Raw genomic sequence first — 144,179 nt, 5'->3', positions numbered from 1 at the left:
TCTATACTTTCGCCTGTTGCCTTTTCTCTCTTGTGTCATTGCCAGAGAAAGAGCCAGAGTCAGAGGGCAAAGGGCAGGGACAGAGAGCAAGCTGGCTAGGCCAGGTGGGGCGGAGGAGATGCTGAGTCTGTCCTGTTAGCACTTTTTCCACAGGGTGGGGGAGGCAGCCACGGAGGGACTGAGCTTTCTAAGAATATCCAACCCCAATCCTGTCCAACACTGGGCTGCCCCGGGACCACAGCCCCATCCCCAGCAGACTCTCTGATCTCTTGGGTGGAAAGAAGCTCAAAGAGCTCATAAAATCACCTCCCACATTTCCCTCCATGTGGCCTCCCTTGATTGTTCTCTTACAGGCCACCCATGTGCCCGGATTCACATCACACGCTGAAAACCCAAGGGGCAAAGCTAGTCTTGAAATGAGAGGGGGTTTGGGGAGTGACTCCCCAGCAGAGGCGTTTGTTTGCTCTCCAAACTGTGGACCAGGTCTCCAATGGCACGCACTTGCCCCTGCACCTCAGATGAGTTATCAAGAGCAAGTGCAAAATGTCCCTGGTGCTAAATCAATTAAGATTTCCTTAGCAATCAAGCCCTTGAATTAACACCAGCTTCCTCTCTCAGCTTTTACTGCACCTTCTAGGTAGAACCTCATTAACTCCTCTCCGATCTCTAGGAAAGCAAGCACTTGAGAAAAAGACACAAATAGCTGCATTCAAGCTGACTTCACAGAGAAAACAGGTATAGAGATGTTAGGCTTTAAACATCTGGGGTTAAGTGAAATAAGCCAGACAAGGAAAGAGAAATACTGCACGTTCTTACTCCTAACTGAGTGCTAAGAAAGGAAGGAAGAGAAGGAAGGAAGGGAAGGAAAGGAGGAAGGAACAGACCACAACAATATGTTGAACTTTCAGGAGAGAATACACAAGGATACTGGAGATGGGGGGGGGCGGTGGTTGGGGAAGTGATAGGTCGGGTAAAGGGCATAAAGAAATATCACGATTTGTAAGAATGAATATGCTAATAATAAACAATAAAAAATTTAAAAAACCCCAAAACATCTGGGAAGTGGTATCAGTCCTTTAAAAGCAAGGCTGGCTGGGGGGGCCTTTCCATTGGCCTTGCCCAGCTGTCTCCCTCCCCCTCAGAACGAAATGTTCCGTCTTGCTGCGGTTATAACCTCTTTTCACTTGGAACGGCCGGCCCGCGCCTGGACCTTGATCAGCGCGGCTGCTCCGCGGCGCTCTCACGCAATCACAGATTACCCAGAAGCCTTGCTGCGGCTCCCGCCCCCGCCCCCCCATCCTCCTCGTCCCACTCGGAAAGTCACTGCGGTTGGTTCTGAGGCGGCTCCCAACCCCAGGCTGATCAGCATCGCTCGCCGCAGGCTCATCTTCCCCTGTGGCCGGCAGCACGGTCTCCCCACGCGGCCGCCCGCCTCCCGGGGAGGCCGAGGGCAGGTGGGGCGCGTTGCGGCCGCCAGACGAGGGCGGGGCCGGGACGCTTCGCCCTACCCCGGGCTCCCGGCGAGTGGCGAGATCGGGGGAACTGGAGTGGGGACCAGAGGCACCGGGGAGGATCGGCGTTCTTGCGATTTTGCAAACGCCTCTGACGCCTGTCCTCACTCAGAGCTGCCCATGAAAACAAAATAAGCTCCACCAACAAGGGACTTGGGGAGCAGCGGGGCAGGAAATGTTTGCAACCCCCCCCCCCCGACTCCTCCCAGGACTAGAGTGGGATGAGGCAGGGGTGGGGTGGAGAGGCGGGCCGCTCTAGCCGGCCTTGGAAGCTGAGCTCACGGGGATGGAGCAGAGCAGGGGCCAGATGCCTCCGGGACCACCCAGGCAGGCAAGGGGAAAGGGGCCAGGGTGTAAGACAGTGGTTCTCAAACTTGCCTGCAAATCAGAATCACCTGGGGAGCTTTTGCAGATCCTGATGCCCAGGCCTCACCCCTCATCAAAGTTATCGGAATCCTTGGGGGTGAGACCTAGGCAGGAGTAGCCTTTTAAACTCCCCAGGCGGCTCCAACGCGCGCGGCAGAAGTTGAAACCCAAGAACTTGGTCCTGGGAACAGCAGTGTGGACCGGACCACACCCTGGAGCTTGTCACAAATGCGGAATCTCAAGCCCCAACCCCGATCTACTGAATCAGCATCTGCATTTTAAAAATACCAGCTTTATTAAGATCTAATTCATATACCGTAAAATTCGCCCTTTTAGAGTGTACAATTCAATGGTTTTTTAGGCTGTTCACAGTGTTGGACAGCTACCACCCCTAACTGGTTCCATTTTCATCATTCCGGAAAGAAACCCTTTACCCATTAGCAGTCACTCCGCATTTCCCTCCTCCCCCCAGCCATGGGCAGCCACTATTGTAGGTCTGTCTCTCTCTCTCTCTCTCACACACACACACACACGCACACACGCACACACACGCACACAATTGGAGAAGCACAGGTGTGAGAGACCTTCTAAAAGGAGCACTCTCACGCCCCTTCCACACTCATCATGCAGATATGAGTGTCCAGAGTTGCTAGATTTTCTGCTTTTTCAAGGGAAGCCAAAAATCTGAATTTTTATGTGGAATCTTCCACTTTTTAAAAGGTTGCCAACTAAGTCAAATTTTTGGAAAACACTGTTCAGGCCGAACAAAACTGTCAGTTTGCAACTACTGATGGTCACCAGGTTCTTACCCATGCCCACTCAAATCCTTTCTGCTCTAGCCAGTCTATTTCTCCTTGTTCCGGTTTCCATGAATGTGGGAAAACAACTGCTTAGTAACCTCCTCATAAAATCCTCTCACATTTTATTCCTCCCTTCTCCAAACAGACAGCCAGGCATTTAGTAAGGACCTACTATGTGCTTGGTGCTTTATAATTTTGGAATCACTTAAATCTTCACAACAACCTGTATGGCAGATATTATTATATCAGTTTTAAAGACAAAGAAACTGGAGCTCAGAGAGGTTAAGTAACTTTCCTGATGTTGCACAGTCACTAAGTGACAAAGCCTGAGATCTCTCTACCTCACCATGCTGCCTCTATTTTACCAATCTTTGCCTATCTCTTTTTTCCTGTTCTGAACTTTCTGCACCTTCCCCAGACTATGGACGTAGCTTTCTCGTGAAGACTTGACTCTGACAGAGCATGGTCTCAGTGAGCCTAAGAACTATGTTTGCTAGGGAGAGTTTCAATTTCAAACACTCAGGCTTGTTTCCCTGTAAGTCACTCATCCATGTCAAATATGTGTCCTGATCTTTGGTTTGGAAAATGTGGTCCGCATAAGTGAGCCGTGCTCTATTCTGAGGCTGATTCATATTCAGCTTGTGGTCAACTCCCTCCTTCACTTGGTGTTTTTCTTGTTTATTTGTGTCTAGCCAAATTATGCTGTTAGGTTTTGTTACTAACAAACCCTTGCACTTGTCCCCGCTGAATTTCATGCTGGTTTTGCAGGACCTTCTTCCCTCTTCTATCTCCTGCAGGTTTGCACCACCTCACCCCCCCCCCCCCCCCGCCTCACCACCCCCCACCCCAACCTTCTCTCATTTTCAAGTCACTTCAGGTTTCAGGAAACTGTCTGCACCCTCCCAAAATGTCCCATCTGGCTCCTTCCCTTCACTCTTCTGGAAACCCTAGTTAGGCCTTCTGGGCAGGGGGTGGAGACAAGTGGAGGGAGGCAGAATCTAATCCCCAAAATCGGTCAGGGTGGAGGAGGGTCTGGCAGTGGCTGGGAGCGTCCTCTCATGGATGTCTTAGACTGGAAGCTCTCCTAGGCCTAATCTGGTCTCAGGAGGGTATTGGGAGTCCATGCACCTCTTTTCAGATTAGAGGTCATTGGTCCTGGAGGACCTTTTGGCAGGAGGTCCTTTAACTCAGTGCTGGCCCTTTGGGACATCCCATTGTCTGAGCACCGAGGAATCCCAAGCCGGTTGCTAGGTGCAGGGCTGTCAGACAATGTAGTGTGACAGTTCCCCAGCCCATGGGCCTCCCCAAGCCACAAGGGTGTGGCTTGCAGTCTGGGTACATTCTGTACCCTCACTCTGGGGGCGGGTTTGTGGTTCCAGTGCTGCTCAGTGGAGCCCCGCCCATGCCTTTCCTTTCCAGCCACAAAAACAAGCTTAGACACCACGAGGGGAAGAATCGAAACAGAGGCTGTTACTGTACAGCTGGTCCCCGGAGACTCTGAAGTGGGCCCTCCCCCTTCCTCTTTCCTGAAGGCGTCCCATGGTAGAAGGCCAACAGTTTCGCTGGCTGTCTACTGCTGGTTCTTCCCTTCCCTTCCCATGCCATCCTGAATGGCCACCTGAGCTACAGGGGGGGTGCCAGGCAGTGTCACTCTCTTCCTCAGAGACCCCAAAATATGTCTTTCCTTTCTACCAGCACTCAGTGGCTCCACATTTCTCTGGCCGTTTCTCTGGCTGCTGGGTTCCCAGGCCTAGGCCTCTGCACCTTCATTGTTATTATTAGCATCATTATTATTAACTACCACTGATGGAGGGCCCTTATAGTACTATTATTAACCACATTTTACAGGCAAGGAAACTGAGGCACAGAGAGGTTAAATACCGTGCCCAAGGTCATATAGTACCAAGTGAGAGAATCAGGATTTGAACCCAAGTCTGCCACACTTCAGTCCGTGATCTTTGCACTGGACTGGACTGCCTCCTTGTCCCCCAGGACCACCTGAGGACTGGACAGCACCTCTTTTCAATCTTTTCACTGGAGAATAGACTGGCTTGGGCCTTGGAGGGGAAGACATGCTCCCTGCAGAAGCTGGGAGAGGCAATAGCGACCTTTGCTCGGTTACAGGGATTCCCCAGGACTCCCTGGGAGTCAGGCCACACCCGCCTGCTTCTGCTGGGCTGGCAGTGTCTGCTCCGGAGTGGGGGGGTGGGGGGTGCGCTCGTGCACGCGCACCGGCGGCCGGGGGAGGGGTGGGGGAGGAAACTCACCGTCCCAGAGCTCTCTTGTACCCTCTTCAGGCAGCACACTCTCACTGCCACTCCTGTTCAGGTGACCAGTTTCTGCCATCTGAGGCTCCTCCGTTCCTGAACCTCAAAACCTACCACTATTCCCTGGGGGCTACAAGCTCAGTGGACCAGGCTGCTGCTGGGCTGTTTTGTTTGATAGTTTTTGTTTTCATTGTTTTGGTTTTTTTTTTTTTTAATTTTTACCATTTTAAACATTTTTAAGTGTATAATTCAGTGGCATTAAATATATTCACATTGCTGTGGAACCATCACCACCATCCATCTCCAGAACACTTTTCATCTTGCAAAACTGAAATTCCGTCCCCATTAAACACTAACTCCCCGCTCCCTCCAGCCCCTGGTAACCACCATCCTACGTTCTGTCTCTGTGAATGTGACTGTTCTAGGTACCTCATATAAGTAAAATCATATAATATTTATCCTTTTGTGGCTTATTTCAGTTAGCATGAGGTCTTCAAGGTTCATTCATGTTATAGCATATGTCAGAACTTCATTCCTATTTAAGGCTGAGTAATATTCCACTGTATGTATATACCACATTTTATTTATCCTTTCACCTGTTGGTTATTGTGAAAAATGCAGCTGTGAACTTTGAGGTACAAGTATCTGTCCCAGTCCCTACTTTTTCAATTCTTTTGGATATATCCCTGGGAGTGGACACTGGAGCCGTTTGCCCATTCCCTGAGACAGCCTAGTGGCGTGGCCCTCCTCAGCAGAAACTTGCCTCCACAGCTTTCTGCCCTGACTCTGCTTTGTTTGAGTGCACATGGCAGCACCTCTACCCTACCCTACCCCCACCTGTTGCTAATGATCCCCGGCAGCAACTGGTGAGCTTCTCTGGGCTTCATTTTTTGTGTTTCTGCCCCATGTACTTATGGTCACATTCTCTCCGCTTGAAGACCATGTCAGTCTCTGGTTGTTCTCTGTCAGCTCCCCGAGGGCCAGGACCACAGCTGCAATGGACTTTGTACAACAAGTAGTTGACAGTGTGGTGCAGTGGTTAAGGGCATGGGTTCTGGAGCCAGACTGCTGGGGTTTGAATCCTAGTTCACTCCTTGTGTGACCCCAGGCAAGCTACTTGACCTCACCTGAGTTTCTCCATCTGTAAAATGGGGATGATAATAATAGTATCTACCTCAAATGCTTATGAGGAATTAAATGACATACACAAAGTCATCAGCGCAATGCCTGGTGCATAGTAAACGCTAGACAAAAACCATCAGGGAAATAGTGGGAGCCACACCTTGGTATGTTTTTCAACGGGGGATTGGTGTTGAGTTTGTAGACTTTTGTCTTCACTGTCCCCCCTTCCCTGTGTTGATGATCTTCTGGGGCAGTGCCCCTCCACTTCTGTGAAATGGTTGTGTTAAGTTAGTGCTGTGGATTGATTTTTTTGTCTCCCAAAGTCCATGTATTAGAAATTTAACCCCCACTGTGACAGTGTTAAGAGGGTGGGAAATCAGATTACGATAATTGAAAGGGGGGGCCTCGGAGAGGTGATTCGATCGTGAGGACCCTGCCCATCTAAATGGGTTAATCCATTGATGGTTTAATGATGATCGTGGGTGTGGTTCTGAGGGCTTTAAAAGGAGGAGAAGTAAGGAGTTAGCTCTCCTGCTTCTGCCATTTCACCATCTGACACCCTGCATCGCTGTAGAGTCACCTCACCAGATGTGTTGCCTGGACTTTGGACTTCCGGGCTTCCGAACTGTAAGCAATAAATTTCATTTTCTTACAATTTACCCAGTACCAGGTATTTTATTATAAGCAACAGAAACGAACTAATACTGTTAGTGCGAACAATATAGAGAATATAGAGTCGTTCCCTTCAGTCCTGCAGCCCAGCACATTGTAGCCACTGTGTGCCTGATAACCTGGAGGTCACGTTCGGCTTCCACTCAGGCAAAATGCGGCTCAGGACAGTTGCCAAGGGAAGCTAGCTGGCTCTGAGCAACCTCTCTTCCCCGCAGGAACCTGCCACAGAGGCGATACATTGTTTATGTCTTCCAGGCTCGGAAAGAAGAAATCAGGCTCCGTGTATTTCATGCTTTTCAGTCAAGATAGCCATGTCTAGTTTGTCCTGTAGATTAGAGAGCCATGTTAATAGAGTCAAGCCCATCACTTCAGTCTACCGAACAATTCTCCAAATATTGACTGGGCACCTGTCACAGACCAGGCACCCATGGTATAAAGAGATAAGCAAATTAAGATTGCTGCCCTCGAGGCATCCAGATCAAGATAACGATCTGAGAGAGCCACCCCCCCATCCCCCAATCCTCCTGGAGGAGTCAGGGAAGACTTTCCAGAGGCAGCGCTGACTATCATGTGGTCTTCTGAAGGAGCATTTTGTTAGGCTAATGCCTGTCAAAGAGGACAGGACACCTCCCCAGGGAACGGGATGGATGCTTGTGCACTGAGGGCTGAAACTTCTTGAAGTGCTGAGGGAGATGCCGATGGTTGTCTGTAGCTGAAGCATAAGGAACGAAGAAGGGGTTGGCGAGACACAGGACGGCCTGGGAAGCAGAACCCAGCTCATGGGAAATGCTTTGCTCCTGTTGTTGTTTTCTTTGTTTCGTAAGTGTTTGGACTTTATCCTGCAGGTTTTCCATCTGAATCTCGCAGAGCACTCGAATTCCACAGAGCTGCCTCCGTGGAGTTCCCCCAGTAGCTGCCAGGGGAGAGAGTGGGGCAGGAGTGGAGGACACAGAGCTGACGGGGCTGTAGCATCTGCACCCCTCTCCAGCTAGAAGAGCTCCACCTTTACCTGTATCAGAAAGTTTCGATTTTGGTTTTTTAAAAAACAACTTTTTTTAAAAAAAAGTTTCATTGTTTAAAAAAAAAATACACCACTCACACACAAGTCTGAAACACTGTTGTGGACAATTGTTATATATTAAAGGATTGAGTATAGGAGAGTTGATACATTTGATTATCAAGTACATATCTGACTGCTACATGGAGAATGGATTGTAGGAGGGCACCAGTGGAGTCAGAGAAACCAATTAGAAGTCTAGGAAAGAGGATAGGGTGGCTTAGACTGGGGGGAAAGCTGTAGAAGTGGTGAGAAGTGGTGGGCTATGTTTAGGAAGAAGAATCGACAAGACATGGTGACAGATAGGGTGTAGAAGGTGCGGGAGAAGATGTCAAGGATGACTTCTAGGTTTCTGCTTAGGGCCATTTGTCGAGTGTCATTTCCTGAGGTGGGAAAGTCTGATTTGGGCAAAAATTCGAGTTTGGTTTTGGCCAGATTGCTTTGGGATATCAGTGAGACATTCAAGGGCAAACGCCCTGTAAATGGTTGGCTATCTGAGTCTGGAGTTGAGAGAGGAGGTGTGGGTAGAGCTGTAGATTTGCGATTCATTAGCGATGAGACTGAATGAGATCACCTAAGGACTGAGTGCAGGTAGAGAAGAGGAGGGATTTGAGGACTAAGCCCTGGAGCACTCCAATGTCTACAGATCAAAAAGATTAGAAGGGCCTGGCAAAGGAGACTGAGAAGGAGCCACGAGTGAGGTAGGAAAACCAGAAAATTGTGGAGGAGTCCCAAAATCCCAATGAGGAAAGAATTTCAAGAAACAGTGAGTGGTCAATGGGACAAATGATGTGGAGAAGCTTAGGAAGCCGAGGACAGACAACTGACATTGGGGTTGGTAAATTAGAGGGAGCCAGGGACCTTGACAAGAACAGTTTTGGTGAAATTGTGAGGATGGAAGCTATATAGGAATGGGTTGAAAAATGAATGGATTATAACAGAGTGTTGGTACCGGCCAGCCGCCAAAAAAAAAAAAAAAGGAGTGAATGGGAAGTAAGGCATTGAAACCATGTATGTTGACAATTCTTTCAAGAGTTGTGTTTTGTTTTAGAGAGGAGGGTGAAAATTCATTTGAGGCAGGTCAAATCTGAGGTGCCTATAAGACATCCAGACAGAATGTGCAGTTAGGCAGATGGATATACAGGCCTGGAGCTCAGGAGAAAAATGTGGACTGTACACATAGATTTGTGAGTCAGTCCTTCAGTAGGTAATCAACAAAGCTCTGGGGATTGACAAGTTGGAAGGAAGATGGTTAAGGTGGTAAATAAAGATACAGATAATTTGATGCAGGTCGGGGCAGGTTGGAAGTTGTGGAAATTCCTGGCTGATGGCCTGATAGGAGCTAGTTCGCTTGGTTCTATTGTAAACGACATAAGGTTAGTCCGTGGGAGCCTAGCAAAGGGACCAAATTTCCAGGTCAGCTGCTTTGGATGCCTTCCCTCTGCCTGTGGGAGCTGTGAGTTGGCATGTGTGGGGGTTGAGATCTAGCCTGGCCTGAGGCTCTGGAGACTTGGGGAAGAGGCGAGGGGAAGGGAGGAGTGATCTTTAACTCTCCACTGAATATTCTCTCAGAGCCCTGAAGACGAGGAGTAACAGCAAAACATGGACTCATATTCCACCCCATCTTCAGCGGCTGAGCAGCTGCTAAGAACAAAGGCCACTTCTGACACCTGGCAAACAAACGCAGCATTGCCTCACGAATCGATTGCTCCTCTGGTATGGGTGCGGGTTGGCAGCTGTGAGGAAATGGGTCTGGCTTTGCGGGAGGGGAGGCTGACTACCTTAGCAGCTTCTGCAATGATAGCAATAGTTTTCGTGAATGGTAGTTCACCTAGTGAGTGTTGATACTTTGGATCTCAGAGGGGGGAAAAAAAAACAAAAAACCAGAAGACATAGGGCTGGGCCATGGGAGGCTGGTAGGAAGAGGTCTTGAGACCCAAGGCTGTGAGGGAATTAGGAGCTTTATGGTCAAGGTAAGTCTACATGAAGCCTAACTGTTCACATTTTATGATCTGGAAACTGATTGCATGAATGAAGCCATCTACGATAGCAAGACACAAAATTAACCACTCAAGTTTTAGAAGAAAATGTACATAATGACGTTATTTCTGTAAAAATTTTTTTAAAAGAAATTGATATTTATGAATATATACTGTGTGGTAAAGGTATAAAACACATAAATAGGAAGACTTTGGAATAATGGTTGTCAATGGGGAGGGCAGTAGGGGATTGGGATAGGGAGAATGTTAACTGTTTCTACAATGTTTTCTTTCTTTAAAAAGAAGATCTAAGGTGAATATAGCAAACAGTGGACATTTGTTAAATCTGGGTCATGGCTACATATGTGTTTATTATAATGGTACCAACTTCTCTGGGTTTTAGTAGAGAATTTGTTAATCCGTCTAAGTGCTTTGAACAGGACCCAGTAAGTATGATCTGTTTGAATCAGCTATTATTATTTCTGGACTTTTCTGTATTGCTGAAGGATTCCTGAATTTAAAAAAATATATATTTAAAAACAAAATTAGCCACTCCATGAAAAAAGACCACCATTAACTTCTGATCACTTTCAGCTCAGATGGAACTGACCACTGAGCTATCAGGACAAGCGAGAAAGGGCATTCATTCTAAGCCAGTCCGTCTCACCGCCACACTGCTGCAGTGGGAAATAGAGGAGGCTGCAGGTGCAGCAAGAGGAAAATGCAACTAGCTAACCAGACATTCCAGCTGGATTTCCTTTGAATTTCTTATGATGTTAAACGTGAATTCAGACGAGTGTAGCCTATATATAGGAGCATCTTTGCCAGTTTGGAAGATTGGTAACTGCAGGAACCTCCCTTTTACAGCCAAGGAGTAGAAGTGTCTTATTAGCAAGCCCAGCACAGGCAGGCCTGTGTCAGCCAAGAGGAGATGCCACATCCTCTAGCAGGAGCAAAACCAGCTGAAATGCTTAGATCCCTAGCATTGCTAACAGAGGCTGGGAACTGCCCTCCTCCAAGGCAGGGGGGCCGCACAGGTGGGAGGATAGAGGCTGTAAAAGAAGTGGTAGGAAACATATATCCATGAGCTGTCAAAGCTGGAAGGGGCCTTAGAGATCATGTAATCCAACTTGCTGTCTTTATGGATCAGAAAAGCAGGGCCCAGGGAGCAGGCAGGACTTGCTAGATGTTGCCATTCAGTGGCAGGTCTGGGAACAGACAGAGCTTGGGTCTCCTATTATTTCTGTAGGGTCTCTGTGCTCTTTTCCAGAGACCACTATGCCTTCCTGGCCCTTTAGACTCTAAGCCCTTTGCCTGGGAAACAAGGTTAGCTGGCCTGGGATGCAGCTTCCTTCCAAAAAATTCATCTTGTCATTGTCTCACCAACCTCCCCTGAAGCTTTGGCCAGCTTGGTCCAGACAGGTAGCCTGACCCCAGGACGGCTCTGTTCTTGTAGCACACGCTACTCGCATTATCAGACACAGGCCGGGCCGCCAGCTGGAACCTTGGGTGGCTGGAGCATGGTCCTAATATGTAGCCCAGCGCCCGAGTTTTCAGTCCTAGAATGATCAAAGCAAGCATCTCAAGGCTGCACGCAGTGCACAGGGAGGCGAGGATAGGGATAGGGGCAGGGACTAGCACGAGAGGCCCCTCAAGGCCCAAGGGCGATGGGGGCCGGCTGAGATAAAAGATGGGACGGAAGAGTAATTGCCAGGCAGGCCGGAGGGGAGCACGAGGAGCTGCCGGAAGGGTATGACGGGGTCAAGGGAGCGGTGGGGCGAGACTGGAGGTAATGAATGAGCAGAGCCAGGCAGTCATTTAACTATTCCAACTTCGCCTCTGCTCAGAAATGATTTCTGGTAGCTTGCAAGGGCACACAGAATACGACAAGGCGGCGTAAATTAAAGACAGAGAAACCAGGGAGGGCGGGCGCCAGCGCTGCGCAGGCGTTCCTTGAAACCTCTGCCCCCACCAAGAGCGGGCCAGAAAGTTGGCTCTAAGCTTTCTAGCAGGTAACAGGAAAGGGGAAACCTTGTCGTTACACAATTCACAATGTCCAGGAGATAAAAACAAACTAATTGCTCAAAAGGGCAACTGTTGTCAGTGCTAAGATCAGACCGGAATTCCTCCTGGGGGTCCTCAGAGAGGATACTGTGGGATATAATGAGCAACATCCTTGACAACGTTTTACAATAGCGGTAGCAACAAGTTTCAAAGGGCTGTTTTCCATAAGGACCCTCAGGATCAACCGCCTGTGTCCCACTGCAGCCGGCAATGAGAAGCTAAAAATAACGTGTGAAGGTGCGGGACAGTGTGTCTAGTATATTCACATTGGTGGTGGTGGTGGTGGGGGATGGGTTATATACAGGCATACATACGCATAGAACTTCTCTGGGAGAATAAATTGGTAACAGTGGTTGCCTCTAGGGAGAGGAAGTGGAGGACTGTGGTCCGGAATAGGAGAAAGACTTCCTTTTCATCGTATGCCATTTTGTGCTGCCTGGATTTTTGTTAACCATGGCTTGTTTTTCCATAAAAGCATTGGCTACTAAAATAATAATGACATTCAAGGTTAAGAAGGTCAGCTGGGTTTTCTCTCTGAGCCACAGCCAGGCTGATTATGTCTCCAAGTTATCCTTGACGTTTAAGGAAAGAAGGAAAGTACCATTTATGGAGCAACTACTGGTTACTGAGGGGCTTTCACTTACGTTATCTTATTTAAGCCACACAATAATCCTGCGAGAGAAATCTCCCTCATAAACAATCAACTCAGTTTCCTTGGAGAAGACACATGAGTTAAACGGCTTAGTTTTCTTCCTGAAATTGATTTTTAGGAGAGAGAAAAGAGCAATTGGGAAGAAAATAAGTGGCTACAGGGAATTTGAAGAAAGTAGCTGTCAATGGGGAGCCCACCATGAACTCCCGCTCTTCTTCCCACATCTTCCACCTGGCCCCATCCCCTTGCCTGGCCTTGGGGCAGTGGCCACTGGTGTGACTGACAACGCTGACAGCTTGCTCAACCTCAGTCGGAAAATCAAGCTTTACCCCAAATTAGGGTAGTCAGATAAAAACCAGGATGTCCAGTTAAATTTGAATCTCAGAAAAACAACAGTTTTTTAGTATGAGTATGTTACAAATGTTGCATGGCCTCATTACCACCTGGTGGCCATGAAAATCCCGGTTCCATTCTAGGCTTTTTCTGAAATCTGGTGGTGGGGGGGTTGGGGACACCTCCTTGCAACCTGGCTTCCCACCTGGTCCCTGCTGGTGTGGGCAGGGTGGGGCCAGTTTTTTTTGTAGTGTTAGGTTGCAGCAGAGCAGTTATTGTCTAAAAGCTTTATGTCTTGCTAGACTGCCTCTTTCTTGGTACTTCACCTAGAGAGAGCTGGACTTTGTTAGGGTTTTTATCGCCTGTGCCCAATGGCATTTCTGGGGTGTCAGCGAGATACATGAGGCAAAAAGAAAACCCAGAGAACTCACCTCCATGTCTTTCCTCGGGTCCTGAGGTCCCTAGTTGCTCTCTTTTTCTCTCCATCTTTCAGAGTCTTATGTTTTTTAAATATATAACGTCCAGGGTTGTTACCTGACATGCTGTATTTTTGTTTTCTAAATCTGACAACCCTACCCAGGATCCCTATTACTAGCTGAGGCAGCAAAGACGTGGGAATTTTGGACAAAATTTCAACCATGAAGAGTGGAACAATAAGAAGATTCTGCTCAACCCCTATTAACTCAGAAAATCCCCTTTTTAAGGGAATTAAGCTGACCAGCCAGTTTTCTTGCCCATTTCTGTTAATCAGTTTTACTGTGCTTCTAGAACCTTGGCCGACTTCCCTTCCCCTATATTTGCCAGTGACATTGAATTTGTGCTAATGAGGCCCTCTGCTGTCTGCAGAGAGAAGGGCAACTCCATAAATCTAGAGGCTATAGCAAATTTCTCTGCAGTGGTACAAGGCAGATCAGGAGTTCATAAGTTACATTCAGTTATTAGAGTAGCTGATCCCCAAATGTTGGGGAGCTGTAATGCCCTAGCTCTGTTTAATTTCAAAATACTCTTTCCTTCTCTCCTCACAGAAATCTGTAGTGACAGTTTGAAAATGAAGGTTATCTCAAGCTGCCTTTTGGATATTGTGACTAGCTCTCACATTAACCCCCAAATAGAGGTACTGGGAGCCACCTTAGGGCTTTATCAAGGCAGGCCTGATCATTTGCCAAGAGAGGAAGGGACTCAGAGGCCAAGCAAGGTCACGGAGCTGTACTAGCCTGGAACCCTCTGGGGCCTTTACTCCAGCACACTGAGAGGGAGCTCAAATAGGGTTCAAGCTAAGCAGGCCACGCAGTAACTAAGCCACCACACTCCCCACACCGTGGTGTCAGTGGAGGCCATGTGGGGAGAAGTCATGAGGAACTCCTACCCCTCCCAGCTAGAAGGTATCATAGACGTGTAGCTGAGAGCCAGAGCTTCCATCCCCACCCAGCAGGAAGTGAGCAGGCTCCCTACTTGGTTGTCAATGGGGGTTGGGTGGCGATCGTACTTTTACTTCCAGCTGGCAGCAATGGGGCGGTGCCCCATCTCCCACTTCCCATGCTGGACCAGTGTTAGAAGAAGACAGCTAAAACCAAAGGCTTAAACAAGATCCAAAAAGATTTGACCAGACACTTCAGCAAAGAGGGTATAAGGATAGTGAATAAATGCATGAAAAGATGTTGAACATCATCACCCATTAGGGAAATGCAAATTAAAACCACAATGAGTGCCGGCCCGTGGCTCACTTGGGAGAGCGTGGTGCTGACAACACCAAGTCAAGGGTTAAGATCCCCTTACCAGTCATCTTTAAAAAAAAAACACACACACACACACAATGAGATATCACTGCACACCTATCAAAGTGGCTAGAATTTTTCAAAAAATGGCACCACCACCAAATACTGGTGAGGATGTGGAGAAACTGGATTGTTCATACATTGCTGTTGGGAATGTAACATGGTACAGCCACTCTAGAAAACATTTTGGCAGTTTCTTAAAACATGCATCTACCACACAACTTGGCATCTGTATTCCTGGTCATTTCTACCAGGGAAATAAAAACTCATGTTCACACAAAAACTTGTCCATGAAGCAGTTTTATTCTTAACGGCCCAAAACTGGAGACACATATATCCTTCAGTGGCTTAAATAGACAATGGTACATCCATACCATGGAATTCTACTCAGCACTAGAAAGGAACAAGCCACTGATACATGCAACAATTTGGATGAATCTCCAGAGAATTAGGCTGAGTAAAAAAAGAGCCAACCCCAAAAGGTTACATACTGCATGATTCAATTTATCTGACATTATGGAAATGGAGAATAGATTAGGTGTTGCGAGGGGGTGGGGGTGGGAAGGTAGTGGTGGAGGATATAAAAGAGCAAGACAGGGATCCTTCCTTTGTATCTTGCCTGTATCAATTTATCGATTCTGGTTGTATATTGCACTATAGTTCCTCAAGGTGTTACCATTGGGAGAAACTGCATAAAGTGCATATGGGATCTCTCAGTCTCATTTTTCACAACTGCATGTGAATCTACAAATATCTCAAAATAAAAAGTTTAATTTTTAAAAAAGCCAGCCATCAAAAAGAAAAAGAAAAAAGAAATGGCATAGGGACTCTTTTCAGAGCAGACACAGGGCTCTGAAGCCCTTGCCTCCCTTTTTAATGGATCCCTGTTTGCCATTCCGTTTGGTCTCTGCTGCAGCCTGGCCTGGCCTTCCACCCCGTTAAACTGTTATCTTAGGTTGTATTTAGTTAGCCTGCTGCTGCTGCTCTTGCTTCAATCACGCACACCTCCCAAACACACCAAAATCATCATCATGGTGATGGGATGGCAGGCCGTGGGTGAGGCTTCTTACACACATTTCCCAAATATTCTGTAATCCTGTTGTAATATGTCTACACTTTAAAAAAGATCCACGTCCTTTTCCTTTAGAGCCTTCTTCGTTGGCTTCTACTTTTCTACTTTGAATATCCCATAACCCAAATGTTTATCTTATGCATTTAAAACACTTTTTACCAAAGAAAGAAAGAAAGATACAACAATCACAGTAATTCGTTGACCTTTCAAAAGGAGAGAACAGACTGAAGCCGCCAGAGGTGGGAAAGGGAGGGAGGGCGGTTAGCAAGAAATTGGTAAAGGGCCACAAAAAATGATTACATTGCGCGATGCTGAATATACTGATTAGCCTGATTTGAGCATCACATATTGCATGCACACAGGTATGGATATTCAACTCTGTACCCCACAGATATGTACAATTACGTTTCAATAAATTAAAATAAATAAGTAATGAAATACTTTTTACCTTTCTTCATGGTTCCCTAGCTTTCCTCTTGTCCCATAACGTCCCCCACTGTCTCCTTGTGTTTTTAAGATAAACACCCAAAATGCTTAAGGCTGGCCTAGTTGACAGTCCCACTGCTTCAGCTTCGTGACTATCTGGAGAAGGTGTGCAGGTAAATATGCACCGATGAGCACAACCTCTCCACTCGCTGCAGCGACTGCCTGTTGACTCCTCCTGGAGAGGTCCCTCAGGCACCTTAAACTTAGCAGCTCCTAAACTTAAGCATCGTCTCCCACAGTCCGCAGTACCAGCATGCACCAGTCACTCAAGCCAGAAAAACGAAAGTTGTCGGGTGGGAGGGGGGAGAGGGAGGAGGGAGGGAGGTTTCGGTAATGGGCCACAATAATCAACCACATTGTATATCGACAAAATAAAAAATAAATAAAAATGAAAAAAAGAAAGTTGTCCTTGACTCCTCCCTCTCCCTCAATCCCTACATCAAAACATCACCAAGTTCTGCTGAGTTCTCCAAAACCTATTGCAAATTGGTCTTCTATCCAACCAGCACGTCTCAGCACCACCTTCCTCTCTCACTAGGACAATTCACTGCACCGCTTCTGATCTAACCTAACTGAACCGCCTTCCTCTACTCTTGCCCCCCCAATCCACTCTTCACGTTACTGCCGTCCGATTTTAAAATCTAACTCTGATTCTGCCAGTGCCCTGCTTAAAACCCTCAGTAGCTCCTCCTTGCTCCTAGGGTAAAGTTCAAATTCCTTAGTATGTCTTACAAGTAGGATTACCATATAATTTATCACCCAAACCAGGACACTTGAGACTGAAAGGGGGTGCTGTTAATAAGTACGCTGGGACTACACGTGGGTGGTCACTACTAGTATGAAACTTCATGACCTAGTCTCACCAGCCCCATCCCTCATCTCAGCTCTCCATCCCACCCCGAAACACACGCGCACACACTCGCACGCACCAGCCAGTTTCTTGTGGGTGTCCAGGTAATAAGTATGTGCCATTGTCTGCCTGAAACGCCCTTCTCCTCACTCCGTCCTTGGCCAACTTCTAACCAACGACTTCAAGAGTCAGAATACTTTTCTCCAGGAAGTCTTTCCTGCCTCCAGCGCCGGCCTGGGTGCCCTCCTGTGCTCGCACAGCACGCGTTCTCCTCTCATCACAGTGCTATCACAGCACAGTGTGCGAGTCCATTTCCTTGTCTCTGCCCTTGTCTAGACCAAGCGCGCCTCAGGCTCCAGGACGGCGTCGGATGCGATGCGTATCAGGGAGCGCGCACGTTCCTGTCTGCGGGACGAGTGTGAACTGGGCGCCGTGCTGTCACCCTGGCTGCAGGCAGCCTACAGGGGAGGAGGGGACCTGGAGGATCGACAGGTGCTCAGCTCTCGCTCATCCCGCCGCTGAGCCCGCAGCTACGTTCCCAGGTGTCCCCCCACCCCGAACCCCGCCTCTTCTCGGCTCCCCCTAGTGGCAGCGGTGAGAGGCCCCGGGTGCCCGGTGGTGGCTGCAGGAAAGGAACCGAGTGTGTGTGTGTGAGGAGGGAAGAAAAAGTCCTCAGCCAGGAGGCAGCTTGGCAGCCAGTCCTGGCGGAAGCTGGGACGTCCCACTGCTGGGCAGCGCTCCCCGCATCAGGGCCCTCCCCTGCCTCGCTGCAGCCCCTCCAGAGCCACAAAGCCCCACCCACTGTATCAGTAGAGGCGCTACCCCAAGAACTGAGGGAGATGACTGAAACTGAACGGCGTGGCTCTGGGCTGCTTATATGCTGGAGGTAGAAAACCTGTTCGGTACAGTGCCCAGGCGAAATGGATTGGTCAGGCCTGACTGGCCTGTCTTATGTTCAAACCCTGAGTCAAAACCAAAAGATGTGAATGAGCTCATGGCAACTACATGGGCGAAGCAACAAGAACCCAGCAGCAGCAGTTAGCGGGCACTAACTGCTAACTGTAGGGGTGGGGCCTTGGAGAATGTAAGAACTTGAGCCAAATGGAAAAAAACGGGGCTGAGCGGAATGGGAGTAGGGCCTTTTGTCACTCAGCATGTGTTCAGCTATTTTTACTTCAAAATGAGCTCCCCTTTTTGCAGTTGGCGGCCGAGCTACTGGAGGAATATACTAGGACAAAGAGCTCGGGAAAGGGAAAAGATGGAGAGAGGTCTGTTGGCCAATGGAGAGATCTCTGCTTTTCCTTAGGGTGTGAGGCGAGGGACAGCAGGCCATCATAGAGGGGCATGACAGCCCATCAGCAGTGAGGAGGGGGAAGGAGGATCACACCCACACGGACAGGTTTCTGAGTCTCTGGTGCCGGTAAGGCTACCAAGGGCTGGGATGAGGAGGAAAGCTACCCTGCCCCTTTCTCTCTCCTTCCCTTTCACTCTGTAAGCAAAAAAAAAAAAAAAAAAAAAAAAGTTAATATCCTAAAACAAAACAAAACAAACCAAAAGCAACGAAAAAACCCGAGGGCTTAAGAAGCTTCATGACAAAATCTCTTGAGTAACCTCAAAGGCTAAGGTCAATCAGGCCTCCAGGCAGGAACACAGCCAGGTATGCCACAGAAGAGAGGGGGCGGAAATGGAAGGTGTTAGGAAGGAATGTCGACAGTCTACTTTCTCAGGGATCCTGTCTTGAGAAAGACCTTATCAGGAAGGGCCAGGCAGTAGGAATCTGTCCAGTCCGTCTGAGCCCTTTACCTTTACAATTTTAGAAGCCATGTAGAGCAATTAAATAATCATACCATGTGTCTCTTGCCTTCCAGGTCAAATTCAACTTCTTGAAACTTTAAGGAAAGGGTCATTGCTTCTTTATATTACCTTACATCCCTCACCTATTTCATATTCCCCATAGTTAAGAAACACTCGAAAGAAAGTGATCCACATCTTGAAAATTCTGTTCCGAATGCACCAAACATGACTACAAGTCACTTTCCCTATTATCGGATTTACGACAAACTCACAGAAATGGGATTTACACTAGAATTTCCTCCACATTTGGTAACTGACAACATCTGGCCTTACTTCTGATTCAACATCTAACCTGAAGTTCAATCTCATCCCGAAATAACAGGTTTTACACAGGCTTTCCTTAACAGCATAAGGTCTTCTGAGGCGTCTAACAGTGTCTGCCCCAGCAGAAACATCACAAAAAAACATTCCTGAGAACCAATAGCAAGGCCAGGTCATAACCTCCACGTGTTTAGAACAAGTGATCTGGATATGCTATTAACATTTTAACTCCACTGTAGTTGTCCCACAAAAACCTTTGAAAAGGGTGATTTAGAAGAAATGCTTGTTATTTACAATGGCCAAGATATGGAAACCTAAGTGTCTGTCGGCAGATAAACGGATAAAGAAAACGGTGGTGTATACATATACAATAGAATATTATTCAGCCTTAAAAAAAGAGATCCTGCTGTTTGCTACAACTTGGATGGACCTGGAGGACTTTACGCTAAGTAAAATAAGCCAGACACAGAAAGAATAATGCATGATCTCACTTATATGTGGAATCTTAAAAAAAAAAAAAAGTTAAAATATACAGATAGAGAATAAAACAGTCGTTGCAGGGGGAGGAGGGGGAGGGGACATGGGGAGACGTACGTCATCCTACAAAGCAGATATGTAGGGTAAGTCTAGAGAGCTAATGTAGAACATGAGGACTATAGTTAATAAATCTGTACTGGGGATTTTTGTTAAATAAGTAGATTTTAGCTGCTCTTGTCACAAAAAAGTAACCATGTGAGATGACAGATGTTTACTTGCTTCACTTGATTACTAATCATTTTACTATCTATATGTATCCCATAACATTATGCTGTAAACCTTAAACATACACAATAAAAATTTAGAAAATAACTATAGCAATGAACAGCTATTGAAGAGTTGTAAAAAAGTCAAATAATGTTATTTTTTAAAAAAGAAATGCTTGAACCAAGATTCTACAGAGCATCAGGTTTTAACTGTAATTACTTGGAGAATTTGCTTTATTTTTAAACAAGGAGTCTCAGACTGGCAAAAAAATATCTGCAAGAGAAAAACAGGCCTCAAAACATGGTGGGAGTAAAGCAAGAGGAGGAATCTCTAGCTACAGCACCCTTGCTTTTAAACCACCACTGTCATGACAGAAGCCACTTGTTACACGCAGGAGTGGCCAGGAGCTAATAAATGGTTTTAAGGGGAGGGACACCACTGAGTGTTACAGGGAAATCACTTGCAAGAGACCAAGCCAGCAGTTGGGAAAAAGCAGCTAACTGATGGGCACACGATTGGTCAATACTTGGCCTGGAAATGAACAGTGTATGAATTTCAGAGTGTACCTGCCCCCCATGGTCACGTTCATTCTACTGCTCCCTTCTCCCATTTGCAGCTATAAAGAGGACAGCATGGATAACACTGGGGACCCACTAAAGGGGCACTTTGGCACCCCTAAAGACGACCCCAAAGACACATGGCCCTCCTTTATCCAAACCTCTTTTGGTCATATTATACACAGGTTGCAAAAGGCCTTGTCAAGGGCAATTAAAGAGAATCTCCTGTAAAAGCAGAGCAAGAAGCTGGGGCTCAAGGCTCCAAGAAGCCAATCAAAGAGCCACTGGAAGGAGCATCCGTCTAAAGACTGGAGGCACAGATGAAGGCAAGGGTAGGAGGCTGGTTCCATCTCCTGACCTGATGCAATGGCTGCTTTTCACACACAGAACATTTGCTCTCTCAGCAGTCTCTAGTCTGAGTAGTGGGCCCTGGGCAAAGTTTCCTCCCTCAGCCTCACTTTGAGCTTTTTGTGAGGAGGTGCCACCAGTAACTAGATTCCCTTCTGGAGGTCCCTTCCCTCCTCTCCCAAAACTGAGAGCTAGTAAGAGTGAGATGGTAGGAGAGCAAGTCAATAGACAAGACCATGGGTTTTTTGGAGTTCTGGGCTTTTTATGATTCTAGTAACCTGCAGGTTAAGGACTACATGCTATTAATGGACAAGTGAACGTTTTTAGCAGAAAACACTGTCCAAATCTGAAAAGGAGACTGGGATTAGCAGCCCCAACTTGAGATGAAACAAATCTTTTACAGAGGCATTAGCTTTGGGAGTTGGTAAGCTTGTCTTCGGCCCACTAATGCCATAGGACGGGGGGGAGAAAAGGGGGTGTGAAGTAGAACCTGGTGATGCCTTTTGCTCAGAGACAATCACATAGTTCTTACAGGTAGTTTTCAGCCAACTGTGCTGTCACTGCTGCCTCCTGCTACGCGCTGTAGTCAAGAACTGCTTGGGTCTCTCCCACGAGAAAGGAGGACGGTCTTAGAGGTGCTTGTGGCACTTTGCTGAGCATCACAGGGAATTAATTACTGGCCTTCCCCTCAGGCATAGGGATCAAAGTTGGGGACTGACAGCCTTACCTGAATGACCTCAAAACATCATCCTAGGAAAGGGATTACTCACAGAGGCCCACGGTAGATGTCTTATGTCAAAATATTCTGAAATGACGAACCCTGATCAACTGATCCAATACTCCAGGAAACAGCGTAATCAGTAAGCGTAGGTATCCGTGCTCCAAGTCAGCTTCTCCCAGAGCAAAGATTTGAGATAAAAGAGAGCTAGAGGGTCAGAGTCACACATTTCATATCTTACTTCAGTCCCTCTTGAATCATTTTTTGTCAAAAAGTTAATTGTAAAGTAGATATCCCAATATTCAACAAAAGCAAAAAGAAACTAAACAAAAGCAGACCCAGGCTTCAAAAATAGGGGAGCACTTCACCGAACTCCAGAAACATGTAGCTTCCCAAAGAAAAAGAGCACCCTTATTTGATGATGCACAAAGACGCTCACTTAAAATTCTGGAATGTATTATAATCCATTCTTTAATTTTGCACTTTTATCTTCTCAAAATAGTTTTTATTCAGAAGGGTTGAAATTAAATACCAAACATATGTCAACTACTGATGAATGGAGGGAAAGTATCACATTTGGCTAAATTGGTTCAAAATGAATAAATCATAGAAACTACTCTCCCTCCTATAAGAACACACTAAATTTGGATCCCCAGGAATAAAAACCAGAGATCCAACAGGCATTATACAACCTAAAATTCAAGTACACTGCACAAAATTATACTATATCGAGTTCTCAGTAAACCCCAAATATCTTAAAATCTTACAGTTAAATACAACTGCTGCCAAATGTCATCTCTTGGCCTAACAATTCAGCTAGAATAGTTTGGAAACAAAGAAGTAAGAGCTATCATTAGACAGCAAGACATCTAAACTAAACCTTCAGCAGAGAGATCAGTAAAGACATGATACAGACCCAAAATCTCTCTCTCTCTCTCTCTCTCTCTCTCTCTCACACACACACACACACATGCACACACACAGACACTTTATTAGTTTCCTCTACAAGAGACAATAACATCAATCTTTTTAACAGAAATCTCAGGTCATTTGAGAGGCCAAAGAGATCCAAGGAAGGAAGAGGAAAATTAAATACTTAAATTAATCGAAAGGCACTACAACACTACCTAAAGCCTACTACCATGGTAGTAGTAGGCTAAGGAAGGGAAAGCTACAGCAAATTATCTAATGTGAATGTTAGCAATTACATAGAAAGAAAAGAGTTTGCTCTCCAAACTATGATACAATGACCATTTGGGCCTAAGAGAATGTTTGGCCAGGAAAAAGTCAAGATGGCTGAAGGAAAAGTCAAATTGAAAAGAACAGGTATAAAGGAGAATCCAAGGTACACAGTCATGCAGATGGCGATGGCGCACGATTCTTCTTCCCAAGAAACTGTTGCTGCACTGTGCTGCTCCCTTCCCCCCACCCCATCCCACGACCCCACCCAACAGCTGCTCAAGCTGAGCTGCCTGCTCCTGTCTTACAGGGTGCCCAGCTACCAGGAGTAGAGTTGGGGTTGCCAGGGCTCTTGCTGTAATTTAGCAGAGACCTTAGATAACTTGTCACACATGGGTTGCCTTTGTTGCTAGTTGTTCTGAACAAAGAAAACCCTGAAGTATTTACATGCTAAGTAGTCTGAGCTTCCCCAATCACATTCAAATCACACCCCTACATAACACCCTCAAAAGTTTGAAATCTTACAGTAGGTGAGCTGTAGTTAAAGCTACAAGGCTCCCAAAATCATGAAGGAAGCCAGAATGAGACTGTGCAGGTAGAAAATCCCAGCAGTTAATCTCAATCTGTCTTTCCCCAAATTAGGATAAACACTAATATATCTGATGTGGCACGTAGAAAGCTACACGGGAGCAAGCTGGGTCTTCTGCTGAACTTGCCATCAAATACTAAGGGTAAACAGGGGGTGGGGTTGGTTTTATTTTTTTAAAGCCGCAGAAGTTATTCTATTATAAAGGGACATGGCTGAACAAGTAGGAAACAGATTCCCCATTGTGAGTTCTCCTAATGGCTTCTGCAAGGATCATGGAGATGTCGATCACCTAGAAAGGCAAAAAAGGCATCAGGTTAATGTCATATGGACAGAGATGACTGGCCAATTTGCCTTTCCCCTTAAAACTGCTGCACTGCACTGTTTCTCCTCATTAGTCTTCACTCAGCTACTCTTCCTAACAATTTTTAATATAACCACTTAGGAAAGACCCAAAATGCTAATAGAAGAAAAACGCTGACTCAGGACCATCAAAATCGTGGTGGATTGGCATTTAAAAATCCTTAAGAATGAAAAAAAAAAAAAAGAAAGAAAATATGACCAAAAGAGGTTTGGGTAAAGGAGGGCCATGTGTCTTTGGAGTCCTCTTTAGGGGTGCCAAAGCACCCCTTCCTCCCATCACCTGGTAGTGAGTCACCTCCGGAACACTTAGCAAAGTCTATTTCTGCAAAACTTGCATTCTCACTTGAATTTTGGAGCAATGCTTCATCTTGTCCTCTTGAGGTATGGTATTGGTGACTACTACTGCTTCAAAGCACGCATTGTTAATGCGAGAAATGGCGGGACCAGAAAAGATTCCATGAGTCAAGATAGCATAAACTCTGGTGGCTCCAGCTGAGAGAAGTCTAGAAGAAAAAGAGTTGATCTGGATTAATCTTACCTGTCACTACAGAATCGGAGTTAGGGAGTATATTAGCTTGCTTGGGCTACCATAACAAAATACCATAGTGGGCGGCTTAAACAACAGAAATTTATTTCTCACAGTTCTGGAGGCTGGGATGTCCAAGATCAAGATGCAGACAAGGCAGGTTTCATTCTGAGGCCTCTTCTCGTGGCTTGTAGGTGGCTGTCACCTTGCTGTGTGCTCACATGACCTCTTGAGCACGTGAATGGGAGAGTGTCACCAAGCGGTCTCTTCTCCTAAGGGCACTAATCCCATCATGAGGACTCTGACCTCGTGACCTCATCTAAACCTAAATAACTTCCAAAGGTAATTCCAAATACCATCACATCAGGAGTTAGGGTTCAACATATGAATTTTAGGAGGACACAATTCAGTCCACATCAAGGAGAGAGAACTGCACTATGAACTTACCTGAATAGGTTTGGATTAGTGTAAAAGACTGTTGTGGCACAGACTACTGTGCTTAACAAAATCCATCTCCTCTTCTTCCTGAGCACATAGCCAAACTATAATTCCCAGCCTCCCTTGCATAATTAGGTGTGACCATGTGACTTAATTTCGGCTAGTAAAATGTGGGCAGATACAATGTACACCATTTCTTGGCTGGACTTATAAAAATTGTACAGGGGTGAGTGATCCTCTCCATTCTTTTTCCTTTCTGGCTAGCCAAAATGGAAATGTGTCCCAAGATAATCTTGGAGGCCACATGTAAAAGATGCAGCACCACAAGACTGAAAGAGTGTGGGTCCTGAACTATTTGGTTAGAGAAAAATGAGTCCAACCAGGAATACTCGCATTGGAGTGTGCCATGGATGAGAAAGAAACTATCATGTGATACCACTGACATTTCAGGGAGTTGATCTGTTATAGCAATGAGTATTATCTTACTAATACAAGGATGAAATGGATTTTCTAAATGTAAACTCCTGGATCCAAGCCAGGAATCATCCAGCACCCAAATACTTTTTTAGCGCCTATTATGTGCCAGACACTATGAAAGGCGCAGACACATGGTGGTTTAAAAAAAAAGCACTATAAGAGACAATGCTGACCACAGTGGCTTGGACTGCAAGCAGTGAGGAGCCACTTAAGATTTTGAAGGAGAGGAGTGATGGGATCTAGTCTTAGTCATAGGAAGGTTAGCAAGTGCGAAGGCAATGTGAAAGATGGACTGGGGAGGTGACAGACTGGTGACTGGCAAGAGGGCAGAGCAGGAAGCAACTTAGAACAGTGCAGGCAAGAGAAGAAAAGTAATATGAAAACAAGCAGGAGCAGCTAAAATAGTCAGTCAAAAGGTAAGGTCAAAGTTTCCATCTCAGATAAAATATAAAGATGAGAATACATTTCTGTCTGCTCAGATCTGTGGATTTCTTCCTTAACTCATTAAAACGAAAAACTATCAAAAATAGAGTGCTCAGGGTGACGAAAAAACTTTGGAAATGGTAGTGGAGATGGCTGCACAACACTGTGAATGTAATAAATACCACTGAATTGTAAATTTAAAATGGTAAATCTTGTTATATATAGCTTAGCACAATAAAAATTGAAGTAAAAAAAAAAAACCTAAGAAAACCTGGAAAAAAAAAAGTATCCATCAACTTACATGTATTTATCATTCGAGCCTAGGGTGATGAGTATTTCCCAAAGTTACCTATCTCCTCAATTCAGTTAGTTCCAAAATGAACTGGCAGGCTAAAGGCATTCCGGCAGCAGTTGTTAGCTTTTTCTTCTAACCCCCAGCTCCAACACACCGCACTCACTTGTCAGCTGCATGGCAAATCGTGCCACAAGTGTCAGCCATGTCATCCACTAGGATGGCCACCCGATCCTTCACATCTCCCACTAGCACCATGCGGTCCACTTCATTGGCCTTCTTCCGTTCTTTGTGAATCAAGGCAAAGTCCACGTTTAACCGGTCTGCAATGGAGGTCACTCTGCAAAACGGGATGTTCAAAGTTCAAAGATGTGTGTTTGTGGCTTCTACGACAAAAGAAATGGACTAAAAAATGAAGAAAAAAAAGAATAAAAAATAATTTAAAAAAATACAACTATTTAGGTAGGATTTATACTGTGTTAGGTATTATAAGTAACACAGAGATGATTTAAAGTATACAGGAGGATGTGCATAGATTATATGCAAATACTATGCTACTTTATATTGGGGACTTGAATACCCATGAATTTTGGTATTCACAGGGGTTCCTGGAACCAATCCCCCATGGATACCAAGGGATGACTATATTCAAACTTAGATGATCATTCATTTCTGGGTAGGGGATAGACAGACATCCTTGCCAGTCCTGGGAAGCAGTATAAGGCTAAGGCATGTTTATTTAATGAACTGGCAGCAGAAGGGAAGAGAAAGAAGATTTCATTAACTAATGCTGGGAGGGGCTGGCCCGTGGCTCACTAGAGAGTGTGGTGCTGATAACACCAAGGCCAAGGGTTCGGATCCCTGTATAGAGATGGCCGGTTAGCTCAACATGGGAGAGCGTGGTGCTGACAACACCAAGTCAAGGGTTAAGATCCCCTTACCAGTCATCTTTAAAAAAAAAACAAAACTAATGCCAGGAGTGCAAAGACCATCCCAGTTCCCATCATGGAAGACCCGTGACTCGAGATGGTGGTGAGAAGTGAACCTGAAGCTGGCAGGAGAGGAGCAGTGCCCAGCCTGTTCCAATGCCTGTGCCCTCACTGCTCCCCTCAGCAATAGTGGCAAAACATCCACCAACTGTCATTGTCAACTGTACCTGGACACCAAGCTTGGGAATTCCATTTACGAATGCTAGAAAGAAAGTTATACCAATTAATCAAATTGGGCATCTCACTGTACAGCCCAAAGTATCTTCAAATCAAATCAATTGCTATTTTCTTTACTTATTACAAGATAATACAAACCAGACTAGAAGGTGGGGTAGAAGACAAATCTGTCTGGTGACAAACTACCACATAATTCACTCAAACAGAAATCCATTCACTGTAAATGACAGAGGGCTGTCCCAGTGACATGTACATCCATCCTCCACTGTGCCATCTTCATCATGCATGAAGATGAGGCCTGTGCTTTAGGTTTTATCTTTTTTTTTAATGTAGCATTGATTGAGCTCTATCATTATGTCCTGTGTCCCTTGTGAGTATGGTCACATATCTGAGTTTTACTGGATAGAGGAGAACCTGTGACCATACTGTAAGGTTTGAACCACCATCTGGGCAACATTTGTACCTTGATCTAAATGAGCCACACCCTGTGCTCTCCAGCAGTAATGTTTGGGCACATAACATCAATGGTAACATATCTGCTTAGAATAATTACTTATCTGAGGCATATGCATGATTAGTTCAAATGTCCCAAACCGTCCGCACTCAATGGCCAACAAACTCAGTGACCAAAAAGCATAAAAAGGGCTAGAAAAAGTAACTCTCTACGCTCCTGAGTGGAGAACTATTGTGCAAATCACAACTACACAGGGATCTCTACCTACTCCCAAAACCATGCTAAGACAGAAGTGATAGCCACTCACTTGGAAAATACTCCATCACTATAAGACAATTATAACGGGAAAACAAACAAACAAACAAACAACAACAAAAAACAAGTAGCAATAAGTCATCTACCCAAGGCAGTTTTCCTGTATTCAACTTTGAAAAGAAAACCTGTTTGATTATTTCAAATGTGACAATTTTCTAAGTCTCATGGCAAGATGTGAAAATAATGCCCAATAAGTTAAGACAAGTATGACAACTACCAGTAGGGGGATGTTTTTTAGGCTCTGTCCCTAGTATTATGGATGGTAACTGGTGATTACATGGGACTCATCAAGCCATACATCTGGATGGATAACAGAACTTAAGTTCTCAGCTTATCAGTTTTGTTGAAGTTACTGAAACAAAGAGGTTGTTGAGAAACAGCCACTGAAGATTAGAATGGCTTTTAGAAAGTTCTGAATTAGCTTTTCCTAATCATCTGTGTTTTGTAGTTCTTCATTCTATTTCCACAACAAAAAGAACATGTGTCATACTTTTGAATACATTACTAACGAGTAGTCCACTAATGAAATCAAGAGCTCTTAGTCTAGGGCCAGCCCATGGCTCACTTGGGAGAGTGTGGTGCTGACAACACCAAGCCAAGGGTTAAGATCCCCTTACTGGTCATCTTAAAAAAAAAAAAAAAGAGCTCTTAGTCCGTACCATGTGAGCTGTAAAGTATTATAACTGGCAACCCTTGGTATTCAATTTGTCTAAAATTTTAAGATCATGGCTTTAAATAAAAATACCACTCTTTATATTCTTTCCTGCCTAATATTTTAATCCCAAAGATCAAAATGGTCTAACCAACAGCATTATAAGAGGTGTGTAAACAGCTTACTTGTTCACTAATATGTGGTTGATAGCAGCTGCCATTCATTAGAAAACCAAATTTCTTACCCTTCCCAATAGGTTTATAGCAGTGTTGCTAGCTCTCTAGTGCCAAGTTACTAATGTGTTACAGTCAAGCCCACAATACTATGACTATCTAGGGCCCCCTTTCTGTCTTGTCTTTCAAGTAGTGATTTGGGCCAGTAAAAAAGTGAGCAAAACTATATTCAACCCATGTCCCCGCTACTGGTACATCCATTTTGAAGTACTTAAAAGCTGCCACTTGGATAGAAAAACATCACTTTCTGACACAACTGTCTGAAAGATTTTCCCAGTACACTGGAAAGAATACTAATTTCCACCATACCTCTTAGCTCCACCAGCATCAGGTGAGACAATAGTGCAGTTCCTCCACTCAGAGATATTCTCCCTTATCCACTTCAGGACAGCTGGCTCTGCATACAAATTGTCCACTGGGATATCAAAAAAGCCCTGCAGAAAGAAGCTGGATCAGTTTTCCTTCATCTTCCTTCTCTTCCATCTAACACAAAGAAAGTACTAACTTGTGCCAGAGAATACCTTACTACAACATTCAAACTGATAGGAAAGCATATGACAGATTGTAAAAATGGCTTCCTCAAATCTCGGCCATGTGAGAATTCCCAGTCTAGATCAGCAAAGCCAGACCTCAGCCAACCCACAACTTACCACAGGAATATGGGTGAGCCCTTGTGAAGAACAGCCAAGTTCAGACAAGACCATAAGAACTGCCCAGCCAACATGCAGACTCATGTGTTCATAAATACTGCTTTATGCCACTAAATGTTAGGCTGGTTTGTTAAGGAGCAAAAGCTAACTGGCAAACCAATTAGAGATGCTATGGTATATAAACTTAGTGGAAGCTATTTATAATAAATGGTCACAAAGAATAACTAGAAGTCAAGAGATTGTGTTCCAATTCTAGTTGACACAAATTAGTTTTATTTCTTAATTAAGTTGTTCCTCTTCTATAAAACAGGTACAATCCCCTGTCCAATGTACTTCATTGGATTGCCACAAGCTTCAAATAAAAATGATTTGAAAGTCTCTTTCAACAGTAAAAAATAAAAGTGGTATTCTACTCCCCTTACTCTGGGTTTATGCTAGAAAGTAGATTCTAACATCTGTGGCTCTAAAGTTAAGACTGTGAATATTTAAGGGGAACAATAATGGTAACAACAGCTCCCATTTGCTGAGTACCTGTCAGGGGTCAGGCATTATATTATGAATTAATATCTTATTTTATACTCACAATAATGAAAAAGTATATGTTCAGAGAAGTTAAGTAAACTGCCCAAGGTTATAGAACTAGTAAGCAACAGATCCAGTATTCAAAGTGTCTGATCCCAAAGCCCATGTTCTTCCCATAATACCAGATTACCTCCCGATCTAACCACCCCAGATGATTAAGATCATGAACTATGCTTAAAGTGAATATGTTTAAAATGTTGTCAATATCTAGTTTATTTGAGCTGTACTTTGGCGGTTTTGGGTTTCTCTGCAGTTTTTAACATTATCAGTCTTCCCCTCCCATCTTTTTAACCCACAATATTTAGCTTCCACTGATACCTGAATTTGAGAAGCATGTAGGTCCATAGTGATGATATGATCTGCGCCTGCTACAGATAACATATTTGCGACAAGCTTGGCTGAGATTGGAGCCCGGCTCTAAATGGAAGGGAGGAAAGGAAAAATAAAAGCCAAAAAGCCAATTTGAAAAACAATTAATTTGCTCAAGAAACATTTATTTATTGTGCACCTACTATGTTTAAGGCACCGTGCTATCAGGAAATTCACAGCAAAAGACATGGCCACTGACTTGAGTAGATCGTAATCTAGAACAAATATTAAGTGGAACATCACTTTTCCAACTCAGGATACCTATTTCAGTAAACACCTTCCTAGCTTTCATTTTCTTAACCTCATGTACATATTTTCAGTCTATTCAAGTGTTTCCAATGCTCAATTATTAAAACTATGCAGACTTTAAAAATCTTTTTAAAAATAATTTAATTAAAATCTCTTTTAACATGTACATACTGAAACCTACATAACATCTAACACGTCAAAGTTTAAAGATAAATCACAGAATGGAAATTAGTTTCTTTTATAGATTACCTTACTCACTACCTTACTCATCTGGAGGTCAACATTCCAGCAACCTTAACTCTCTCAAATAAAAGGTAAACATACCTGCTGTGCTGTAAAATAGCAAAGTCCATGCCCTTTGGTTTTATGTATATGCCTTATCCTCTTATACACCAGATAAGGTGAGATTACACACACACACACACACACACACACACACACATACACACACACACACACACACACACACACACGAGGGTACTTCAAAAAGTTAACGGAAAGATTTGTATTATCTTTTAATTCTATTTTCCCACAAACTTTCTGAAGTACCCTCATATAGACATTACCAAGTATTCATGTAACAGACTTCAAGTTTTATGAATACGTCACAACTAGGATCCTGATCTTATGACACTTTGAGAAGATCTATCACAGTTTAAAAAATATTCTACTCCACAGATTACAAACGTGTTGCTTTATTTAAACCAATTACAAGCCTACTGTTTTGAAGATATGGTAATACCTAGGAAAACGAGATTTAAAAAATAGTCCCTAAATATATATATATCTGATGGTTAAGGAACTTTTTTGTGACTTTAGGCAAGTGTCCTGTTTCAGCTGCTTAAAAAAGATTCTGCCCTTACCTTATCCTTCTTATCCTGCCGGGCATAAGGGAAGCATGGGATGACGGCAGTAACCCGGCTAGCTGAAGCAATCTTGCAGGCATTAATCATAATCAAAAGCTCCATTAGATTGTCATTGATTTCACCACAACCACTCTGAACAATGTAGACATCCTCTCCGCGTACACTTTCACCAATTTCCACACTACAATGGGGAAAGAAGGGCAACATAAAACAATAGAGGTTTAAGTACTATATTCTACGTCTACAAACAGTAAGGTCTAAAAAGCACAGCTTCCCTACTAGTATGTTGTAAATGGGTTACAGCTACATGTGGATACTGATCCCCTCAGACTTCAGGAGATCCCAGGAAGGAGCCCCTATACCAGAAGCAGTTTACTGCCTCAGTTTACTCCATTGCACTATACAAATACTACCATTTTCTACATGTGACATGACATGAAAAAGACTGCCTAACACTAGTCTAAAGTACTCACAAGTAATTAGACCAAAATTTCAGTAGGCAGTCCATATCTCATTTTGTACAGGTAAATGTAATGTGAGTGCAAATTCAATACATCACCTGTAACTGTTACATAATCCATACATAACAAAAGAAGTAGAAGTATCATAAAGATGAATCTCTACTCTTCTATAATGATGCTTTCTACAGAAGACAATACCACCTCTACGTATCGCAATTCACTCAATAAATATTAAATGCTCATATGCTAGTCACTGTGTTAGGTGTTAGGGATTCAATGGTGAATAAAACAGATGTAGTCCTTGCCCTCATTCTATGCTAACTTTACTTTGGTCCAATCAGTAAGTTTTGTTTAATAAATCTCCATAGGAAGTTACTCTAATTATGGAGTAGGGCTATATTTTATCAGAAAATGAAAGCTTCAATACTCATACTTGGGTCCCCACCAAGAAAAACTTATAAGCAAAAAAAAAAAAAAAAAAAAAAAATCATCTCAGTGACACCTCAAAGCAGTACCGTTTTCCCAATTAATCTTCTAGCTTCTAGGTGTCTGTGTGCAGACAAGGAGTAGATCAGAATGGCTGATAACCCCTATTGAGCAAGAGAAAAACTTCAGTTCAAATCAAAAGACAATACAGTTATTAAATAAAAGATTCATACTTTTACCTCTCTCTAACTCTTCTATCTTCTGGTGTGGCTTCAAGAACTACCTAATGTCCTATGACTGTTAGGATCAATTTTAACCCACTCCTTTCTCCCTCCCCCACAACTTCAAGGAACGTTATGAATGGGACTTATATCAAAATCAGCATAAGTAATTCCATTGTCCAAAGAAGCTAATATAGGAGATAATTACTTACTAATTCCTTTTTAAACCAAGTAGCAATTGAAGGGATTCTACTTTTAAAAAGAATGGATTAGTGTACATTGTAAAGCAAGAAAAAAAATGAAGGCATATAAAAAAAAAATCAAACCAGAAACCAATTAAAACAGGGAAGAAAGATGAGATTCTCAGGAGCCAGAACAAAAAGAAAAACACCATTTGCTTAGGATATCTGAAGATAAACCTTCTTCAGGCACTGAAATTAAGAAGTATTTTATTCTACGGATCCTTATGCTCAAGTACATTATTTGCTCAAGTCAATAATCTAAGTTTCTATCTCAAGAAACTACAAAAAGAGCAAAATAAACACAAAGAAAGCAGAAGGAAGAAAATAACCATAAGAGCTGAAATCAACGAAATTAAAAACAGGAAAACAATAGAGAAAAATCAATGAAACAAAAAGCTGGTTCTTTCAGGGAGTAAGAATCAATTGATAAACCCCTAGGAAGAATGACAAAAACAGCCTCACTGAAGAATTCTACAAGCATTTAAAGAAGAATTAACACCAATTTTGCACTCTTTTCCAGAAAACAGATGGGGAAGGTACATTTTCCAACTCATTTTGTGAAGGCAGTATTAACTCAGATACCAAAACCAAAGACAATATAAAAAAAGAAAACTACAGAGGGGGAGAAGACGGTGGATGTGGTTACAACAGGGCAACAGGAAGGATCCTTGTGGTGATGGAACCGTTTTTCATCTTGACTGTATCAATGTTAATATGCTAATTGTACACTATAGTTTTTATAAGAAAACTATAGTTTGGAAAAACTGATTGGGAACCTTGGGAAAACTGGGTAATGGATACACTGATCTCTGTATTATTTCTTATAACTGCATGTAAATCTAAATCACCTTAAAATTCAATTTTAACAAAAAGTGCAGTATTATACCTTGTGTATGCTTGAGTCAACCATTACTGCAGCCCTTAATGAAAGCTGAGGTCGTTAAGAATATAACTAAAAACAAAGGCACTTGTATAGTCAGTTAAAAAACCTAGCCCAGCTGTATTATTTTCTGACAAACTATGTGAGGGAATTTGGAGAACTTCGACTTTAACAGCTAATCTGAGAAATAGCTCATCTCAAAATATTTTCTCCCTAGCTTATGCGCCAGCCACACTCTCTTCTTTACATTCCTTGAACACACCTTTCTCCACTTCACAGCCTTTGCACATCTTCTCACTACCCAGAATGCTCTTCCTATAACCACCTCACTCATTTTTCAGGTCTCCAATCAAAATACCTTCCCTAATCACCTTCTCAAAAGTGACTTCCTGGACAACCTGTAAGATTAAAAGTGACTTAATCATATCAACCAATTGTACTGTATGGACCTCATTCACATATCAATTCAAACAAACTGAGAAAAAAAACCTATACATTTAGTAGATAAAGAAATTTGAACACTGGCTAGCTATTTAATATTAAGCGATTACTATTAATTTTTTTAAGTACAATACTGTTATTGTGATTACTGAAATATATATATGGATGATATAATATCTATGTTTGCTTCAAAATAATTTAATTCTTGGGGTGTGTGTGAAGGGGGAATAATAGATGAAACAAGACTAGCCATAAACTAATAAACTGCTCAAGTGGATGATGGGTGTGGGGGGTGAGGGGATAATTGTACCATTTTCTCTACTTCTGTATGTTTAAAATGTTCCATAATAAAAAAGTATTAAACAAAGTGACCCTCACCAGGTATTTTCTCATCACTCTGGTTATTCCCTTCAGAACACTTATCACAATTTGTTATCACCCTGTTATACTTGTTTATCGTCCGTCTCCCGCACTAGAATGCAAGCTCCATGAAGGCAAGGACCAGAACTGTCATGCTCACCAGTATCTCCAGCCAGCCAGTGCCAACGACATGAAGAATGAATGAATGAGTGAATGAAAATGAATGAATACCTCTCAGGATTAGTCTGCCTCTTGCTTCCACCCACTTTAGGCAGAATATGAACTGGCTGCAGGCCTGCTACTGGGAAAATTTAGAAAACTGACTTTTATCATCCTTTGCAAAATAATTCACTTTTGTTTGGTTCTACGTTGGAGGAAAGTAGAAACAACACATTTCTTTAAAAGATTTTGACAAATCCGCTCATACCCTTTTGCATAAGATACTTGTATGATGTTTAATTTGGGGTAGAACCACAACCTGATGGGCCTACCATGATGAAATAGTAACAAAGAATTTTATGGCAGGATCCTTAAATAGTGGCACTGAGTAAGGTAATGAACAATATAGCAATTTGTGAACCCCCATGCAGCTCAACCGACATGGTCGTCTACCCTTTCTTTTTGTTTTAACTTAGGATACTTAATTTGATTCAGCTTTTATATGAATTTTGCCTGATCTTCAGCTATAAAAAGTAAAAGGACAAGTATCCTCTATGCTGAGGACATTTTATTAATCACCAAGATCAGCCTTAAGAAACAACTGAACCTGTTGGGAATATCAACTATGCCAAAGCCAAAACTGCTTTCTGAAGACATTCTTCAAAATTCAAATAGGCAGGAGGGAGCCAGGTAGGGCTTTCTAGAACATCTCCCAAGTTTACCAAAGTGTAGGCCCTAGAATGGCATAGTCCAGCATGTAGCCACTGGTCTCGTGATTATTGAGTACCTGAAATGTGTTTGTCACTGAGGAACTGAATTGTGTATTTAACTGATGTGCTTTAAGTGAAAAATATATAACTTATTTTGAAGACAGTATAAATAAAAGAGAAAATATATCTCAAGTTTATACTGACTACATGTTGAAATTATATTTTGGATATATTGGGATAAATGAAATATATTATTAAAATTAATAAAAAACTCAAATGGATAGAATAACACCTCCTGGAAGTAGGGATGTTCTGCAAACTACTCATTGTGGCAGAACCAAATAAGAGGCAGTGGTCATTTAAAGGGACTTCTCAGATCTTCCATACTACTAACACTGCCCTTTGAGAGATTCCAGACTAAAAGAGCCCCTTCTATGTTTTATGGTATGCAACTTGGGGGTTTTGACCAAGTACTTCCAATATTTGAGCAAGTTCAAAATGCAGAAAATTTTAATTCTGCCCACATTTATCCTCCACACCTCACTTCTTCTTTGACAAAGATCTCCATTTCCCTGGGGGAGAATGAAAGTCAGGCACATTGATTTCCAATAATGTCAACTTTGCCCTCTACATCTGCTAACAGAAACCTATGGCTCTTGTTTCACTCAAGAACACAGAATATCATCTGTGCTACAGGCATTCACTTGAGTCAGGTTGTCTGATAAGCAGCTAGAGAACAAACGTACAGTTTCATAATTGATCCAAGACAGTACAACAGACAGGCTAACTATCTACTCCTCTAGGTTTTTAAAGCTTTATTATCATCAAATAAGACCAGAAAACAACATACTTAGACCATGGTGGATTATCTCCCTTTACATATGCCTCAATTATCAACTCAATATAAAAAATACCCACAAAATTGCTGTATTGTTCATTATGTTACTTAATTTCACTATTAAATGTTACCACCCATAAAAAGAATTCTTAGGATTTTGTGCCTGGAAGTCTCTAAAGAGTTTTATGAAAATAAAAACTACATAATCCATTGCATATGCCTTTATTCCTTTGGTTGTCAGGAAGCCAAGGGATACAGTTAAAATAATACTAAACTTCAGTAATCATTTTATGCCAAATTCTTGGCACAATTACTGTAGTCCTTTGTTCCATAAGGCTTCTGATATCTATCTTCTTAACAAACCATGTGACTATCATGAAACACACTTCAAATCCATTCTTGAAAGTAAGTAAGGTATTAGTTATAAAATTAAATTATCACTGCCAATTTAAACATCGGAGAGCATCTGATAAATATATAGCTTTAGTAGACGTGATTCGTTTTTAATTATATATTCTAACATCACATAAGGCTTGAAGAATAATTTTTTAAAAATCACTTAGCTCACAACTGAACACATCGCTAGTACCATTTTTGTTATATCACTTAATAAGCAACGAATGGTTCATCCATTTCCCAAAGCCAAATTTAAAACTAAAACTCACCCTCAACATAGAAAGATGTTTGTTATAACAAGGCATGCATCTACTAACTTGAAAAACTTATTTAACTATTAAAAATAAGGTAGTATGGGCCGGCCTGTGGCTCACTCGGGAGAGTGTGGTGCTGATAACACCAAGGCCACGGGTTCGGATCCCACATAGGGATGGCCGGTTGCTCACTGGGTGAGCGTGGTGCTGACAACACCAAGTCAAGGGTTAAGATCCCCTTACCGGTCATCTTTAAAAAAATAAAATAAAAAAAAAATAAGGTAGTACGAGTAAACTAGGACACTTACTTGTTTTACTGTGTATAATTCTTTTTTTTCCACCTTTGCTCACTTGATGAACTCCATATAATTCTACTAATCAAGACCAATCTTTCTAATAGTACTATAATGTACAGACTTTGACAAAGCCTTAAGTCCATGAACTACATACACTCAGATTATACAACTTGGTAATAAACAGTTCAATGAAACCTCTAAAAACCTTATTATTCTTATGGTTTCCTCTAAGTCTAAGAGATAAATTATAGCAGTGACTGATGGAAGAACAGTTATACCTAAAATCTTGTTTGCTCCTAATATAATCTATTAGGTGGAAAGACCTAGTTCAGCAATTTAGAGGGTAACACTCCTTGTTCTCTCCCTCCAGCTAATGGAGTGTTCTCCAAGTGGCTTTGGGCCAATAATTCTCCCAGCAGTTTTGGAGAGGCCAGAGGAAAGGATATGTCTATCCAATGAGTAAGAAAACTAGCTTCCTCTTTTCCCTTTTCTTCAGCACCAGGCATAATGCATCCTGGCACTGAATGTTAAAAAACACAAAAAGGAAATAAAGTAAACCTAAAAGGCAGATGGTATTCCTAAGAAAAATCTCAAGAATTTAGACTATGGAGAAGTTGGCATGTACAAAGTACATGGGATAAACTAAACAAAGGATATGGTTCTTAGGAAAATCCTAGGCAACCAAGGTTAAAGTCTTCCCTCTCTTAGACAATACAGAATAACCAAATATACCTAAGTTATTTATCAATATTGATGAGAATAGAGTCAAAACTTTAGTATATACAAAAGTTTCAAAAGCCAGGTGAAATAGCGTACCAGCAAAAGTCTAAAGCCATAATACCCAGAGATGGGCAAGTTACTTAATCTGAATCTTAGTTCCCACCTCCGTAGAGTAGCTCCCCATAGCAGTGTTGAGGGGATTAAAACAATGTGTAGAAAGTGCTTAGCATAGAAACTAGCACATCTTAAGCATTCACTATACATTAAATATTAATAATATTGCTGATGAGACTGGAGATTGGTTCAACTTTTCTGGGGAGCAATTTAGCAATAGGAATCAAAAGCCTGAAAAATAGTGTGTATCCTTTAACCCAGTAATTCCCCTCCTAGTGATTTATTCTAAGGAAATAATCAAGGATTTACATTCAAGAACTTTCATATAAAAGCATTAGATCAAAAATAAGAAATATCCACTAATAGGGATTTGGTTATCTAAAATTATGATATAACCATAAGACTATACAGCTATTTAAAATCACACAGACTAAATATTAAAGGGAGAAACTATTCAAAATGCGGTCAGCCCTCTGTATCTGCGGGTTCTGCATCTGGGGGTTCAACCAACTGTGGGTCAAAAATATTTGGAAAAAAATTCCACAAAGTTCCCAAAAGCAGAACTTGAATTTGCCATGTGCCAAGTACTACATTGAATCCACACAAATGAAATGATGTGTAGGCCTTGTATTAGGTATAAGTAATCTAGAGGTGATTTAAAGTATACAGGAGGATGTGCATAGGTTATATGCAAACACTACATCATGTTATAGCAGGGACTTGAGCATCCTCGGATTTTGGTATCCGTAGGGAGGTCCTGGAACCAGTCACCCATGGATACCAAGGGATAACTGTATATCATTAAGTGAAGGAAGCTATAAACAATGTGTTTTATATTTTTGAAAAAGTATATAAACACACAGATATGAAAAATAACACAAACATCTGGGAAGTCATAAGTTAAAATGTGAACAGTTTATCTTGAACAGTAGAATTATGACGGATATTTGTTTTTTTTATTTTGTCTTCTATGTTTTCCACATTTTCTGCATTACCATCACCACCCTTTCTTGCCAACATTACTTGCTGCACTTATTATGTGCTGGACAATATTTAAAGAACTTTACTCCTATCTCATTTAATCCTCACAGTAACTGTATGGGTAGATTCTATCTTACAGATGAGATTACTGAGGCAAAGAAAGGTTAAGGATTCAAATCTAGATTCTGATTCCAGTGTGCCTTAACTTTTAACCTCTATTTGTGTGGGGGGTGGGAATGGAAGATATGTATGTTTCCTAAATAACTGAACTGCCAAGGACAATCCTGATTTCAGAAGAAAAGCTACTCTGCTAAAGAAAGCACAAACCCCTGAGATTCTGCCACATTATAGCAAATAACAAAATTGTTTCAGTTGAAGATGGACTCTGGAATTCCTCATCTGATGACCCACAGCACCCACTCAGTTTCCCTGTCCATGATCTTTATTTTTTTTTAGCAGCTGGCAGGTTAAGGGGAACCGAACCCTTGACCTTGGTGTTACAAGGACACGTGCTAACCAGCCAGCCTTTGTCCATAATCTTTAGATCCTGAGAGTCACACAGGGGAGCAGTTACCATTTCTGCAGTGTAGAAAAAAACAAAGGTTGGTGGGGGGAGGGAGAGGCTCCATAGACAACATATTTGATTATGTTCAGAATAGTTAAGGAACCCAAAAGCCAGAAACAAGGAAACCTAACCAGTCAGCAATTTTCCATGATGGGCTTATCAAAATCAATCACTAGAAAACTAAGTTGTTCTCCCCCTCCCCTCTCCCAATATAGTCTCAGGTTCTGGTGTGTTTCATTATGCAGAGGGCAGCAGGATTAACACAAGGAGAAAATAAAGTACTTCATGTTTTTCCTAGAAGCATAGGGAAAGGATTTATAACCACAGGAGCCAAAGAAAACCTCTAAATGAAAAACATTCTTGTCCCCTAGCTATACTGCCCCTCAAAAAGTCTGGTCTTGTTTTGTCTTCTTTATGAAGGCCCATGAGCCATAATGGTGTGGTCAAAGCTAAAGACAGCAGCCTGTAAGCTTCTTTTGACTAAAGTATTGCCTGGTTACAGACAGCATCAGTATCTGCACTATCATTTGCATCACAACTAGTGGCACAACCCAAAAAGGAGCGGTCCGTTACAGATGGATATTTTTATCAGCTAGGTCTAAAAGATAAGGGGATTACACTTGGAAACCACTTTAAAGAAGAAAGTAAAAAAGTAAACAAAAGCATTTAGGAAAGAATGTTCGAAGTAATTGTAACTAATTTAACTGACAGTTAAGTTAAAATTTTTCCCTTAACAGATGACTGTATCTCTAAGATTGTGGGCACTGTCCTGATTTGATAGATAGGCTAAGAACAGAACAAAGTACAATCAGAAGATTCCACACTTAGGTGGAAGGAGTACTTAAGGAATCAGGAAACCAAGTTATCTCTAAAACGGTCTCACGCTGCGGGTAGAGGGTAGAAGGGGCGGAGGAGCAAGTTTTACTGGCAAAGCAATGAAAAAAATTCAGGTTGCAATGCACTGTTGATACCGGTCTTCCACTCCATTATCTGTCCTCAATTATCTTAACATTCAGGTATAAAATTGTTTCCTACATTCCTCACACGGCGCTAAGAGATATGGACAGTACAGGATAATGAAAAATATGCTTTCATATTATCTGTATCACTAGCTGCACGGGGGAAGGTCAAAGATTTCACAATTAAGGTTCCCGAAGACTTTCGGATTGGCTTAAGCTGGAGATGCTAGTTATCGAGGATGCAGAGTTAATGCATCACTTTATTCGGTCAATTAGATTTAAGTTTAATATGACTCAGATTATTCGGTAGACGATTCCAAAGATGTGAGAAGCCAATGTTTGCCAATCTAAGGGAAGTCCTCAGTAATATTCTTGGTGCCATCAGTACATCAGTTCCCTCAACACCAAACCCAACAGATACCATTTCGAGTTGAAAAGACCAAGGGGACTCTACGCGGTAGGTTCTCCGACGCAAGCTAGTCTAAGAGCTCAAGTGAACCCAGTCCAGCCTGGGTGTCTCAACAGCGAAGCGACAAAGCCACGTGTCTCCCGGCCGAGGCTAAGCGTCCGTCCTCTCCCGTCGCTCTAGGCAGACACCACCCCCACATTGGGTCCCAGATCCGGTCCCTTAAACCCAGCAGCTTCGCCTCGTGCTCCATGTTGACTCCACCCCACCGAATGGTGAGAAGGAACGTGACCCTCCCGCGAGAGGTAAAATAACGGAAACTGCCTGCGAGGCACGCTAGCCACAAATTTGCCCCGGGCTCCCCTCCCCCAGGCCCTCAGAACTCAAACAGCGGCCCTGTACCCCCGTACCCCCGTACCCCCATCCCCGCCGCCCGGGCAGGTGAGGTACGGTCGGGGTCCCAACTCGCCATTACCAGGTCTCCTGGTTGCTGAATTTCTTAGTCACCACCTTGCCTAGCTCCAGGCCCAGGCGGTCAGCAATTTTTTGGGATAAGTCCTGGTGAGAGCTGCCGCTAAAGATCTTGATATTCGGCATCTTGACCAACTGCCCGAGGCGCTTTTCGCTCAGCGAGCACTGCTGCCGTGGAGACCGGAACAGGAGTCTGCCCAGAGACTCAATACCACCCGCTTCGCGTTGCTACTCCGCCATCTTACATTCCCGCCCGGCGCGCGGCTCTAAATTACCCGGCGCCGGGAGGAGGGGTCATCAGAAAAGTCCACACCCCGCTCGCCCCGATTAGCTGAGCGGGGGCAAAGGGCGGAGTCCTCCCTGTAGTCCCGCCTCTCTCGGGTTCACTCAGATATTGGCTGGAGGGCATGAAGGAGGTGGGTCTGAGAAATACGCCCCCACCCCTTAGTTTGGCGGTGGGAGACAGGTGACGAGACAGCACGTGGAGGCGTTTGACCAGGGATGGAGGGATGCTGGTGAAGCGCAGGGCCAACTCTCCCGCAAGCGGGAAGTCAGCCGCACTTGCGTTTTCTTCTTCTTCAGCACAAGAAAGTAAGTCTGGCTCGGATTTACAGTTTCCTTTAAGAAAATCTGTTTATCAGTATGGCAGCCACATGAGTTTGCATGTTTCTGAACACTATTTTTATCTCTTTATAAGGATGGGGCTGAATTAAAGCACATTTACGACACAGAGAGACACCCATAACACAGGAGCATCCAAAGGGCTTGTTTGCCTTTTGTGATTGCACGCTGCCGCCTTTGCCTGGAAGACAAGTTCCAAGGGAACAATGTCTGAAGGCATGCCACCTGGCTCATCCAGAGACTGCAAGAGAAAGTAGCACTTTGTTTCTAACGCAAGGACCAAGTATGTTCAAACAAGTGTGGATTTTCTAGAATATCTAGGCAATAAAGATCTGATTTATTTAACCCTTGGAAAGGAAGGAAAATATAGTATACTATGGGACTTCTGATAAAGAGCCCTAAAGGAATCAGAAACCTGGTTTTTAGTCCTGTCTGCCTCATGTGAGCCTAAATGTCATCATCTGCAGGCTGCTAATGTGGCCATTTACACCATGTTTTCTTATCTTTATGATGATACTTGTTAATTGGACCAAAGTGAACCTTTACTCTTGCACCATGTTTTCGTTAAGCATATTCCAACCGTGGGTGAGGAGAAGAGAAAAATCATACAATTTTAGAATCAAAGCGACTGTACTGCTCATAACTACCAACTATAAAAATAGAAGGGACTTCAGAGATCATCAAGTCTACTAGCTTCATTTACATACGGTGAAACTGACACCCAGGGAGGGAAAGGGATTTAAGTGGCAAAGGAAGAAAGTGCTCAAAGCAGCATCCTGTCTTTCAGCTGTGTCCGTGGAGGACCTCTCCTTCTGACCTTTTGTCACACTTTTACAAGTTCAGAAATTTAATGTAGGCTCATTCATGGGTAGTGTATAGGGAGAAAGAAATAAACTGCAAGGCAGAATATTAGTAGTCTTCCATCATAGTTCATTCATCAAATATTTACTGAGTGCTTTATTGCATACAAGGCAGTGTGCTAGGTATTGAGGGGACTACAAAGTATTTGCCTCAAGGAATTCATTCATTCATTCATTAAGTATCTATTGAACACTTTTTATGTGCCAGGCCCTGTTCTGGAGTATTTTCTTATTATGGTAAGGAGTCAAGACTGGAAACAGGAAGACCAATTAGGAGTTGGCTTCCTAGAAGGGGAGATACGACATTTATACAAATAATTACAAGGCATGGTATAATTTAATACACTACCATAGAGAAGCCTGCATTTAGTAAAGGGTAAGTTGCTGTAACAAAGAGACTCTAAAATACAAGGGCTCAAGTCAGCCAGATTATTTCTGTCTTGCATAAAAGGCGGACTGGGCTAGGCCAGTGGGATAACTCTGTTCCACGCTAGGGTCGTACGAACATCCACATTCCAGCTGGTGAGAAGAGGAAAAGAAAAGAGGTCCAGATAAGGATTTCCTTTTAAGCAAGTGAGATGGAATTTGTCCATCTCACTTTCCCTCACATCCTTTTAGCAGGAGCTTATTTGCAAGTCCCACCTAACTGCAATAAAGACTAGGAAAGGTTTTGTTAGGGACCCCTCTGGCTTGGTGTTAACAGACTTTGGGGGGTAAAGTCTCAGGTGCTAGTTTTACCAAGGATAAAGTGATACCAAGGGGCCTTTCCTAGTACTTTTACTGCCGTGGGGGTGGCAAGAAGTAATAAGGCCCTTCTCAACGTGGCGAGAGAGGCTTTGGGATTCAGGTTTTAATATACACTTGCTGTCCCGGGCTCAGTTTAAAGTCTGAGGGGGTGGTGGGGAAAAGGATGAGGTAATAGAAGGTTGGCCTGTTCCCTAAGAAGATCCCTAATGAGCGAAAGAGTAGGGAGATACTGGCCTAAAGGCGATGAGCTGGAAGGGAGAGGTGTAAGAGTGAAGGTCCTACTGTACATAAGTTCGAGAGGGCTGAGGCCTGTGGGTTTGCGGGGAGCTGCCCATAGGCTAGTGAGTGACTGGTGGGTAGGCCAAAATGAGGGATGATTTCTGAGGTGCGAGCATGCATTACTGCTGTAGCATCCTCTGACGTGCAGGGAAAAGCCTTAATCCAACCTGAAAAGGTATCTGCTAGGGTTAGAAAATAGCGTGTCCTTTTGTAGGAGGAGTAATATAAGGGCTTAAGAAGGCGTAGTAGGGATTCATAGCCTAAATGAACTGAATTATGGAAATCTAAAAGGATTTGCTCAGCTTGTGTGGTAGGGAGTACACAGCAACCGGAGAGGGTATACCAGTTGTCCTTTCTTTGTGCTCCCAATTGTTGGGGGTGTTGTATTTCTTGAGGTGTGTATTGGGGTGAGGGTGTGGGGGCCATGAGAAGGACCTGAGCAGGAGAGGAAGAGTGGGGACCTGGTGATTGAGCAGCCTGTTTTGCAGTTAGATCTGCCAGTTTGTTTCCAAGGGCTATGGGGTCGTTGGAGGTTTGGTGTCCTCTGCAGTGTATAACCCCAACCTCCTTTGGGACTTGTGCAACCTCAAGAAGTGTCCTGAAAAGATGTCTGTTTTTTATGGGCCCTCCCTGAGTGGTCATGTATCCTCTCTCCTTCCATGTGGCCATGCAGGACTGTAGGGTGTGGTAAGCATACTTAGAGTCAGTGTATATATTGACTCTTTTGTTACTTGCCAGAGTGAGAGTGCGGGTGAGGGCAATGAGCTCTGCCTGTTGGGAAGTGGTGTTAGAGGGGAGGGGGCAGCCTCAATAGCTTGTGTTAGATTTACTATGGTGTAACCTGCCCAGGGGGCGGGCATGGAGGTGGTGCTCCCATCTATGAACCGTGTACGTTGGGGCCACGTAATGGGATGTGGGGAAATGTGTGGAAAGGGATTGGGAAAGAGGTCTAAAGCCTCTGTGCAATTGTGTTCTAAGGGTCGTGTGTGTTTTGAGATGAGAGTGGTTAAATTTAAGGGAGGGCAAGGTTTGAAGGAGAACTGGGAATTTTCAATGGAAGTAAGGTGAATAAGTTGTAGGCGGGAAGGGGAGAGAATTAACTTGGCCTTATGGCTGAGAAGGTCTTCATTGTTTGTTGTTCAAAAGTTAGTTTAGAGCTTTCTTGTGTTAAAAGCATGGCTGCTGCCAAGGCCCTTAAACAGGGAGCCCATTCCCAGGCTGTGGATGCAACTGGGGAGAAAATATCTCCTGCCTTTTGTCCCAAAACCCCGACTGCCAATCCTTGGGTTTTGGTGAAGTATAGGATAAAAGGCTGAGATAGGTTTGGGGAGGGATAGAGCTGGGGCTGTGAGGAGAGCGGCTTTTAATTGATGGAAGGGAGAATGAAAGGGCTTTGTGGGATCAAAAGGAATGGCAGGATCCCCTTTGGCTGCCTCATAAAGTGGTTTTGCTAGCACTCCAAGGTTACGAATCTATAGGTGGAGATATCCTGCAAGCCCCGAGAAAGAAAGGATCTCACCCTTTGTGGTAGGACTAGGGAATTCAGAAATTAGCTCTGGTGTTGGGGGGTGAGGTGGACTCCCAAGTAGGTGAGTGAGGAGAACAAATTTGGGCCTTGCTGGGGGACATTCAATATCCCCTGGAGGCCAGGAAATTAAGGAGAGCAACAGTGTGGGCCTGTGAATCATCATAGAAGGGGCCACAAAGGAGGAGGTTATCCACATATTGTATTAAAGTGCTAGAGGTTGGAGGAAGTTCAGATTAGTCTTGAGCTAAGGCCTGGCTGGAAGGTGGGGGCTGTCCCGAAACCCCTGAGGTAGTACTGTCCAAGTAAGTTGTTGGGAATGGCACGTGTCAGGATTAGTCCTGTACTAAATGGTATGAGCCGTTAGCCTTTATAACTGGAAGGATGGTTGTATTAAAAGGCGAGTGGGTAGGCTGTGAGAGATGAGAAGAAAGGAGTTTGTTTATAAGGGGCTTTAACCCTATTAGGTGTTTATTAGCAATGGGGTATGGTGGGACATCAGGGAACAAAGAGGGGTTCCACAACTTAACAAGGATAGGGGAATGGTGCATAACAACAGAGAGAGAAGAAGTGTCCCATACTAGGGATTAACCTTGTCCGAGGGGGAGGGGAAGCCCCAGGGGCCAGGTCTGGGTGCAGCCTGTAACAGGAGTATTGTAGCTGGAGTTAAAGTGTTTAGGGTAAGAGTAGCTTTTGAATTTGAAAAGAATGTCCTGTCCCAGTAAGGGGGTTGGGCATTGAGACATTATTAAAAATTTGTGTGTGAATTGGGTGTGTTATAGGGTGTAGGAAAGGGGTTGAGTGATCTGTGGGCGGTATTCTGATCCCATGACCCCTACTATTGTGATAGAGGATGGGGTTGTTGGTCCTGCATATTCAGGAAGTGGCCCCTGTATCGATGGCAAAAGAGATCAGCTTACCTGCTATGAGGTGAGTTAACCTGGGCTCACATGTGGTGATCTTCATGAGGACCTCGGGCCCTGGGCATTGTCAGTCCTCCTCCTGAGCAAAGCCGAGAAACTCTGGTAGGGATGACCATGAAGCCAAAGGCTGTAGGTTGGGGACTGGGGCAATCCCTCTCTGGAGAGTGGAACAGTCAATCCCCCCAGTGACCTGGCTGTTTGCAGTGAGGACAGGGCCCAGGAGGGAGCCTGGGGTTAGGACAGACCCTTGCCGAGTGTCCCAGTTGACTGCATTTGGAGCAGTTCTCAGGCGGTTTGCCCCTTGAGGCAGCTGGCTTAGGAGTATGTGAGCCTTGGATGGCATTAGCCAGGAGCTGGTATTTGGCCTGATCTCTTTTGTAACGATTCTTTTTTTTTTTTTTTTCTTTCTTTCTTTATTGTTAAAAACCTTGAAAGCTCCATTGAGGAGGTAGTATAAAGTGCCATGCCTGCAGGGGAGTTTGGATCTATATGTGTGTATTTATGTAAAGCCTCAGAGAGGCAGGTTAAGAATTAGGAGCCTTTTGGAGGCCATAAATCAAGTGTGTGATCATGTTATCCCAGAGATCCTGATCCCTGTGGCCAGCCTGGTGGTCCCAATTTGGGGCCATGCAAGGAACAGCAATGGCTCCCACTGGCCATCTGTTATTTTGAGCATGTAACTTGTCTGCCTGTTGTTGAGCCGCCATCCAGACCTGCTCCCTGTCTTCAGGGGACAGATATGTGTCTGGTTTGGACTGGAAGAATCCAATTGTTTTTTTGATTTGGGAAGGGTCTGAAAAAGAAGGGGGCATGTACCTGGATAATTCCCTCCATCCCAGCCACTTCACAGAAGGGTTATAAAAAGCCAGAGCTGAGGTGGGGTTGTTACCTGACAAAGGGGGAGAAGGAGAAGGGCTGAGTGGCTGAGGATGAGTGTCTTGAGATCAGGTAGAGGGAAGACAGGGAAATGTGGAGGGGCTGGTGAAGGATTTGGAGTGTACAGAGGTAGTTGAGGTGGCCCGTATGGGGAGAAGAGTAGTCTGACAGATTAAAAGATTTATCCAGCAGAGTAGTCCGAATCCAGAAGGGGAGGTTGAGCACGAGCTAGGAGAATTTGAGACACAGGACAGTTTTGACAGAGAGAAGAATGCATTCAGAGATAGGAGAAGGCCTGAACAAGGAATCTCTCCGTCTTGCTGCTTCAGTGAGAGTATCTAAATCTAGAGTGCCATCTTGTGGTCATTTGGATCCATTGTAACGAGGTGTTCAAGTTTTAATGTCTACCTGGAGGCTGAGGTTGTCCAGGAGACAGCCCAGAGGCATAGAGCATGGAGTACAGTAGAAAATGAGAGGTCTAGGCTTGGATTGTGAGTATCCCATTTAGAGGGTGAGAAAGAGAATGGGCAGTCCTGGTAGGAGAAGGGTGCCAACAGAGAGCGTCCTCTTTGGTGTCCACCTTCTTTTCGAGAGAAAAGCCATGACCAGCTAATGAAGCGTCCTTCAATAGCTGAGGGGCACAAGAAAAGTTCCCTCGGCCAGGCACCTGGGCTTCGTAGAGACCAGAGTTGTAGAGAGTAGTTGGGGTAACCCGTAGAAGTAGGCAGGACAGACCCACTGACCCACCCTGAATTGAAGCCAATGTTGGCTGTGTTGGTCTGAAATGGCAAAAGGAGAGAGTCCTGAGTGTACCCAGTTTGGCAGGTCCAGGAAGGGCGGCTGGGAGCCAATCAACCCAAGAGAGAGGGGATCATCCAACGTTGGCCACAACCCTTCCCGGGTTTTAGCACCATAATGAAAGAAAGTGAGCCAAGATGCCAGATACTGATCAAGATTTATTAAAGGAAAAGCATCTGCCGGGCTGCACCCAAAGTGGGGGACAGCCCAGGGCTGCCCTCAAAATGGAGGACAGCACCAGGTGTGGGGATGGTAGAGCTTATTATAGTGCACCGAGGGCTGGCTGATACCATCAAGGAGGGGCATTATGTTAATGTGGAAACTATGCAACCAGGGTGGAGAATTGTGCCCTTGCAGAAGCAAAAGAGTTTCTGTTTAAGTCAGGAGGCTTCTTGTTAAGGGAAGTGGGGAGGGGTTTAGTGCTGGAGTGGAAGACAAAGTCGGCAGCTATTTTGTGCTTGTTGTGCGCACAATGGTGCCGGTCACGTCCAAAATCCATCATAAATAGTGATGGGTTCTGTAAGCCTGATATAATTCATAGGAAATGTGCTGAGCTCCTATATGCCAGGGCCTCTGGACAGTGGGCATATGGAGAATTAACAATACACAATCCTTTCCCTCTAGCAGGCAAGATAGATACTCACAGAAATAAGGTTAATAATGGGGGCATGAATAATGCAATCAAATTGAGAGGTTCTGGGAAGGGTTTTGCAGAAAACGGACCTTGTGACACCAAGGATAACCACCCAGCTCGAGTATAGAGAGCAGAGAGAAGAGCTTTAACAAAGGCCAGGGGCAGGTGAATGCATGTGTGGGATGAGATGGGGTGAGTAAGGGTGTGCTGAGAGCTCAGGCAAGAAAGACAAATAGAAGCCTGGGATGGTCAGTTTTATGGGTCATTTTGGCTGGGCTATGGTCCCAGTTATTGAATCAAACACAGGTCTTGTGTTGCTGTGAAGATGTTTTGTAGATGTGATGAACATTCATGATGGGTTGACTTTAAGTAAAGGAGATTTTCCTAGTTAATCTGGGTGGGTCTGATTCAATCATTTGAAAAGTCTTAAGAGAAGAACAGAGATTTCCCTCAGGAAAAAGGAATTCTGCTTTTGGACAGAAACTTCAGCTGCTGCCCAAGACTTCCAGCCTGCCCTTCTGGATGGCCTGCCCCATGGATTTCAGACTAGCCTCGCCAGCCCCCACAATGGTCTAAGCCAATTCCTTACAATAAATCCCTCAATATACTTTTTCTATTGGTTCTGTTTTTCTGATTGACCCTGACTGGTGTAATATTAGACTGTAGAGAACTTTTTTTTTTCTTTTTTCTGTGGCTGGTCAGTAAGGGGGTTCAAACCCTTGACCTTGGTGTTATGTGGAGGTCTTTGAATGCCAGTTTGAGGGTGCTGAGTGTAAGGGATGAAGTTCTGATGAGGGAAGATTTGATCCCTGACCTAGAGGAAAAGGAAGAGGAAGACCACTGATTATTCTAGAAAATGTTAAGGGATGCCTTTTTGCCCATATTTCATATGTCCAACTAACTGCAAAACTCAGGGCCACTGGGAAAGTTTTGTAAACACCCTCTTCATTGGAAGGGCAATGGGTCCTCCCTCCCTGACCCCATGGGATGTTTCTGTCTATTTTTGCTTCTCTCTGAGACCTCAGGCACTCACTATAGGAGAGTCTAAATTAATGCATTTGTTCAGTCAGTCATATCTTCTGCAGGCATTACTTAGACAGTGACTGTGGACTAAGGACAGTGCTCAGACTCTGGATTACAGAAACGAATAAAACATGGCCCTTCTCCTCAAGAAGCTTTGCAAACAGACATGTAAATGACTAATTTAAACAGCAGACAGAGAAAGAAGCCCCACTACTCTTCTCCCAGCAGGACTAGGAGGTAGTTGCCACAAAATCTCTTCCTTTTCTGGGCCTGCCACTTCGATCCTATTACCGGGAACACTTGGCTCCTGGCTGAGGATCTCCAAAATTTGATACCAAACTCACAAGTCTGGCTACCTGCCCCCAGACCAAAAAAAAAGAAAAAATGACCTAAAATTTAAACGTTGGTCAAAATGGAAGTCAGCTTTTATTCAGGAATACTGGTGACCTGAGGAGATATGTTAGACTAACCCATCTCTCTGGTAAACTTGAAGAGGAATGGCCAGGCTGAAGCCGTCTCCAAGACTCAGGTTTACTGAGGAGATTTTTAAGAGGGGGCTGAGGGAGTAGAATGTGGGAAATGAAAAGCAGGAGGGAGCAACATGTGAGCAGCAAGGGCCTCATGCAAGGTCTCAGGTGCAAAGTCTCGCCAAAACCCCTGTTTGGTTTCTGCTCCTGTCCTTGCTGTTATCTCAGGGTCCTGCTGGAGGGGTGTGGAATATACATAAAGCAGAAGTATTTCACAGGGCCTAGTTTTCCAAAGCCTTGCAGTTTCCGTTTTGGCCTAGCTTCTTAAAAGTACATATAAAATGTTGACCTTGCAGGTGACAGGAAACTTTCCCCAGGCTAGTCTCTGTTGTAAGATAAAGAATTGTAGCACAACAAGGTTGCTGGCTCAAAGGACAGACAGGTTACTGATTAATATGTAAAGATACTGAGAAATTGCTGTAAGAAGAGAATGTTTGCTAAAATCAAGCTTTTGTTGGTGGATCAACTTAACTTCTTGCAAATTGCATTATGGAATGTCACCTTGCTTGTTTTACTGAATGTTACCAGCTTCTATTGTTAAACTTGTCAAACTGTACTTAGCAAAAACCCCACCTATGTTCTCTTCCCGTAACTTCCTGGTCTGGAGAATAAATGCAGGAAGAGAACCCCAATTCGTGGTTAATTTCCAAAATGGAAGGAATGCCTCTCTTTTGAGGGTTCTGGGAAATTAACCCCTTTTCGGGGCTTCTCACTGCTCAGAAGAGATGGGCTTTGAGTAATCTTTGGCGATTCCATCACCCAGGGGATAAGGGGTGACAAATCCATGGGAGGCAAAGCAACGGAGGGGTGGGATCAACATAGCTTTATTGATGTCTTCCTTGGTTTCCTTTGGATAGTACGTGCAAGTCTGCAGCTTCAGGCTGGCTGGAAAACAACTTTATATTCATGTAAATAATGTCATCTTCCCCCATAACCAAGGTTCAAAATATCAAATAACCATGGGGAAAGAGGGAATTCAGAGAAATGCATGCCAAGAAAAAACTATGTCCTTTTAAAATTTGCCTGCAGCGCATGCGGTTTTAAGTCCCAACATGGCTGCAGTCCTGCTCACTCCAACAATCCCAGCATGCTGGGCTTCTGCCAGCATTAGCTTTAACTAGCTGGGCTTCCTCGTCATCTTCAAGCAACCTTTCCCACTCCCGGGTATTAGTATTTCTTTCAGCATATCCTCTCTTTTCTATCTCCTGCCTGTGCCTTTTCGATTTTCCCCTCTTAAGGCTGGAGTGACCTGCCCTCATTGTTCACATTCCCACCTTGGCCTTCTCAGCCAACTCCCACTTCAAAACCAAAGTAATGGCAGGTGGCTGTCTCACTTTTGTCAGCACGCCAGAGAGCTTTCAAAGGCCACCACAAAGCTCATCACATCTGTATTGATTGCCTAACCTGCTGCAGCCTGCGCTGAGCTTAACAGCTCTCAGGAGTCAGCCCTTCCACTGGGCCTCGGGCTCCCAATCTTCCGTTCTCTGTGTCTTCACTGAGAATGCAAGCTGTCTGAGCACAGAGACCATATTATCTCCTGCAGTCCCTAGCATAGATCAGCCTCAGAGCAGATGCATTTTAAACACTTAAGGATTTGAATTGAAAACCTGAATAGACACTGAAGATATATTAGGAGGTGACTAGTAATGACTTTTCAAAAAGATGCAACATAGGAGTCCTTTGAAAGAGCAAAGGTCTTATATATGTAAATCATGGTTTTATTAACAAAAGTCTGTCTTAATACAAGTTCTGTATGGACGATTTATCCTATAAAGCAAAGTTTGCTTGTTTTACCTTAGGGAGAATTTAGCTGAAACCTTTAGAAGCATTTCACTCTCGTAGGGTTCCTGTGAGTTGATTTCTTGTGAATATAGGTGATATTGTACAAGGTCAGTAACACAGGGAGCTGGGATCATCTAAGGATTTAAAAGATGGGAGGTTTCAGCCCCCTTTGATGGAAGGCGATTAGATGAAAACAGCAGGGCCAAGTGGGTTTTGCGGTGTGTTCTGGTGTTTAATTTTTATGAACTGGGGAGTTTTCCCAGTTTTATTATTGACCTGGGAATGTTTGGGTGACACTAGAAGTACTTGCCATCGTTTAAAAATGCTTAAGTGAAAGAATGTAGAGAAAAAGTGCTTTTTTAAAGCCAATGGGCCCTTTAGTTCAATCCATTCATTTTATGTGGCAAGAAATTGATAGCCAGAGAGGGGAAATGAATGCCCAAGGTCACACAGTTAGTTCTTGGAAGAGCTGCAAGTAGAACCAGAGTCTTCTGGCTCCTGGTGTAGGGTTCCTGCTCTCAGCTGTGTTACAGAGCCAAGCTAGCATGGGCTCAGGGCTGCAAGAATGGCAGATCAAATCAGTCTCTTCATTGTTCAGCAGGGGAAAATCTTTTCATTTTCTACTTGGTTCTTTGAGTTTATTTGGGTCTCTGGAGGCACTGTACAATCCCAGTGTGCCAGGATAGGAAAGGGGCAGGAATGCTCATCCTGGCTCTCTTGCTCTGGTACCAATTCCTCTGTCCATGGTGGCCAAGGCCATAGAGCATTTTTTGGCCTAGGCATCATAGTAGGAAGCAGGAACTGCATTTACTTCCAAGAAACTGCAAACAGCTTGCCCATACTGCAGATTTATCCTCAAATTTATATGAGGCAGGAAGGGGTAGAAGGGATCCTACCCCTCTATGTGAGGCAGGAAGGGGTAGATGGGATCCTACCTCTTTACAAGGTGGAAGGATGAGGGATCAAGTGATTAGGGTTCTAGAGAAGGCAGAGAACAGATGTTATCTCAGTGGCTTGGCCATTTCCTATTGTCATAATCCCATAATTGAGAGAAGGGATTTCTGACAGCCACATTACCAAGGTCACTCAGCATGCATATCAATTAAAAGATCAGATTCATTGCATCGTGCATTGGATATGAGTGCATCTGACTTTGTAGGAAGCTCTTATGCCTGGCACTAAGTGCTTTATTCAGTTAATCAGATGGCTCAAAACTTACTATACATCCATAATTCTAGTTCTTACTTGGGGAAAGGAAGAGGAGGAGGAGTTCATTTTGAAGGGAAGTCAGGCCTACAGGGTTGTCACCAGGTAGGTCATTGAGAAGCCAGAGGAACGCATGAAGACCCAGGATGTCCTAGTGAGATAGGGGTGGGGCAAGCCATCGGGATGGGAATGGAAGCCAATTTTGCCTTCTAGGAAATTTCGCCAGGATCCTGGAAGTTGAACCACCTCCTTCCCCATGGGTCTTTGAAAATCATTTATCCTACTGCCCTCAGCACATTGCCATAGGTTCTCGAGCTGCTACGATAGGAGTGGGACACATGGGAACTGAACACTGAGCACGATAGGTAAACTTGAAGCTGCCACTGGGAAGCTAGCTATAAATTTGAAGTTAAAAACCCTTTCTCCGTATCACCCATCAATCCCTCTTCTAGGCATATACCCCTAAAATATGAAATCACTACCTTGTGAGGATATCTGCATTCCCATCTGCACTGCAGCATTATTCACAAGAGCCAAGATATGTAATCAACCTAAGTGTCTGTCAATGGATGACTGGGTAAGGAAAATGTAATATATATACAAAGGTACTTGAAAAAATTCATGGTAATGTTTGTATTACCTTTTAATTCTATTTTGAAATATCGTAATATCCCATTATGTATGTGAAGTACCTTTGTATATACATAATGGGATTATTCAGCCATAAAGAAAGAAGGAGACCCTGCCATTTGCCAGAAGATGGATGAACCCAGAGGACATTATGCTAAGTGAAGTAAGGCCAGACACAGAAAGAAAAATATTGCATGATCTCATTTATACGTGGAATTAAAAAAAAAAAAAGTCAAATATACTTAGATAAGAGAATAAAACAGTAGTGGGGGAATGATGAGATGTAGACCAAAGGATACAAAGTAGCAGACATGTAGGATGAGCAAGTCTAGAGATCTAATGTACCACATGAGGACTATAGGTCATAAAATTGTATTGTAGTAGAGATTTTTGTTAAATAATAGATTTGTAGCTGCTTGTCGCAAAAAAGTTTTAAAAAGTGACTACTCTCTAAAAAAACAAAAACACAAAGCCCTTTCCTATTAGTTAAGACTAAATGTTGAGGAAAAATTAGAAATTCAAGCCTCCTTTAATTGTAGCTGCTTCTAGCAAGGAGGATGAGGATGAAGAAAAGGTAAGAAGATGGCAGAAAAATAAGCCAGGGTATTGGCCAAAGGCCAGGAAGAGCCTTGGGTCTGCCTGATCGTGTCCAGGGCAGGGGTTCTCCACTGAGGTCGCAAGCAGGCTTCCCCACTTCAAAAGAAAGGCCGAAGAAGGAGGAAATCTTACATGTTCCATTTGAGGAGAACTGACGGAAGATGATTTTGCCTGAGAGCAATAGATGTTTGAAGGAAACAGGGCCCCCAACGCTCTGCTGGCTGAGTGTCTAGATCCAGGCCCTTGGTGCAAGCTTAATTAGTTTCTGTGGACCAGCTGCAAATGGGGCCGTTCGATTTGCACTTGTTAAGCTGGTACAGCTAGGACTCAGGAGTTTAATAGCTGCTTTTTCAGCACCACCTCATTAATCCTCACAACCGCAGAGGGAGGCTGAAGACTCAGTCATCTTCATTTTAGAGAAGTCCAAAGGGGTGAAATGATTTGTACCCCATCAGATGGCAAGTCAGCGGCAGGGCTGAAAATAGATCCGAGCCCTGATTCTGGGTGAACTGCCCACACGATCTCTCTGCTTCATGTGCTCATTGCAGATTCAGAAATCTCTAGCTTGCAGGGAACCTGGCTCCCCTCAGTCTGTGCTCAGGGCTGATCCTCTGCTAATGTGTGTAATAGGCAACACTGGGGGCAGGGACAGGGAAGGGGGGGAGGCTTTGATAACTATGCCCTACCTTCTCCTGGTGTGCCTTCTGGGCACCCTGGCATTCCAGGTCTCTTATCCCAGATAAGTGCCTGACCCCTACCCATTCCCAGATCCACAGAAATAAACCAGTCCTGGATGTTTTCCCCTTGGGGCCTATGCCACCAGCTAGCTCACCTGATAGACCCTGAGTGTGTCCAGCATTTCCATCAAAGCATGTCTAGTAGTTGAGCAGAGTGAACTTGGACACCAGGTAGGTGGGCATGGGAATGTAGCCAGAAGTATCAGACACAAGTCTAAAGTGTCTTTCAAATGATATGTATTCTTTAAAAGGCATGCAGCTTTTGCATTTTCCACCATGATATTTTTGTATAAAAATATTTAACGTGTCATCCAAATGATATTTTCCTCCAGAATCTTTGAGAAAATTCAAATGTATCAGGAGAATGGGCCAAACTTTAGCTATGGCTTTTTGTGTCTGCCGGCACACTACCACATACTCTAGGAGACTCAGCCCCCATGTTGAGCACAGGGGATCCCATAACAATGGGCACATGGGAGAAGGTGAGGGGCCAACTGGGAAAATATGCATATTTTTGTGGCTTTTTAAATGCAACTGCTTTAGCCACAAGTTTCCATGCACATGTACTGCTTCACCCCTGGCTCTGAGAGGCATGCGGCACAAGGACAGCCTAGTGAAGAGAGGTCAGGGCGTAGGTAGGCTTGTGGTATCCCACACTTCACACTCCAGTGTTACCAACAGGCTGCCTGGACCCCAATCAACAATTACAGACCATCTTCTGATGAGTGTGGCTGTATCCATGCCAACGGCTATGGGGCAGATTCCCTGGTGGGAAGGTCCTGTACATAGCTGGCAAGTGAGACTGATGCTGGTAGGCCTGGGGGCTACAAATGGGTCTTGACAGGTAGAGACACTGCTTCTGGACTGAGCTTTGCTTACCCAGTGGAAGAAGCAAAGGCTCAGAGTACTATAGAAAAACCAGAACAGGAGATACTGCATGGATTTGCATGGCCAGCTGTCATTTCTTCAGACCAAGGACCACACCACACAGCCCATAATGTCCAGCAATGGGCAGAGAGATATCCTCCTCAAAGTAATAATTTGCTAGAGAAGTGGAACAGGCAATTAAAACATTGGTTGTCTAACACAGGGGGACATAAGTGCATAAAGGGCTGGCTTACACACCTTCACGAGTGTGTGCTCACACTCAGCATGAGTGGGACTAAAGGAGTGTCCCCACTAGATATTTCTCTGTTTTCCTGGTGGGTGTGGGGTAGAGGTGGTGGAGAAGGATGCTGGTATGATATGACTATATGTTTATGTTTTTTTTCTTTCTTTCTTCCCCATATTACCTCTATTTTTTCCCTACCTGATACTATGGTTCTAGGATCAGGTCTTGCAACTACAGTACAAGGGCTGGAAGCAGGGATGGTTTCTAAGCAAGAAACTGTAACCGTGTTTTTAAATCCTATGTCAGAATTCCTAAGGGCCTGATGCGGGTGGGTTGTGCCTTCACCCCATCTGGCACAATTGGGGTAAATAGTGAATGCAGCTATATTGCCTGGCGGTAAATATAGGCCACCTATGTAAACTTACCCTATCTGAATGGGAGTGGACTGAGAGTGAGGTAGTTGCTGGATGCCTGCAATCTAGACCAGCACAGGGTCAAACCTAATGACCCTTCCAAAGTTGAGAAAGTTTGGGTATCAATGGAGAGAAGGAGAAATAGTAGCTGAGGGTGAAGAATGGGTTATGCAATGAGAGACATCCAATATTAACATAAACACCTCGAAAGAGGCTCAGAGCAAGAGATGACATTGTCTCTTAGCTCAATTATACCAGATGCCTGAAAGAGGGAAGCTATATGTTTGCAGAAGATCCTGTGCTCAGGACTTTCCAGACCTTGTTTGCGGAGACCACTCCTGCTCTTGGAACCTGGCAAGACTGAATAGCAGCCTGCAAACAGAGTAGCCTTGCCGTGGCAGACATCTTCATAGGATATAATGATGGACTGGACTAATTCTTAATGACTGAGGGAGATTATAGTAATGTGCCAGTTATCTTTTGAGTTGCATATCCTTTTGCTATAAGGGATCTGCTATAAGGGGTCCGTGATTGAAGATCAGGGGAGAACTATGATATTGTGAAATATATACTTGGCCTTGGTCCTGTCTCCTTTCATACAACTTCTAAAATCCTTAGAATTTCCAAAGCATTGTCTTTTTGTATGCTAATGAGTTGACTAGTGGCCGGCAGCCCCCTAGGTTCAGGAAGGAGGCTGCACCAGAAGAAAGACCAAGGCAGTCTCATTTCCCAACCTCCGGGGAGGGGAGAGAGAGGCTGAAGGTTAAGCTAATCGCCAGTGGCCAATGATTTAATGAATCATGCTTATATAATGAAGCCTCCATAAAACCCCAGACGGACAGGGTTCGGAGAGCTTCTGGATAGCAAACACGTGGGGGTTTTCTCCTCTACTTGCTGGGAGGGTGGCGCACCCCAACTCCACAGGGACAGAAGCTCCTGCTCTCAGAACCCTTCCAGACTTTGCCCTGTGAATCTCTTCATCTGGCTGTTTTATTTGTATCTTTAAAAATATGCTTTGTAATAAATGGATAAACATAAATGTTTCCCTGAGTTCTGTGAACTGCTCAGCAAATTAATCGAACTCGAGGAGGGGATTGTGGGAACCCCAGTTTATAGCCAGTCAGTCAGAAGCACAGGTAAAACAACCTTTAGCTTGTGATTAGCATGCGGGGGGGGGGGGACAGTCTCAAGGACTGAGCCCTCAACCTGTGGGATCTGACGCTATCTCTAGGTAGATAGTGTCGGAATTGAATTGGAGGGCACCCAGCTGGTGTCCGCTACAGAATCGGTTGCTTGCTTGCTGGTGGGGAGAAATCCCCACACATTTGGTCACAGAAGGCTGTCTTCTGTGTTGATCATTGCTGAGTGAGAAAAACACTTTGCTGTGTGTTTCCAGGGGAAGTGCTTCAAAGGTGGGGCTGGGCTGAGAACTGTATGGTAGTGGTTGAAAGCATGAACTGGGTTTGAAAACTGATTGGCTTACCACTTACCAGCTGTGTGGACTTGGGCTAGTAAAATAACCTCTCTGGGCTTCAGTTTCTTCTCTGAGAAATGGAGATGATAACAGTACCTCTCAAAGGATTTTTGTGAGGATTAAATGAAATCACGTGTGTCAAGCACTTAGCAGAGTGCCTGGCATATGGCAAGTGTTCATATACAGTTGCATTTGCCTTAAATAGGGCAGGGATCAATTCTTCTGGGTTGTGGAAGCCTCCCAGCAAAGTACAGACAAATGTTCCTTTTAGCCAAAGGCTTGAACATAAGAATGAGGAATCAACAGCCAGAGGAAAGGACATCACGGACAGGAGAGCAAGGAAGCTAAAACTGAGCTCATTCCTAAGTGGCAGGTCCATAACCTGCAGCTGATAACGTCAGTGCCGGCACTGGAGTGTGTCCCTGTGATGCTGGGGCATGGGCATACCCAGGGACATGGGGTGTGGGTGCATGGGCATGGGTAGGAGGGAGTCCCTAGAAACATTGATGAGAAACAAGCAATTCTGTACTGTGAGAAGGCAGGCCTTCATCATTTCCACCCAACAGGGGCTTCCAGCAGGTCAGGGCATTGGACCCAAGAGACCCACCTGGAGTCCAGGACATTTCGCCAGGGCCCAGGACTGAACCCTCAGAGGCCATTTCCTCCCACTCCATGGAGCACCTCCTCCTTGCTCTGGACGTACTCCCACAGTCTGACTTCCAGGCCGCAGGATGGGGAATGGGATGCGGGTATTACTCCCATCCTGCTGGCCGTTTGGAGGAATTTGATCCTAAGACATAAATGTGTGCCCCTTCCTAGTGCTGGCAGTTGATCCTCCTCTGCCCTTTTGGCAGCAAAGATTCTGGCTGAGGCAGGTCCTTTCAATTCATTGCTGATGAAATTGCCTATTATCCACAGTGCCTTGACAACAGCTTGAAAAAATGGGACCGTGCCAGCACCACTGGCATTTTGGGCCCATGTCAACAGTGTGAACCCATTTTCCTTTAGTTGGCTGAAGTGAGAAAGGCAGGAGTCAGGCTGCAAGGGACTGGAAAGCATTGGCTTCAGGCTCTGGGTCAGGCTGCAGATGGTGAGGAAGATGCTGGTGGGAATATGGCCTCCTCAGCACTCCCAGTTACTGCAGAGAATGGCCCTGGGTCCACAGAAAGGGAAACCATCAGTCACCTCAGGAGAGTTTCAAGAGCTTTTGGAAAGTAATTGGTGAAACTCAGCTGAGTCAGCGGGACACTGGCTGCTGGTCCTGACCCCTCATCCTTCCATGGGAGGATGCCAGGCTGCCTGGCCACATCCAATGACACTGCCCTGGACTAACCATTCCCAGAAGAGACTGGGCCCTTTTTGTTGGAGTGAGCAGGACTGAAGCCATGTTGGGTACTAAAACTGCATGAGCTTTAGAAAAAAAAGAAAGGGACACAGTTTTTTTTCTCAGCATGCTTTTCTCTAAGTTCCCTCTTTTCCCATGGTTATTTGCTATTTTGAACCTTGGTTACAGGGCAAGATGACAGTATTTACATAAATGTAAAGTTGTTTCCTAGTCAGCCTGGAGCTGCATACTTGCCATGAGACATGTGCTATCCAGACCCTGAGAAACCAAGGAAGACATCAATAAAACTATGCCGATTCCACCCTGAAGCAGGACCCTGGGATAACATTAAGGATGAGAACAGAAGTCAGAAGCAGCCTTGGCTAGAATTTGCAGCCTTAAGCTTAAGTCCCCCTCCATCCTGCTTTCCACTTCCCACATTCCATTCCCTCAATCCCTTGTTTAAAAAACCAGTAAATCTGATCTTTGAGATGATTTTATGCTGGCCATTCTCCTTCAGGTTTACCAGAGAGATAGGTTAGTATAACATCTCTCCTCAGATCAACGGTATTTCTGAATAAAAGCTGATTTCCATTTTCACCACTATTTGACTTTTTTTGTTCGGGGGCAGACAGCTGGACTTGGGATCAGTAACAAGATTTTGGCAAGCCTCAGCCAGGAGCTGAATGCCCTGCATTCTGTAACAGATTTTGGCAAGCCAAGCCAGGAATTTTTACTGGGCAGGCAGCCGGACTTGGGTTTGGTAACATTTTCACATGGTGCAGAAGATCGGGAGGGCTCTCTCATGACAATCATCTCATTCAACACTCATTCACTCAATAAGTATTTATTGGAAGACCTACTATGTGCCAGGTACTGTGTGTGTGGGAACCCAGGGTATAGAACCGAATCAGAATGCTTTCTGACCTCAAGGAGCTACCCGTGTAGTTAGTGCAGGGCCACAGGGGGCCCAAGTGTTCGGACTGTCCAGTTGGCTCATTCTGAGTGGTAGCAGGCTTTACTTTACACTGGCATTGATTTCCACTGAATCCCAACCTTGGTGCTGTGGGACAGTGTCCCTGGCAGGCAGCACCCAGAAAACGTCTGCCACCAGAGCTCTGGTTTGGTGCTGGGGAACATGCAGAGCAGCCCAGCCTGAGCGTGCCACCTCTGGTTCCTCCTTGATATTTTGCTTCCAAACCTCTTTAGCCACGACCTCTGTAGACAGGAAAAAAAAAAAGAGTCAGTGGTCATCTTTGGGAGAAAGTGACTAACCAGGGTCACTGTACATGATAGTGTAGTTTGTTTTCCCAGCCAACAAAGCAAGTGGGACTGGACAGGGTGAAGTTACCCCAAGCTATGTGCCCACAAGGCAATCCTCATCGAGAGGGTGGGTTTGTTTCTAATTCACCATGGGGATGAGTGTAACAGGGAGAACCTTTTTCTAATTTGTACAAAGGCACCTCATAAGCTAGTGGGGATCTGTGATTACCAGAAGGAAATAAGAGAGCAGGAAAAATAAAATAATTTACCATTAGTTAACTCTGAAAAGCCAGAGGTTGGCCCTGCTTAGGGTCCTGATGTTTCTATTCCTATAGAAACAACTCCTCACCCCCTCCAATAAATTGCCAGAGGCCATTGCAAGGGATTCGCTCACTGCTGTAGACTGAATGTCCCCCCCAAACCAAAACTCTTCAAGTTTAATCCTGATTGTAAGAATGTTAAGAGAGTAAGAAATCCAATTTTGGTAATTAAGGTGGTGCCTTTGAAGAGGCGATTAGATTTTGAGGACTGTGCCCTTGAGAATGGACTGATACACTCATGGAGGAATGAGCATGTTTCTGATGGCTTTAAGAGGAGAGCTAGTGAGAAGCATACTTCTCTGTTGCTCAGCCATTTCACCATGAGATACCCTGAGTCACTGTAGAGCCACCACTAAGAACAAGGCCCTCACCAGATATGTTCCCTGGACTTCGGACTTCCCAGCCTCCAAAACTATAATAAATAAATATTGTTTCTTTACAAATTACCTAGTTTCAGGTATTTTGTTTTAAACAACAGAAACAGACTAATACAGTCACCTAAACTATGAGGCAGTCAGGCGACACTTTGAGGTGATTGGGCACGTTTCAGAGGGAGGGGCCCCAATTCTCAATCCCAACCTGAGGGCTGGCCCAGAGCCCTGCCTCCTAACTCCCAGGCCATCTGGTTTCTGCTCCCTCCCTTTAGCTCTGAGGTCACAGCCATGGTGGCCAGGTGAGCCAGAGGCCACATGGTCAAGAGAAAGTGTAGACAATATTCAAGTTCCATGAGAAACAGGAGGCTTCTAAGAGGAGCAATGGGGATGCCCTGAGTGCTGGGGAAGAGAGAGGAGCAGGGTGCTTAGCTCTCAACACCCATCAGGGCCCAGGTACATGGGGGTGGAGGCCCAGGAGGAGCACTCAAAGGGCTGCCAGCAACCAACAACTCAAGGACACAAGGACACCCACAAAGAGGCACTGCAAAGACTAATTGGGATAGTAAGATGAATAGATTTAATCATTCTTGTTTGAAAAACAAGACATAAGTTAGTATATATATATATAATTTATATATTTTATGTATTATATATACTATATACAGACATTAGAAAATGTTCCCTCTCCGTGAGGCTGAGGGAGAGGCAAAGGATGGTGGTGGAATGACACAGGCGGGGTCTGAGTGGCCAAGGCGCAGGATCAAGAAGTTGGGGGGAGAGGAAGACCATGCCAGCACTTCAGCTGGCAGTGGTCATGGGGAAAATGGGTCCCCATTGGCTTCATCTCCAGCCCATTAAACAACTCGGTCCTGTGGGAGGAAAGGCAAGGAAGGGGGGGCTGGCTTCGGCAGAAGGAGCTCCCCTCCTCCTTGCTGGGAGGACTCACCACTCAGGGGGACTTTATTGCATTAGGGGTTACCAAGGACGGGCAGGGGGTAAGCACAGTGTACATCCTTATAAAACTCACATAAGAATGGGAGATTTCACATGGGCCTCTCACATAATGGTGAAAGAGAGGCAGACGCAGGGCACAAGGGGGTAGGATATGGGGATATGGAGAGGTGGACAAGAAGCAATCTATACAGAAAAAACATTGGCTTTCTTTGTTCCCTACAGTGGGGCAATTGGTAGGGACTCCGTGTCTTCACTCCCAGGAGATTGGGGAGGAGGGGCGGGTGGTGGTGGCGGCGGCGGCGGCGGCAGTGGCGGTGGCAGCAGCAGTGGTGGTGGCAGCAATAGGAGATGTGTGTCGAGGAGGATGCTAAACAGTGTGAATTCCCTTCCAGATGGCTCTGACAAGGGAAAGAGAGGTGCAGGACCGCACCGGGTAAGGCGCTCAGCTTCTTTTCTTAGAGAGACAAATCCACAGGGTCAATACACAGCCAAAAGCATATACTCAGAATTAACATATCACACTAGCTTCCAGAAGTTTATGATATAGTCATCAACACCCCCTTTCCCCTCCCCCCTGCCCCCCTCCCCCCACCCCCCACCCCAATCCATAGCTAAGTCAAACTCCTAAAGACAGTCTGTCTGGTTAGAGAGATGTTGAAAGAGGAGCCGCACGCCTACAGCAACAGCCCCTGTGCTGGGCTGGGCTGGGCGGGCTCCGGGGCCTGTGCTGGGTCTCCCCAGGGCAGACGTTTTCACCAGGTACCTTACCCAGAACGAGTGGGGTGATCCCAGATGCTTGCTCACTAGTGGACTGACTTGCCCTGCCCATCAGTGAGGGTCAGGGCACTTTGGGGATGGCTGGTGTGGAGCTACTGGACCTGGGGGTGAGGGCTCCCAAGGCTGCCAGCCTGTTGGGCCGGCCACAACAGCCTGGTGCGGCTGATGCCTGCAGACACTCCACCCAGGCACAGGCTCTCGGGGTGGCTCCTGCCGGGTGGGTGTGAGCCCAGGGTGGGCGGGCACATCTGGACAGAGTGCACTCTCCCCTTGGCTCAGTGCTGTGGCCTGCTGCTACTGCCACTCCTCCTTGTAGGGGAGCAGATGCTAGGAGGAACTTGAGGCCCGGGGTCTGCCTGCTTCGGGCCCCAGATCCCCTAGTGCCCAACACAGGGCAGGAAGTGAGCCTTGATGTCACCTCTCAGCCCTGGAGAAAAGATAAAATACAGCTCTGCGGTGGGCATAGTGACGAGGGGCCTTTGCCCTCACAGTGACACCCAGAGGCCAGAGAAGGGATGAGGACACCCAGGGCGGCAGCTAGGCCTGCAGCCCTTAAGAGAGAGCCTCAGTCAAGGGAGTTTTCACTCCCTGGGGACTGATGGGCTCTTGGACCCTGACTGGCCCAGCAGACACACACACTTACCACAAGATGCAAGAACCACAATGCTCAAACCTGGGGCTGTGATTGGGGAAGGGGGACGGGCCTGGGCAGATGCCTTACTTAATAAGGGTTTTTAAGGAGTGGGTGAATGTGCTCATAACAGTCGCTGAAGTTGGGGAGCCTGGTGGGTGCCCCGTGGCTGCCTCTGTAGCTGCTGCCGCCTGCTGCTGCTGGTTAAGATTCCGAGCTGTGGACTCCTCAGCTGCACGCAGCAGAAAGGTGTAGTTCCTCACCACCTCTTCCACCTTAGCCAGCAACTCTTGGCGCTGAGCCTCGGAACGCACGATGAACACCAGACGCACGAAGGTCTCAATGAGGCTGCTCAGCACCTGGAAGCTGCCCGTGATGGCTGCTAGCATGTGAGTCGGGCTCTTGTCCACGTTGGCAACACGGCGGCAGGAGGCCCGGAGCTCCTTGAACTTGAGAGCTAGCTCGAGCTTGTACTCAGAGATCTGAGAGACATAGGGCTTAGGGGCGCGGGCCTCAGGGCTAGCCACACACTGCCGCAGGACTGTCAGCAGCTCGTTGGTGTCCAGCCGGGCAGCCAGGAAGCCATCAGGGAGGACATAGGCATGGGCCCGCAGGGCATTGATCTTGGCCAGACTCCCCTCAAAGGTGGACACCCGAAGGTCAATCTCCTGGGTGCGGGAGGCCTCAGGACTGCTGCTGCTGCAGGTGGCGGCATCCAGCACCTGCAGGGTCCTGCTCACCACAGGAACCACCTGCTCATCCAACTTCATGCCAGGCAGAATCTTCATGGGGATGGAGTAAGAGAGCTCGTCCTTGCCATCACTGGCATCATCTGCCATGTCACACTTGCGGTAGTAGAAGCAGTAGCGGATGGAGCAGCACTTGCTGCTCTCGCTTTCCTCGTCCAGCTCGGCAGGCTTCCGGTACACCTCCTCTGGCAGTGAGAACACGGCCATCTGTCTGGGGACTTTGGTCTCAGGGGCAACCTGGACATATGAGGGGTCTCCCAGGGTTGGTGACTCCAGAGACTTGCTTTTGGGACCCAAGCCTAGGGGGAGGCCCGCCTCTACCTCCTTGGCCTCCCTGGGCAGCATGCCCAGGGGTGGGTGTGGGTAGACGTCTGAGGTCAGCGAGGCCCTGTCACCCTGGTCCAGCTCACTGATACTGTAGCGGCGCATCAGTTTCCTGTAGTTGGGAGCTCCCAGACACTCGCCCCCCGAGGCACATGTGGTCAGGCACGAAACACCACTCTCAGGGTCCGATCGGCACTCTCGGGATTCCAGGCTGGTGGAACGGATGCGCTGGACATTGATGGGGCTGCTGAGGCTCAAGCCTGGGCCAGCCTCTGGCTGCCTCTGGGTAGGGGGGACCCCGTCCCTCTCCCTCCCCCGGAGGCTGGGCACTGGCGTCTGGGCGGCCTGTGGCCGGCCCCCCCGGCAGATGCGCTTGCAGTCGCAGCTGCGCCTCTGCTCCCGGGACATGCCAGGCCCCTGCTGCACGGGGCTGCTTCGTAGCTGGCAGCTGCAGCGGCCAGGTGCTGGGGGTTGCAGGTACTCAGTGCCTGGCAGCTCCCCCTGGCTTGGTGGCTTTAGAAGTTCCTCGAGAAACTCCAGCTCATACTGCTTTACCTTTCGCAGCTGGGCTTGCCGTTCATCTGTCTCCTTCTTCTGGCGGGTTGGGAAGGTGGCAGAGAATAAATTGCGTAGCCGGAAAGGACCTCTAGATGACTTGGGCTTTGTGGGAACTTCTGAGGCTGAGTGGGTTCCATCCAGGGTGGTTTCAAGCTTCCTGGAGGGCATGGTGCTCACCTGCCGGCTAGTAGCCTGAGGCCTCAGTGGGCTCTGGCCCCGAGGTTGGCAGCTGGGGCTCTGGCCTCGGGGCTGGCAGCTGGGGCTGTGGCTTCGCGGCTGGCAGCTGGGGCTCTGCAGAGCCATGGGGTAGCCAGCCCGGGGGACCAGGCTGGTCTCCTCGAGCTTGCTGCTTTTGGGTGTGCTCTCCAGCTGCCCCTTCTCCCCCTGGCTAGATACAGTCGTCTGCTTGTGCAGGGTAGGCTTAGAACCCTCTGGCCCGCCCTTGCCAGCCACTTCCCCAGTAGCTTGCTTGCCCACTGACTCTCGACTTGCTCGCAATACGTAGCTTTTGGGAGGGAAACTTTGAACAGGCATCCTGTCCTCTTTTGGGGAGAGGTGCAGGCTGTCAGCTCGGCTGCCTGTGGGTGCTCTGGGGCTGGAAGAGACCTCTGGACCCAGCTGCTGTTGGGAATTCCGTGAGGCCTCTGGAGCACCAGGGCTTGTTTTAAACTTCAGATTCTTATTGGCACTACTGCTCACCATGCTAACTTCTGGCCTCCCCACACTGGCTTCCAGCCTTCTGTCTCCCCTGCTGGGGAGGTTCCCCAAGGCCCCCCCAGGTGTGGCTAGGCTCTTACTGTGAACCACCTGCTGGAGGGCAGCTGAGATGATGGCTGGGGTCACACTGCCCTTTGGGTCCAGGATAAGCTTGGGGCTCAACCTGACCTCCTTGGGCAGGTTCTCCCTCAGCTCAGAGACCTGCTCTTCACTGAGGGATGGTGTGGCTGCCCTCAGTGACATCTCTAGGCCTGCTCTAGTGTGGCCAGGCCCTTTATCCTCAGGAACTGGGGACAGCAGGCTCAAATTCTTATGCTCACTAAGCTGTGGGGACAGTGCAGGGTGTACTGCCAGGGAGTACATTCGCTCTCCCTGTGCCTGGGCCTCTGACGGGGGCAGCTTCCTCCGAGCAACAGGGGGGCCAGGACTCTGGCCTGTGACAGCTGGCTGGAGGGATGAGTTGGGATCCGGGCGCCCAAGAGAGTAAGGGGCCGTGAGAACGGCCTGGGCTGCACAGCTCTGGATCCGGAAGGGCAGGTCCTTGCGGGCAAGGAGGCTATCCTTGTTGAGGTGCTGGGCCAGGAAGTAGGTGGTGTTCTGGTGCTGCTTCATGGCTGACATCATCTCCGACATGTCCGTGAGCTCTGAAGAGTTGGTTTCATGGCCCGAGTCCAGCGATGATTCTGGAGTGATTGTGGCCAGCACAATCAGACCTGGGAGAACAGGGGTAGGGCTCGTTACACTTACTGAGGTCAAGCTGTTTTCCAACTATACATATAGAGCAAGTTCATGGATGCCAAGTTCAGCCAGAGATATTTCAAGCTGGGAAAAAGCAGTCAGGCTTGGGGGGAGTGCAGGGCTGAGAGCGGGAGGAGTGGAGGGGAGGGGACAAAGAGGCGCAAGCCATGAGAAGTGGTATGAAAGGCGGAAGTCCAAAAGAGAAACAAAAGAGGCGAAGAGAAGATCTGGGCAGTTTGATAGCAAATTAACATGCAAATCACATGCAAAGCAACATGCTAATCAACACTATTTTTAGATTCAACAGCTAGGAGATTTTTAATTGTCCTGAAGAGTGCTGGCAAAGAGTGGTCCCTCTCTATCCCTCCTCATCTGGCCAGGCCTGCCTCCAGTCCTTGCAGCTGAGGCCATTTAACTGAGCGTGTCCTCTCTCTGGTAGCCACACAGCCTCAATCCCGGGAGCAGCTATCACTTGGAGCTCCAAACTCTGAGCAAAGAGTAATGTTGGCCCCGGGGGCCAGACATGTGGGGGCTGTCCAATGCCAAGGGTGACCTCACCTACAGAAAAGGCAGACTACCTCTGACCCCAATCCCTTTGCCCTCTCTGTCCATACTTATCCCTGCCTCATGTGTTTTCATATATGCCTTACTCCTCCCTATTCCTTTTCTGTTGCTGTATCATTTACCTTTTCTTTTTTTTTTGACTGGTAGCAACCCTTAGCATGGTGTGGTCTGCACCATGCTGAGCCAGTGAGCTAACCAGCCATCCCTATATAGGATCCGAACCCGCGGCCTCGGTGCTCCCAGTGCCGCACTCTCCCGAGTGAGCGCCAGGCCAGCTCTGCCTCTTCTTTTTTTAAAGGTGTCTGTGTGTGGAGGTACTTATGTGTGACTATGGGTACATGTCTGACACGTATGACTATAAGATGGATGTACATGTGTCTATAACAGGGAAAAGCATGCATGTTGTATGGTTCTCCTACTAACTACTAATTAATGACAATAGCTAACACTTACTGAATCCTTACTTAGGCAGTACTTAAGTGCTTTGCACGAATGATCTCATTTATAGATATACACAACCCTATGTGATACAACTACTGTTATCAAACCCATTTAAGATGACAAACTGAGGCTCAAAGAGAGTGAGTGCTTTGCCAAAGGTCACACAGACAGTGAGTGAAGAAACTGGGATTCAGAGCCCTTGCTCTTAGGCAGGATAAAGACCTCAGCCTGAGCAGTGATGGCTCTTGGCTCCCCAGATTCCAGGTCACTAGGTGGTTAGTTGGTTGTTTTGTTTTTCTTCCAATCATGTGCATGCTGGACGTTCTTTGTCTGTCTTCTATATCTCTCACAACTTTTCTCTTTTCCTCCATTCTGGCCTGGCTCCGTAGCTTTCATATCCCCAATCCCTGGGATCCATCTGCAGGACATTTCCAAAGAGATGGAATGGTGAGAGTCAGAGCTCTAGGTAGAGCTGAGCAGCTGATACCTGCCATGGCACATTGCTCTCTGACCCTATCTGAGCTTCCTCTGGCCCATCCACTTCCCTGACACACCACGGTAACTTTGACATCTGTTTGGGAAGAAGCAATGTTACCTGCTGGCCCTTCCTGGCCAGGAGAAGGAAGGGGAGATAAGGGAGAGGAGGAACAGGCTATTTATTACCTGCAGTCTGTGGGGGTTGGGGATGTGGTCCATCCTCTGAAGCAGCCAGGGCTTCCAGAGCTTGCAGAGTGGACACCAGGGCATCATCTAGCTCCTGGGCATGATCTCGGACTGTCCGGGTCTGCACACTGTCAATCAGTGTCACTGGAATCTCATCGTACAGGAGCCCACGCAGGTGGCGTCCTTGCTCCTGGCTCTGGACGGCCCGGCGCTTGGGGTCATCCTCATCAGAGCTGTTGTCTCGGAAACCAGGGGGTGGAGCAGCGATGGCAGGCAACAGAGAAGTTGTCTCATCTTCCTCCTCCTCCTCCTCCTCGCTCCCAGGTGGTGGGAGGGACATCAAGTCTACCATATTGTCACGAGAGGAGCCAGGCCTCCCACTTTTGCGAGGTCCCAACTGCTCCTGGAGTTTGGCTTTGCAAGAGTCACAGTAGAAATTCAGGGCTTCAGCCCCAAGGGAATTGTCTAAGGTGTAGGAACGGGCCCTGCTGGCACAAGGCTCATGGTCTAGGCTGGCTGCATCAAAGTCATCGGGGACCACATCGTAACCTTGGCCAGAACTTTTGGACGTGGGGTCAGACTTGGTCCGAGGCCTGGTCTCCTCAAAGAAGATTAGGTTCTCATTGACATCCGTCCGGCTTTCCTGCTCCTTCCTTTGTTCCCGCATGTGGAGGTAGCAGAAGCTGACAAGCTCAGAGTCGGCAGGCGGGGGCGTGCAGCGGCTTGACTTCCTGGGGCTGGTGCCCACGCTGCCCACATAACTACTCTCCTTTTTCCCCAGGTGGCCCCCAGTGACAGGGCGGTGGGCGCTGTGCATGTAATCTAAACCCAGAAAGAGAAGCAACAGATGAGCCCCGGTGCTAAGGTCTGTGGCTGAGCTCCCTTGGCATCTCTGGCTCAGGTATCTGCAGCATAATTGAGTGGCAGGTACCAAGAGAAAGCATTATCTGGCTGCTAGAGATTAGGGGAGTGGCCAAGTCACTGCTGACACTGAAAGTAGAATGAGTAGAATCCAATAGCCTGAGCTGCTAATAGCCCCATCACCTCTGAAATAGGAAAATTCATAAGGTGAGGTGGGGGTGGGGGTGAACACCTTGGTATCTGGGCATAGCTGGACTCTTACATGTATACACCTGGTGTTAGAGTCAGCTGTAAACATACTTAAAGAGGGAGATTTGTTTTATGTCCCCCATGGAACTGTTCCTGCCCCTGTCCTCATCCCTTTCAAAGCATTTCCAACCACCAGTGCTCTGTTGCTCTTGTGTTATCTTGGATCTCTTCTAGCAGAAGGAAATAAATCTGACAAGTTACTAATGCTTTAGTGAGAAAGTGTTAAACAGGCTACATACAATGCCTAAGAGTTTGCATTTCGAAGAGGACTGTCCATGGAGGGTCCCTAAAAGAAAAACACTCTACTAGTAGAATTTAGGGCATCTGAAGATGTAAAGTGTATGGGAGATATGCTGGGGTGTGCATATCTGGTAGGAGGATGGGGGAATCATTCTTACAATTCTTAAAATCTCATTACTTTTATGTATTCATGCAGGGGGGCCAGCCCTGCCTGCTACACATACATTGGCAAAATGCTCTCATCAACAACTCTTAATGATGGTAAGTGTGTGCATCTGAGAATTATCCACAGCAAATGCTTTATCTCTGAATGGCTTCTCTCTCTCACTCTGTTTTGGGACCCCCTCCCCATGTTATTGATGAGAATATACTCAGACAATGCCAACTCACTCTATCAGCAGACAGACAAATGGCCTGACATTATGCAGAGTAACATCATCACAGCTAACATCATACTTGATTCATAACTGTATTTTTTATGTACTAGTAGTGAACAATCTGGAAATAAAATTAGAAAACAAGGGAATATGATGAATAAGTTTATCTCATTTAATCTTCATAACAACCCAGTGAGGTTAAGTATTATCATCATCCCCATTTTATAGAGGAAAAAACTGACCCAGATGGTCATGTGACTCACTCAAGATCACAAGGGTCATAAATCGTAATCTGGATTTGAGCCCAGCTCTGAGGTACTTCAAAATCCATGTTGTTGTTGGTTTTTTCCCCCCAGACATAGAAGCAATGGAAAATCCCATGTTTTTAACCATTATCTATAACTCATCATGGTGATCAACATGCTAGAGAACAAGACTTCAAAATTCTTTTCAAACTCCATCTTGACAGGGTCAATATGTCAATGTTGCCTTTCACTAGAGCTTATGGTTATGACAAAAGCACAGAACTGGCACCTAACAACAGAGCACCAAACTACATGAAGCAAAAAATGACTGAATTGAAGGGAGAAATACACGATTCAACAACAATAGTTGGAGACTTCAATACCTCACTTCCAATAATGGATAAAAAAAGGTAAGCAGAAGATCAACAAGGAAATAGAGGACCTAAACAATACTATAAACCAACTAGACATAACAGAAATCTATAGAACACTACATAATAGTAGCAGAATATACATTCTTCTTAAGTGCACATGAAATGTTACCTAGGACAGACCATACGTTAGGCCATAAAATAACCCTCAAAAATTTAAAAGGAATAAAATCATACAAAATATGCTTTCTGAGCACAATGAAATTAAATTAGGAGTTGATAACAGAAAGGAATTTGGGAAATTCACAAATATGTGTAAATTAAACAAAATATTCTTAAATAATCAATGGGTCAAAGAAGAAATCACAGAGGAATTAGAAAATACTTTGCGATGAATGAAAATGAAGATACAACAAACCAAAACTAATGGGATCTAGCTAAAAAGTAGTTTCTAGAGGGAAAATTTATAGCTGTAAATGCCTACACTAAAAATGAAGAAAGATTTCACATGAGTAACCTAACCTTCCACCTCAAGAAACCAGAAAAAGAACAGTGAACTAAATCCAAAGCAAGCAAAAGGAAAGAAACAGTAAAGTATAGAGGATTTCAAAAATTACAGAAAATCAATGAAACTAAAAGTTGGTTCTTTAAAAAAATCAATAAAATTGACAAATCTTTAAACAGACTAAACAAAACTGAGAGAAGACTCAATTTACTAAAATCAAGAATGAAAGAGGGCACCATCACTACTGACTCTACAGGTATGGAACCAGTTATAAGGGAATATGATGAATAAGTTTATGCCAACAAATTAGATGACCAAGATAACACTGACAAATTCTTAGAAATATACAACCTATCAAAACTGATTCAAGAAGATAGAATATCTGAATATGCAATAAAAGAAAAAGAAATTGAGTTAATAATTAAAAGTCCTACCCCCCCTGCAATCAAAAGCCCAGGCCCAGATGGCTTCACTGGTGAATTCTACCAAACACTTAAATTCTTCCAAAAAATAGAAGAGGAGAGAATATTTAACTCATTCTATGAGGTCAGTATTACCTTGATACCAAAACCAGACAAAGACATCACAAGAAAACTACAAACCAATAGCTCTAATGAGTATAGACACAAAGGTCCTCAACAAAATACCAGCAAACAGAATCCAGCAACTTATTAAAAGAATAATGTACCATGACCAAATGGGATTTATTACAGTAATGCAAGGTTGGTTTAACATCCAACAACCAATTAATGTAATACACCATGTTAATAAACTAGAGGACAAAAACTGCATGATCATCGTAATAGATGCAGAAAAACTTTTGATAAAATCCAGCACCCTTTCATGAAAAAACAGTCAACAAATTAGAAATAAAGGGGAACTTCCTCAACATGATGAAGGTTAACTATAAAAAACTCACAGCTAACATCATACTTGAATCATAACTGTATTTTTTAAGTACTAGTAGTGAACAATCTGAAAATAAAATTAGGAAACAATTCTATTTACAGTAGCATCAGTAATAAAATACATAGGTATAAATTTAACAAAAGAAGAGCAAGACTTGTACACTAAAAACTTTCCCTTTAAAATCAGAAAAAAGTCCAGGATGTCTGTTCTCACCATTTCTATTCAACACTGTACTGAAAGTTCTAGCCAGGGTAAATAGGAAATTAAATGAAATATAAGGCATCTAGATTGGAAAGGATGAAGTAAAACTATATCTGTTTTCAGATGACATGATCTTGTATACAGAAAATCCCAAAGCATTCGCAGATAAACTATTAGAGCTAATAAACAAGCACAGCAAGCTTCCAGTATACAAGTTCAATATACAAAAATAAACTATATGTTTATACCCTAGTAATGAACAATCTGAAAATAAAATTAGGAAATGAATCCATTTACAATAGCATCGAGAATAAAATACTTAGGTATAAATTTAATAAAAGAAGAGAAAGACTTGTACACTAACAACTATAAAACATTTGTGAAAGAAATTAAGATTTAAATCAATGGAAATATATTCTATGTTAATGGATAGAAAGATTTAATATTGTTAAGATGGCAATACTTCCCAAATAGATCTGCAGATTCAATACAGTCCCTATCAGAATCCCAGCTGACTTCGTAGAAAGTGACCAGTTAATTCAGAAATTCACATAGAATCACAAGGGACCCAGAATAACCAACAGTCTTGAAAAAGAACAAAGAGGATTCACACTTCCTGATTTCAAAACTTACTACAAAGGAATAGTAATTAAGACAGTATAGTATTGGCATAAGGACAGAAATATAGATTACTGCAATGGAATTGAGAGTCCAGAAATTCTCGCATTTATGGTCAAATAGCCCAATTTAAAAATGGACAAATTATTTGAATAGATATTTCACCCAAGAAGATATACAAATGGCTAAAAAGCACATGAAAAGACATTCAACATCATCATCATCAGGGAACTGCAAATAAAAACCACAATAAGATATCACTTCACACCCACTAGGCTGGATGTAACTAAAATGATGGGCAATAGACTGTTGGCAAGGATATGGTGAAGTTGTAACCCTCCAACATGTTGATGGGAATGTAAAATGGTGTGATCACTTTGGAAAAGTGTGCTAATTCCTCTAAAAGTTAAACATAAAACTACCATTTGATCAGCTATTGCACTCCAAGGTATATACCAAAGAGCAATTAAAATATGTTCCCACAAAAACCTGTACATGAATGTTTATAACATCATTATTTATAATAGCCAAAAGATAAAAATAACCCAAATGTGTATCAACGGATGAATGGATAAAGAAATGTGGTATATCCATACAATGGAATATTATCATCAGTAAAAAGGAATGAAGTACTGATACATACTACAACATGGATGAACCTTGAAAACATTATGCTGAGTAAAAAAAAGCAAGCCACAAATCATATATTATATGATTCCATTTATATGAAATGTTCAGAATAGGCAAAGCTATAGAGACAGAAAGTAGATCAATCACTGGTTACTTAGGGTGGGGATTGGGGGGAAAATGGGGAGTGACTGCTAATGGGTACAGAGTTTGTTTTAGGAGGGGCAAAAATGTTCTAAAATTAAATTGAGGTGATAATTGTACAACCTGTGAATATACTAAATATATTTTTTAAATCTTTGAGTTGTGCACTTGGAAATTATATCTAAATAAATCTGTTTATTTTTTAAAAAGCACAGAGCTGGGCACATGTTGAACTCTTCATCCTTATTAAAAGAGCAAAAAGGGCTGGCCAGTTACGCTCATTTGGTTAGAGCATGGTGCTGATAACATGGAGGTCCAGGGTTTGATCCCTGTACCAGCCAGCTAAAACTGTGTCCCCCCACCCCAAAAAGAGCAAAGCAAAAAAAAAAGTGCTCTGTACAGTGAAAGGACTTTATGTGTGGTTTATCTCACATAATCCTGTCAAATTCCTCATGAGGCAGATAGTAGTATTATCCTCATTTTGCAGATGAGGAAACCAAAACTCAGTTTATGAAACTTACTTATGATCACACAGCTAAGATATGGCACAGCAGGGACTGGAACCCAAGTCTCTCTGACTTCAGATCCCAAGCTCTTATGGTTCTCCATAGACATGTTGCCTCTCTAAATATAGATTCAATGTAATTACATGGAGTGGGTTCGGTTCAGGCCTTACTGTATCTAGGGAACTCTGGACCAGCTGGGGGAATAGTATTTAATGACCCTCCATCCAGGCCTCTGAGACTTAGGGGAGAAGTGCTCTAGGCGGGGCACTTAGCCAGGAGTACGAACTGTCAGTTCATGATGTCTATCCCAGGGCATTGTCCGCAGGCCCTAGGGATGCACCAGGTGCTAACTAACTATAGTTAAAGACAGCTGAGCAATAGGCTGCCATCAGAGGTGGCTCCCAGGGGTATGTCCAATAAGGTGGTGGTGACTCCTCTCAGGCAAGGGCTGGAGTTCTAACAGTGACTTCCCTCCCTGAAAGATGGAAACATCTCCCAACACTAGACTGTGAAGGCCAGGTGATGCCCAGCCCACCAGGTGGTACTGTTACTTCCAGATCAGAGGAGAAAATATGTCTGGAAAAGCCCAAATCTCCTCCAGGCAGAAGGTTAGAAATGCCAGTAAAGCCAGGTGTGCTGGCTGATGACTGGGACAGTATGCCTCCCAGATTGCAAATCTGTTGTAAATTGCTCATCTGCTTTTCCTGAGGCTTATGCCCTAGTGTATACCTCTGTATTCAGCTACTCAGAGGATTGACTTTAGAAAAAATGCTTGCAAAGAATAAGATGGTGATCCAACTGGAGTTATGGTAAATAATATATGCAGTTTATTTATATATACATATAAATATGTCAGGGTGACATTGACTCAACCAGCATTCTAGTACTTGGCTGTGCTATATCCTACAGTCCAGTGATCACCGGTCATAATGACGACCTAGAGGCCTTGCAAGAACATTTTCTTTCTGAATCATCAAAAAAAGTCTATTATGTTCACTCTAATTTTAGTATTCTGTGCATGTTGCTGGGTTTTAACTACATGAAAATTGGTAAGCCATGCATGGGATATATAGTAGCCATTAACCAGAACATTTAATTCACCAGGCCAAACTGTTTTCTAACCATGGTAGAAGATAGAGTGAGTTCCTCTAACTGAGGCCCCAACTGGGGTCTCCAAAGCCTTATTTTCCTGATTTCCCCCAGGATACAGGGAGCTCAGGGCTGCATGGAGATGGCAGCTCCCTTTGGATTTCCCACCACCTCAGTACAGACAGAGAATTGGCATTTGCCTGAGTCTTTCTCTAAACTCAGAGCCTCTCTGGGCACTCAAACCCGGTACTGCTCTGTTGTGTCTGTTGAATTTCCCCTATACAAATGCAAAGGTACTTACTGTATTGGCACTATCCCTCAAATCATGCTTCTGTGTTCTCCCACTAGATTGTAAGCTATGTCAGGGCAAGGACCATAAGGCCCACGTGTGTTCTTCACGGCTGTATCCCCAAGTGCCTGGTACTTAGTGAGTACTTGAGAAATATTTATTGAATAAGTCAGTGAAATGCAGTTGATCCTTGAGCAACATGGGGATTCAGGGCTCTGACTCCTCATGCAGCTGAAAATCCACGTATAACTTTTTCCCCGGTTGCATTACTTAAGTAGTTAAGTAATTTAAGCAGTTAAGTACTTAAGTAGGTGGCCCTGTTTATAAGCAGGTTCTGCACCCTGTGAATACTGTATTTTACATCCTCAGTTAAATCCACAGATGTGCAACCAATGGATAAGGAGGGATGACTGCATTTATTGAAAAAAAATCAGCATATAAGTGAACTCACGCAGTTCAAACCCATGTAGTTCAAGTGTCAACTGTACCTAACTCGGTGAAGCTACTGGTAAAGCCCAAGAGGGAATCCCTTCCCTGCTACTCCCCCATTCTCCTTTATTTCTGGGACTTAAAGGGAAGTGAGGTGATGCTTTCTCTTTCCCAGCTGCTGGTTTAGCAGCCTCCTCTAGGTCCAGTAGGCTGAGCACTGACTTGGGCCAGTTGGCAACCAGCAGCTGCTGTGGGACAAGTATATAGAGCTGGCCAGACCTCTTCCTCCTTTTCCAGACACCAGGCCCTGAATGGGTTCAGGCTTTGGCCCCTGAGGGAAAAGCCCAGATGAAGTTGGGAGGGTGCCTGCTTCCCAAAGAACTTTGCTAAAGAACAACAGTCAGTACTGGGGCTTCTGTTCTGGGGTGAAAGTGAGGGCTGATGGAGGAAACTGATCTCAACTTTGGACCTTGGTCCTAAAAGTCTACAAGATCAGGAACTGATAATCCCTTCACTGTAACCTGAGTTGAGGTCTCCTCAGCAGTGCCCTTCCTAGGGGCCATGAGGTAAGATGTGGAGCTTTGATGGTGTGGTGAGAGCTCAGTGAACCAAGGCAGGGCCATGAGGCTCAACTCAACCCACCCATCAAGAGCACTCGGTCATCAACCCCACATCTAATGGTCCAAAAGCCCAAGAAACTGGGCGCAAGCACTGAATCAAGCCCCTGGGGAGGCAATGTCAAGCTCAAGTTCTCATCTTTCTGGCCAGAAGAGATGTGGCAGGAAAGGCAAAGGCATTGTTTTGCCTCTGCCCCTGGGCTATTTCCACTTCCAGAAGGAGAAGCACTACAACAGCGGAGACACCACAGCGGTCCCTCTGGCTCTTGCATGGACACAGAGGCCCTGTGCCAGAGGTGGCCTGAGCCCCTGTCACTGTGCAGGCCCACAGGGGATCTCAAGAATCAGGGAGGGGGTTCTAAAGCCATGCCTAGCCCCAAGAGAATCCAATGAAACAGATTTGCCTTTGGAAAAGCAACAGGGAAGGAATGTGGAATGTGTGCATTGAGGCAGGGACACAGGAAGCCTGTGTCTTTCACTTGTTGCCATTATCCCCAGAGCAAGGGGAATACTTGGGACCATCATTAGCTAGGGTGCTGATGGGATGACAGAAACCCCTTGTCAGGCAGAGTGAGACTACAGAGCCACCCCTAGTGCCTTCTGAAAGTGGATCCCCCAAACAACCCCCACTGCCTCATTTGGTCCTGGGCTGGGCTCCAGGTTCTTCCTTCTGCCTTCCCTTTTCCCTCCGTACAAGGTATATTTTACATGGATGTGATGAGAGCGAGGAGGACCACAGGTGACACTTTTAATGCTAATGCTGGCTTTTCCATCATTTGACCATCTGTAGGTTTGCTAGTATGGCCGCCTACTATGGATTAAATTGTGTCCCGCTGAAGTTTAATGTATTAGAAACCTAATCCCCACTGTGACAGTGGGAAATCCACACTCCACAAGAGGGTGGGAAATCCTATTATGGTAATTGAAAGGTGGGGCCTCAAAAAGGTGATTAGATTGTGATGGCCATGCCCTAATGAATGGATTAATATGCTGATAATGTAATGGTGGTCAGGGGCGTGGTTCTGAGGGCTTTAAAAGGAGACCATGTAAAAAGTTCTCTCTCTCTTGCTCCTGCCATTCTTGCCATGTGATAGGTACCCTGCCTCACTTTAGAGCTACCACCAAGAACAAGGCCCTCAAAAGATGTGTTCCCTGGACTTTAGACTTCCCAGCCTCCAAAACTGTAAGTAATAAATTTCATTTCTTTATAAATTACCCAGTTTCAGGTATTTCTATTATAAGCAATGGAAATGGACTAAAGCTGCCTCTTCAGAGTTGTTCACCTGGAGATGAGCAACAACTCGCCTCCCTGGTTTCTTCCTAATCCAAGCCAGTTCCTTTGCTTTTCTGTGTGGAGCTTCTTCATATATGCCTATGCCTTGGGGCCACCTATCCTTTCCCAAATCTGTATTTGGTGGACTGTCTTTGTTTTTTTTTTTTTTAATAATTGAAATATAATTGGGGCCGGCCCATGGCTCACTCAGGAGAGTGTGGTGCTGATAACACCAAGGCCACGGGTTTGGATCCCATGTAGGGATGGCCAGTTAGCTCACTGGGTGAGCACAATGCTGACGATACCAAGTCAAGGGTTAAGATCCCCTTACTGGTCATCTTTTTCAAAAAAAAAAAAGAAAGAAAGAAAGAAATACAATTGGTTATACATATCTATGGGGTAAAGAGTTGACTATCCATACCTGTGTGCAATATGTGATGCTCAAATCAGGATAGTTAATATATTCAACATTACACAATGTAGTCATTTTTTGTGGCCCTTTACCAATTTCTTGCTAACCCCCCTTCCCTCCCCCTCCCCCACCTCTGGTTGCCTCAGTTCTGTTCTCTTCTTTTGAAAGTTCAACGAATTATTGTGCTTGTTGTGTCTTTCTTTCTTTTATTTTTTTTCCAGCTCCAACTTATGAGCGAGGACACGTGGTATTTCTTTTTCTGTGCCTGGCTTATTTCACTTAACATAATTTTCTCTAAGTTCATACATGTTGCTGTGAATGGCAGAATTTCATTCTTTTTTATGGCTGAGTAGTAATCCATGGTGTATATATACCATATTTTCCTTATCCAGTCGTTCATTGATGAATATTTAGGTTGGTTCCAACTCTTGTCTATTATAAATAGAGCTGCAGTAAACACAGGCACCAAGACCATACGTTGGGAAAAAGACAGCCTCTTCAATAAGTGGTGCTGGGAAAACTGGACATCCATATGTAGAAGAATGCAACTATACCTGCACCTTTCACCATATACCAAAATCAACGCAAAATGGATTAAAGACTTAAATATAAGACCTGAAACTATAAAACTCCTGAAAGAAAAGATAGGGGAAACACTTCAGAAAGTAGGACTGGGCAAAGGCTTTATGAATAAGACCCCAAAAGTACAGGCAACAAAAGGAAAATAAACAAATGGGATTATAACAAACTAAACAGCCTCTGGTGGACTGTCTTCATTCCTGTGGGCAACATTCTGAGATATAAACTTGGGCTTCTCATGCTGTCCGCGATGGGCTTGTTCGTGATGAAGAGACAGTGAGGTGAGAGGATGTGGGGGAAGTACACAGCCCTCAGAGTGCTGGGTCACTCATCAGGAGTGTGTTTCTACTCTCACATACCTTCATCTAGACCAGATATGACCACTCCGAAAACCCAGACAGCCTTGAAGAGAGAAGCAATTGGCAAGCAGCAGGGGCAAATGTATCAAGGGTGTCCAGCATGTGAGGAGGGCAACCACCAGGTGAAAGTCTCAACTTCGCCCCTGATGTTTGGGTGCTGGGGTGGGGGGAGCACTTCCTGCATACACATGAGCCTTAGGTCTAATATGTGGGATACCTGCTCTTTGAGTCACCTCCTTCTCTTCCCGTTTGGGTTCTGGGCAGCAGTGCCTAGACTGGGCTGATCTTTCCCAAGGCCTCTGTTTGTGCCATCACCAGGACAGCTCCAGGTGGCTGCACTGAACTGCCTAACTGGGAAGCCTTCTGTTTGGGGGCTGCAATTGAACTTGTTCTTTGTGATTGTCTCCTCCTATCTCCACACCATCTTCTGGGCTTGCACATAGTCTTTCTCCACCCCAGCCTTCCATGAGCTCTTATTTCAGGCAGCTCTGTCAATCCCAACTATGTTGAACAAAAATAAAGGTTTTATCTTCATTTTCAACCCTACTTCAGCTAAGCCAGAACACCCATGAATCTCCCCTAGATCTCTGTACCTCTAAAGCTTTGCCTTAGAGCCAATGCAATTCTATAATTGGCACTATTTATTACTTGCTTGCTATTTTTATCTTACGTTCATTCACTGACTCAACCATAATGTGCTGTCAAAGGCATCCTTTGTGGAACAGGCACACATGAAGGCCAGCTGTCTTTCCTACTGGGGTGTGCTAAGCAGGATGCATGCGACAGCACCAGCTACTGTCATCAGGCCCTGGTGACATGGGGTGAGCACTAAGGGGGCAGAGCTCCTCCCTCCATGTCTCCAGGGTCTAAGGGCCTCCGGTACACCAAAAACCGAGGCTGAGCCCTACCTGCCTTGATCATTGGAGGTGGAAGAGGCTGGCTGGTAGGCCTGGAGAAGACCATCTTCCTGGAATCCAGAAGGAGGCGGCAGTACCCGGCAATCAGGCAGGCAAAGTTGGTGGCTTCAGGCCACTCCATCAACAGCACCAGAGGCTACAGGAGAGACGGTAAGAAACATGAAGGTGTATTTCCAGGAGGAAGGTAGTGAAGAAAAGATGACTTGCATAGTTATGGGAACCATACTTCTGAACCAAAATTTGAGACACATGGCCTGACAAATAGTTTCTTCTGATCTGGGAATTTTTTTTTTTTTTTTTTTTTTTTTTTAAAGATGACAGGTAAGGGGATCTTAACCCTTGGCTTGGTGTTGTCAGCACCACACTCACCCAGTGAGCTAACCAGCCATCCCTACATGGGATCCAAACCCATGGCCTTGGTGTTATCAGCACCACACTCTCCCGAGTGAGCCACGGGCCAGCCCCATGGGAATTTCTTCATAGTAAACTCTTACCCAGTATCAAAATTAAATCAACCTTTCATTACACATTTAAGAAACCACCTTTACTGAAAAAGACTAAAGTTATATAACATCACTGATTGCTGTGTGGCTGTATTTGTTTTTGTCAGGGCTCAACAGATGTGTGGGCCAGCTGGGAGAGCTGGGGTGAAGGTGGGAGTCTAGGAGGGACTGAGGAATGGCCTGGAACATCCTTGACCATAAGCACCTTGGGTGCAAGAACTATCTCCTGCTTATCTCCACATGACCCTACAACACCCAGAACAGCTCCCTGGACATAGAGGACACTCTATGGAATTAAGTCCTAATTGTGCCTTTTGACCTAAAGTCTTTCTTGCCTGCAGCTGTGCTCAGAACTTCAAGCTCTCCCCCCCTTTTCCTCAGTTTCCCAAAGTGTCCTTGAGATGCTAATTGATGCTTCTTAAAAGAGCTCCTTGGTCAGATATGTTTGTGACACTAGGTTAAACAAAGCTAGGCAGATAAATTTATTGTGGAAATTTTCAGACCCTTTAATACAAGGGTACTTCAGAAAGTTCATGGAGGGGCTGGCCTGTGGTTCACTTGGGAGAGTGTGGTGCTGATAACACCAAGGCCATGGGTTTGGATCCCTATATAGGGATGGCTGGTTTGCTCACTTGGGAGAGCGTGGTGCTGACAACACCAAGTCAAGGGTTAAGATCCCCTTACCAATTGTCTTTAAAAAAAATAAAAATAAAAATAATAAAAATAAAAAAAGCTCATGGAAAGATTTGTATCTTTTAATTCTATTTTTCTGTGAACTTTTTGATGTACCCTTGTATTAATGTGCATTGTAAAACTTCAAGAGAGGGGCTTTGCTAGTCCACATTTTCCAAATCTATTTGACCACAAAGATCTATTTTTATGGAGCATCTCATGGTAACAGGGTGCTGGTGGTTGTTTTTAACTCACTTTGGGAAATACAAGCATACTATGTTGACTTCTGTTTCTAACCCTAAATCCCTCAGATTAATCCTGGGGTTCACTGGTTAGGTACTTCAGAGACCTGGCAATGATATAGAAAAAAAAAAATCAGCGTCTTTTCAAGACAACTTCCTAATATTTGTACTATAATTTTTAAAGTGGGCTTAATTAAGTTTGGGTCAGACTGAAGTCAGCTATGGGGGTATTCTCCCTGGAATAGGGCAGTCAGTTGTCTCCAGATAAAGACCACTGAAGACAGGCTAAAGAGAGAGCCACAGGGCTATGGGTCACCACAACCTTTGTGGGGTTCCCAGACTAGGTATTAAGAATTAAGAGGAAGGAATGAGACCCTTCTCTGACCAGTGAGGAGGCTACTGTAATAGTTCAGGTGAGAGGAAATTAGGGCCTCCACAAGGGTAGTAGCCATTCCAGTAAAAAGGAAGAGACATAATGAAGACTTGATAGAACTTGGTCACCGACTAAATTAGAATTTTTTGGCTGTATCATCACCACCTTGGGAATAGTTCTGAATCCAAACCAACTTAGCTATTCGCTGAAGTTGTACCAGTTTTCTTTGCTACCTCCCAGGATCCCAATACATACCTTGAGCTGAATGTTTTTATATACAGTGTAGACCACGGATCAGCACACTTTTTCTGTAAAGAGCTAGACAGTAAGTATTTTAGGCCTCGTGGGCCACAAAGATTCTGTTGCAACAACTCTACCATTGCAGTGTGAAAAGAACCATAGATAGTCTGTTAACTAAACAAATGGATGTGACTGTGTTCTAATAAAACTTTATTTACAGGAACAGATGGTGGGTCAGACTTGGCTCATGGGCTCTACTTTGCCATCTGATCTACAAGTAGAACTTCTTTCCAGCTGGGGGTAATTGTATTCATTCATCACACCTCTCAACTTGTTAGTTTGCCAAAAGTTATTGCCTTCTCTTCTGGGAATTCTCTTGGCTTCTGTTTCTGTGAGGTGACACTGTATTCTCTGACCATTTCCATCTCTCTCTTTGTCTAGCTCTTATGCAACCTCCCCACTCTATCTATGCCCTGTAGGCTCAGTCTGCATCCCGCAATTTTTCTCCATCAGGGTGTCAGCTTTCACCTCTCTGCCGGGGATTCGAAAATCAACATCTCTGGTCTGTTCCCCCCTTGAACTCTTTTCCTAGCTCAGAAATGACACAGTGCTATGTCTTTACCACACAGTCGTGTGCTGGATCAAATACTATGTTAACTTGTCTAGTAGCTGTTGTATTCCAATTACAATGCGTGCCACAGCAAGGCATTTGGACTATGCCCTATATGCAGCCAGCTAGTGAGGCTCCGATGGAGTTCATGCAGTACCATTGGGAGGAAAAGGGAACAGTCTTTATCCTGAGGAACCATGGCTCTTTTCTTCAGTGAGAAAGGGACTAGGAATATGATGTTACTTTTAAATCATCATTAGGAAGGGGCAGAGGGATTTTGTACCTCCAGCTAATGAATGCTTCTCAGTCACAACAGAATGGTCTATGTTGTGTACAACAAAGACAAAGGGGGTGGACATGTTGGAGGAGGTCAGATACCCCTTCCCGCCTCACCCCTGCCACCAGTGGCAGAAGGATCCATAGAGGTTTGGGTGTGGATGGCTGTGACCACCATTACTATGGGGGCCCAAGACTCAGTAGGCTTCTCGGGAGCACTCACAGCCACCACAGCCATCCCTACTGCCATCACTTTAATTCAGGCCCTCATCATCTTCCTGCCAGACCCAAACTTCTCAAGGTATGTGTGAATGGGTGACAAGTGTGCTGAGATACTGAGCCTCTTAGCCTCTGGGTCCTGTTGTCTCTGGCCACAAGCTGCCTCATCTGTGTATGTATGTATGCCTCCTGTGCTTATGTTTTGTCATGCAAATTGTGACATTTTCTCATGATATGGATAAGGTTGAGACACACTAACCTAAGGACCTCCAATAGCCTTCTGACTGGCCTGTTTGCCTCCAGTCTCTACCCACTTCCCTTCACTTCACCTCCATATTATTGCCTGAGGGGTCCTTCTAAAGCACAAGTCTCATTGTCATTTAAAATCTTCAATAGCTCATCACCTATACGATAAAATCCAACTGCCTTACAATGGCACACAAAGCCCTTCAGGCCCTGGACTCAAACTGTATCTCCAACCATATCTCACATTAACTCTGCCCATGCCCTCCTCCCATCACTGTCCCTCCCATCACTGTCCTTCTGCTCCAGCAATGACACATATTTAAAGTTCATCATGTTCTTTCATACCTTCATACCTTAACTATGCTGTTCCCTCTGGCTGAAATGCTCCTGTGCCCCACTCTGTCCACCCTGCAAGCTGCTACAAAGTGGCCAGATGCCTCATGGAGAGCACAACTGACTGAGAGATACATCTATTCATTCCCGAACAGGGCCAACCCAATACCTGCCCTCGTGGAGCTTATAATCTAGCTGGAAATGAGACATAAACCAAACAATCACACCAATGACTATGACTACAAGGTGTGATAAGCACTATGAAGAAAAAATACAGAGAGCTAACAGAACACAGAATGTCCTGGAGTGGTGTATGTGTGAATATGTGCACGTGTGACTAATTTGATTTTAGAAGCTGGAAAAAGCTTCTCTGAGGAAATGGCATTGGCTAACAAATAGGGTAAGGGACCATTTGACCAGAGCACAGGCTGAGTGGCTGGCTGACTGATGGACAAACTGATGGCTGGCTGGCTGACTGTAGGGCAGTCAGACTCACTCAGGTCCTGGCTGACAAGCTGGCTGCAGGGCAGGCAGAATGCCTAAGAGCCTTGCGCTGATCACTTAGCTACCTGGCTGGCTGGCCAATAGAAAGAATTACCGATTAGAGGCTACTGATTGGCTGACTGACTTAACTGACTTCATTTCACTTTCCCCTTTTACCCCCAATATAACCAGATGTTGGTAATGAAACAGCAGGAAGGCAGACTCCTGCACCCAGAGAGGGCCAAGCACATCCCCAGCTGACTCAGCACAGCACAGCAGAGAACATCAGGAGCCTCTCCCCGGCATCCCCAGACAGCCACCTGGGCCCCAGCATGGGCCAAATATGGCTTGTAAAAAACACAGACGCGCTTTTTGCCAGCAGGGGTAAAAATCAAATCAAAAGCAGGCAAGCAAAGAGGTTGGACAAGGTTCTTAGAAACCTTCAAAAACAACATTTTATTTTAATGATCAGGATGTTTAATGTAATGGTTGTCCCTACAGAAAGTACTAAAGCAATAAAACTTAAACACAAGACTAGGAGACATACTGGACCACAAGAGATCCCTTGGGACGTTCCTGTGATAGTTTCTCCACACCCCCCACCCTGTATGTGCTTCTGTGGTAGGGAGTATGGTGATGGCCCAGTGATGTCTCAGTCCCAGACTAATGTCTTTTGCAGAAGATATTTGAACACTACCTCATGTTCGCTCCACTACAAGCAAATGAGCTGAGTGAAAACTGTAACTAAATATGCCCAGGCCACCTTCAAATGGAAAACAAGATAAGGAGAATGGAATTTGAGGCATAAGCCAGCAGGAGAAGGTACAGCGGGGATTAATTTGACATGCTCCAGCTGCATCTCCCTCCTGGGGTGCTCTGTGAGCTCTAAGACACTCAGCACTTTGGGACGCCAATTAGGGAGGGGATTGGCATTGGGTTAGCCTCGGCTCATTCTAGCATCCCTGAATCCGGAAAAGGATGGGAATCCAGGGGCCTGGAAAGGCAAGGGTACATGAGGATGGTCCTTGAGTCCCAGGGGACTAGAACATTTGGATTCTTGCCTCCACAGCACTGGGAAAGGCTAATTTGGGGGCAAGGCAGAATGTCACTTAAGGCAGTGGTTCTCAGACCAGATGCACATTAGAATCACCTGGGAAGTGGTAAAGACTATATGCCCCTGGGCTTCACCCCCAGAAATTCTGATTTAAATGGTCTGGGATGAAGAGCCTGGGCATCCACTGAGTTTTAAATCTCTACATGATTCTAACGTGCAGTCAGGGCTGAGAACTGCTTTAAATGAATAATCTTAGTTCCACCAGGCCCTCCCAGAATATTCCCAGACCAGAGTGGCATATCTAGGGAGAAATGGCTCAAGTCTGGTTTCTAACTTCCATGTCCCCTGTTCAGGAAATTCAGATAGCCTTTCTTCAGTGTACCCTGGGCAGTAGCATGCTGATAAGCGTTTCATAACCAGTTCTTTCCAGTCCTGATTTGTAGCGTTTGCAAATTTCCCTGGTGTACATACTCCCGCCATGGCTGCTTTCAAGCTCTCAATGTGATGTCACTGAATGCAGAGTTGGGAGAGATGTGCCCAACTGGCTCTGATGCACCTGTGCGAGCTGCCTCCAGCACACCACTGATCCCATACGTAGACACCTACTAAGCCAGGGAAGCCATTCTCCAGTAAGGAGCTTCCCAAACCCTCTGCTCCCCACTCCTTCCCAGAGGCACCTCTCAGTAACCACAAATATTGCTGATATAAAGTACCTCCAGGAAGCAGCCTTCCTTAATACTCCCAGCCAGAATTTTGTCCTCCTCTGTACTCCCTAACAATCTCTTTGTATGTCTCCTATGGGACCTCCTTTGGTCTGCCATGTATTTGTGCATTTCTTTTCCACAAGATGGGAAACTTCTTGAGGGCAAGGAGCCATGGTTCTTTCTTTATCTGACTATCCCCCATTGTGTTTAACATGCTTCCTAGCAACAGTAAATTCATACTAAATGACTGTGAGATTGAAACCTTGATCTTTTTTCTCCCTCAATCTGCCTCTTTTCCTTCCACCACTATGTTCTCTATCTCACCTCTGCTGCACACGTAGCACTGTTCCTCAGTGCACTTGGCATAAAGACAGAGGACAGTAGGGTTAGATCTGATAAGACATGTACATTGCATGTGCAGGACAGGGATGTGGGGGAGGAAATGCATGCACATCTTCATGACCCCACATCTGCTCTTTCTTTCTTATTACCACTGTGGTTCCAACAGCACAGGCCCTTATCGCTTCACTCCTGGACTAGTACCACGATCCCCTTCTTGCCTCCCTGGCTTCGTACTAGCCTTACTCCCACCCATCCTGCACCTTGGTCCAAGTCAGCTTTTGTTCTGTCACCCCTCTGTTCAAGGACCTACAGTGGATTCCCACAATTCTACCACATGGAATCTAAATTCCTGACTGGCCTTCAAGGCTTTTAACCAACTTGTTCTGCCCACCCCCAATCTTTCTGATCTCTTTTCTTGTATTCTCCTCTCCAGCCAAGCAACTATGCTTATCAACCTGCACATATGGCTTACTTATTTCTGTGCTTGTTTCTTGCCTTTGAACACATCCCACTTCTCTCCGCTAATTCATGCCTATCACTTCACGATCCAGCTCGAAACACACTCTTGTGGAAAGCCAGTTCTGATTAACTCCTTCCTGTTGTTTTGTTCTGTGTTCCACACCACACTGATCTATAACATTTGTTTCATATTATTTTTTCTTTACTGATCTTTTGCTTTTCAGAAAATAACAGAGCTCATTTGCTGAGGACTTACTATGTGCCAGGCAGTCTACTAAGACATTTTATTTACATTTTCTCATTTAATCCTGACAACAACATTTTGAGATACATGCTCCATTCTGCAGTTGAGGGAATCAAGGTTCAGTGAGGTTAAGATACTTTCTCAAGGCCACACAGATAGGAAGTGGTAAAGCTGGGATCTAAACCTGGTCTGTCTGATTCCAGAGCTCTATATGTGTTCTGATGGTTTTTTAAGGCAGGTCATGCGTCTTTGTGAGTCTAGTCTCCCCACTAAGAGTGCAGACCCTCCAGGGCAGCATTCATGCCCACAGTTGTGGCTGGATCACTCCTAGAAATAAGCATAGCACTCCTCACTTAGGCAGCACCCACCGACCCCCTGCTTGGCCTATTTCCTCCCAGATCTCTGGTCATATAGGTCTCAAACCTGTACATTCTCAAACTGGTTGTGCTGCAAAATCACCTGGGGAACTGGGAAAATAAATAAGTCCTGATGCCCAGGCGGCAGCCCCCGACCAATGGAGTCATAATCTCTGGAAGTAGGACCCAGGCATCTGTGTTTTTTAAAAGCTCTCAAGGAGATTCTATTGTGCAGCCAGTGCTGAGAATCACTTGTAGAACACTGAAGGAGACTCAGCTGGAAAGCTGCTTCTCTATTTTAAACCTCTTTCATTTCTCAGGAAGCCACATTTCCTCTGCATGTCTTGTCTCTCCTCCCCCTTCCTTACCAGTCCATTTGGCTTTTTACCCAACAACATCTGAGGAAGGCAGCAACCACTGGCTGAGGAAGCAGCCACAAGCCAATTGGCATCTGCTCCAAGCAGATTCCTAAACCAATGGGAATCCTGTGAATCACAGGTGGAAGAATGAACATATTAAAGCTTTCTGGGTTTCACAAATACAAAAATAAATAATTTGCTCTTTTAGGAACAGCAAACACTCCACCTCTTAATCTGCTAACAACATCTCCCCCTGGGAAATCCTTTAAGAAAGGAACGTTGTACCTCCTCTAAGAGCTTCCGCCAGTTGGCAGGCAGGCCTGCCCCCCACCCACACTGGTCACTGGTATTCAAACAGGAGAGCTGTCAGGAGGGCGGCTGGCCACGGGTGCCAGACTTTGCACAGGCGACAACTGCTTGCCAGTTCCGAAGGAGCTGATCTATGGGAAAGGTTCTAAGGTTCCAGAAGAGCTGTACTATGAGAGGTGAAATACGAACAAGGCTCTGCCTGCACCCTCTCTTCCCAGGTCCCATCAGTTCTGTCCACATGCTCAGACACCTCTTCCTCCCTGATTCAAGGTGTGTGTGCCTATGGCAGGGCTCCCCAACCGGTGTGCACACACAAACGGTAGAGATGAGCCAACATAGTCATCCTTTCAGCCTCTGCAGCAGCCAGGCAAGGCTTGGGGTTGCCAGAGTCTCTGCGCCTACTCCCATTTACCCCAGTGTTTCAGGTGATTATAGTTTTCTCTGTATGCTATGATATGAGAACAACTGGAAAGCAATGGGCTGGGGGTAGCTCCAAGTTCTCCAATTCCCCTGCCCTGTGCTGAAAAACTTTTGTGGGTTGATATGACACTCGCCAGCCTTCCCTACTGCTGGCTGACCTTCTTATATGATCAAAACAGCATGTCCCAGAGGGTTGAGAAGGAACAGAAAGATGAGCCCAAAGGGCCCAGGGTCTGAACCACTTCAGAATCATTGAACCTCACCTAAAGGGTTCAAGCTGTCTCTCAAGTTTACTTCTTCTATTCCCAAGGCCTATTCCTGGACAGAAGTGGTCCCCCAAAGCAGGGCTTACCTTGGCATCCATGATGCTGGTCTCCACCCGGGCCACGCCCTGGTTCTCCCGGAACAGCTGGATCTTGCTGATCTTGCTGAACTCGGACAGCACAGTGGTGAGGTTGGTTTTGAGGTCAATAACATGGCTGATGCCGTGACGGGGTCCCACCAAGAGAGTGGTGGCTGACTGCTTTTCATCCTGTTGCCCAAGCGTGGCAGGCACCGTTTATAAAACAAAGGGTGGAGGAGGTGGAGAGAGAAGGCGGGAAGAGAAAATAGAAAACATGCATTGGACTGGCTCTGCTGGGGGTAGGGGGATGGGGGTTGGAAATGTCTGGGACCCAGTGCCATGACAGGAGAACCACCCTGAGGGGAAAATGCTCTGGGACGCTCCCTGTTCTTGGGGCAGGGCACCAGATCATCAGATGAAATGGACACCCTAGGTTTAGCAGCAGGTTGAGTTAAGTGGGCAGCAGCAGGGCTGGCTCTAGCAAAATCACGAAGTAGGTAAGATTTGTTCTGGTGTCTTTGGAGTACCCTCCCCTGCCAAGCCCCAGGGACTTTCCATCTGTTGCTGCTCAAGGTCCCCACCCAGTGATGTGTCTGACCAGGCAGCATCCTGTGTCTAGTCTTTACCCTCTCCCCACCAACAGCCACCCAGTGGCAGGTGGGAGCAAGAGATCTGAGGGTATGTGGGGTGGAGGGAGGGAACATTGGGCTTTCACTGTTCTGCAAATCCCAGTATATAAACGGCTACCTCTAGGCCTGACAGACTAGATTCCCTTAAGTGGTGCTGACAGATTCCTTGGAGCAATCAAGCCTGATCCTGAGCCAGTTGCCGGGCCCATTCCCTGCCATTAGCATCACCCGGAGGAACCTCTTGCATTCCTATAGACACTTTGATAAGCTGCTTTCCACCAGCGTGCTGTGCTAGCATGACAGTGTGTTTCCCAGAGCATGACATGCACCTGGATCCAATCAGCAAGATGATTTGAATTTCCTTCCACCATAGTAAACTAGCCTGGGGCACAGTCTTAGTGGTGGAACCAGCTGTGCCCTGCCCCTGAGCGTTGTGACTGCAGTGGAAGTGCTGAGAAGGCAGGGGAAATGTAGGGATTCAGGAAATGGGGTAGGGGATAGCAGGAACGTGTGTAAGGGGCTGGCAAACTGTGGCAAACTGTGGCTCATGGGCCAGATCCAGCCCACCACCTGTTTTTGTATGGCCCATGAACTAAGAATGGATTTTACATTTTTAAATGGTTGGAAAAAAAAATCAAAAGAACCATATTTTGTGACGTGAAAATTACACGAAATTCAAATTTTCATGCCTGTGAAGAAAGAGTTTATTGGCACACAGCCACGTGCATTTGCTTATGCATTGTCTATGGCTGCTTCCGATAGACAGCAGGGCTGAGTAGCTGCCACAAAGATCCATATGGCTGCCTGCAAAGCCTAAAATATTTACTATCTAGTCCTTTACAGAAAACATTTGCTAACCCCTGATAAAGAAGGAGGGAAACACAAAAGGGTCCTGAAAACAAATATCTCCTCCTACTTTCCCATTTTACCAGAGGCAGGGCCAGAGCACCACAGAGGGGAGAGGTAGAAGGAGGAAGAGGAGGAAAGAAGGCCTCTAGAAATATTTGCCCATCCGGTCCCCCCACCCAAGGACAAGCGACAACAAAGGCCCCCTTCCCCCACCCCCCCACCCAACTGACCAGGCCCACAGTGTTGAACAAAACGCCCGTGAAGGTCGGAAGTTCGTTCAGAATTCGAAGGTACTGGAGCTTTGCCTGAACTGCAGAGCCCTGTGGAAACAACCCACCCAGAAATATGAGAAGCCTGAGAAGCACAGAAAAGCAAACCTGTGTTTTCAAAGAGGAGTCTCAACATTCTAGGACTAATCAGCAAGCTCCACTGCCGGAGTGCAAAGAGAGCTTGGGAAAACTGCCGCAGGCTCCAGTTTGGACAGCTCTTATCTCTAGCATCTCATCTCTCTTTCTAAATCCTTCTACCTGCTGATTCTTGTCTCTAAAGTACCCAGCTTATTCATTTTGTTCTTGGCTTAATTCCAACACTTTTCCCCAACTCTGGTACCCCACCTAATCTATACCTCTCTCCTGAGATCTTTGAGACCCCCAGAGCCACTTAGACACTGGCCATCCCCAGCTGGGGAGTCCCACTCAATACCTTTAATACTGAGCACCCCTAAGTCCCAAGCCCGTTTTTCGCCTGGCACTCCTGGTCTCTAGCGGCATCCCCCAGGCAATCGAGCCACAAACTTGTGAATCACACTGGACTCTTCCTTCATCCTCTCATCTGAAGGCCACCACTCACCAAATCACCTTGATTCTACCCCCTAACTCCCTGTCCCACCTATCCATCTCTCTACTCTAGGCCCACAGTCATTGCCTCGACATTTCCACCTGTCAGGGTGACAGCCAGGCTACCTTCAGCACTGACACTCTTTTCCCTCAACTGCCTCCACACGCTGTTTGAGGGAGCATCCTAAAACATAAATTCAGTCATGTCAGCTTCCTGCTGAAACCTTTCGATAGCTTCCGGCTGCCTACAGCCTGAAGTACAACTCCTCTCCACACCACACAAGGCCCTCCGTGAACTGGCCCCTGCCAACCTCTCCGGCCTCCTTTCTTGCCCCCCCCCCACTCCACCTTGCATTCTCTGTACTTGCTTATGCTGAACTATTTGCATTTCTTTCCTTGCATCAGCATTTCTCATATCTCTGGGCCTTTGTACAGATGATCTCACTGCCTGGGAAAATCTTTCTCTCACTACTCACCCCCACTGGCTCAGCTAGACAAACTCCTATCTGTCTGTCCTTCAGGACCTGGCTCTGGCATCAAATGCACGAATTCCTGGCCTTTTCCACCTCCCTCTGCTGGGCTGGGTGTTCTCCTCCCTGCGTCTGGAGCACCCACGCCTATCACACTGTGTTGGGACTGACTATTGTTTTTCCCCACTACACTGTGCCTGACTCAAGGGCTGGCCAGAACCAGGCCTTCTTCATCTTTTTGTCTCCAGCCCCAGTGCTGGGTGCCTCAAAAAAAATGTTAGCTGAGGAGTTGGTGGTGAGCACCAGTGCTCTCAGCTGCAAAGAAAACAATCTGATTAAATATGCACAGCAAGGTGGGAGAATGGCTTAACTCTCTGGGGAAATTTGCATCTTAAAAGAGAAGCTAGTTGGTAAAGCAAGGAATTTGGAATGGGTGGAATATATATGGGGGCGATTGTTTCTATGTCTGCATGCTGAATCTAATGCTTCTCACCACCCTCCTGCCTCTTGGGCAGGAAGCACAAGCAGACTGAGCCTTACAAGCCTAAGAAGGGGGAAGCAAGGAGTGAGAGTCCCTCAGAGGACTAGAAGGTGGAGGACAGAGCAGCAGTGACCTGAGCCCTCCACACGCTCCCAGTGACCCATTCTTCAGGTCAGGCCTTGTCGCTTGGGCTGAGCTTTTATCTCCCAGAATTCCATATCCCAGGACTGACGAACTAGAACGCTAATGAGGGACAGAGCAGTCATTTCCATGGAAAACATGTGCATCTCCAGGGTCCAATGCTTTGCATATGACAGGTGCTCAATCAGCACTGACTAATTGGTGAAAGGATCCAAGAATTATCTCCTCCTGTATCTTGGCCCCTTTGCTTTGAGGACCCTGAGCTCTGTCAGTGATACACCACTAAGCCGTCTCCAGGAGAGGCTCAGGCTTGGGGAAAACTCCTCTCCATAACTGCCCCCATACCCAGCCAAGCTGGATGTACACCCGAGTCAAAGGATTCCCTTATGGCCACAAGTGCCTGAGCACAGCGCCCAATGACCTACTCTGGGTACCTTGGTGCCGCTGGAAGGATGCGTTTGATGAGCCTTCAGTTGCTGAGAGAGAGATTTCCGGAGGTTCTTCTCTTTGATGCCCTGCAGGAGGGAGGGGGGAAGAAAGGGTTCCAGGCCCCACTCCTTCCTAAAAGTGGAAGAAAAGTAAGAGATTAGTGAGAGAGACAATGTGGGACAGAGAGAGGAAGATGGTAACACAGAAAAGGACTGAATCTGAAAGGCAGAGATAGAGGAATAGAGATTGGGAGAAAGAGAGAGGGATGGGGACAGGAAAATAACATGGGCCACAGTTCTTAGTAGAAGCTGTCGCCCTAGGGCGTCATGCTCTAGGTGTGAGGGACTCTGATTCTCACTCCCTCCCAGGCCCTGCATTTCTGAAAAGTACAGCATAGCCCAACTACTGTACCTTCTCCCTACACAGCTATTTGCCCCCATCCTGAAGGGCCCCAGAAAACTCACTCCACATTCTTGAGCGAGATCTTCTGACTAGGTCGAGTGGCAGAGACAGTGATATAGATGTGGAGGGCAGCAAGGCCCAAAAGCATCTCTGGCTTGGGGTCCATTCCGAAGCGTTCTCGAATAACATCATTCCGACTCTGTGAGAGAGGGCAGTCCAAACTGGTCAGTTAAGGGAAACATTCCCTCCCCACCCCCCATACATCACAGAAAAGAATCATGGTGCCAGTAAGGCATGCTCAATCAAGGGCAAGAGGAAGGTGCTGCCCTTGGGGAAGACACAACAGAGGAGCCTTGGGTCTCTGAGACACTATTTGCTTCATTCAGCAGATACTGGACAACCTTCTTCTCAGTGACAGGTGCACACAATGGCAAGGCACAAGTGGGCAGAAAGTCCAGTTCACTGTGGAAGTGAGACATGGCACCACTCCCTTCTTTCCTTCTGTTACGAGAGATACTCCCATCTTTTCTCAGGGGTCTATACTCACCCCCTAGCCATACAATGCTCCTCTACTAGCTCAGATGGGAACAAAGTAAGAGAGACATTGGGAGGGACTCTCCATAGGGCTCTGGCCCAGAAGCCCAGGGTGAGAGAGGGATTTCAGGGATAGGGAAGACATTCTACTCCTTAGGGTTTGAAGGACAAAAACATTGGTGAATCAATCTTTCCTCTCCTATCCTAGAGTGGGTCCCCTGGAACTACTGGCTAAGGGTATGATAACCCCCAAAGTTACAATAACCCTGAGTGTCAGAGCCCAGCTACCAATGAGCCAGCCTTGGTTAGCTTTGTCGAGGTGGAACCAAGATGGGCTAAAGGACTAGAGAGTTGTGGTGGTATTGTTATAGTGTAAGAGAGAGAGGAAAAGGAATACTTCATCAATGATCACCTATGTAGAAAATCCAATGGAAACTACAAAAAACCATTAGAACGAATAAGTGAGTTTAGCAAGGCTGCGGGATATAAAGTCAATATACAAAAATCAATTGTATTTAAATATGCTAGCAATAAACAATTGAAAATTAAAAGTCAAAATCATTTACAGTAGCATCAAATAATTTGGGATAGATCTGACAAAATATGTGATAGACCTGTACACTGCAAACTATAAAACACTTCTGGAAAAAATTAAAGATGACCTAAATAAATGTAGAAATGTTGTGTTCATGGGTTGTAAGACTCAATATTGTTACATGTCAGTTCTCCCCAAATCAATCTACAGATTCAACACAATCCCAATAAAAATTAAAATGATAAAACTTCTAGAAATAAAATAGGAGATAATCTTTGTGACTTTAGGTTAGTCAAAGATTTCTTAGATATGACACTAAAAAGCACCATCCATAAAAGAACAAATTGGCAAATTGGACTTCATCAAAATTCAAACGTTTGCTCTGTGAAATACACTGTTTAGAGACTGAAAAGACAAGCCACAAAGTGGGAGAAAATCATTGCAAATAACATATCCAACAAACAACTTGTATTCAGAATATATAAAGAACTCTCAAAACTCGATAATAAGAAAACAACCCAATAAAAAAATGGACAAAAGATTTGAATAGACACTTCACTAAAGAAGATGAATAACTGCAAATAAACACGTGCAAAGATGTTCAACATCATTACTCATTAGGGAAATGCAAATGAAAACCACAATGAGATACCACTATGCACTATTAGAATGACTAAAGTTAAAAAATACTGACAATACCAAGTGCTGATCAGAATGTGGAGAAACTGGAATTCTTATACATGGCTGGTAGGAATGTAAGATGGGACAACCACTTTGGAAAACAGTATTGGAGTTTCTTCAAAAAAATTAAAGAAAGACAGATCTACCATATTATCAAGCCATTCCATTCATAGGTATTTACCCAAGAGAAAAGAAAGCATATGTCCAAACAAAAACTTGTACATGAATGTTCATAGAAGCTTCATTTGTAAGAGCCAAAACCTGGAAGCAACTCAAATGTCCATTACCAGGTGAACTGATAAAGGAAATTCTGGGACATCCATACCGTGGACTACTACTTGACAATAAAATAGAATCAACTATTAATACATGCAAAAACATGGATGGATCTCAAAATTATTATGCCAAGCTAAATAAGCCAGACCAAAATAAGTGTACATTCTATATAATTTTGTTTATACAGAACTCTAGAAAATGCAAACTAATGTATAGTGACAGAAACCAGGGCAGTGGTTGTCTGGAACTGGGAGATGAATTACAATGGGGCCTGAGGAAATTTTTAAGGGTGTTGGATATGTTCAATATTTTGATTCTGGTGATGGTTTCATGAGTATTAACATATGTCAAAACTGATCATATTGTGTACTTTATACATGTGCAGTTTGTTGTGTGTTAATTAGACCCCAATAAAGCTGTTAAATATAAAAAAGAAGGAGTATAGCTGAAGTCTAGATCATCACGAAGGGGAGAGATAGGGTGGACAGGGTCTTGTCACCAAATTCCAAAATATTAGAACCAACCTGAAAGCTTGAATGGAGAAATTCAGGACAAACCAAATGAGAACTACACTTATAAAATTCATAGGGCAACCACAATTCATTGCCTGCTAGAGGGTTGGTAAAGGAACCTGAGGCTGTTTGAGAAGGGGCAAAAAGGACAACCACGATGTCTCATAGTACATCCCCAGGTATCACCATCAGAGACAGATGAAGTCTGAGGTTTTTTCTCTCATCAAGTTCTGAGTATGTCCTCTCATAGTACATCCCCAGGTATCACCATCAGAGACAGATGAAGTCTGAGGTTTTTTCTCTCATCAAGTTCTGAGTATGTCCTATGGACACCTAAAAGTCAACACACCCAAAATCTTTCCTCCAAACTTATTCTACTGTCTGTTTTCCCTAACTTGGAGAATGATACCACTTCTACCAGACACTCAAGTCAAAGCCTGTCGATTTTACCTTTTAAATCTCTCTTGACTCCTTCCGCCTCCCCACCACCCCACCCCATCATGGCCCTGGTTCTGGTCCTCATCATTTCTCCTCTGGATAACTGCCATAGCTCCCTAGCTGGTGTACCTCCTTGGCACTGAGTGTGATCTTTTGAAAACTGATCACCTGACCAGACTATTCTCCTTTCATCATTTCTGTGCTCCTACCCTCCAGCAGAATTTCTTTACCTTGGCTGCAAATTAGAATCACCTGAAAAATTTTAAAAACTACCAATGTTTGGACCCCACTCCACAGATTTTAATTTAATCAGTCTTGGGTGGGGCACAGCATTTTTTTTTTCCAGAGCTTCCCAGATAATTCTAGTGTATAGCTAGGATTAAGAACCACTGTCCTAAAGCACTGGTTCTCATAGTCCTTCGGGCAGCAGAATCCCCTGGAGGGCTTGTTAAAATGCATAGTGCTGGGCTCTAACTCCAGAGTTTCTGATTCAGTAGGACTGGGCTGGGACCCAAGAATTTGCATCTCTAACAATTTCCCAGTTGATGCTGCTGCTACTGGTCCAGGGACCACTCAGAACCACTTCCCGGCTTCAATCATAAAGCCTGTTCATGCTAAGGCCTAGTAAAAGCCTTTTATCACCTGCTTCCTGTCTCTCTAACTTCATTTCCTACTGTTCCTTACCTCATATCCCATACTCCAGCTCTAATAAATCACTTGCAGTTCTCTCATCATGCTATGCTGTTTCATGCCACCAAGCCTTCGTAAATGCAAGACCCTTTGCTTAGAATATGTCCCCTCCAGTCCATCTCTCTACACAGCAAACTTCCACTCATCCTTCAAGGCTTAGCGCTTGTGTGTATCATTTCCTCTGTGAAGCCTTCACTGTCACTTTCCCAAGAAGAGTTGGCAAACTGCTTCCTGGGTGCCCTCATTGACACTGCACCCTGCCACTGTCATATATATTTGTACACATATGAGCTTTAGTGACTTGGGACAGTTCTTTGTTCACCTCTGATTGCCAGCACCCAGCATAGGGCCTGGCCCGGGGTAAGTGCTCAGTAAATATTTCCGGAGGAACTGAATTGGGAATCATCTCCCTACTGGAGCTAGGTATTAGGGGTTGGGACCCCCTAAAACCCAAATGGGCTAGTGAGACCTTGGGATCCTGTGAGGGTGCCAGAGTTACTGGGGTTGCTTGTTCTTGAAAACTGATGAGATCTGTGTAGATCTCAGCTCAGCCACAGTCAGCTCAGGTCACCAGACCCACCGCTTTGGCCATGGCCTACAATGGTAGCAGAAAAGAAAAGGGCCTTCAGAGCTACCCAGAGGTTGGAAAAACATACATCACAACTTCATTGTCACGACAGGACAGCCTGCCCTGCCTGTTTGTCCACTGGTCTGTCTGTCTATGTATCCCCAAGCCAGACTGTACCTGGATGTACAGATACTCGAAAGCAGCAGGATCCCGACGCAGCAGCTCCACAGGGTCTTTGGGAAAAAAGCTTATTCGGAAGAGGCATTTCATTCCGTGATAGTGTGTCCGCTGCACCACCTGAATCCCAGAGATGAGAGGTGAGGGGAAAAGATGTCTGAAATCAATGGCTGGGGTGGAGGGCAGTCAGCTCAGTGGTTCCTTAAGATGGGGCTTGGGGCAGAGCTAGACTGTTGTTTCCCACTCTCCCACTTGGTGATTCCAATCAACCTTAGAGGAAAATGATGAGGAGCCAGGTCTTTTCTGCCCTTCTGACCCAAAGTAACTGGAATTTTAAAATCACTTTTCCAGGACATGACCTTTATCAACAATTGAGTCTTAAGGCCCAAGACACTAGGTAGGAAGAGAGGACTCCTGGGAACTTCTCAGACTCTTTTCTTGCTATGGGGCAGGGGAGCTCAGCCTTAAACAGAGTAAGTTGCTGATTAGAAGCCAAATCAAAGACTGAAAATCCCGTTTAAGGTACAGATGAAACAAGTCGGCAATATATTGGTAACTGAAGCTGGGGATGGGTAATCAGGTTCATTATACTATATTCCCTCTACTTTGTGTATGTTTGAAATTTCTCATAATAAAAAAATTTAAAATCTCATTTGGAACAAGAGACCAATTGGATTCAAAGGGCTGCTTGGGGGTTGGGGGGTGGGGCGCTTAGGCCTCCCTCAGGCAGAACACCCACAGCCCTTCCTTCCCTCGTGTGAGTCTCTGGATTGCATTTGGCTGAGAGCTGAACTAGAAGATTCTTTCTTTGCAAAAATTCTTTCTTTGTTGTTTTTATGCTTGATTTTGGTTTTTGTTCAGCTTCCATGTAGGCTCTGAAAAGGTATTTCTTCCCAACTGTTCCTCTCTAACTCTTTCCCACCCTACCTGGGAATACTGACTGGCCCTAGTTGTCTCTCTGACACTTCTTGGTGTTTCAGTGTTGGTGAAATGCTATACAGCAATCATGGATTTCCCCAGCCTTCTTCCATATGGCAAGGGCTAGGAATATCAGACACTTTTCCCTACTCTACCTTGGGAGGTCATGTGGGGTGACATGCTGCCTATTCTTGGCCCTCCTCAGCCCCATTTCTCACTCTCACTTGCCCTACTCTCACTAGATTCCATTCCCTGAACCTTCCATATTACAGCCTTCATCCAGAAGGCTAAGTTTCCTCTCAGAAGGCAGAAAAGTCTAGCAGGTAGGGTTTCTAGGAGACAGGAGACTCACCACTGCCCTTCAACTCAGCATTCCGGGTGCCATGCTGTGACTCACCACCCCATGCTCTCCCCACTAGAGACCAAGAGTAATGATCTTCACACCCTTCTTAGGTCACAAAGAGCAGTGCCAAAAGCCTTCTGGAGGTGGGTAGTACTGACCTTGGGTGAGCACTGTGACTGCTGGGAGCTGGCTGAGCAAATCATTATGAATTTTCCAGACAGGGAGTGCCTTGGGTCCTCTTTTCTAGTAAAGGCCACATGCAAAGCTATCAAGCCAAGATAAAGGAGTTACTTACATAAGCCAGGGGCTGCTTGTCCTGGAGAAGCAGAAACTTGTGATTCTGTTCTGGCCCGGCATATTCAAGGACAAGAGCAAAGTGCTCAATGTACCTCAGGGAAAGACGGTCCTGTAATGTCACCATCACATCCTGTGAAAGGAAAAAGAGCCTTGAGAGGGAGATCTGTTCCGGCTTTGTTTTTCTAAGCACCAAACATGGGGGGGGCGGGGGGGGGATTGTACACCAAGAAAGATAGTCCTGGGGAGAGGGCCGAGACACCAGCCTTTATGGTAGCCCCGGCACTGTGCTCCGAGATGACTAAAGTGGCCCGTGAGTGCTGCTCAGAGGCCTGGGCCCTGGGGAAACACCAAAGGTGCAGGGGTGAAGGTAGGTGTTTCTGAATTTTGCCTGGCCAGACATATGGCAAAAGAAGGTTGTGTCCCACCCTCCCTCCCTCGCTCCTGCCATTCAGCAGATTCTTTCCCGAGCACTTGCTAAGTGCCAGGCACTATGCTGGTTCTTTCCTCATGTCTCTCATCAGTCCGAATGTCCGCTCAGATTTGTGTCAACTGTCTACCTAAGAATTAACAAAAGCAAAGGCCACATTTATATGATTAAAAAGTATGCTACTTCCAGATTCGTAAGCTAAATCAAATGACTTGAATTACTGGAAAAATGTTCATTTTTGACTGTAGCTGGCTTTTATAGACGATCAATTTAGCAACTTGAAAAATGTGTCTATGCAGAGGAACTATGTCACGCATCTTGTGTACAGTCATAAATCTGACTACTTCTGGGCTGTGTCTGCTCTGCTGCCCTACTTTTAATGGAAGGGTGTCTGGAAACATATCGGTGGGGGCTGTCCAAATGTCAGTTTTGAGACTTCTGCCATCTATTTGCTGTGACTTCAGCTTATACACTGATCTCTGGTGTGTGTGTGTTCACAGAATCAGCATCTCTAAGATCCCAAAGGCCAGAAGGAAGCAGGCTTGGGAATGTGACTCTCCCTTACAGCCAGGGCTGCCAAACAAGCCCCTCATTGAACACTGAAAGACGTTCAGCTTTTCAAATGTCAGGCTGGAAATCAGTGGGTACTTGAGAGCATCTCTTTGTTTTATCCAAGTAGTCACAAAGGCGCCAGTGTTGCCGGAGCTCTGTCAGGGACAGATGAGATTTTCTTTGCAGTTCGGCTGCACTGGGATTGTGGACGGCCAAGCTGGTGATTGCCAACTGGTGTTACAAGTGTAACGGCCCCTGTGCCAGGCTGTCAATTCACTCAGGTACCTCTCTGGGACAAGTGGCTTGGCAGCCTGTCAAAGTTTCAATCACTAGCCAGTGCACCCTTCCCGAAGACACACTGAGATCATGAGCAAGGGGAACACTGCTGTCCTGGAAGGCCGGGGCTACCTGGAAGCTGCAAGGGTGCTGAAGACATGAGGTGGGAGAACCTGTGAGAAGCTTCCCAGGGAAAAGAGAGGGCAGTAAATGCTCCAGTGTGGAGACAGAATCTACTCATACCAACCCATGAATAAACTCCAAGGAGGATTCTGACAACACAAAGAGACAGCCACATCTGGATGAGGGATATTTTGACACCCCCTGGGTGGCCTAGTTCCATTTCAATGCCTCCCATAGCCTGAGACCTTTGATAGCCAAGAGACCACCCCACGGCACTCTAGGGTATACCCACCCAGGCCTAAGCTTTCCAGAGAAATTCCTGGTTCAATCAACATGGTTGAGGCACAGGGTATTATAACCAGGGTGCTACTGGCACTTTGGGCAGGACAATTCTTCATCATCATGGACTGTCTCACTCCCTGCAGAACATTTAGCATCTCTGATCCTGATACTGAATGCCAGTAGCACACCAAATCATTGGGATGACCCAAAACACTCCGTGACATTTCCAAAAGCTCTCTAGGGGTGGGCAGTACCAACCCTGGTTGAAAACTATTGGCAAGGCCTATTTCTGAGCACCTGATAAGCCGTCTTAGCAAAAGTTTCTTGGCCCAGGGGTTCTTTATTTATAGGGCTGTCTTGGTCCCAGTGTGGGAACCACAGGACACCTGTGGGCCTAGGTAGGTTTTCTGGGTAGGTACTGGAGCTGCCCAGCAGTTTTGGGCAGAACTGGTTGCATTAAAACATTCATTCTGGGGATGGCATTTTCTTTCTGGAGAGAGTACAGAAGAAGCAGAAAAGGATATTTCTGTCCCAGAGCAGAGTGAATCTGGGGGTTAATCATATCATCACCTCTACTCCTCAGGACTAAGAGAATCACTGTGACTTTTAGATGCCTGGCTAAGCTGTTAAGGATCACAGTTCAGTAATTGCTATTCCTGTGAAAGAATAACTGAAGGGGCTGTGGCTGGACTTTTCAAATCTTGGTTCAGTGCTTAAGAGCTAGTTGTTATTTAAAAAGCAAGGCATGGCTAAGCTAATCTCCCAAGAGATTGCATTTGCTTATTTCTGTGTGCAAACTTGCGTAGGTGTTATTGTATCAATATAAATCCCTTTTGCTTTATAAGTGGTTTAATGATCTTCACATTCCTTAGTTCCTAAGAGTCCTGAAGGACCCTGTGTAACACAAATACAAAGCAGTTCACAAGTAGATGTGCACCCACGTACCCACACATGCATACACACATTTTTACAATTACTAGCACACAGTTGGGCATGCAAATTTCCACCACCACCCTCCTCTGAGGACTGTGTGGTTTTGTGGTCTTGTCCTCACAATCATGGGAAGGCCATTTTGCTCCAGCAGCAAGCAGCTGTATGCAGACGCAGAGGAACATGGAACAAATGGCTGTGGGCACTCTGGAGAGGGCAATGCTGACGTGAGAGAGGAGACTCTGTATGTACCTTAACAGTGGTCCGGCCATCAAACGTGAATGACTTGATCTGCCCATTTTCTAAGAAAACCTTCAGGACGTTGGGGATAAGGAGGAGAGCTTCTTTCCTCATCATTTTCTGTGCACAGGCAGGGAAAGGTCAAGGAAAGGGGCTCATTTAGAAGGAAGGAAGTCAGAGGAGGGGTGTGGAAAGGAAGAGAGAGAAGGTGAAGGAGCCAGGGAACCAAAGGCGTGGGAGGATAAAGAGACAGAAAAAAGCAGATCAATAATAACGTCACATGGAGACCAGAACCAAATTCCCCAAGAAAACATGGGGCTACATCAAAAGTTCACCCTTCATGCATCACGGTGCATCAGCATTCTACTGTGATTCAAAGCTTCACAGCTTAGAGCAGTGCTTGGCCCACACACACCCTTAAGAGCTGATGGAAGTCCTCCTTGGAGCCCACTTCACTCACCTGGTCTTATCTCCCGATACTTCCCTTTCTACCAGGCCCTTCACAAGCCAAGATCACTTCCCCGTCCTGCCATTCCCCTTCTCTCGTGGCATCCCAGGCTCTTTCTGACCTGACCCCGGCCTACCTCTCCAGAGTCGTGTCTCCAAATTCCCAGTACCTCTTTCATACCTCCCAGGCCTCTTTCATACCTCCATACTTCCGATGATTCAACATTCAGGGACCATCCCACGCCCTGTAGGACACTTAGCATCTCTGACCCTGAGACATTAAATGCCAGTAGTACACCAAATTATCAGAATGACCCAAAACACCCTCAAACATTTCCAAAAGCTCTCTAGGAGTGGGCAGTACAGACCCTGGTTGAAAACCACTGGCCAGGCCCATTTCTGAGCTTCTGATAACTCCCTAGCAAAAGTTTTCCTAGCCCAGGGGTTTCTTTATAGAGTGGCATGTTAAGTTCTCAAAAAAAAATTCATTAAATAAAGGCTGTTCCCTCTGCCTTCCTTTTTCCCTCCTTGGCAAACTCCTATTCATCCTTCAAAACACAGTTCAAATATCTACTCTGTAAAGTCTCAATCCAATATCATCAGATACTTAGACCTAGTCTTCCCATGTGTTCTTACAGCAATTTATACACACCCCTCTTAGTGCTCTTATCACATTTTTGAAGAATACTTGTCTTTCACAATCAGTGAACTCAGAGCACAACAACCATGTCCTATTCATCTTCATAGTCCCGACACTGAACAGAGTTGTTCCTGGCACACAGTTGGTGCTTAATAAATGGCTGCTGAATGAACAAGCAGTGGGTGCTTAATATGTGCTCACTTGAATGATTAGACTCATCAGGAGGATCCTGTATCCCTGGGCCAACATCATCAGTTCTACAGGAACTGAAAAACTGCACGGAAAGCCAGATTCCTTAATTCAGTGGGCATTCATTGAGCCTCTGCTGTATGCCTAGCAGTATACTAAGCCCCCATGAGGGATACAGCAAAGAGAGGAAGGACCTCAGTCCAGTTTTGCACTCTAGTTATAGTGGCCTGGCATAAACGCATATTATAAAACCCAAACAAACCAACAAGATGGTTAAGGTTTTCCAGATAGGACGAATTGGATTTTGACTTTGAAGAAGATAGTGGGTGTGGATTATTAGAGAAGCCAGAAGAGAACAGTCCAGATCTAGGGACTGTCACAGACAGAGCATGAAAACAGGAACGAGCAAGTCCTCTGGGGTTGGAGTATGGTTGGCGGTGGTGGGGAGTCAGGAGTCAAGCGTGGCTGGGGTCAAGCCAAGGTGCGAAACAATGGAATATAAAGCTGGAAAAGTGGGATTCCCTGGTTCTCTCCTGGTCCCAACATGCTTCGCTCCTGCAAAGCCCAGAGGCCCCGGATCCCCAGGCTGATGATACTCAGCAGTGGCAGGTTTTATTTAGCACACTGGGTTGGACTCAGATAATTACTTAATTGATTTTGCTTAAAAATAGAGTTGGCAAGCAACGCCCACAGGATTTATTTTTTCTCTGGCTGCTTAATAAAGCCTTGGAACACGAAGGGAAAGGGATAATAGGACAAGCCCAGTCACTGGGTCTGGACTCCCCAGGTCCTGGCTAGTAGTGCGGCTGCTATGGCCCACACTGGCAGTGGTGGCAGTGCAGGGGTGCTGACGTGACACCAGGTAATTTCCTGAGCACAGCTGGAGTTGGAAGATTGATGTCTGTCTCTCTCCAGGCAAGAGCCTCATACTATGCCTGGTAGCCTATCCAGGAGAGAGAGAAGTAACTCTGGGTGGGTCCTAGCTACTCTGGGGCATTTGCATTCAGATTGGACTGGAGCGGGGCTTGATTCTGCCTGTGGCCAGCTGTGAAGTAGGGAGAGGGGAGTCATGGTCGAGAAAGGAGAGAGTGCAGGAGGGAGAGTGGGAGAGGAAGAGAGGGGAGAAAAAAGGAGGGGAAAAAGGGAAGAGAGAGGAGGGACAGGAGGGGAGGGGAGGAGAGGGTAAGGAAGGGAGGGAAAGGGGTGGGGAGAGTGGGGAAGAGGGGGTGAGAGAGGGATTTCTTCACTGGATGGCCTGGCCTTCGTTGATTACTCTGCAATATTGTGTTGGGACAGGATGCAAATTCAAGCCATATGTCCTCTGAGTTTTTAGGGGCTCAGGACACAAATGTCCTCTTAGTGACTCGGGGACCTCAGGGCCTGCTTCACCCTGATCTGCAGAGACTACATACTGCTTCCTTTCATCTCTGCTCACCAGCCCCAGCTTCTCTTCAACCTTTTCTGCTAGAATTGACATGGATCTCAACCCCTAATTATTCAGACTGCTTGCTCAGTGGGGTCCTATGGTCCCCTGGGCCTCCTAGCCTCACTCATCCAGGGATGGAGAAGGGCATGGGCTGAGTTTGGGGATGAGAGACAGAGAAATGGAGATGGAAGACACCTGTGTCTTTTATCTCTTCTTCTGAGTGGCTCTGCCTCAAAGAACTATAGATGTGCCTGGCATCCTGCTGATTTCCCTCTCAGTCTGGGCCTGCTATCTTCTCTCAGCAACTGCAGCTGTGCCTCAGTACGTACATGCCAATGGCCCCCTGACAGCCCAGGCTGCCAGAGCCTGCAAAAGCACACATGTGCCTGTTAGTTCCAGCTCCCTCAGCCTCCACCCCTGCCAGGATACCACCAATTTCCACAGATTCCTGGGGGGCTCTGGTCTGGAATCCATGACTGCTTACTGCACATGTCTCTGCTTTCCACCCACCTCTTCCCATCTGCACATCTGGAGCAGAGAGCTGACTACATGCAAGCCCCACAAAGCAGTGAGGGCTGGCCAGGACCCACCAAATTGGCAGCTGTATGGCATGAGCTGTCAAACATTACCTGCTCCTCAAAAGGGTATCAGCCAGCGGTGGATTCTATATTGTCTCAATCTGAACCACTTGTTCCCCAGCATCACTGAAAACTATCCAGTGGCAGGGAACAGGTATTTATTTTGCATCCCCTGTGGTGCTGGGAACACAGCAGGTGCCTAATAAAAACTTCCGGTATCACTTCCCCTAGGCAGCTTCACCCATCAACGCACAGTTTTCTCCAGTCAAGATGTTAAGGATCACTTAAATGTGAAGAGTGCTCAGTTTCATTAGCCACTTGTTTCTTGGATCTTCAGAAAACCACTACTTCCTTCCTGCTTCTATCAAGTAGCCACTATGGAGCCCTTGCTCTGACAGTAAGCTGTTGTGCTAGGGACAGAAATTTCTCTATGCACCAGGAAGATTCTGAGGGAATCCATACACATTCCTTCTCCCCGCAATGCTCAGGGCCTCTCTGGATGCCACACACTCCTCTTCATTCACTATCCAGCCACCGACAGCCCCAGGATCCTCCCACTCTATGAGGAGCCCCAGAGCAAGACCTCAGACAGCCAGGCTGATTTTGGCCAAGGGCTGAGGAGAGGGAGCCAAGGCTGCATGCACTTACTGCATCTGTTTCTCCAACTGCCACCTGCTCAGAAAATCGGACCTTCACAGGTTTGGACCTCAGCTTGGCCTTCTTCGCAGCACTGATAAAGGCAGATTTGGGGGACTGGAAAAAGAACAGAGGGCTGGTGAGTTCTCTGTCTCTGGGGAAAACCTGATCTTTGTCACGTCAGAGTTAAGATGTCCCAGTACAGATACACTTTGCCTAACTGATCAAGGAGTCAATGAATAAGTACTGATTACCGAGTAGGTACAAGGCAATGTGCTAAGTGCTTTCCTATATGATTGGTGTGTTCTGAAAAAGTTGGGCATGAATCGAATTTGGGTAAATTGAATCCCATTATTAATGGCCTATGCCTAGGGGAGTTTGGAAAGATTCTTTAATAATAATATATATTGGGCCGAGCCCGTGGCGCACTTGGTAGAGTGCGGCGCTGGGAGCGCTGCGACGCTCCCGCCGCGGGTTCGGATCCTATATAGGACTGGCCGGTGCACTCACTGGCTGAGTGCCGGTCACGAAAAGGACAAAAAAAAAAAAAAAAAAAAATAATAATAATAATATATATTGAATTTTTATATATTTGGTTTTCTTAATGTGAAGTATACCTAAGTGGTGGCATTTTTCTTAATGTTTTGTTTTATTGGTTATGAATATTCATGGGTTACAAAGCAAATTGTCACCATGCGTGCCTAAGATGTGATGGCCAGATCCATACTGGCAGTATGTCCATTACACAAATTGTGATTATACCCCATGTTCCCCACCCAATTATCCTCTAAATTATCCCCTACCTCCCACCCCATCCCCCTATCCCCACTCCACTTTGTATCCCTAGGTATGTTCTCTCCCTCTGCAAATCCAATGCACCACTGTGGTCTTTCTTTCTTCTTTATCTCCTAGCTCTAAGTGGTGGTTTTTATTACATGTGAATAAAACATACCAAAGGATTTACAGAAATGATCTCATTCATCTTACAGATATGCCCTGCCCCTAGGAAGGAGGCTCACGACAAATATTACTTTAGATGTGGGAGAAGGGAGACCTAGCATTCCAAAATGATTTATCCACAGTTTCTACACTACTTGGGAATAGAGATGTGAGAGATTTAACCTAGGTCTCCTGGCTCTCTAGTTCTAGGCTCTGTACCACTTTGTTGATCCAATTCTGCAAGAAATGCCCAAAACATCAGCTAGGCTGTCTAGTTCTTGACAACTCTCCTACAAACTGAGCAGGAAGTGTGATTAACAAACACTGGAAAAAAAGCCTTTCCTGGGTGCTCCTTGGATTCCAGGCCCCTGCTGAGCTCCTACAGCCCAGCAATCAGAAAGGCAGAAGTCATGCTGACAGGCATATTCAGGTCTTTGGGGGGGCATTTATTCACTCATGTGACAAGTTTAGGGAGGGTCTACTACATGCTAGGCACTGTGATGGGGGATATAGCAGAGAACAAGACAGACAAAACTCCCTGGCCTCATGGAGTGTCACATTCTTTCAGGGACAGACAGACAAATAAATACCTTTTAGATGCTGAATAGGACTTTGAGGAACAATAAAGCAGGGTAAGGGACTATGCAAGAGAATTAGTGAGTGAGGATGGGAGTGGTGGGGTGTTATTTGAGCAATTTTAAAATATACATTATTATTAACTATAGTCATCATGACGTGAAACAGATCTCAAAACCTTATTCATCCTAACTGAAACTTTGTACTATCTGACCAACACCTCCCCGGTCCCTCCCCCACTCCAACCTCTGGTAACCACCATCATTCTAATGTCTGCTTCGACAATTTCTTTTTTTGGTCACTGGCTGGTATGTCTGCTTCTATGAGTTTGACGTTTTTAGATTGCACATATAAGTGAGATCATGCAGTATTTTTCTGTCTGTGCCTGGCTTATTTCACTTAGCGTAATGTCCTCCAAGTTCATCCATGTTGTGGCAAATGACAAGATTTCCTCCTTTTTTATGGCTGAATAGTATTCCATTGTGCATATGCGAGGGGTCTTCAAAAAGTTCATGGAAGGATTCATATTGTCTTTTAATTCCATTTTCCACGAACTTTTTGAAGACCCCTTCTATACCACATTTTCTTTGTTCATTCACCTACTGATGGACACATAGGCTGATTCCATATCTAGGCTATGGTGAATAATGCTACAATGAACATGAGAGTGCAGTATCTCTTCAAAGTACTGATTTCAATTTCTTTGGATATATATCCAGAAGTGGGATTGTGGAGTGTTATTTTAGACAGGATGGTCAGGGAAGACCTCCCCAAGGAGGTGACAGTTAAGCAGAGACGTGAAGGAAGTGAGAGAGAGACAGCCATGAGGCTATCTGGAGAAAGAGGCTTTCCGGCAGGAAGAACAGAACAGGCCCTGAGGTGGGCATAGGATTGGGGTGTATGAGGAAAAGCAAGGAAGCCCAATGTGGCTGGAGTAGAGTGATGCAGGCAGGAGTGGGCGGTGACGTGCTCAGGGAGGCAGCTGGGGGCTGGGTCACATAGAGCCTTGTGAGCCATGGCAAGAACTTTGGATTTCGCTCCACTGTAGGGTTTGGGGCATAAAGGATCTGATGTGCATTTTAACGATGGCTGCTGTATGGAAAACTGAGTGTAGGAGGGCAACTGCAAGAGTAGGGAGACCAGCTAGGAGTTTCTAACAGCAACATTTCTAACTGCAACAATACAGTGAAAATATGATAGAGGCTTGGGCTAGGATGGTAATAATGGAAATGATAAAAAGTGAGCAAATTCAGATACATTCTGAAGACTGAGCCAAGATGGATTGGATGTAGGGGGTGAGAAAAAGGGAGGAATCAACTCGAAGAGTGGTGTTGCCATTTACCGAGATGAGGAGGATTAGGTAGCAAATCAGGCTTGCGGCTACTTCAAACCACCTCCGCTATGGGCCTTGCCATGGAGCCTGTGAGTCCTACAATCAGAAGTTCCTTTATGTTAAGGCCCTGAAGGTCCCGGCCAGCTGGGAAGGCAATGTATTAAGCTATTATCTGCCATTTACACTGCAGTTAAGATTCATTCACCAGATCAGCCACAGGAGGGCAGGGCCCTAAGATAAAAACACACCCGAAACAAACGTCCTCATCATATCTTGGGCCTTGGTCCCAGCTGTGTTCTCTGCCAGAGCCAGCAATCTCATTCCTCACAGAGGGCAGACTGCAAAAGACACCTGTTCCACCTGAGTCCCACACAAGCAGTGCGTCCTGGTCCTGACTGTACAGTAGAAACACTGGAGGAGCTTTTAAAAATCCTGGGCCCAGGTCCAAACCCAGACCAATTACATCAGAATTCCCGGGGGTGGGGCCTGACATCAGTATTTTTTAAAGCTTCAGATGATTTCGAAGTGCAACCAAGATTGAGAAACACTAAGCTAAAGGAACCTTAGACTTCTCATCCTGAGCCATGGGAGCAATTTGTCAGCAGCAGACGATACAGCACAATGAAATCCGGGGCTGGAGATCGTTGCAGAAAGTGATTACAGAATTGATTGTTTGTGGAGTCGATTAATGCTTTTGTGTGTTGCATGGCCTGGTGCTCAAATCCAGGGCGGGGACTACAGGCTGAGGCAGGAGCAAAGGGAAGGGGCAAGATAGATAGATCTGTAGCTATGCTCAGGCAGCGATGCTTGACTCCATCTCCAGTCATCCAAATTGCCATGGAGGTACCACAAACACCAGGAAGGTGGAATCTTCATTTTACCTGACAGTCACCCTCTCCCTTCTCTGCAATCCATCTGCCATAAGATGCCTCCATGGGACAGTGCAGAACGAGGCATCTCTAGAGACCAGAATGGGCCATCACCACCCTTCATGTCTACATGTAAAACAGAGGCCTGAGAAGAGGAAATGGTTTACCTAAAGTGTCAAAATAATTGGGTAGCAGAGCCAAAACAGAACCCAGATTTCTTAAGCCTTGGATTTGTAACTGTTCCCCCACAGCAGGCTAAAACTGAAAGTCCATTCCTGATCTTTCATCCACTGGTTCTGGTTCTACCTGGGTCCTTTTTAATGGATTCGAACAAATGCAGAAGAACCCCAAGTGGTATCATATCTTTTTTGTATTCACCCACAGTGGAGGGGATGGCATCCTTGCCATCCCTGCCAAAAATCCTAGGTCCTGTCCTAGCGATATTTTACGAACAACAGATTCAGATATTTATAGGAGCAAGACCACAAAGGAGGAAGTAGAATTGCCAATATTTTCAGGGATTACACTCATTTCCAGGTGTCTGTTTCAGAACTATTTTCAGCTTGTTTACGCCTCATTCCTCATTGACCCTTGTCCTGTTGGTCTCTAAGACTCCATCCTATTCTTGGTCTTCAGCCTTGATCGCTGATGGTGACTCATTGCCAGCTGGTCTGTGCTAGATGTCACAAAGTCATGTCTAGACTTATGCTTAGACACAGGTGAGACCTGTTTTGCAGTGTGATATGAGGGGGCTTTCAAAGATTTCCCTGTCCCAAAGCATCTTCAAAGCTCAGCTGTGGGGCCTGAAGTTCTTAATACTAGGGTCACTCCTTTGAATTAAAATATTGAGAATTGAGAAGGCCCTGGTTAAAAGGTGAATGTGGTATCAGGGAGGGAGGGGTAACAAACATACTTCGGGGGCCAGCAAATAACAGGTCTTCATGGCCAAATCTTGCCCACCACCTGTTTTTGTAAATAAAGCTTTATTGCAACACGTAGGCTGCTTTTGTGCCACCACATATGGTCTGCAAAGCCTAAAATATTTACTATATGGCCCTTTACAGAAAAACTCTGATGACCCCTGCACTAACTCATTAGCATATACTAATCCTCTGTTTCTGAAACTTGCCTGATGATAAGAATCACTGGGGAGTGCTTGTTAAAAGAGATGACTATGCCCACACCAGACTTAAAAAGTCAGAATCTTTGGGAGAGTGGAGCCCAGGAATCTATATTACTGATGATGTCCTAACCCATTAAGCATAGATGAATTGAGTACCCTAAAGCTAGGACATCTGAGCTCTTCAGTGACCCTACCTTTCCTTTAAGCAGCTGGGAGTCTCATTTTGCAACAGGCACCCTTTCTAGCTAAAATGAATTTTGGCTTGGAACACAGGACTAGAATTGCTAAGTACCTCTGGGGCCACTGCAAGCCCCTTAAAGCAAATACGAAGCCAGTAGCTAGGTGGAATAAGGAATAGAAAGAGCGCCTGCCTCTCCCTCAGGGCTGAATTCTGCAGCTGATGATTCTTTGACCATTTTTTAATTTGGTGACTCTATTAGTACAGATTTCAGAGTTGTGATTACTCATACATTGACCAAAGTCAGGTATATGGCCAAACATTTTAGCACAAGATAAAGTCCCACTTTGATAACTGTAAAAGGATGGAGCTCAGGTTCCTGAAGCTTTGACCGTTTTCTGATTCGCCTTTCTGCTGGCTCGTTGGCTTTGACACCAGAGCCTACTCAAGATTAACTCCCATAGCAACCACTGTGGGGAGCCTAGGACAATGGAGGGCCGTCCTGGTTTCCTCAGATCACTGATAAGGGACTAGGGGGCCTTCTGAACATGCCCTCTGATTTCCAAGAACCACAAGCCACGCTTGACTCTCTAACCTCATTCCCTACCTATCTCCAGTATCACCTTCTGTTGCACTTGGTGCTTCTGCCCACAGGTCCCAGCACACACTGGACTTGTTCCCACTTCTGAATCTATCTCATACTGTCTCCTGCCCATCCCCACCCTTCAAGGCCCTCAGTTTCCCTCGTGACCAGATAAATGCCTTCTCTTCTTTAATGCCCAGTTCAAATTCTGCCTTTGTCCTGAATCTTTCCCCAACTCCTCCATTCTCCTCCTAGATTTCCTATAGTACTCCTATTAATCCACACTGCCATAGCTCATCTCCCCAAACAGGCTGTACAAGAAGAGATGACATTTTATATTACTATGGCTTTCCCTAGCACTAAGCACACAGTAGGCACAGCATAAAACATATTAGTCGATTGCTAAGATAATTAATGAATTAATTAATTCAGCAAATATGGTTTGAGTACCTACCAGTTGCCAAGCAATATACCTCAAGAAGCTCTGTGGAAAACCAGTACTGATTTTGAGAGTTACAAATAAATTTTAGGGAGTAGACAAATTTGTAAATACAGAATCTGCAAACAATGAAGATCTGGTGGATGTGTACGCAAGGCTGCCATTTAGATGGGATGCACTGGTATGGCCATACTGGTTGTGAAATACTGAGGGATTCTTTCACACTGGTTGGTAATAGCCACGGCCCTAAGCTTCCTAGGTGTCACCTGACCTCTTGGGGACCTCTTTACAAATGTAGATCAACTAAAGGGCACAATTAGGAGCCTTCCAAGACTCTGCTCCAGGACTGTTACTGGCTTGTATTGTGATTGGTTGGCTCCTACTGTACAGGTCATTAAATGTTTGGACTATCACCCCCATGTGTATGTGCTCACCCACTTCTATGCTCCAAGGGCTTAGAGAGCACAAGGCCAAGAACTAGAATGTAAGCTCTGTGAGGGCAGGAATCATGTTTGTCCCATGCACTGCTATATTCCCAGCCTATAAGAGTTCCCATAGTAGTAGATATTCAATATGTGCTTGACGAATTAATGAATAAATTAGAAACTCTCATTGGTATTACTCAGGCAAAGATGTCTGGAAGGTGAGTATCAAGTCAGGTATTAAAGGAAATAGACATGTATTAGAAGAGATGTGGAATAGTAGAAGGGCAAAATTCCATAGGTCAGTAAGATCTAAAAAATGTATCAAGAGAACACGGAAAGCAGCCTGGTTACAGCAAAGGAGCCATGGAATGGGACATGTGGAGGCATCAGAATGGGGGTCAAGGGAGTGCTGGAGGCATTAGGATGGGAAAGTTGGGATGGAGATGGGGGGAGAGTGTTAGGCTCTTCATTCTGCAACTACATTTGGACAGGAGCTTAGATGGCTTTGATGGCTAGAAGCTGGGTTTCCTTCATTCCTTCAACCAATATATATTAGAGCCTACTCTGTGCATGATGCTGTTCCAGGTGCTGGGGATAGAGCAGTAACAAAACTCAGTCCCTACCCTCATGGAGCTGGCGTTCTAATGAGGGAGACAGACAAATATATAAATACGATACTTCATGGGAACACAGAATGATACAGCCACTCTGGAAAATAGTCTAGCAGTTTCTTAATAAGTTACACATGCACTTACTACATGACCCAGCAATCACACTCTTGGGAATTTATCCTAGAGAAATGAAAACTTATGCTCACAAAAAACCTGTACACAAATGTTTATAGTAGCTTTATTCATAATAGCTGAAGACTGGAAACAACCCAGATGCCCTTCAATGGGTGGATGATTAAACAAATGTGGTATATCCACACCATGGAATACCACAGAGTACTACTCGGCAATAAAAAGGAACAAAATATTGATACATGCAACAAGTTGGATGAATCTCAAGGGCATTCTGCTGAGTGAAAAGAGCCAATCTAAAAAGGTTTCATACTATATTATTCCATTTATATAATATTCTTGAAATGATAAAATTACAGAAATGCACAACAGATTAATGATGGACAGGGATGGGGGTAGGTGGGGTTAAGTGGGTGTGGCTATAAAAGGGCAATAAGAGATATCCTTTTGGTGACAGACTTGTCCAGTATCATGACTGTGTTGGCGGATATATAAACCCGCACATGTGATAAATGCACATTGACTTACACACATATTGTATGATTTCAATGTTGATTTCCTTGTTTTGATATCGCACTACAATCATGTAAGATGTAACCATTGGAAGAAATGGTAAAGGGCACATGGGATGTCTTTACTAGCTTTGCAACTTCCTGTGAATCTATAATTATTTCAAAAGAAAAGGTTTAAAAATATAGTATTTCAGCTCTGATGAAAAATCAAGAAGTATCAGGAGATAACGACAGGTAGATGCTATCTTAGAAAGCATAGTCAAGGGAGGCTTCTGTAAGGAGGTGACATTTGAGAACTGAGTAGCCCACAATGGGTCTCTGAGCAGCATAGTAAATTCTAACTATACAACAAACATGTTTTGGGGGGGAGAACTGGTGGCCATTTTCAAGACAGGAGATTGGAGACTGTTATTTATTTATTCATTTAAATTTTGTTTATTTTAAAAAATTTATTAGCACATTCATTGTTACAAATCATACTTATTCTTTATGCCCCTTACCCAATCTCTCCCCTTCTCCCTCCCCCTGCCCCCTCTAATAACCATAGATTTGCTCTCTTCATCTGACAGATTAACTGTTTTTCTGTTGGTTTGTTGCCTAGATGATCTGTCCAGTACTGAGACAGGTGTGATCAAGTCGTCCCCTATTATCGTAAATCAGATGCTTCTTCTATTACTCTGGAGTGTGCTTTGTGGAGAGAAAGGACCTCTTCTTCTTTTTGGGGGAGGGGGTCTCCGCTGGTGCCCCTCCTTGTGTCAATGCAGTTGAGAGTCTGGTGTGTTATCTGCATGGTGGCTGTGACTGCTGCTATAGAGACAAGCTGCTTTTGTGGCAGCCATGGTGACTGCAGTGGCTATGGAGGGATACCCATGTGAAAATGGTGTTTTGCGTGTGCTCTTTACCTGGCTGCGGCTGGGTTCTGCTTCCCCTGTCTCTACACCTCAGGGCCCCGCGTAGGTGGGGACTGTTAACTGCTCATAAGACAACTGCATGTGTACAGTAAGCTGGGAGGAGAGGACTATCAAAGGGGCAGGGCTTGCCTGCCCAGAGACAGGAGAACTGTAACTGAGAAAGGCCTACCTGCCTAGGAGCATTGTGTGTGTGTGTGTGTGTGTGTGTGTGTGTGTGTGTGTGATGTGTATGAAAATGTGTATGAGTGTGAGTATGTACATGTAAGTGTATATAGTTTGAGTCTATTGTGTGAGGATATATTAGTGTGTACACACAAGTGTGTATGTGTGAGGGTGTGTATGTGTGTATATATGCATGAGTATTATGTCAGCATGTATGTGCATATATGTACGCATGTATGTGTGTGTGTGAGTGTGTATGAGTGAGTATATGTCTGAGCGTGTATGTGTGTGCATATATGAGTGTATTGTGAGTGTATATACGTGTGAGTGTCTGAAGGTCACACTGAAACAGAAGAGGGCTGAGGGCTATAGGGAGATTTGAACCCTGTCCCCCTGACTCATGAGCTCATGCTCCATCCCTGGTTTTACACATAAAAATTGTCTCTCTCTGGAAAATCCTTCCTTCCCTCTCTGCCTGGGAAATTCTGCCCCATCCCTCAAGGTCCAGCTCAGGTGCAGCCTCCTCCATGAAGCCTCCCCTGATTTCATGGCCCTCACCCCTAAGAGATGTGACCTCTCCTGTGGCTGTGGGTTAAAGGTGGGACATAAGTGCTAGGGTGCAGGGGAGTACTGGAGACACTAGGAAGGAACAAGTAGGCTGGAGGGGGAATGAGGGCTCTAAGTTTTGGACATGGAAGTTTTGCACCTGGGTTTACACATTTGAGTTATGATTGCTATAAGGATGTAACCTAGTAATGAACATGGGGCTTTCTGAATCCAACTCTTGAGGAGAGGGACCTGTAGATTTTTACTTTATATTAAACAGTACTGTGTCTTATACATTGCAGGTCACTTAGTAAATACTTGTATGAATGAATAAGATTAGCATCCATCATCTGCCAGGACTTGATAGGAGTTGGACACCAGACAGGTAAATGAGGGCAAAGCAGAGGGCACAGGACAGAACATAGCACTGCATAGCCCTTCCAAATCCTCAGCCTTGGACTTGTGAGAGTAGACATGATGTTCAGAAAGTATTCTTGGAGTTTACTCTAAATCTTTGACTCACAACGTCTTGGCCCTAGTCTCTGACACCCTCCAGCCCCATTGCTGTTGCTTTCCACTATGGGGTCATCTCTTCTCAGTCAGGAAGAAGGGCAGATGGCAAAGAGGCTCGCTCACCTGATGAGTGTGCTGAACTGTAAGAACGATGAATTCCTTAGCGCTCCTACAGAGAAAAGAGGGAACAGGAGAGTAGTATATCATGCACTAGGTATTCATCTAGTACAAGAAGCAACACCAGAATTATCCCCTGGGCCGCATTCAGGTATACAGATTAGGACAGAGGGCAATATGAGTATCTGCATGGATGCCTTGCCTCCCATCATTTGCAGAGGCCAACACAAACCATCTATCTTGGTTCACACAGGCATCCGAAGATAGCATTACCATTACCTCTGGGGTTGTCATTTTTTAGGTCTTCTTTTTATATTCCTTCTCACATTCTCTCTGCAGAAATACCCAAACCTTAGAAGCAATTTTATCTGTAGACTAGAAAATTCTCAAAGAAAACTAAAGGCCTGAATTATGGAACTCAAAGGGCACACAGAGAGTCCTGGGAACCATGTGCGATGATTATCGGCAATTTGGTATTTAAGCAAGAGTAGAAATTCAAAGGAAAAACCCAAAGGAGGTCATTTGGTCATCATGACTCATACTCAGCAGATTTGTCTTAATTGAGGGACCACAAAATGAGAGCCAGGGAGCAACAGATGGAAGCCAAGACTCTCCTGATAGCAAATATTCAAAAGATGAAGAATTTGAAACTCTTCTGACAAGAATTATGCCAATGATCAAAGAGGCTGTGAAGTATGAAAATTCCCTCTCAGGAATACGTAATCCCTTAAAAAAAACTAAAAGAAATGGAAATAGTTTGCCTTGAAGGAGCTCCTCTCTGCCTTGTTGGCCTTTTTCAAATGTTTATGAGAAAAAAGGCATCCAAAAAGTAGAGTCAAGATGCCCTTGATTGTGGGTATACAAGAAATGCCAAGGCCCCCTGCTCAAAGACTTTGAACCTTTCTCATATTTGGCAAGGCAAACTACAGGGCTGAATCAGCTCCAGGGTCTGGGAAATTACCAGGAGAAGTAAGGATTTGTGTTCGAGGGAAAATACTAAGAAAAATCTTTTATCTTGAACAGGGAAGGGACATAAAGTAAGTCGGATTATGTAGTTTGCTCCAGCCCCTGCTATGAATCCCCATTTCAGTTAGGACAAGTCACAGTCCTCGTAGTGTCTTACAAGGCTGTCCATAATCTGGAACCATTTTCTACAACTCTTCCCCTTACCTGACTCCAGTCACACTGGCTTCTCCCCTGGTCCTCAACCACGTCAGACAAACTTCTGCCATAGGGTCTTTGCACTCGCTCTTCTCTCCTCCAACACCCTGACCTCCTTCAAGTCTTTTTTCGAATGTCACTTTGTCCATGAGGCCAACACTGGCCATGCTGTTTAAAGTTACATTCTGCACCCCTGTGCCCAGCATCCTTGATCTTCTTTACCTGGATCTACTTTCTTTTATTCAATAACATTGATCAACTTCTAATATACCGTACAATTATTTATTTATCATGTTTACTGCTTATGGTGTATCTCCTTTCACTAAAGTGCAAACTCCAATGAGCCAGGGACTTTTGTCTGTCTTATTCACTGCTGTATCTTCAGTACCTAGAACAGTGCCTGGCACATAGTAGACACTCAATAATAAGACTTTATTGAATGAATGAATGAATGAATGAATAACCCACTAGCACCTGAGGTTATCAAAAGAGTAAGCTCTGTTTCATCCCTGAAGGAGCTCTGGACTCCCTCACAAAATTGGGCTACCTTGTTCTAGGGTCAAAGATATCCACTAGAAGCAAAGCAGTGACTTCCAAGGGGTCAGGCTAAAAGAAACCCAACATGCCATGATGGGGTTGAAAGAACTCACCCTGTATTGGTGTGGCAGTAGAGGGTAAAGGGCGAAGGGCGAAGGGTGAGGGAATGCAACGGGCAACTGAACTTGGAGAAGAGACAAACTGAAGGTCATTAGGGACAAGTCACATTTCAAGGTTTTGAGCTGGAGGGAGAGCATGCCAAGGAAGGCCTGCTCTGTACTTCAGGAGGGAACATTCCAAATCTTTCCAGAGCTAGTAGGAGGATGCTATTCCACATACAGATGCTAAGTCTCCCTCTGAAGGCGAGAGAGAGAGAGAAAGAGAGAACACATGGTTCCATTTGGAAGGAAACAGCCAAGATCCCCAAAGCTGAGGTTAGCGCATGGAATTTAGGGCTTTCCCCTCTATTCTCTCATTTCTTAGCAGCAAATCTATGCAAGGGTATGTGTATGTGGTGTGAGTGTAGGATAGGGGAGTGTGTATGTGTTTATATAGTATGTGATGTGTGTCTGTGGTATGTGCTGTGTGTGTATGTGTAGTATGTGCTATGTGTGGTATGTGCTGTGTATGGTATGTGATATGTGTGTATAGTATGTGGCGTGTGTGTGTGTGTGTGTGGAATGTATGTAGGGATAAGGGATGGACAAAGACATCGTGATTACTCCTCATTTACAGAAGGCAGTGGTCACCTGACACTTCCTTTCCCTATCACACTGTAGGCAGAATCCACAATGGCAGGTTCCCCTCCTCAACCCATTGGCCAGGGATTCTGATTCTCCTCTCCTTGTATTTCTCTGGTTTGTTTTTGTTTGAGAGGGGGTTTGGGGGGAATAACGTCTTGCTTGCACTGTGTTTATCTCAAGAGTGTTCTTTTAACAGCTTGTTTATTTTCATTGGTCACTTGGTCTGTCCCACTGCATGCTAACTCACAAAGGGGCTTAGGTGAGATTAGTTGGGTGGAGGGAGGTGAAGGTGACACTCTAGCAGAAGGCTGGTCTATGTGTCTATTCACATCACTGGAGAAGGCGAAACCAGAGTATGTGAGGGCCCCTGAAGTTCTGGGTAGCGAGAAACCCTGGCTAGGATTTCTCTGCCTGGGACAGCTCCTCTGTCAGGACCAGGGAGGACAGTGGTATCACTATGCCACTGGTGGGAGAGGGGTGGGGATATTGCTCAGCTGCTGCTAAGGCCCAAGAGGCCCCTGTTACCTGATGAGTTCTATGAACCTCTCCCTGGGGGCTTCACTCACGTCCTCCTCATTAATAGCCACAATCTGGTCACCAGCCAGGAGCTTGTCCTCAGAGGGGCCTCCTGCAGAGGAGAGGAGAGAGGCATGAGGGCTCAGGGCTACTGTTGGGAAAGCACAAGTCTGGGCAAGTCACCAGTGCCTGAAAGGAGCCTGGTGCAAGCTGAGGAGTGGCGGGATAGGGGTGCTGTTCAACTTTCTACTGCTGCTGCCGCCGCCACCGCAGCCTATGGCAGAGGGAAGGCCGAGGAATGAAGAACGAATGGAGTGGGCCTCCTTTAGCTAGGAGAGATGTGAAAGCTAAAGGTCCCAAGGCCAAGCATCGTACTCAGAAGAGGTTAATAACTGCTTTACTGATTTGGTTCTAAAGAGGAAGACGGATTCCCAATTCACAGAAGGGATTTGCTTAGGCACAAGGAATGACTTTTAGACTACTAGAGGTGGAACAGGTGACAAGAGGAGGGCGAGGAATCTTCTTACTTGAATATGATTCATACTAACTGGTCTGGAATGATTTAGGTATTCACTTGCCTGGAGACAGGGGGATGGAGCATTTAATTTTTTTGTTTTTAAACACTGAGAGATGCTACTCTCCAACAAATGAGGGGAATGAGGCACAGACCCTTGGGCAGTTAGAAATTTGCTTTCTCTCCTTCCAATCTCTGCTTACGAGGTTAAGAAAGTAGGTCTGTCTGAGGGCCGTATCTTCTCAGTTGGGGTGAAGGGTGAGGGTAGAGGCTGTGCTGCCTCTGATTTTTAGCCAAAATCTTCTTGGAGGAAAGCTTTTCAGAGATCCAGGGAGGATGAGAAGTCAGATCCAGCCTGCCTCAAATACAAAAGAAATGTTTAATGATGCGTCCCACTGTCAAACCAGCTTTGACTCTTTTTGTGTCCACTTTTAAGGGCCTGATCCCAAATTCTCCCTCTCTCTACAAAGAAGTGTGCTGCACAAATTCCAAAGACATGAACATACACAGCAAATGTGTCACTTGAGCACAGCTCAATGGCTCGAGCATGGAGCCCTAACGTGTGCTAAGGATGGCTATGCCAGCACAGCTAGCAGGATCCACCGCTAGAACAGCAATGGCCTGAAATCCACTAGGTTGGCTCTCCTGACAGCACAGTGATTTCAGAAGTGGAGAGCTTGGAGGTGAAGAGTGTACTCTTGACAGCCAGACAGATCTGGACTGTTATCCTGAATCTGCAATTCACTAGTTGTGTGACCTTGGAGACATTTAATCTCTCTGAGTCTCTCTTACCTCATCTGTAAAATGGGAAAGTAACAGGACTTGCACAGCATAAGAACAGGAGGGCAAATGAGATGATGAATGCACAGCACTTAAAATAGTTGATCAGTGTTGGTAAGAATTCAATAAATGGTAGTAGTTATATCCTCCAAGGTACAATTACTTCAACTCATTCCATTCCTTCTAGCTACTTCTGCCAAAAAAATGCAAATCTCTTAGGTGGAGGCCACTCTACTATTTATTTCCTCCCTCCTTTCCTTCCTTTCAACAGAAGAGGTCCTCATGGAACTCAACCTCCTTCACAAGCCTTGGCCCTTAATGGCACTGGTAACATCAATCTACTACTGCTACCAATTTGTTGGCTTGCTCAACCATAATTGCTCCTCTGTAGGATACTTGTCTTTTTTCTTATCAGTTATCAGTTATGAGCTGTGTCTGCCCGTCCTGTGGCTTTTTATGGCTCTTGCCTGGGGCTTTCCTTCTCTTCACCTCTCCAACTCCTTCTGCTTCATTCTTACGCCTCTGTCTGTCGCTGACCTCCTCTAGGCCTGGGGGCTTCCTTCAGCCCTGCAATTCTGTCTCCTTTGAAGCTCAAGCAGAAACTGCTGGTGGTTTATTACTAAGTTTTATCTTTCCCAGGATAAATTTGATGTCTGATCAGAGGCTCAACACCCTATTGCCAAACTCCATGACTGACTCAAGAGCCTGAGGTCAGTCACAAACTCGTGTACTAAATTGTGTTTTGTTTTGTTTTGTTTTGTTTTTTCTCTCTGCGCCCTCTAGTTGAAGAGAGCGCTTACAAAAATCTTTTCCTTTTCCTTTGAGGATTGCAAAATTCATCAAATTTCTGCAAGACCAGTTTGTACTCCGGCTGCTCCTCTTGACTGAGCGAGGAACTGTTGTAAACATCTGAAGCCTCAGGCCCAGCAAGTCAGAAATAAAACTCCTTTCTGTCTTTTATAGCAATGCCTAACAGATTTTGAACAAAAAGGTGCTTCAGCCCTTTCCCATTTCATTCACCATTTGTGTGGGGCTTCTGCTTGTTCTGTCCCACGTGGTCTCATTTGAGCCCCACTTCCCCCATGCAGCATCAGGCCCAGTTACAAACCCTGGCTGTGCTGCCTCCTAGCTGAGTAACCCTGGTCAAGCCATTTTTCTTCCTTTATGCCTCGATTTCCTCATTCATAAAATGGGAATGATACTACTTACTTACCTTGCAGGCTTGGCTGTGAGGATTAAATAAGACGATATAAAACGCATAGCAGATGTGCAATTTATGGTAGCTGTTATTGTCACTCTGGCATTCAGAGATTTCATTCTCTCCCCTCCTATCCCACCTGTGGACTGTATCCTGACTCTGTTCTTCCATGGCTGAGGTATTCATGAGTGTGACTAGTCTCCAGAGTCTGATGGTTAGGTTCTTGAGGACAGGACCTGTGTCTTATACTTCTCTACAACATTGCTGAGCTTAAAGTAGGCAATCTATAAATACTCGTTGAATTGAATCGAATAGGTACTTTCTCATCCAAGGCATTATGGTCATCTATGAGTGTTCTACGTAAACAGAAGTTTTATTAAGACCCAGACCCTACTAAACAATAAACTGCAGCCTCTGTCTAGGGCCCTGAGTAGCCTTAATGGCTCGTCTATCAGTCTTAAAAGGCCAGCTCTCTCACACAGGTACTGGTCAGCAAGTCTTCACCCACTCTTCATGAATTTCTCAGCAATGCAGTGTACGCAGAAGCTCTGCTCTTTGGGGAGATATGTGAGTGTTGAGGGATAGAAGCCAAGGCTGGGGGGACACTCTGAGGGACACCTACCTGGCCTCACAGATCGAACCACCACAGGCCTCTCACTGCCGGCCACGAAGCCAAAGCCATATATAGGGTCTCGGCGAATGATCACTTGTCGCAGCGTCTCTGCTGGCAGCTGCTCACATTCCATATCATTTGTGCTCTCTTCCTGCATCACATGACTAGGGGAAGGAGAAGATGGGAGCAAAACAAGATGCAAAAGGAACTAAGCCTCAGAACCAGCTGGGAGGAACACATCGGTTAGGGATCTGGCCATGGCATCTGGGAGTTCACAACTTAGCTTCCTACATCCTCTGGAACCAACAGAGGTGGTGACTGCCTCATATTTCAGATTGGGGAAAGAGGAATCTAGAAAGGAGAAGCCACTTGACTTCATGGCTAGAGCCAACAGAAGAAACTGGTGCCACAGAGCCTGAAATTAGAGTCAGACCCTTCCTCTAAGATATTGGGACTCCAGAAGTTCAATTGCCTATATGCAAATCTGTCATTCCGAAATTAAGTGGTATCACCCGTAGAAGTGGCTATTAACCCCCTAACAGAGAACAAAGCCTTGAGGGAACATACCACAAAACAGGCAAGTAAGCAGGAAGGAATGTGAAGTCGTTACAGAATGTGGAGCCTCTTCATAAAGTCCTTGTGCAATGTTAAACTTTAATACCTCTTAGGTTTATATATAAAAATAAACTATTTAGGTGGCATAGATAAACACATGTGCTAATGTTTAGGACCATTCCCTTACACAACTGTACATAATGCCAACTTATTTCAGTTATGGGACACCTGGAAAATGGCTCCCACGGGCCAGAAAAGGACCTGTGTCCTGAGGCTGCCAGCAGACTGAAAACCCAGAGAAGCTGGGAGAAGAGAGACCACGGCTCTAACACCTGGGAGAGGTTACAGATTGCTCTTCTGATGCCCACAACTTAAGTTACTGAAGCTTAGGATTTTCACAAGAGCTTTATAAAGGTTCTACATCAAGGGCCAGGGGGAGGCATACTGCAGGCAAGGATGGGCCTGAGTGTAGTAATCCAATGAAGAGCCCTGAGGTGAGAGGGTGTAGGGACCCTGGGGCCTGGGAGGAAACTGGGTGCCAGGGGCAGGGAAGGAAGTAGAAAGGGAAATGGATGACCAAGGGGAAGGGCAGGGTTAGTGAGGTAAAAGAGAGGGGGCCAGAGCCAAGTGACCCTGAGCCTTAGCTCCCTGACTTGGCACCACTATAGCCCCTGGGCTTAGGTTCCCTAGTCTCAGTATGTGTATTTTCTAAAATTAAGTTTTCAGGCAGAGCCCTTCAGAACAAGATACAGAGGTCCAGGAATTAATTAATTAAAGGCTTGTAAAAGAAGTAGGAGGTTTTGATGCTAAGAGTAATGCAATTGTTGACTAGCTAAGAATACCAAATTTGTCAGTACCAAATGGTTTCAAACAGTTAGGTTATTTATCAGGACACAAATTCAGTAATTAGAGAGGATCTTTAGGACTATTTACGGGGGAAGGGGAGAAGATTTAGAGAAATTGTATAAAAGAGAAATATACAGTCCAGCAAAGAACCTGAGAGTTGCCTCTATCACACAAGAACTCGGGAGGACAGCAGCCCATGGCTGATTTGAATACAGCCACATCCACTCTGGCTGCACCCAAGCTGATAACTCCTTAGGGAGGCAGAAAGATATGCTAGCATGAGGTAAAGCCTCTGGAAGGCGAATTCAGAAAATGGCTCCTTCCCTCCATACTGGTAAGACAAATGGTCACCTTCCAACTGAAAGTCACTCAGAAGCTGGAACATGGCAAGATGGTATCCTAGATAGGTACCTTCCTGGGACAGGGACTCGGCAAGGATGGCCTCAGGCTGGTACCTCTTTCATTTCAGCTCCTGGTGGCAGGCAGAAGCTCAGCCTTGAAGGGAGCGAGAGGACATCTTCCTGCAGCTGCCTTCTTGCTTCACCCCAGGAGCTGCTTCTGAAAGGAGCCCTTTGCCCCCTGCCATCTGACCTCATTGGCATTAAAAGAAAAGGGCCTCTTCTTGGGATGATACCAGCTCATTTTCGACATGGGCACCAGCCAGGGCAAGCTGGAGGATGAGAGCCTGTCTGTCTGGCTACACAGCCTGTGACCTAGGGAACAGGGACACTGGCAAGGAAGATGCAGACGTGCACTCAGGACCCCTGCCACTGCAGCCTTAGCTTTGCCCCTTTTTATTTTCTTGAAGCTAGGCATGCTTCAGTCTCCACTGCTCCGTGAGCTCCCACCAGTATGGAGGAAAATGAGCGTTCCTGGGGACAGAGGAACCAACAAGAAAAGAGCCTTGTGTGACACAGTGTTTTGCTTTACTCTTCTGACTCACATTGATTGACAAGTATTTATCAAACGCCTACTTAGACAGTCAAGAGCTCTGGGGGCCACAAGAGAAGTTACAGATCACTGCCCTCAAAGGGATTACAGTCTAGCTGGGGGAGAAAAGACAAGTGTACACTGAGCAGAAGAATCAGAGTGCTAACTGAGACTAGTAGGTGAAGTCTATAATTAAGTTCCGACTTGTGTGTTGGGAGGGACAGGGGAGAAGCTGGAGAAGGTTCCACGGAGTTAGTGGGGATTGTGCTGGCTGGCCAGGAAAGGCCAGAGTTGGGGAGAGAGACAAGAACCCAAGCTCTGTCCATGGTCATGACCCATCTTCCCACAGGGGGCACAGCTATTTCTCCCACAGCCACAGGCATGTCTAGAGGTATGACTGGACCACATTTGTCCCTGGGTTGTTTCTAACTGAGCTGGACTAACTGTCCCTAACGGTCCCCTCCCTCCATTCTGCAAGCAGCCCTTTCCTCACACTGCCTGGACCTTCTCAGCTATCTTGGGTCAGGAAAGAAACACCTCCATTAACAGACCAGAAGGCCATTTTACAATTCAAATGGAAGTTGTTCTTTCTTCCCTCCTGGGGTTTGCATCTTTCAGTGTCTGCAGCTCAGTCCCTCTGAAATTTGCTAAGTGCCTGGAGACTTGGGAGTGACACTGAAGGCAAGCAGTGATGGATGACAGGAGCTCAGCTGTCCCTGGATCACATGACTGCCCTCTTGGGAGGAAACAGGCAATTTGACTTTGAAAGATATTTGGCTCCGGGTCCCTTCAAACAGGGCCACCCTGAACAAAATTATACAGTAGCCAAAGCTTATGTGTCCCCCAAACCCCAACCAGCTTTCTTTCTGAAACATGCTAATTTCTTCTGTTGTTTGCCCTAAAGGATGCAATGCCTTCATTCTGTCCCTTTCCTACCCAAGGTCCCCAAAGGTATCTCCTCACCCTGTGCCTGACTTGCCCTCTCTATTCAGTGACACAGCTAAAGGCCTAGCCTTCCTCTTCTGCCTAATGATAACATTTTATATCCATGTGGTTCTTTTCATTTTTATACCAATTACCTCATTTGAGAAAAGGTGCTTTCACATCCATTATCTCCTCACGGCCTCTAACCGATCTGCCAAACATGCTAGGTGACTGTTCCTCCTCCATCCCAGCCTCAAGCTAGGAAAGGAAGAAGCAGAGATGTATAGAGGCCAAGCACGTCAGTGGCCCAGCTGGATGCAAATCTCCCGGGCAGGGTCCACAATCCCAGCACCCCCACCTGCACCTGCTTGGTGTCCCGGACCTTCTGGCTATCCAGGGTCTCCACTGCAGGCTGCCTAACCCTACGGCCAGCAGCGCTCCATGTCCTGGCCTGGCCTGGATGCTCAGCCCACATCATAATTAACCTGTCTCTGATAACGTTCACTCTGCATTGCTGGGAGAATGAAATGAGATCGTGGCAACAGAAGCACTTAGGAAGGTTAAGTGTATCACACAAATGTAGAGGTGGCGATATTACTGGTAGCATTATTCAGGCTGGCCAGAAGAGCAGAGAAAGGGAGCCGAAGATAAACTTCTCTCGCTTCACATGACCCTCCCCCACCAACTCATTGCCTCTGAGACAGCCCCACAGTGCACTCTGCCCCCTCATTTTCCAGGCGGCTCTTTCCCTGACCCAGCTATCAGATGACCTTGCTCTCTCCAGACACCCTGACTCCTCTGTGGGCTAAACTGACTCCCTCATCACTGTCCAAAGAGGGACTGGTAGCTCGAGCTCATGCTAACAACTGCTGCTACGCAGGACATGGCTAAAGGACAAATGAACTGAGAAGATGAAATGGTTCTAACCTGATGCTCTTCCCTCTTGCACATGAGGGCAGGAAAATAAAAATGTAACAGCTAAATTTCCAGGCATCAGCTTTTAGTTCTCCATCCGTTCTTGCCTTTGGCTCCTTTTCCTTTCTTTACATGTGGTTGGCTCCTTGGGGAGTCTTGTCACTCCCCTCACAAATGGCAGGATCTGGAGCCATGTGGGGCCAATTAGCCCTTTGATTCCAGTAACAGGAGCCTGATTCTCCTGAAAGCTCCAGAGATCCAGCATGACAGGATAGCAGCTGGGCCCCCCTGAGATGCCATGTTCTCCTGGTGACAGAGTTGGGAGCCCCATCCTGGGACTCTGAAGTAGCTGCTCTGGGTGCCATCTTATAAGAAGCTTGGACATAAACTCTTCTTCCTGTAAAGGAGCCCTCCCCTGTTATTTCTGCTAGCTGGTCCTTACTCTAGCAGTGCTGTTCAAACTTTAATGTGCATACAAATCACCTGAGGGTACTGCTAACCTGATTCTGTTGCAGTAGGTCTGGAGCAAGGACTAAGAGTCTTAACAAATTCCAGGGTGGTACCCATGCTGCTGGTCCACAATTTGAGAAGCAAGTGTTTAAAAGAATGCTATTCTCAGACAATGGCAGAGCCACAGTCAGGTGGTGGACTGAGGTGCTTTTATTCTGTTGGGTTATGGCACTGAAGGCCCCAGTTATAACACACATGTTATCTTTCTTGGATACATACATTCATGCAAACAAAGGGCTTGCTGGTTGAATAAGTTTACTCCAGGAGAGAAGAGGGCAGGCTCTATACGGATATGAAATAATACAGGTAAGGTTGCACTGGCGAAAAGGAGAGAAAAGATCCAGAAGGTGGGGCACTATTTAGCCCTACTGAAAAGTTTGATCAGCAAAAGGACAGCCTGAGGACTAGTGGCATCTGGGATTAAGGCAAGAAAAATGCTGAAAAGGAGGACAGTGCAGAAAAGAATACTATCAGCTGCTGTTTATTGAGGACTTACTGTGCTCCAGGCCCGGCCCACATATTACCTCACTCCACCTTCACAACAACTCCATGAGCTAGGTGGTATTATGGTCATTTGACACAAGGAAACTGAGATTTGGGAAGAGAGATTTAACTAATTTGCTAAAAGATATACACCTATATAGGCGAATGTACACCTCACACATTGCGTAGAACCACAATGTGAACCCAGGTCTGCCTAAGTCTATCGCCAATTATCCCACACGATTTTTGCCAAGAACCTGTGGACAAAGTGGTTTCCCAGAAGGCAATGAGCGAGGCTTGGCGGAAATAATCAGCAGACTACTCCCCAAGTGAACTCAGGGCCGCTCCAGTACTGCCTGTAAGAGCAGCCTCCCTTGAAGCCACCACACCAGCAAGTGACATATCAGAGACCCCAGCCCCAGACCTGACTTCCTACATGCCTCTAAGCCCACTTGCCCATATGGGAGACTCATCCCATTAGGCCTCACATTTCTGTTAACTTCGGTCACCACCAGAAAGTCTACGTGCTTCTGGTCATCCCAGAGAGCCCAGACTCTCATCCCCATAGTGGTCTGTTCAGAATCTAATTTCATCTTTCTCTTCCCTTTCAAATCCTTTCACTGTGCCCTCTGGAACTGTCAGTCAACAGCCAACTCTCCTATAGCCTCAATTTATTTTCTGAAAGTGACCTTTACCTTCCTTCCCAATTGAAACCTGGTTATTACTCGAGGACACAGCTTCCCCACCGTTTGTTCTGTTTTGTTTTTGTTTTTTTTTTCCTCTCAAATCTCAAGTCCTTCAGGACCTGCAGGGGCAATAGCTGTCCTCCTTGCTAGCCAATGCTCCCTCCAGGCCATTACTCCTCCTTCCTTCTGCAAAAAATCCTGCTCCTTTGAAGAACCTGCCTGCCACCCACCTCTACCACTCTTTCTCCTTCCTTGCTGTTATGTACAGACTTCCTGGGTAGGCCCCACGTTCACTGAGGACTTTAGTTCATAGCCACATGTGATCTACCCTTCCCTACCACTCTGACTCTTTGTTTTTCATTTTGGTAACACAGACATAACATAAAATCTACCATTTTAACCATTTTTAAGTGTACAGTTCAGGGTCATCAAGTACCATCTATCTCCAGAATATTTTCAGCTTCCCAAACAGAAACTCTGTACCCATTAAACAGTAACCCCTGCTACAGTTTGAATGTCCCCTCCAAAACTCATGTTGAGACTTAATCCCATTACTGTATGAAAAGCGTAGGAAATCCGACTATGGTATTTGAAAAGTGGGGCCTTTAAGAGGTGATTGGGTCATGAGGGTTCTGCCCTCATGACTGGATTAATCCATTTATGGGTTAATGAATTAATGGCTTATCTGGAGTGGAGGTGACTTTTATAAGAGTTTATTTGTCAATTAGATTTAAAAAAAGAAAAAAAGAAGAAGAGGAAGAGATACTGGGCTAGCACCCTCAGCCCCTCGCTATGTGATGCCCTGTGCCACCTCCAGAGTCTGCAGTGTCCCCACCAGCAAGAAGGCCCTCACCAGATGCAGCCCCCTCAACCTTGGATTTCCTAGTCCCCAATACTGTAAGAAATAAACCTTTTATCTTTATAAATTATCCAGTTTCAGTTGTTCTGTTATAAGCAACAGAAAATGGACTAAGACACCCCCTATTCCTCCTTCCCCCAGCCCCTGGAAACCACTACTCTTTCTGTTTCTAAGAATTTGATTACTATAGGAACCTCATATAAGAGGAACCATACAATATTTGCCATTTTGTGTCTGGCTTATTTCAGTTACCATAATGTCTTCAAGGTTCATCCATGCTGTAGCAGGTGTCAGAATTTCCTTCCTTTTAAGTCTGAATAATATTCTATTGTATGTATATATCGCATTTTATTAATCTGTCAATGAACACTTGGGTTGTTTCCACTTTTTGGTTATGCTGTATAATGTGGCTATGAACACAGGCGTACAAATATCTGCTGGAGTCCCGGCTTTCACCTCTTTTGGGTATATACCCAGAAGTGGACTTGCTGGATCTTATGGTAATTCTATGTTTAATTTTTTGAGGAATCGCCATACTGTTTTCCATAGCAGCTGCACCATTTACACTCCCAAAAGCAATGCACAAGGGTTCCAATTTCTCCATGTCAGGCCAACACTTGCTATTTTGTTTTATTTATTTGTTTTTATAATAGCCATCCTAATGGGTGTCCCACTCCAACTCTTGTTATTATTATTGGTGAATTCAATGTCCAAATGGTGATGAAGATACCTCTAACAACTGCTTTTGGCAATTAACTCACTCCATCATCATCCACCTAGACTTTGGGTCATTATTAAATATTTTATCACCTCTCAAAACTCCATCACCAATATCCCACTCTCTACTACACTGTCTATCCTGCCAGTTTACCTCCACGAGGGCTTCCACTGCAGGAATCATCTGAACGCAACTTTTCCTGTAAATCTCTTCCCCCATTCTTTGCAAGGTCAACTCTTCATCCTTCAGGTCTCAGCTTAAATGTCACCTCTTCAGAGAGGCTTTCTCCAAGCACTTGTCCCTAGTTATTCACTTTCTTACTCTCCTTCAAGCTCCTTATCTTTACTTCCCTTCACGTCCAGTTTAGAGTTCCTGGTCTATCATTATGAGCACCCTTGCAAAAACCTTCAACTCCTTTACTTCTTCTCCCTCTGCTGTATTCAACTTGCAAAGCTTCACTCCTGGATGAACTCAAACCATATGCATTCTCCATGCCTGCATCAGAATAGCTGAAGGTAGCTGGAAAAAAACCACACAACTGGGCAGCTGACTTTTGCTTTAAGTTCATGATTACAAAACTGGTATGGGCTCTCAATGCTGTCTGGCCACCACTTTCTCACTCTCTAACATGACTATTTCATAGCTCCCTCTCTCTCCTCAGTCTTCCTTACCTTCCCATTTGTCCCAGGAAGTCTCAGCTCATGACTTCATCCCATATATTACTGAAAAAACAAGAGCCATCAGATGTGAAAGGACGAGTCGACACCAGTTGACGATCCACCGTTTATTAGGCAGCACACACACATATATATAGGGCTTTAAGGGAAAGCTGATTGGTTTAAAATACAATCCCTATTTAGCATACCGCATGGGGCTTGGTGGGGAGCTGATTGGCGTGCGATTCACGCAGGCGGGAAGGAGAATGCAGAAGAGAAGGGCAACCAGCGCCATGATGGGGTGCAGCCGAGAAGGGCTTATGTGATCAGGATGTGATCCCTTGGGGCATTTGGGTTCTTACAAGATGAGGGCTCCCTCATCTTACCACCACCAATTCTATACACCACCCTGTCTACATATGTACCCATGTTTTCTTTTTCCCTTCTACTAAAATGAAGGATGCTTCTTTTCTTCTATCAGGGGAAAATCTCTTAACTTATGCTCTGGTACCATCCTCTCTCATCTTCTCAAGGATTTTGCTCCTTTGGGCATTCACTCTCTTCCCTAAACCATCAATCTCTCCACCTCTCCAGAAACATGCCAGCATGCTGATGGAAATCATCCATCCTTAAGAAAACAAAACCCACCTCCCTCAACTCCACAATGCTCTTACAGTTACACCCCATTTTCCTGCTCCGCTTCACAGCAAAATTCCTCAAAGGAGTTTTCTGCACATATTGTCTCCACTTCTTCATCTCTTATTTATTCCTCGATCCACTATCACGGGCTTCCACATCTATCACTCTGGAGTTGCTCTTGTTAAGGTCCCTACTGGCCTGTACGGTCATTTCTCAGTCCTCATCTTACTCCACCTCTCTCCAGCTGTGGACACAGTTGAATGCTCCATCCTTGAAACACTCTCCTCTCTTGGCTTCTGTGACTATCTCCTATCCCTCCAGCCACTTTTTCATAGTTTCCTTTGTGGGCTTCTCCTCCTCTACTTAATCACTAGATATTGGAGTTCTTTAGAACTCAGTCCCACGCCTTCTCTTCTCTCTCTATTCGCTTTCCCAAGGTTATCTCATCCAGTCCCCTGACTTTAAATACAATCTATATGCAAACAACTCCCAAATTTGCATTCTACCCACACCTCTTTGGTGAGCTCCCAAACTCATACTCTGACATCTTTACTTTCATGTCTCACAGGAATCTCAAACTTAACATGTCCCAAACTGAACTCTTGCTTTTTTTTCCCCCCTCAAGCCGAGACATTCCTCAGCCTTCTCCATCTCAGTACAGAGCACCACCATCTCTTCAATTACTCAAGCCAGATACCTGAGAGTCATTCTTAAGGTCTTTCTCTTCCCTTCCCTCACACCCACATCCAACTGCTCAGTATTGTCGGCTGTTGCTTCAAATCACATCCAGAACCCAACAAACTCTCTCCATCTCCAAGGTTATCACCCAGCTCAAGCCACCATCATTTCTCCTGTGGGCTGCTGTGGCAGCCTCCCTACTGGCCTCCCGGTAGCCACTGCTGCCCCCTTCTAAATCTGGTCTCTACAGATTTTTCAAAAGTCCAGATCAGATCCTGTCACTCCCCTGCTTAAAACCGTTCAGATATTTCCCACTGCAACATAGTAATATGCAAATTCCTTTTCCCAGGCCCACAAGGCTCTGTCTGATCTCATCTTGGCCAAACTCCCCTGAGGCTACTCTTAATCTTGCCTGCTACAATCTGACCCCACTGGCCTTTTGTTTCACAATACACCAAGTTCTTTGCCACCTCAAGGCTTTCTCACGTTATCTCTTTTTTCCTGGAAACGTTTTACTCCATTCTTCGCATGGCTGACCTTTCACCCTTTTAAGTCTCTGCTGTGATATCACCTCATCACAGAGGCCTTCTCTGGAAGCTCTGCCCTACTCTTCACGGCCCTACAACCTACCTCCTCTTCAGCTGAGCTTGGACAGGCATCTTCTGGAAAACCTGCTGCTGTCTGGATTCTTTTTCTGGTTGTCCAAACAGTTGCTTTTCCCCAGTGGGTTAGAATGGAGACACCTGTCACCTGTTCTAGCAGGTTACAGGGGGGCAGGTAGAGATACCAAGGTCATCTGTCCTTCTACAAATACCTGGGAACTTGGAGTCACCTTGCAAAAGACCAAACCCATAATGCTTCTGAGAGGGAGCTGCAGAGGACCCTCTCCGCAGCTGCCCCCTCCCCTCCACCCTCCTCCCCTCAGGGGCTACACATTCAACAGATTCAGACATGTGGTCTAATAGGCCCAGACATGCTCCTAAACCCTCCCTGCTGGGGCTGCCAGCCTAGTGACAGATGTGAGAGCTGTGCCAGATGTGAGGCTGATGCCATATGGCACCATGGGTCACAAGGTCTGTAGCTGCTGCCACTGCTGAGCTGTGGCAGAGTTAGTGGGGAGATCCTTGCATTTTAGCCCCCACTCACCTGTCACTGGCAGAGGCAGTGAGGGGGAATTAGAGAGATGAAATATTCATGGGAGCTTGAAGGAGTTGTCATGTCACTCCAGAGAGCCCTGGGCACCCCAGTCCCCATCCTCCATGTACCACACCAAGTATTTCTGAAGGAGGCAGTGACAGATAGAGATTGACTGAGCCAGAGGGGGAGAGATGAGGAATGAGGGGAAAGACAAGCAAGAGGGGAAGACGGCTGAGCAAGAGAGGGGGGCAGACAGAGCCAAGAGGGAGAGGCGAGGAGCAGCTGCGAAACAAGACACAAGTGGAGAAATGAGACTAGAGGAGGGCCTCGGAGACAGTGAAGGAGAGAGGGCAGGCTCGGGGAGGGCACGTGCTGTGCCTTCAGCTCTGGTTGCCACAGCTTTCTGGAGGCCCTCTCCAGTTCCTCCCTTGCTCTCTTTAAAGTGCCCTCGAGCTGCCACCCAGCGCTGCCCTCAGGGCTGCCACTGCTGCTAAAAGGGCCACTTTGGGATGAAGCCAGATGAAGCTCTTTGGGAGGCAGACTGCTATTATGCCATATGAGAGTGTGACCGCACCCTTCCCATTTCACAGATGGGGGTGCGGCAGGCAAGGGGTAAATCAGAAACGGCATGAGGAAGAGACTCGGGACACCTTCCCAACTTAGGCCAATTTCCTAGTCACCACAGGCTGTATTTTTGTTGTGATAGAAGGAGATCAAGAGGAGCAAATAGGAAGAGGAGACAATTCCAGAAGGTGAGAGGGAATGGTCATGATGGAAAAGTGGAGTTGGCAGGGAAAGGAGCAGCAGGCCTGAATTCTTCCCCTCAACGAACACATCTCTCCGAGACCAGGCTGGGCCACACAGCCCTGGAACAGAATGCTACTTTGGGAGAGGGTCCCCGGTCACCCAGATCTCTCTCCTCTTATATTCCAGCCTTTAGTATGCCAGGCGCTGAACTGTGAACAAAGCTTGGAGGGCAGACAGGGTAGCAGGTGTGGGCAGGAGCTTCTGGGAACTTCCCAACAAGTAGCTGCCTCCAGCAGCCAAACACCTAGGACTCAAATAGCACCCCTCTGTGGGTGCTTGGCAGGCACTGGCTGCACAGGGCTCTGGACAAAGCCTCCTGAAGCCAAATAGGGCCTACTCAGCTGGCTGGCTATGCCATCTCCCTCCCCTCTGTGAGGCTGCTAGGCATTGATGGTCTGGGCCACTAGCCTTGGATGCCTCCAACCGCTGACTCTGGTCAAACTCCTAGAGAAACTCAGGGTTGGCAGGGACCTTGGAAGTTATTGACTTTACTCTTGTCTACCCTCTGCTGATTTCCAGAAGCAGCAGGGGGAGGCTTTCTAGAGGCGGACTGCAGTTGGGTGCTGCAAGAAGGGCCAGATTTTGGCAAGCAGAGAGGAAGGCCACAAAGAGCAGGCCCAGAGACAAAAGGAAACAGGGGGTATGTGGCAGGAGGCACGAAGATGACAGCCTGAGTGGGGGAGGGGGTTGCTGGGGAGTGGTGAGCTGGGAAGCAAGAAGCTGTAGCCAACCCAAGGTATACAGTGAGTACGTCTTTCCTTCGCTCCCTTCTCATGTCTGGCCCTGCTGGGGCACAAGGTCCTCCCCAATCCTCCAGTGTCCCCTTGGGGAGCTTATGAGGGAGGCGTGCCAGTCTAGTCAGAGCTGGACAAAGAAAGACACATCTGTCCCACTGCTTTGCCTAGAGGCCCGCCTGCCCACCCAGCATTGCCAGAGACAATACGGGTAGTATCTGAAGCCCAGGTCCTATGCCCAGCAAGCACCAGGCTGACCTCCTGTGAGGGAGACACCCCCCACACCCTGTCTTTCCTGTGCACCATCTCCAAGCTGTCCAAACAGGAATACAGCCCAGGGGCTGGGCAAAAATTAGGCCAAGAAGCCACTAGACAAAGGAGGGTATGTGAACAGAGGAACTCATGTCACCCCCTCTGGAGGTGTCCAGAGACACCAACCGCAGTCTCAGGACCACAAGGCACCTTTTATTCCACCTAACTGCATTTTCCTGCTGAGAGGGAGGAAGAAATTACAAGATCTTTCCTAAAATGGGTTCAGAAAAGGGGGAGCAAGGTTGGGGAACCCTCCGCCTAAGAATAAAAAGCAACGGCAAGAGCATGTGCTGGGTTACTAGCTCAGAGAGCCTCAGTTATCACCAGGACATTGCACCTCCCCCATGCTGTCAGTTGGGAAATCCCTGTCTGTTTCCTGGAGGTGAATGGCAGTGAAATTACAAACCTCAAAGGGCCTGTGGGCTTGTCTTTGGGTGTGGCAAGGAGAGGCAGAGGTGGGAGGGTGGAGAGGAGATTGTATCCTGCTCTACAACAAGGTTTGGGGTAAATAGAATCCTAGGGAATCCTGAGAACCTGCAGGCTCCCACTAGGCAACACAGATTCAATGATGGACCTGAGACTCAATTCACTAAGGTACAAAAGCAGACAGGCATTTCAGAAAAAAATCAAAAAGGGTAAGGAAACATGATTTTTTTCCTCCTAAACGTCAGTTCTCCAGAAACATTCTATTAACCAGAAAAACCCTTCCCCAAGCATTCATCTTTTGGCTTTACAGTATATTTTTTTTCTTCTTCAATGATTAAAATCCAGAGCTGGGACTCTGTTGCAGAATAGTACAATCTCTGCTCCTACCTGCCTTCTTCTAAGGGGAATAACAGCAGAGTTCCTTCCTATGAGTCAGGGGCTTCCTCCACCAGCTTTTAGATAGCATTCATTCATTTTTTCATTCATTCACATATGTCACAAAAATTTACTGAGCACCTACTATGTGTCAGGCATGATGCTGGGTACTAGATATACAGAGATAAATGAGGCCCAATCTCTCCCCTCAGGGAGGCTGCAGTCTAAGATGGGGGTGGGTGTGTAAACAAATATAAAATCATGTGTCACCAGGCACCACAGAGGGTAGCAAAGGATGCTATGGGCGCACAGAGGAGGGTATGCTCCCACAGCGCAGTGACTCCCAGCAGACCGTGCCACCCCTCCCCACAGCTGTGTGAAGTTGAGAAGGACATTCCAGGAAAGGAATGCCAAACATGATAGAAATAATTAGAAAGATTCAGTCAGAGGGAAACCTCTAGGTATTTAAGTCACTGCAATTAAAAGAAAAAAATCACAGAACAAATTCAGTCAAAACTGAAGGAAATCTTTCATTTGAGGACTAATGTTACCCACTGACCCCTTTCATGTGGCACTATGAAATGATGCAGTACACTCTCAAGAGGCCACAGAGACAACCAGGGACACAGCTCAGCACTGGGGTTGCCAGCCACATGTCTTATGCACCACTCCAAAGCTACACACGGAAGGCCTCACTCTCAGGGGAGGAGGCAAGAAGGGTGGACCGCCAGCAGATGCACTGGGATCCAGCCACAGCAATGGAGACCAAAGCCACGAAGCTTACACCCTGTTATGCCCACATGGAAGAGGGGCCCTGTGAAGCCAGCTCTATGAACGGGCTGGGACCAACAGTGGGAAGTTACAAATAACCCAACTGCAGGGCCAGATGTGACAGGAACGGCACTGAAGGAATTGGCCACATTCAGGTTTCAGCTCACAGGGGCCATGCTGGGGGTAGGGAGGCGAACATCAATAGACACAGCAATAACATTACTCATGCATGGGCCGCAGTTCCTGCTACTGAAGGCCTGGCCAAGAAACAACCCACCTACCCCCAGGCGGGAAGATGGCTTTGCCTAGCATCACAAAGTAAGGCTCTAAAAACTTTTTGGAAAATAATTCCTAACAGAGGTACTCAGATAGAGCCATAATATCGGATTAACGACTCCAAGCCAACAGAGCAGACACGAGTCTAATTAATAAAACTTATAAAGCAGAACAACTTATAGATGTTACAGGCATTGCACTAAGTACAACAACAAAACCCAAATCCATGGCAGAACAGTCCCATCTTTAGGATGCCCTTTCTCCGCCAACCTGCACAATCCTTTCCTTAGTACAAACTTGGGCTGGGGAACCAAGTGGATAGTGCAGAGCTTTGGGCAACTGGTGGGGGAGGGGGAGGGGCTGTAGGAAAGACAAACTTGCCTCAGGCACAAATCTGCCAAAGGGTAATTCCAACCTGGGCTTTGAAATTAGTGATCTGGGCTGGAATCCCCAACTCTGTGGCAAGTTACTTAACCTCCTGTACCTCTGTTTTCTCATTTATAAAATGGGACTCATGATAGCACCTACTTCAAAGTACCTACATGGAGATTAAACATAGATAAAGTGCTGGTGCAAAGTAAGTGCTCAATCAGTAATGACTAGTAGCAATTATTATTATTAGGCACCTACTAATAGGATCTGCTGTCCTGTTATAGTCCGCTCAGTTTGCCTTTCTCCACAGGATGTAACGGGGGTTATTTGAAAACTGACTCAAAACTCTTTGGATCTGGGCCCTGACTCTGGTACTACAAAATAAACAAGCTTTACCTTAGGGAGAACAACCTCTATTTTACTACTTCATTAAAGCCAACTTCTCACCATATTTCTAGTACTTAAGAGTTGGAGGCTGAAGTAAGACTGAGTTGATATCCTAGCTATGCCCCTCACTAGCTGTGGGATCTTGGGCTTATGGATCTCTCTGTGCCTGAATTTCCTCATCTGTAAAATGGGGCTAATAATTAGTACCTACCTCACAGGGTTGTTGTAAAGATTAAGTAAGATAATGCATCTATAGCCCTTGGAACTGTGACTGGCACACAGTTACTGCTCTTATTGTACATGAATTCTTACTACTGGGGAAGGAGCTTATTAGCACAAGGTCGGGCACGTAATAATAGTAGCTACTAGGATCATCAGTACCCTTGGTAAGATGAGTAGCTGGGGGCACAAGAACAGAAGGGAGATCTGGGTGTTCTCCGAGAAGGGACTAAGTGACTCAGGATACACTCGCCTTTGCGATTTGTGGCGCTCATCTCTCCCGAATTTTATACAGCCCAAGAAATTCTGAAAGAGACAGGTATGCTCCAGCATATTCCTACTGGCCATTTCTGCAATGAATGCACCACCTCGTGGGTGGTCTTGCTTCTCAGTCCCGTGGACTTTCGTGAATGCTGAGGCTTCGAACCCCACCCACTAAAACCCCCGGAGGACAGGCCACCCGGATGCCCCCTGCCCAGGGGAAGAGAAGGCGAAGGGGTGGGGGAAGAGGTGGCCGAGGCTAGAAGCTCCCGCACTTCCGATGCGCATCTCCCCGCTGGGTGGAACTTCAGAATTCCGCCGGTGGGGAGGGCGGGGTCCGAGCACCTGGGAGAGGTCGCCTCCACCCGCTCCCTGTGGCCGGCGGCTGCCCTCCCAGCTTCTCGCTCTTCTCACCCCTTCTCTCCCTCCCTCACCCCAGCGGAAAACTTCCCGCTCCACCGCCACTTCTCCACCGGCGTCAGAAACCTCAGCCCCGCGCACCTTGCCTTCCAATTTCCTCTTCAGCAACGCCGCGAAGAAGCCCGCGAGCTGCCTGGCGACCCGAACGAATCCTTGGGGGCTCGGGGTGGGGGATGGAGGGGGATGTCGTCTCCCGACGCTCCGACTCCGTCCTTAGGCTGGTGGCACCGAGCGGGAGCGCACCCAGGAGGAGGGGGCCCATGCCAGCGCCGCCCCCAAGTCACTCTGAGGGGCGGGCGAGGACCCTAGCCTTCGGTTGTCGACCTCCCACCCCAGAGACCCCTGCGGGCCAAGCGTCCCACTTTCTGGCCCTTTCCCAGGCGAGCCCCAACCCGGCCGCTCGGAGCACGCTACTTACTGTCGGTCCCCTCTCCCGGCCTGGGCTGGGCAGCTACCCGGCCCGGGAACCCTCTCGTCGTCTCCCTCTCGCGCCCCTGGCTGTGCCCAGCGACGGCGTCTGTGAGAAGAGAAAGATCATGCCTGCCTTAGAAACCGAGCCCCTGCTGTGACCGGAATCTTAAGGAGGCGACTGGCTCGGCCCCAGAGCCGCGGGGCTGAGGTGGTGAACTAGCCAGGGAGCTGGTAAACAGGGTGTCTGCTGCCTCTCACCCGGCTGCAGTCTGGCCGAGGGGCAGGCGGCGCCCCCGGAGGACCCCTCCCCTCCCCGCCGCTGAGGGCCCCCGCAGGGGAGAGGGGGAGCGGGGGAGGGGAGGCTCAAAGGACAGAGGTGCGGATAATCCAGCTGCCGCTTGCTGAGCACTTAGCTAAGAGCCGGGCACTGTGCTTCACATCCATTTTTCTCATTTCAGCATCCTCCCTATTGTACGGAAAATAAAACTGAGGCTCACAGCAGCAAAGCAAATAGCCTCCAGTACAGAAGCCCACTAATAAGTAGTGGGGCCAAGATTCGAAACCAGAGAGGTCTCAAATTTAGGGCTTCATGCCTCAAAAGCCACTTGGTGCTAGTGCAAAGCATTGTTTGAATACCCGTGTCTTCACCTCCCGTTTCTCCATTTTCTGACTGGACTAGGGACAAGTGGCAACTCCAGGTCAGCTTGCCCTGTGGAGGTGGAGGTGGGTCCCTGGAAGGTAGGATCCTGACTGCAGTGCCTAGAGCCAGTGAGTGACCATCCTTCTTTACCTCGGACAATTCATTCATCTAACATTTATTAGGCACCTACTATGTGCCCGGCCCTGTGGGAGACAGAAAAAGGAATAGGAGGAAGCCTCTGTCCAGGTGGCATTTCAGGTGAAGGGCACTGAGCCTGTGAATTCTGGGTTATGTTAGAAGTGTTAGGAGGGTGAGGGCAGCGGGTGCGGCGTTCTTAAAGGAGCTGGCAACCAGTTTTCTCAGACACCCCTCCATGGCATCACCTCGGGGAGCCACTGGTGGGGGACATGGGGAGAGAAGATGCTTGCAGAGACAAGATGGGGAGGACACTAGCCATAGAGTTGATTCTGACCCCTTCCTGCTACTGGAGCGAGTACCCACACCACCTATTCCTCTTTAAAGGATGAGTGGGCTTTAAAGCAGCCTTGTTAGGAGATTTTAAGCGTTGGAGCTACCCTAATCTTCATGCCTTGGCAATGACATATGCAAAATGGGAAGGATCTCTTACTCCTTCTTTCCTGATCAAAATGATGAAATAACAGCATTACTGCCCTTCTGTTCTGATCATTTAAAAAAGAGCAGTTTTAGAACTTGTCCTGCATTTCCACTCAACCATTCATTTAGCAAATATTTATCAGCATCTACTAAGTGCCAGGCACTGTGCTAGGGCCAGGGCACCTCTACAGTTCTGTGGGGAGTCCACATTGGAGGTGGAAAGGTCACAGAGGTGCAAGTTAGGAAACACATGTGAAGTCCTTGTTCTTTGACTAAATAGCTGTGTGACCCTGGATGAGTCATGAATCCTTTCAACACCTCAGTTTTCCTGTTGGTCAAACAGGTATAACAACACCTTCCCATCCTACTTCACGGGGGTGTTTGTGAGGCTCGATGGAGATAATGAATGTGAAGGAGTTTTGAAAAGTATAAAGCCACTAGACAAATGTCAGGGATTAGTCTGTCTCCAAGGTGGGAGGGGGCTTCTGCGAAGTAAAGCTTAAAAGAAATCCTGGCTGACTCCACCAAATTGATTGCACTAAATTCCATCTTCCCCGAATCACTGAGCCTGCACCTGGGCAGGAGTCTCAACTCTGTGAAATATCGTTCTCTCTCAGCAGTGACCATGACACACGGGTTAGTGATGACCTGGCCTTAAGCCGGTAAGATTGTTTGGGGGACCTGAATGGAACCAGCAGGACAGGTTTGGCTCTGGGTCTCTAATTCCTAACAATAGCATCCTCTTCCTGCTCCCACTGGAGCCCATCCAACACCAGGACTGCAGGTGTCTGGATAGAAACCACTTTAGGCTCCCAGAGATGCCCCCTTCAGAAAGCACAGCAGAGGGTGGCCATGAGGGTGGATGCTTTATTTTGTTGGAAGCTGGGGGTCCTATGTTCTGCCCAGATAGCTGAGATCTGCAAGAGAACTAGTGGAGACTTTGGGAGGCTCTTTAGCTTGCTCAGCTCACCCCTGTAAGCCACCCCCAATATCCTACAATCTACATTATAATACTGTGTTTGCTATGCAAACACAGCTTCAAGACAAGTTCCCAAATTTCCAGAAGCACTCCCCCGACCCCCTGCAATCCCAAGTAAACACACACTCTAAGAAAACATGGATTTGCCAGGCAAAACCAGTTTCCAGACAAATCCACTAGCCTCCTTCCATCCCCTCCCCCTTCCCACTGGATTGTCACTTGGAAGCCCCTTGGATAGAAAAATGCTAGAACTGATGGCGGAACTGGAAAGGCTCAGGAACCTGGGAACCATGGCCAAGCCCAGAGCTGCACCGCACAGCTCTGGAGCAGAACTAGAATGGAAGTCAGAGGGAGCAACCGAAAGCACCCCGGCCTTGGGCCAGGGCACCTGCAGCCAGCAGGTCCCTGGGGGAGGTGCAGAACAGACAGACTCCACACACTCCTCTCTTGGCAGTCTCAGAGCCCATCCCTCTTGCAGTTGAGGCAACTCTCAATGTCTTCATAGATTCCCCTGTCACATCCGTCTCGCCCAGGCTGCTCCTCTTAATAAAGTGCCCCTGTGGCCACTCCAGAGAAACTGATGTTATTTTTCACTCTCCTGCCCTTCTCCCAAGCGTGGGCCACACAGCAGTGATTCAGGCCTCCAGGGTCACAGTACAGTCTCTTGGGGAAATGTTTCCTGAGTGCCCAAGCCAGGGCAAAAAAAAAAAGGAGTGAGGAAGACTTGGGAGCAGGTGTGTCAAATTATCCTTCCTTGCCCAATCAGGGTGGCCTGAGCCCTGGATTCAGATTCTTGCTTGGAGATCCCATGCCTTCCCCAGCCTGTATCTTCCCTGGACCAGCTGCCAGTGCTCGCCCCCAACTGTATAACCTGGGTCTAATTTGCAAAGCCTTTTTCTCGGTGATTGTCAATAAATCCCCCATCTTTATCCCCCTGAAATACCAGCAAGCCTCAAGTTCCAAAGGAATGAATCACTGATGGTGAAATTTCAGACACAATGACAGGCAACTGAGGAGACATATTTGATCACATCATGTTTACCTATGTGTAAGGCTGGCCCTGAGGATATTCTGGCATTTTCTCTCAAATATAATGAAGACTTGGGATAATAGCAAAGGCAATAGAAAATACACCAAGCTGGGAGCAGGGACATCTCGCTGTTCATCCCAACTCTGGCACTAATTAGATGTATGGCTCTATGCTTTCCCTTTCTAGGCTTCAGTTTCCTCGTATGTCAAAAGAGAGCACTGGATTAGCTGATTTCCAGGGTTCCTTCCTATTTTAATAAACTCAGATTCTAAGCTCTCTGGCACTGAAACAGACTGATGTTCCTCCAAGAGGGGGCCCTGATTCCAGGCCACTGGGCATAGCACTGGGTATGTATGGGAGTTAGAAATGAAGGGTTGGCACTATGGACATGAGCCTGGCATTACTATTCAACAGAGCAGCCAGTGTCTCACCCACCCTTTGCTGTGGGAGCTGTGGGAGCAAAGGGAGAATTTGTTCATTGCTCCACCTGGTCTTACAGATAGGACGCCTCAGGTTTCCAGTAGTAGCTGTCTGCCTGTGAATCCCCTATGCCCTCCAGGACTGATTCCATCTGCCCAGGACCAGTGCTGATATTCTCCCAAACCAAGATCCTACCTGTCCAAATCTTAAATTCCTTACTTAGTGATACGTGAACAGCTGCTGCCCTAAGCCCCTCTGTGTGCCCTCAACTGCCCTGGCACTCCCCCCCTTCCAATCCAGAAACTGAAGGGTTAATGCCTGGCCAGTGGGGGCCCTCGAGAATACCAATCCAGTTCTAGATGCTATTCATTCTGACCGGTCAGTGCCCCTGCCACATAGGCCATCCAAGATTTTTAATACCGCCCTGGTCTAGGATTCGACTCTAGTTCAATGCCCCTACCCCTTCCCAGGCCTTTTCTCTCTGAAGATTTATCAAGGGCTTTTCTGAATTGAGGTATGCTGGACTCCCTGCCTTTGAGTCAGGTGGGCCCTTGTTGTTTCACAGGATGAAGAAAAAGAAGGCAGCAGAAGTGGGGTGGCATGTGGAGGGGAATGGCTGTGTAGTCAGGAGCAGCTGCCCTGGTGACCCTCTGGCCTGTGGTCTGGATCCAGTTGCCACAGGATGAAGCCAAATGTATTGCTGAAGTTGGAGGGACACTCATTCCTGCTGTTACCAGCCCCCACCTGCTCCCCTCATGGGCTGTCAGGTGCTCCTGCCTGCTCCCCGGGCCCAGCTGGGGTGTTCTTGTCGATATTTTCTTTCCTTCCTTCCTTTGTGGCTGACCCCTACCCTTCTACTCTTAGCCACAGCAAGCCTCCTTAGCATTGAAAACCCCCCTCACTCGGCCCCTCTCTTCCCTCCCTCTCCTATTCCACTTCCTTCTCCCTGCCAAGGCCTAGCTACTCCAATGGGTGCTTTGCCCCTGCAGTGTGAATGTTCTGTTCTTGCTGGGCCCGGTATTAATTTGCTCTCATTTGTGAGCTGCTTTGTTAACGTGCATGGCCTTTTCTCAATATGTAATGCTGCTCCCCGCTGCCTCTGTTGCCTCCCCACCCACACCCTCCTTAACTTTGTAATAACGGGCCCTCTCCCGTGGAGAGGGGGGCTGGGTTTTCTCAAAGCACTTTCCTGTACATAATGTAGTCGTTCACTACATCCTCACAAGCATCAGAGGAATGAAGTGGGCATGCTGACTGATCTCTGTGGGACGGATGAGGAAAGGTGAGAAGGCCCATCTGCGTGGATAGCTACCGTGTGATGGCCAAGCAGGCCACAGCACCCCACGTGCTGATGTCATCCATGTTCCATACTGCCCTTTGAGGCCCAGACCTCAAAACACTCATGTATACAATTTTGCTTACAATTGTGTGAGGGGTCATAGAACCTCTAAGGGTTAGGCCCCCGCATCAGCATTTTTTAAAAACTCCCCAGGTGATTCTAATGTACAGCCGGGGCTAAGAATCACTGCCTGAAAGGAAGACAAAAAAAGACATGAGAGACTTGGCTTTAGCAGCCAAGAGCTTTCTTGAAAATTTTGGGCATTCCCAGTAAGAACTGAAGGTGGAGTGAATATGAACTATGACCTTGCTTCCCTGCCTCAGTTTCTTCCATTCGGCCTGAAGGAAATCATTCTGCAGGCCTTCTCAGTCTGTCCCCTGCTCAGGACAGGCTTTATAAATCAGTCACCACTGAGTTTGCCACGGAAAGGGGTGTAAAGAACAAAATGCACCTTCTTCCCTCATATACATTGCTCTCCAATTGCTGTGTAAGTGTATCTTTAGTATTTTCTGCCTGCAAGGGTGGAGCTAAATTGCCCCAGTTAAGGTATGGGGTCTATCTGGAGGCGAAAGGTAGAGACTGTCCTGCCAATCAACTAGAAAGAGATGCTCCTTAGGTAAGAGACTGAAACTCCTAGGAATAATAATCATCCTAATAGCTATAATATATTAATCACTTACTATGTGACAGGCATTTCAGTTACATTACCTCATTTAATCCTCATGATTATCCTCTGAAGTAGGTATTGGTATTATCCCTATTTTACATCAGGAAACTGATGCTCAAGAGGTTAAATTACTCGCCCAAAGGTCACCTAGCTAATAAGCAAGGGTGTTTTGTTTGGTCTACACTGTGTTTTCAAAGAATTTTGAATTCCTTGTCAACATTTAAGAA

General features: G+C 45.8%; 2 protein-coding genes and 1 non-coding gene across 5 annotated transcripts; 1 reads left to right on the top strand and 2 right to left on the bottom strand.

The window, feature by feature from the left end:
• The first annotated feature begins 9,587 nt into the window (after nt 1–9,587).
• On the top strand, nt 9,588–9,658 carry LOC134368808 (small nucleolar RNA SNORD56). Its single transcript, XR_010022509.1, has one exon. It is a non-coding gene; the product is annotated as a small nucleolar RNA SNORD56 (small nucleolar RNA).
• Nucleotides 9,659–22,946: 13,288 nt separating this feature from the next.
• PRPS1 (phosphoribosyl pyrophosphate synthetase 1) lies at nt 22,947–41,448 on the bottom strand. Of its 3 annotated transcripts, none has more exons than XM_063083340.1 (8): nt 41,213–41,286; nt 32,272–32,359; nt 31,306–31,489; nt 30,143–30,241; nt 28,902–29,026; nt 25,939–26,112; nt 23,960–24,119; nt 22,947–23,545 (listed from the first exon to the last, which is right to left on the bottom strand). In XM_063083340.1, the coding sequence occupies exons 3-8, from the start codon at nt 31,408–31,410 to the stop codon at nt 23,453–23,455; spliced, it is 756 nt and encodes a 251-aa protein (XP_062939410.1). In that variant the 5' UTR covers nt 31,411–31,489; nt 32,272–32,359; nt 41,213–41,286; the 3' UTR covers nt 22,947–23,452. The 3 variants fall into 3 exon arrangements, with proteins under 3 accessions (XP_062939410.1, XP_062939412.1, XP_062939409.1); XM_063083342.1 differs by having other exon boundaries at nt 32,285–32,359; XM_063083339.1 differs by lacking the exon at nt 32,272–32,359 and having other exon boundaries at nt 41,213–41,448.
• A 22,252-nt stretch (nt 41,449–63,700) lies between these two features.
• FRMPD3 (FERM and PDZ domain containing 3) lies at nt 63,701–125,610 on the bottom strand. Its single transcript, XM_063084437.1, has 16 exons — nt 125,579–125,610; nt 122,739–122,795; nt 121,965–122,119; nt 118,860–118,962; nt 115,900–115,945; nt 105,937–106,041; nt 102,021–102,128; nt 99,177–99,308; nt 97,621–97,740; nt 93,272–93,408; nt 92,813–92,939; nt 90,681–90,770; nt 88,982–89,161; nt 80,177–80,321; nt 68,369–69,190; nt 63,701–66,675 (listed from the first exon to the last, which is right to left on the bottom strand). The coding sequence occupies exons 3-16, from the start codon at nt 122,110–122,112 to the stop codon at nt 63,701–63,703; spliced, it is 5,238 nt and encodes a 1,745-aa protein (XP_062940507.1). The 5' UTR covers nt 122,113–122,119; nt 122,739–122,795; nt 125,579–125,610.
• Between the last annotated feature and the right edge of the window lie 18,569 nt (nt 125,611–144,179).

The sequence above is a fragment of the Cynocephalus volans genome, chromosome X (assembly GCF_027409185.1).
Source record: "Cynocephalus volans isolate mCynVol1 chromosome X, mCynVol1.pri, whole genome shotgun sequence".
NCBI classification, from domain to species: Eukaryota; Metazoa; Chordata; class Mammalia; order Dermoptera; family Cynocephalidae; genus Cynocephalus; species Cynocephalus volans.
The sequence above is the reverse complement of the archived record's forward strand: the minus strand, read 5'-3'. Positions and strand labels throughout refer to the sequence as shown.

What these genes read in the sequence shown, in the direction of transcription:
- FRMPD3 (XM_063084437.1), bottom strand. Translation starts at nt 122,112, where the DNA reads ATGCAGGAAGAGAGCACAAATGATATGGAATGTGAGCAGCTGCCAGCA. An exon ending in GGTTCGATCTGTGAGGCCAG is followed by an intron (nt 118,963 to 121,964) that starts GTAGGTGTCCCT and finishes TCTCCTCTGCAG; the next exon opens with GAGGCCCCTCTGAGGACAAG. An exon ending in TCGAGTATCTGTACATCCAG is followed by an intron (nt 93,409 to 97,620) that starts GTACAGTCTGGC and finishes CCTCTCTCACAG; the next exon opens with AGTCGGAATGATGTTATTCG.
- PRPS1 (XM_063083339.1), bottom strand. Translation starts at nt 41,334, where the DNA reads ATGCCGAATATCAAGATCTTTAGCGGCAGCTCTCACCAGGACTTATCC. An exon ending in GATGCTGGTGGAGCTAAGAG is followed by an intron (nt 26,113 to 28,901) that starts GTATGGTGGAAA and finishes CCCGTTTTGCAG; the next exon opens with AGTGACCTCCATTGCAGACC. An exon ending in ATTTGCCATGCAGCTGACAA is followed by an intron (nt 24,120 to 25,938) that starts GTGAGTGCGGTG and finishes TTTTTCTTCTAG; the next exon opens with ACTTCTCTCAGCTGGAGCCA.